Source organism: Anser anser, assembly GCF_964211835.1.
Source record: "Anser anser genome assembly, chromosome: Z".
NCBI classification, from domain to species: Eukaryota; Metazoa; Chordata; class Aves; order Anseriformes; family Anatidae; genus Anser; species Anser anser.
The window spans coordinates 18,269,182-18,384,841 of record NC_139723.1 but is presented as its reverse complement, the minus strand read 5'-3'; the positions used below and the strand labels follow the sequence as shown (position 1 = coordinate 18,384,841).

General features: G+C 37.3%; 1 protein-coding gene across 7 annotated transcripts; it reads right to left on the bottom strand.

The window, feature by feature from the left end:
- Positions 1-2,727: 2,727 nt before the first annotated feature.
- On the bottom strand, positions 2,728-106,999 carry COMMD10 (COMM domain containing 10). 7 transcript variants are annotated; one of them, XM_083818235.1, is made up of 7 exons: positions 106,847-106,988; positions 106,638-106,728; positions 105,032-105,142; positions 103,301-103,456; positions 89,270-89,380; positions 3,899-3,958; positions 2,728-3,262 (listed from the first exon to the last, which is right to left on the bottom strand). In XM_083818235.1, exons 1-7 carry the CDS (start codon positions 106,876-106,878, stop codon positions 3,224-3,226), a joined length of 600 nt encoding a protein of 199 aa, XP_083674361.1. In that variant the 5' UTR covers positions 106,879-106,988; the 3' UTR covers positions 2,728-3,223. The 7 variants fall into 7 exon arrangements, 5 of the variants coding, with proteins under 5 accessions (XP_083674361.1, XP_083674360.1, XP_083674359.1 ...); XR_014576927.1 differs by lacking the exons at positions 2,728-3,262; positions 3,899-3,958 and adding exons at positions 22,496-27,064; positions 49,320-49,435 and having other exon boundaries at positions 106,847-106,998; XR_014576926.1 differs by lacking the exons at positions 2,728-3,262; positions 3,899-3,958 and adding exons at positions 50,527-52,787; positions 55,564-68,741 and having other exon boundaries at positions 106,847-106,999.
- Positions 107,000-115,660: the final 8,661 nt, after the last annotated feature.

The following is a 115,660-nucleotide window of genomic DNA, read 5'->3' as shown; positions in this document are numbered from 1 at the left end:
AGTTCCAAATCAGCTAAATCCCTTCTCCTGCCTAGGAACATGCTTTTCTTCCCACCTCCTCTGAGGTATGGCTTTGGATCCAGTCCCTGCTGCAGGACAGATCTCCCATTCTGCCTAGGCTTCCCCAAGTCTGCACCGGAGTTTTTTCTCTTATTCCAACACTGCTGGGACTTTATCCGAACTAAGCAGGGGCAGCTGCTCTCAGGGAAAGACTAATCTTCCTTTTCCTTTCCAGGTCCAATCAAGACCAGAGAGCAGGAACCTGAATAAAAGCTTTCCTTTCTGCAGTCCACTCATATTAGTCAGTTTTCTGTCCTTAATTCAGGAGCACTTAAATGACTGACAGTGCTCTTCTCTAAGACGATACTAGTTGTACCATCATTACTTAATAGTGTACAACCCCAAAGCTTCATATTACATATAGAAAAGTTTTTCTAATCTAGGCATCTATTTTTGAGTGCTCCTTGACAAAAGATAACAAGTGTGCTTCTTACCATTAGGTGTACTGTGGCTTTTATTATGGCTTCTAACAGTAAGAAATTCAGTACATTTAGCAAAAAAAAGCAGTTCTTAAGGAACCATAAATCTCTTTATCCATCTGCCAACAAAGATGAACTCTAAATAAATTTTACAGACATTATAATCTTGGGCTTTGCTTTTTTCTATTTTTCCCTTACAAATTATTTTACTTTTAAAATATTTTCTATTAGCTCTAGAATAAAAATTCTCTTTTTGTTACCCCATGCTTTAATTGATTTTGGTCAAATTTGAACAGCCTGACATTTATTGATTAGTTCAAAATACTAGGTACAGTTACAAAATTGGCCATAGATTTCATAGTTAACTCCAGTTTACTTTTTCCCTCAATTTATTTCCTATTCCCCTGCTATGCAAGGTTTTTCTCTCTAACCTGCTCCATGTTTTCTCTGCCTTTGCCTAAATTTTCTTTCTATATATACTTCTGCTGTCTTTTCCAGTGTTCCTCCTCTCTTCCTTGTAGGTTTCTCACTCCCAGATTTCACCCTTGGCATATCCATTATTCTGTCCATTCCTTCCTTTTTCCCACGCTCAACACCCAGTTTCTTCTTACTCCGACTATGGCTTCTTGTTATTTTCTTCTCAGATATGCCTCCCAGTTTGTCCAATGCTTCTCACTCTACCAACTGGTCCTGCTTCCCTCCCTTCCTCTAGGATTCATCAGTGGCTGCCTATATTTACACAGATAATACCTCTCTCACACTTGAACAACTGCCTCAGCATGTCCTACATCCACATAGAGAAGTCCTTACTCCACTTCAAGCATGACTTCCAGAACTTAAGCCCTGGATCCCAGGGCAATTGAAAAAAGCACTCTAGAACAGCCTCCTAGCACACATCTGATTGCCCCATAGTACAATCAGAGAAGCCAGGACTTAGATGCAAAGGTGATTTTCCTACCTATGCTAACTGTGAAGCATTGCTAATGCCGGTACAGCAGAGGTGAGTCCTGCGGAGGATACAGTGGGGTTGTGGCTCACCTGCAGATACACACTGACCAATGCTGCATAAAATGAGCAAGGCAGCAAGTTGCTGCTGAATAGAGAGACAGAGGAAGAGACGTCTGCAAGTAGTAGTGTCATAACCTTAGAAGATAAGGCATGTTGCCACTGGCTTGATAGGAGGCTTGATTTTGGCAGCAAACTTTATAAGGCATACAGAGTAAGAGTCTACCGTGCAATGGTCAGTGATTTCTTCTTTCCAATAGGTTAACAGTGTTACCTTCCAGTTATGGTATGGTATCATATGGTATTTCAGTTAAGAACTATGATAAATCTCTTTTTTTCTCTTTGGTGCCCTTTACTCACATGTAGGCTGTTGATCTTATCTTCTTAATCTTTTCTAATGTCTCTCAGCACAGGTAAGTGGTCCAAACTCCTCCTGTATTGAGCTGACAGCACAATCCCTAATAAAGCAACACAAAAAGCTCAAAACAACCGTCCAAAACAAAAACAAAAACAAAAAGAACTATGGCACAAGAGGACCTAAAACCCAGCAATTCGAAACAAACCTTTTGGCTATACTTATATCTAGTGTCACAATCAAACAACTCTCAAAAGAAAACTGGCTGCTTGGGTATTAAACATCCCTGTTTTAGGCATCTGATAAAATAAAAAGCCTTGTTCAGTGAATTCCTTAAGGAGAAAAGGAGACATGCTAATACTGAAGATTTTCACATCCTTTCACCTTTTGTTAGCCCCGAGTAGAAGTCACATACTGTGCCCATTATTAAGGTGCAGCAATGAACTGACTGGCAATTGCTGGCAACAAACAAGAACTAAGATGACTTTTACCTTCTCATACTGTTCATGAACTTCCATTCATCTGGAACTAATGTGTGAAAATATACTAACTTGGCCTTTAAGTCACTGTACTTTATTTCTTCCTGTTAGCTGTAAAAACAGTGGTGGACAACATTAGGAAGGATCAACAAATAGCTTTCAGAAATCTGGCTGTCAGACTACTTCAGTGTTCTTTGTTATATACTCCAAGCTCTCTCCCCCCAGTTATACACCATACTACTTATGATTCATTGGTATGCATGCAGTGCTAAGAAGCTGTATTTATTCTCAGTGCCAAAAGTAAACACTGAAATCAGTGACACTGTTGATTATTTACAAGAAAAAAGTGTTTTTAATTAAAAATAAGAAAGATAATGAAATAAAATTAAAATAGAAAAAAGTCAGAGAATCTGTTTATAAATTTTGAATTTATTTTGACAAATTTGCAATAAGCATTATTAACTGTGTAAATAACAATTCAAAAGGATAGATATTTCATTTGCTGTGTGTTTTCTTGCTACTGTTACTACTAAAGTTTTATATTGCTTTTATGCATAAAAAATAGATTTTATTCCTGGTCTCTCAATAGTATGCAAATTTATATCAAATCAAGTGTCATAGCTAAAAAGAAAAAAAAAACAGAGGCAGGATAGCATTCTCTTTTTTTCTGCAAGTAAAGCTACTCTTTACAACTGCTCAGAAAACAAGAGGAAGTCCATTAGAATCTTCAGACTCTTAACAATGATTTCTCTTGGTTAATGTTACTGCTCTAAAAGGAGATAAGCCATATAATTTTACAGGAAGCAAACCACTGAATCCTCCAGCAAACACAGCTTGGCAATCTATCTTCGATTCAAAATAATGAGGTGGCAGGAGTGTGATGGAGAAATAAGTCTTCAAAAACATCACGTAAGGGAATCCAGCTGTGCTTGTATAGTTTCCAGCTATTTAAAGGAACACAAAGAAAAAAAAAAAACTCCACTCACATAAGATATTGTTTAGAAACATGCAAACAGAAAAAAAAAGCAACATTCCAATGTCTTCAACTATGCATACTAAATCTATTCATATAGCAATAAAAAAATTTTGTACTCATGAATATTTGTTTTTACGTGAAGCTATTAGAATTCATTGATGCAGTTTAAATATTCAAATTTTAAAGAAACAGTTGTCTAAATACTGCCTTTTTACATGCACAGATGTTTTGCTGTGAATTTCCAATGCATAATAACAAGGTAAAAAAATAATAGAGTTCATTTTGACTGGATTATGAGCCTGGCATTTTGACATAACACAAAGATGCTCTTTCCAGAGAGCTCCTCATTGTTAATCATCAGCTGCTCCTCTAGACCTAGCCACCAGGTATGATTACAATGACTCCAAGACCTGCCTATTCCAAATTTGAAAGCACAGACTCTTCTTGAAAATGCTTTATGTGATCAAACAAATCCAACAGCTTTAATTAAAATTGGATCCATTTTCCTTCCAATTTCATTAGATTTAATTCATATAGGCAATACTTCCTGCTGAGCAGCATAAGGTGTTTACAAAGGAACTACAGTATTGTAAAATCTACAGACCTTGTTATAGAACTCAAACAGCTCCTGATGGCTAAATTCTACAAACACTTTCTTCAGGTTCTGTGAAAGAAAAAGAAAAAAAAATAAAGGAATAAGCAAACTTTTTTTCCCTTTTAGTATTCATTCCAATAATTCACAGTGCAGGTTTAAGCTATATGAAAGATAACATTTGCAATAGTTAATTTTCCTTCCATTCGCTACAGCATCCTTCATATATGCATATTCCACTTTAGTGATGAATTCAAGTCCACAGATACAACTGTTCTCCTGCTGTAGAGAATGATAATAAAATATTCTATAAACATGATTTTGTTACCTTATTTATAAGTCACAGACAAAAATGAAAGATTACATTCATCTTGCTCAGCAGTCCATCTAAGATCTGGTAAATAACATCATACAAAGTCAGCAGTGTATTTGATTGAACCTGCACAGCTATTAATGTATTGTGTGTTAGCACAATAAGAGCTAATAATAACTTCCATTCATTAATCTAATGGTTATGATGTTAGTATGCTGACATTGCTATAGGCATCTACACCCAGATTCAGCCAAAGTTAACAATTAACACAACAGCTTCAAAGCAGTCCTTTAACAGTAGTAAAAGAAAAAAAAAAATAACACAACTGATGGAAATGACTGTGAATAAAACAGATGGTGGTAATAATCCCCTGCATGCATGTGCTGATGTCTGTGGAGATGGGGGTTAAATTAGAATTTCTATCCTGCTTAACTTGCTTGCATGAAACAGGTAGTTTAATGCCTGCTACTTTCAATCATAGCACCAATCTATCCAGACTGTTTCTAGTCTTATCCCTTCTAGTTTGCTTCGTCACTTTCCTCCTTTTAAAATAAATATGTAACTATTACTGCAAATTCTGTGTGTTGCTGCTAGATTTTCCAGTGCTTGGAGGCATTCCTGAGGATCACAGCCGCACTTCCATTAACACTAACAGGGCTCTCTGAAAACTGAATCTGTGGACATGTCTACTCACAAAACATTATTAGTTGAAATGACGTATACACACTAGTTTTGTTAAACTGGTACCAATGTGATGCACCCCTTAAATAAGTAGAAAAATGCTTGATCAACAATTCAGCTTAAATTAGCGAGGGTACTTCTGCATATGGACAAGGCTGTGGGCCAGATTCTGCATATTCTAATACTGATGCAAGTCTCGATTTAAGTCAAATAAAGCTGCTGAATTTGGCACACCAAATACACAAAAGCAGCAGAAGCCCTGGGAACTCAGGATAGGTATTGCCTGATGCCTGTTCCAAAAACAAACTGTAAGACACAGGAAAGGGATAAAATGACTGGGGCCAGACTGTCTGGTGCAATTCCTCCTCCTCGCTCTGCAGAAAGAAGGATCCTTTCCAACAATTTCAGGAAGGCTACAAAAGCCTAGAAAAGGACCAGTAATTTGCATGAGAGACCAATCTTCCCCCTCTGGGAAGGAACAATGCAATTCTGGGAATCGTATGGTGAATACGAAATAAAACTACTAGAACAGCAGTTCTCTTTGCCATGATTCCAGCTGATTCCCCCTCCAAACAGTATAATGCAGTGACAGGGAAGTAAAAGCATTTTTAAATGCATTCTACCAGCTCAGAAACAAAGAGAAAGCAAACAAGTGGTTTCTTCAGAAAGGAAAAGGGGTAGAGGAAAGAAGAAAAGATATGCAATTAGCAAATGGATCAGCCTGGATGTTTGGCATTTGCATTTCCTGAAGGATTTTGGTGTTTGAATGCAAGGAAGTAAAACTTAAAAGAGAAGGTTCAGGATAAAAGGAAGATATATAATTTAAAATTTATCAGTCACAACGAATGAAGTCAGGGTCGTCTCTTGAATGGTTTCTGTCAGAAGAGTCTGCTAGATTTCAATACAACAGTTTCACAACGTCTTCTGCAAGGGGCAGGTTGGGTATGTGACACCTCCAACCAAGAACAGTGTGATCTACCAGATCTCGTTTCTCCAAGCTTCACATATCCATCAAGGCTGGTGTCTTCTGGTACTACGTCAGATCAGAAAGCAAGATCAACTTCTCACATACAATAAAAAGTGTTGATAAGTTTGTCTTTCCTCTTTTTCTCTAAGCATGCTCCAGTACCATAAGTCACTGGTTAGGGTAGGCAAATGAAAAAAGCATGCTCATTTTAACTGAGGTTCTTTTGATACTTAGAAATAAATCAGTATTCTTTATGAACAGACTGCTATCTCCTCATTATTTAATAGTCATGGTCTGATAATTGAGACAAAATTCACATTGCATTGTGGCAGGCAAACGTCTATGGAGATCTAAAAGAAAGCATGAAGTCTATAATTTTGTGCCAGTCTGTTTCTCGTTTGGGGTGGTTCAGTGGGACAGAGGATATAATAATCTTTTATGAAACATGTTGCTCATGTGCACCTAATTCTCTGCTAAAACAGAATTGTTTCTGTATGTAAAAAATTTGGTACATCTACAATAAATACCACTTCGACAGACAGCAGTGTCACAAAGAACAGTGCAGAAATGTGGCACCAGCTGAAAATGTTCTTTTCACTGTCTTGTATTTCTTACTAGCATTAGTCCCTTGACGAAGGTGCCAAACGATCATTGTTACATGATCAGGAGTTCCCACCTAAACCACAAAACCAACATATCACAAATAAGTTCTCACAAGTAAAACCCATGTCAGAACAGGCTGATGGCCCCACATTTTAGCTGAGACGTCCATTATTCACTCACTGCCCTTAATCAGTGAACACAAATAGCTTTAATTAAAACGTAATGTGGACTAGGTTATAATCCGGTTCTTTAATTTTTCAGTAGAAGAGTATTAAAAATGACTACGTATCTAAAATATTGCTAAAGACCCAAGAGTAGGCAAATTCCTAATCTACTTTAAGCAATTTTGCTCTGATAAGGATACAGAACTACCCACTGCAATCTTTTTTCATCTATAACTAAAACATAGGATAAAAAAATCACTTTCAGCTTACTGACTTAATTAAATGTCACTGTGTGCAGAGAAGACTCAGCCTATTTATGAAAAGTGCAGTTAGGCTGCCTTCTTTTATCTACACATACAAGTTTTCAGATGCTGCGTGACCTAGTATGTGTTTCTCAGAACATAAATAAGAAAACAGTAATTTGCTGGATGTCTAACTTCTCATTCTATCAAGTATATCATTCTCTTTCCTTCTTTCCTGATAAATTTCTCTGTTTCCCCACCCCCTTATTCTTCACCTTCACTCTACTTTTTCCCTCATTTCTGCCATCTCATTTTCTTTTTGCTATTATTACCTTCACGTGAAAGAAAAGTAACAGAGTAACCAGAATACTAAATAGTTTGGAATAGTTTATTCCTATTGTCACACTCAGTAACTCCAATGTTTTTTGTAACTAGATAACAAATTTTGTCCCTGTGGCAGTAAAAGTTTCATCTCTTACTTCTAAGTTTCACCCTTGAGGGTGACGGCTTCATAGCATCAGAGAAACATAGCTGAACAGAGATGTTAGTTGTATGAATAAAATAAATATCAAATGTTAATTCTTTGGATACCCTTGAAAATGTCGGGATGGGCTTTTTGTCTGAGTCAACGTCTAAGAAGAGTGGTGTGGGGACAGCACTGGAGTGATATGCTCAGCTGGCTGAGCTAACGAGTTGATTTGCAGCATCTTTGACTAAATAAAGTTGCTGCTAGGTTCCATGTGCTCATCTGCTGTTTAACATAACAGAACATTGCATTTACTACTGGCAAAGGCTGCGTGAATTGCAGACATTGCCCATGACAAATCTTTACACCACTCTGAATACACTGTAGGGAATATGGTAATAAGTTTTCTGAAATGTATGATTTAACATATTTGGCCATGTATCACTACTGAATGTATTTTTAAGTGTTAAAACTAAATTTTAGTGCCATTTTGCCTTTTTACATCTAGATGGAAAATTATTTCATTCTACCTCTTCTCTCATCCCAGGGACTTATCAATTTACAGCCTACTGAGAATTTCTCTAAAATTCTAATCAGCGTAATTGATAGGGTTGTTTTCCCCTCTAAACTATCTTCTCATTTATTGTCTGGTATCCTTACAAACGTTTGTAACATTTTCCCCGGTCTCTAAACAGCTGTTCAAAACCAAATTTCCTTGTTGGGTGGGGGAATAGAGGAGAGAAAGGGGTGAGGGGGAGTGGAGGAAGTGGATGAGAAGCAGAAGGAAAAGGAAGACAAAAACTTCCAGCTCCCAGTGAACAGTGATACGTTACCCTATCCAGAACAGCCATTCTGAATGTATGGATAATTCTACAAAATAACCGCAGTGTTTAATATATACTCAGCTTATACCCGCCATCAGCAGAAAACTAGGTAAATTTTCAGCTGAACGTAATCACCAGCATTAAAGGATGAAGATTCCACTGCACAAGATGTAAAACAGACTCTCCAATTTCTCATTGCCTTGGCTAACAATTTATTTCAAACATTCATATCTTCTCAATGCAGTCTTTCAGTGGAAACCACACAAAAAATAATTCTCCTTAGAATACTTCAGAAAGCAGAGGCAAATTCCTGGTTTTAATCAAAGTGGTTTTTGTTGTTGTTGTTGTTTTTGTTTGTTTAAATCTAATGCTCTTGATACTTATATTTAATATACTACTCAAAAGGCTTTATTACCAGTGACAGAGTTTTGCAATCTTATTTATTGCCCAGCCATATTCCACACACTTAACTCCCCTACCTCAGGCACACACATAGAACAGGGCATCAGGAGTTATAAATAAAAGGCAAACTTCTGGTTTGAAAGCTAACTTGAATATGAAAAATTGATATTGCTATCATAGTTCTCAACTGCAAAGCTGTAACTACTTTTACAACATTGCAAAATAAATGCCAAGTATTCTGAAGCAAACAGATGGAGGGACAGGCTGGTTTGTATATCTAAATGTCTACTGATAATGATAATGCTCTATGACTGAGCACGCATAAAAAAAATACAGTATACTCAAGTTTGTTAATAGTAACTAGTTGAAACAACACATATACCTATCTCCACATCTAATATAACATTCAATACTATCTGCAGTCACTTATAACTTACATTCAACTAATTACTGTCTTCACATTTGCTTTTCATTCTCTGATTTATCTCTATTAGAAATCCTTAAAATACCAGATACAATGGAAGGATATAGATAATTAATCAATTAACAGCCAAATTCAGATGCATTCCTAAATAGACCCCAGTTGATTCTTAGTAGTCTGCATTTCCCTGTGGATCTATCAGCATCTGTACTACATCAGTTCAGAATTCCCGTAAATTTCCTTGGACTCTGGAGAACGATGCATTTGCTTAGGCACATACAGATGGGAAGAGGGTCGTAAGTTGTATCTCACAGAATTTATCAGTGAATTTAAGCTGCTTGGTCAGAAAGATGAATTGTAGCATGGTAAGAAAAGCAGATGTGTTAAAACAGACCAGCACCACTTAAAAGCACACCTGTTCCTTAACTCTCTGCACATAAGAAACAGCAATTAAAACTTCTTTATGTTCTTACAGCGCTGGATGGATGTAATTCAACAGGATACAGGGAGTTAAATACCAACTTACATATTCCAAACTGCATTTCTTTCATAATCATCAAAAAATGTGATCTTTGAGCTTTATTCTTATTCCAAGCTTATTTCCATCTGCAATACCAAATACTTTTTTTTTTTTTGTAGTGAAATAAAAACGACCCACAAACATGCCTTAGAACTGAATTACATGCATTTTGAAGTCCTTGGCGCGCAAATGCTGTAAAACAGAACATGCTTCATACTAACCCCCTCTCTTCCTGAACATTAGTTTGTACACATACTGCATTCTCCCCTTAAAGTAGTATTTCTTTTTCAAATAAGCATAAGGAACTCAGATTCCTCACGGTATTTGAGAAGGTCAAAATCAGCAGCTGAGGCATCCTACTATGGATGTCCTTCCCTCCATTTTCAATGTATTTGTTAGCTCCCTAGCTAATTTGTTAGCTAATCAAGTGTTACTGGAATTGAATGGTTTGGAGATAGACACAGATAACCTTATTCCAGCAGACCCAGGATCTAACCTTGCATTCATGGAAAGCACCTAGAACATACTCACTGCACAGTCTGCTAGTGAGCCAACAAGTGCAGGAATTTGGAGATGTGCAGGAGACCTTACAGACATCTAAACAAACAAGAAATGTCAGTCATTCCCATTTTCTCCTCCCACCCTCACACAAATATTCATTAATGGCTGGCTGAACTGGTGCACAGCTAGCTACAGAGGACAAATGGAGTACAATTACCAAAAAGACCACACAGGCTGGGGAGATCACAGAACACCAGAGACAGACAAAACTCTTTTTTCACAGTATGGGAGAAAAACGCTTTTAAAATCAAGACAGTTACCTTGAGGTAAACTGTGAGAAACAAAGAACTAGAATTTTCACCTCAATATGCACAGTTAGAATAAATACCAGCTTGTTAAAGAAAAGGGGGACAGCAAAGGTTTTTTTCGTTGGTTTTTTTTTTTTTTTTCCAAACAGCTGTATCCAGGCAGAGGGTTACTTTGCCTTGAATGCACTAGGAATTTACATTCCTATAAATAACATCCAGTTAGGCTGGCTGTTTTTTAAAATATTCTTTGCATGGAAAATCTCTTAAAAACAGAAATCTAGAGTTGTAGGGTTGTCATTTCTGTGCAAAGATTATGTTAAATCCTTCTACAAGAAATTCTTCTACAAAAGCATCACAGTGAACTACTACATTTTGGGGGGAAAATAGGTGGTATATGTATCACTGCAATCCTATCACAATAAAATATTTAAAAGCACTTTTTTTTTTAACTGATACCTCATATGTTCTAGGTATGAAAAATGGCGCATAGAAGATCTGTCGGAAGTCTGACTTCCTTCTATGCCTGTTCTGTATTTCATATATACTCTCAGATGTTATTCCCTTTTTTTGAAGACAGCATATCTATATCTATATTTATACACAGTCTAAGTTCATTACTGATTCCTCAGTAGTCTCCACCCAGAATTAATGATTAGCAGCATAAAGTATTTGTTTGCACAAATGTGTCACTGTAATTTCAGGATTCAGTAGGAAAATGCGTAGGTATAATTGCCAAATATAGTATCTACAAGATATATTTTAAAATTGTTATTTTATTTCACTAATGGGCCTTCACACAATTACTAAGAATGCCAATGATTAACATAAGGAACACAAGTTCTAGACGTGACAACTTTCTGATTTCATGTCTCACCTAATTTTGCAAATTCTACTGTAATAATACTGTAGAAAACTGTCTGAAGAAGCAATCTCAGTAGAAGCTTTTTGTTGTTGTTTTTTTTAAATCTCTCTTTGTATTAAATTTCACTGTATCTGATATGGAAAAAATGGTCTTTGGGAAGACAAAACTGCTGTGTATTGCTTATATAGCATGCAGTTTGTAACCATCAGAATGTAACTTCCTTATTTATTTGAAACTCTGATTTGACTCCTTTTATTCCTGAGAAGAAATTAAATTACTTGATCTTTATTGTTATGGCACAAGTTATTTAGCACACAAATTACAGTATATAAAAATTATGTTCATGAACACTGCAAGGAAAACAGGGAGCTGCAACTTTGTGTTTGATTTAATTCCACCAGGGCTATCATGTAAGTCTTCAAATGCCAAGGAAGACCAGTGAGTTCACACTTCCATTCTAAAGATATCTCACATCAAGTCCGACACAATAGTCTTAACTTAACTTTGATTGATTAGGAACTCACTTTTCTTCCTGTGCTTGTAGAGAACTACTGCTGAAGAAACAGACAGATCTCATCAGTCAGCATACTGGCTCCAGACACGCTTTACAGCTTTTCTGACCTTACCTGTTCACCGGATTTGAATACAGCCAAATTCATTTTTGACAGAGTACATACGAAGAAGACGTCATATAGGCATGGTTGTGAAATATTTCCATTATTGTACTCAGAAAAAAAATCCAGTTCCAGGTTGCTAACAGAACTGAGTATAACGTACAATGCTAGCCTAGCATTGGCAACTGAAAACTTAGATTATGGACTCAAGCAGCAAACACTGAGACCTAGAAAAGTGTGTTGGGACAATGAAGCTCAGCCCTAGAGCATCACATGCAGATTGAGATAGGTTTGATCATATATACACAATGGCCAGAATTTCTTCCTTTGAGGAGAGCAGCTCAATGATGCAGACAGAGTGTTTAGAGACCTTCTTAGAAAGCTTGCTCATGGCTAACACGATTAACAGTGAGTTACTAATCCTTTATGTTTGAATCAGACATGCATCTGATGGGTCTGAAGAAAGCCAGACTTAGCAAAAGCTCAAATTGTGATCCAAACTGTTCAGTAACTTGCCCCATTGGTCTCCATGAAAAGCTGGACAAAACCTCCTGTGCCAGCGAGAAGAAACTTGGATTACTGTGGTCTGCCTCTACATCTACAGCAACCATTCTGACAGGGATTTTACATGGTATAATCACACAAATGAATAACACTTTAAGAAGGCTTCAGATGAATGGAGAAAGCTGGCATCTTTTTAAAGTGTTAGCTTCTAAGCCTACCTGGTTCGGTAAGATACTGAAACATTGTATTGTCTTACCACAAAAGCCTTTTTTCACCACCAGAAAATATGAAAGTATCTATTGTTTCTACTGAAGCACATGAAAAGAGGCCAGATAAAAGACACCAGCAGCAAGAGGAAAGATCTAAGGAAATGCAAATCAATGTGAAATCAATTTAACTGATGAAAATACCCTTCCCTCCCCGGCCCAAAAAACAAACAAACAAAAAAACCTGCTTAAATATTTACAAAATGTGAAAATTAGATTATTTGTAAATTAGTTCTTTTGTTTCAGATGGGTCAATAAGCATATCAACAATTTGGATTTTGTTGGACAGCAAGGCAAAGATAAAACACTTTTTTGTTGTTGCTGTTGTGCTAAAAGTGTGTTCATGGCTGTCAGCAAGCATGTCTCTGATTTGTGGGCAAGCCATTCTTGCCATGAGCAGCTGGGTGCCTGCACACAAACCTCAGCTGCTTGATGGGGGTGGAAAGCTGTGAAGAGCGAGGGATGCTAAATACCAGCCTCATCCTGCAGGGATTCACAGACAGACCTCTCAGGGAATGAGACTGCTTAAAAAGTGATCCATGTATGTATATATTTTCTGTATTAGGAAGGAAGCCACATATTAGTTTTACTGTACTCTGAGAAACAGAGCAGTGTATTGGGTCTATGTAGCCAGGCTTTGGTAGCGTGCAGGCAGCAAGGGTGGCTCTGTGTGCAGAGCCCAGCAGCTGCCCCATGTCAGAGCAGAGCCAGCTCCAGCTTTTCCAAAAGGGACCTGCTGCTGGCCAGAGCTGAGCCATGAGAGACACTGGGTGGGCCTTTGGGAGAGCAGAGTTAAGGAAGGGAAAGAAGTGCTGGGCAACAGCAGCTGGGAGAAAGGGGTGAGAGCCAGCCCTGCAGCCCCCAAGGGCAGTGCAGCAGGAGGGCAGGAGGTGCTCCAGGCACACAGCAGCAGTTCCCCTGCGGCCTGTGGAGAGGCCCCTGGTGGAGCAGGCTGTCCCCCTGCAGCCCATGGGTCCCACACGGAGCAGATCTCCACGCTGCAGCCCGTGGAGGAGCCCCCGGTGGAGCAGGTGGATGTGGCCTGGAGGAGGCTGCGGCCCATGGAGAGCCCCCGCAGGAGCAGGCCCCGGGCCGGAGCTGCAGCCCGTGGAGAGGAGCCCACGCAGGAGCAGGGGGTCTGGGGGGAGCTGCCGCCCACCCGGGGGGGACCCGTGCTGGAGCAGTTTGCTCCTGGGGGATGGATGGACCCCGTGGTACGGAGCCATGTGGGAGCAGTTCTTGAAGAGCTGCTGCCTGTGGGCAGCCCCCGCAGGCTCAGTTCAGGAAGGACGGCATCCCGTGGGAGGGACCCCACGGGGAGCAGGGGCAGAGAGTGACTGTGATGGAGCTGCGGAGACGAAGTATCATGGACTGACCACAGACCCCATTCTCTGTTCCCCTGTGCTGCTTGTGGGGGAGGAGGTAGAAGAGGGTGGATGGGGGGAAGGTGGTTTTAGTTTGCTCTTAGTTTTCTCTCTCTAGTCTGTTAGTAATAGGCAATAAATTAAATTAATCTCCCTATGATGAGTCCGTTTTGCCCATGGCAGTTATTCGTAAGCAATCTCCCTGTCCTTATCTCAAACCTTGAACACTCTTCCATCATATTTTCTCTTCATCTTCCTTTGAGGAGGGAGAAAGACAGGGCAGCTGTGGTGAAGTTTAGCTGCCCAGCAGGGTGAAACCCCCACAAGCAGATGTACAGTTTTTTGCTATCGTACTCACAATTTAGAAATAAATACCTGACTCCTCAAAAGTATCTGTTCCTCACCAAAAGCAGCAGAGCAAGGCTTGAACCTGGGCTACCTGTTTTGCTCACGGACATGCTGACATCAGTGTGGTCAAAAAGACATCGCCGTCACCAGCAGATGACAGCAGATGACACAAGCGAACATGAGCAATTCTCAGGCAACAAAGAAGAGATGAAAAACTGGAAGAGGTCTTTAAAAGCAAAGTTTCTCAAATTCAACATAAAAGTGTCTCCTTTTTACAAAAGTTATTAAAAAAAAAAAAAAGGAACGATGGAATGGTCTTTTCTGATTATGACTGCAAAATGAAGACTCACTTTTTATTGACTGCAAACCAGAAACAAGAAACTTCTTTGTTGTTGTTGTTGTTAATGAATTACCTGCAGCATAACAGACCAAAAGGCAATGGTTCCATTAAACAATGAGGAAACAACCACTTCAGCATGAAACAATCCAGCAACAACTTTTGTTTCTCAGTTTGTCAGTAAAGGTTATGCATGGTCTAATGATGCAAAATTAGCTGTTTGGATTTTAGGCAATTAAATTTCATTACTTTTGCTTTGTTACTTTTGCTGAAAAATTATTTGCAGCTTGATACAGTGGTGTGGTGTGAACTCGTACTGCTTACCAAAAAAAAAAAATGGACAGACTGGTAAAGACAGAAGGTACTCCAAGTGCTTACATGTACAGGGAAGATGAAATCAAACCACTAAAGTTTTTCTTCAAAGCCAAAATATGAATATAAATATAGGCAGTACCCTCTCAGAGAAGGGGAAAAAAACGTTTTGGCTAACATTAGCAATTTGAAAGAGGGTATTAAATCCTTTTTTTTATTTTCCGCAAGTCTCTATGCTATTGAATTACAGTTCATAGAGATTGATTTAAAAGGTGCTGAGCAGTGTGATAGTACAAGATTTGGATTATTCTACAGATGGCTGCAGTACAATACTCAGGCTGGCTACAAAGGTTTCAGTGAATATAAAACCACGATACTTTTCATGGTTTTCTCTCAAACCAAATCCATTTAACTCCCAATTAATTACATTTTTCTCTGTCAAGAAACATTGCATAATGCCAAGCTGAAATGGTAAGGCAAGAAATAAAAAGTGATATTATATGGTGTAATCTTTTCATAAACATAGATTTCATAAACATATGAGATTAGTATTTAAACTATGCTTTTTAACACACAAGTTTTTCAAGGGGAAAAAATGGGGAAAAAAGGTCACAAAGGTGGTACAGGTCAGTTTACAAATGTTATTTTGTCTGTATGAAGGATTTCATAAATTGATGTTTAAACCTACGTTTAAGATACTACCTCACAGTATTCAAAAACACTGAAAGCTTATGACTTGGTTAATATCTTGTGTACACTGATTACAACACAGGTTAAAGTATAACATATGGGTTATTCACTAATATTTAATTTTGTAATCTAAGAACTTATGAAACTTTGAAAATAACCTAGCATGTTTCCATATGTTTTATATCTGTCCTTTTAGACATAGAAAGAATGCTAAGAATATATTTGCTGACTACCAGATTTTAAATTTAGAAGAAAAATATAAAACAAATGAAATGGTTTAAAATATGTGTTCTTGAAATAATATTTAAGTGCTATTATGGAAAGATAACTTTTCTCATCTTTTTAGTCATAAGAATGTTTTTAACATATACATGTCTTAACATCACACTTAATTTTACAAAGAAAAATATATTACAATGCTTGTGCTACAATATTCTGACAGATTAAAATGACACCAGTTAATACTGAAATAGATTGTTTGTAATACTGACTTTCAATATGTTCAAGTCTAAAACAGCCACATTTTTTCTTTTTAAGGCATATGTAAGGTGCCGGTAAAGGCAAAAAGGAACAAGAACTATATGCAGGTATGGTAGTTTAACATAAAATTAACTTCTATCCTAAAATAATGACACATACGATCTTATACATGTAAGGACAGTTTTTACATACATTGGGGAGTTTAGCTGAAACAGAGGAAGAAGAGTATGATGGTAAAGACAGTACTACCAGGGAACATATAACAGCTGCTTCTGCACTGGCTAAATGGCAACTCTTAAGGCTGGCTTCCTTTTACACAACAGATTTTTTTTCCCATCAATGTCAGGGAAAACTTAGCTATCTTGATCCCGCTGTAAGTCCTCCCATGTTCTGGATTGCTATACCTCTTCAGGGTATGCATTTCCATGCCCAGTAAATTGTTTTGTGTTTAATCTTCGTAATTCACATTTTTTTTCTCTAAAGCAAGTTTCTATGTTCTTTGCACATTTTCCTAAGAAAAATGAGAAAGCAGGGGGGACTGAACTAGTTCAAGTTCACTTCAGGCATACATCAGAGACAAAAAAGAGACTGAAAAGCTAAAATTCTTCCCCTTCACTTAGTACGATGGACTAAAAAGTCATTTTCAAGGTAAGTGATCCCTTTACTTTGTCAGTCAGGTATCATCAGCCTTCCATCTAAAAGCAACTATACCTTATCATACTGGTCACACAGAACAAATTCAGACGAACTAGAGTACCGCAGTCAGAATTTTGATATAGTATATCTGCTGGGTGGTAGAGAAAGTAGGAGGGAGAGAGAAGAAGAATCCTTTTATAATTTATTAGATCATTTGTACCCTCAAATACCTCAAAAAGGAGGTATTTCTCATACTGCAGTTGCAACTCTTCCAGTTGTGTACCGACATATTCCTCTGCTAGTCTACAACATCACAGGTATGTGAAGATGGATTCTTTACAACTACAATGTCTTCTGGAGTCACAGTGTTGAGTTGAGACTGCAAAGTCATTCACAGCACCTCTCTTAGCTGCTCTGACAGTGAAGTTCCAGGTATCAGGACCTCACATAAACATTGGATGTTGCAGCTTGACCTCTGCCTATGTGCAAAGTACATCCTGAAAGTGAAAAACTTACTTTCTCCTTTGAGCAACTGTCTACAGAGATTACATTTCTGTGACAAACACTGCTAGCCTTGGAGGTAAGTAAGAAATTCTAGCTAACAAAAACTTGGTCTTTCAAAGGCCACAATCAAAATAAAAGAATGGGACAAGGCAAAGACTTGGAAAATACGACTGAACTCTTTGTTGCTAGCAACAATCGGTGAATGTGTGCTGTTCGAAGAGGTAGCAATGGGAAATAAAGTTAGAATTCAATGAAACCTAGTGTGTCCAAGAAGATATTTCCTTGCTAAAACATAGGCTTAATTAAGACTTTCTGCTTCCACAGATCACCTTCATAAGAATGTCAGTCCACCCCTCTGTTCTTCAAAACATAACAAGTCTTGTTTAGACTATAGTTGATTTCCTCCTGTTTTAGTACCAAGGCAATGCTCTGGTTGCATTCATTGTGTAAAACTGTACTGACTGGAAGGAAAATGAACCATGGAAACAAAAGTTTGACAGATAAACTGATGACCCAGACATATGCTGCTTAATCTTGTTGGCTGAGACCTCAGGTGACAGCATTCTTATGAAAATGCATATTAAGAGGAACTCCACTTTTCTTTCTACTAGTGAATAACAGAATTAACGGGTAAACATGTACTCAAAGGGAGATGCCACGAGATTCCAAGAATGAGAAAAGCTTTGTGACTGCTGAACACAGAATAATTCTGTAGCCCTATGCAGAGAAATGAATTACTAAAATTGCAAATCACTTGTTTTAATGAGATCATAAAGTCCAATATCCTTGGAATCATTATTTTTAAAGGATTAAAACATGATTTCATTGGAAAATCTCTTCTCTTTGGATTATTTTACCTTGCAAATAAACAGCTAAAGTAGTCAGAATTCTGGTGGTCAGGCGAATGCAGTATGGGATCAGCAGACTCGGCAGAGCTATGTTAATGGCTGGACTTGATGATCTTAGAGGTCTTTTCCAACCTAAATGATTCTGTGATCACTGGATGTCTAAGAAATATCAGTTCCAACAGCTAAATTGAGAGCTGGTGATCCAGCTCTCAAGCTGATGAATGCAGTACTTACGTTTTGGTGGCACTGGTCTTGCTAAAGCTGAAGTATACAGAGATGTTAAAATCTAAAATGCTAGAACACAGCCTGATACTAAAAGAGGTAAGAACGATGGAATAAATTACACATCCACATCACATAGAACTTTGGCAAAAATACAAAGTGATATTTTGCATTTGAACATAAATGTTTTTCCAGGAATTGTTCATATTTTCTTGAAAGTTTTAAATGTGAAGGTAAACATATTGGAGGTCAAGATCTGCAAACCATTCAACAATATCTATATTTGGTACAGCAATGAATGAAAGCTTTAGGATACTTAAGATCCAGAAAGAATTTTAATTCCTTTTTTTCTTTGGGAGCTAAATTTTTTCCTTCTGCAATTCTGGTTCTACATGCAAGACAAGAGAATCTTTGTCTTAAAATGTCCCATCATATAAGCAAAGTAAAAGAACATTTAACCGCCCAGAGAGCTGCATTAGCAGTGGAAAGTGATCTTCCTCTGTTTGGCACTTGTGGTGTTTCACCTGAGACACTGTGCCAGGTTCCATACACCTAAAATGGATGTTAACAGACTGGGGGGGGGGCTCCATATCACCTGGATGCTTAGAGGGCTGCAATGCACAACACAAGAAGAGACACTAGGAGAAGTTGGTTTATTTAGTTTGAAACAGAGGGCAATGGGTGAAGAATCTAATTTCAGTTCTGTTTGTGACATTTGTAGCACTAAATTGTACCCCAACAGATGATTTTAGTTAACCTTGTTACAGGTTATGGGCTGTATCTGTTTAGAGAGCCCGCCTCACAACAAAGAGTGGCACTTAGTAATAAATAACCACTATCCCCTAGCTGAAAACATCATGAGGAATAAAATTTTAATCCAACCATGAAGATTCAGTTTCTCTGGATATTTTTTGCAGGGACTAGACTCAAAGACCTAAAATCTCTAGAAGATGGCAATCACATCTTTTAAATGGCCACTGTTCCTCACTCATAAAAGACATAGAATTGGATGCACAAGTAATTTCATTAGATATTGGTTGACCAGTAACAACATGAGCCAACAAGATGATTTATATGGCTTAGTAGTTGTGGTGGTTTTTACTCGGGTGGGCGGCCGAGATTCACCACAACCGCTCTCTCACTCCCCCTCCTGAAAGAGGAATGGGGAGAAAATACAATGAAAAGGGCTCAAGGGTTGAGATAAGGACGAGGACATAGTGCAGTAATTATTGTGACGGGCAAAACAGACACAGCATAGGGAGATAGTAAGATTTATTGCCTATTACTAACAAGCTAGAGAAGCAAGAATCAAAGGAAAGAAACAAAAAGCACCTTCCCCTCCATCCACCCTCTTCCACCTCCTCCCCCCGAGTGGCGCAGGGGAACAGGGGAATGGGGGTTATGGTCAGTCTATAGCGCTTCTTTGCCGCCGCTCCTTCTCGGTCACTCTCGTCCCCTGTGCTGTGGGGTCCCTCCCACGGGATGCAGTCCTTGCTGAAGTGATCCAGCGTGGGCTGCCTACACGCAGCAGCTCTTCAAGAACTGCTCCAGATATGGGTCCGTACCACGGGGTCCATCCCTCAGGAGCAAACTGCTCCAACCTGGATCCCCCACGGGCAGCAGCTCCTGCCAGGTCACCTGCTCCTGCGTGGTCTCCTCTCCACGGGCTACAGGTCCGGCCCAGAATCTGCTCCGGCAGGGGTCTTCCGCAGGCCGCAGTCTCTGTCGGTGCAGGTCCACCTGATCCACCGTGGTCTCCTCCACGGGCTGCAGCGTGGAACCCAGCTCCACCGTGGTACTCCATGGGCTGCAGGGGGACAGCCTGCTTCACCATGGTCCTCACCACAACCCGCAGGGGACTTCTGCTCTGGCACCCGGAGCACCTCTCCCCCCTTCTTCTTCACTGACCCTGGCGCCTGCAAGGCTGTTCCTCACTCCTCTCACTCTCCCAGCTGCTGTGTGTGGTGCAGCGCTTTTTTTTGTTGTTGTCTGAAATATGCTCTCACAGAGGTGCAAAACAACATCACTTACTTATTGGCTCAGCTCTGATCAGCAGTGGGGCCCTTACCAAGCATGGGGCAGCTTCTAGATCCTTCTCACAGAAGCCACCCCTATGGCCCCCTGCTACCAAAACCTTTCCATGTAAACCCACTACAGTAGTACGCCAGTAAAATTCAGAAGTGACAAGGTTGTTGAATTGCCATTCTGGGGATCCAAAGACTTTGCTGACCTCTTGCTTGCCTATCACTATCAGTTTAAAAGCGCTGCAACTGGAGTTCAATTAATAATTTTTAAACAATGGAAAAAGTAATCCAGCACAATAGACTTTATCAATAGTACAGAACATCCATAAATGGCAAGACAGGGCTGAATACCCCAAAAGCCAAGAGCTCTTGGATAAAAAAACATGCTGTTATTAGTCAGTTACGACTCTAGACACCATTCAGAGCATCACCTATCCTCAGGACTCTTGGTGTAGGATCAAAATGCTGTAGTCACGTAACACAAGGTGCTAGATTCACTTCAACTTTTAAACTGTTTAAGAGAAAGTCAACAGGTTACTTTCGCATTAGTGGTTGCACAGTCTATTATTTCAGAATAAAGCCAGCATAAAAGCAAAAGGCTTGCATGAACTCTGTATTAGCTGTATATATACTACATAACGTGACAGAACTGCAACCATATACCCCACATCACAATTCTTCTGTGAGCAATCCAGTAGAGCAGAGATACAGTATTAATGACTGTGAAATGATGCCTAGACACCATGGCATAAACTTAACAGTGAAACCATGCCATTCATTAGACTTAATTTCTTCTTCAGGTGCTGACTGACTATGGATTCTTTATATATGAACTGAAAACATTAATTGCAGGCCAGTATTTGGCAATATTTCCAAGCAAACAAGAGAACGAAGACTGAAGATAAATATCTAAATGGATCTATAAATCACCTTGCTGAAAGCTTTTACCCAAATGTTCCCTGGAATACTTTACCACTATGAAGCTATACCAGAAGGAATCTGAGACCATTATTCTGATGGTAGTAATAAAATCTACTAGAAAATACTGCATTTTCCACAATTCTGTTTAATGGAACCTTAGCATCATCTCCTAAGCAGTTGTTTTTTCCCATATAATTTTACCGCATTTTACTAATAATATGTTTTCAGAAAACATGACATGTTAAACACTGACAGAGGTGAATATTCAAAACTTACATAATTAAAATAAAATTATGCAGAAACTGCAGTTAGATTATGATATTTCATGCTACCTACATAAATTAATGAAACTTTGAGACAATTTACCTTCGTTGCTTCATAAAATCCCAGGTTCCCAAACTTCTTTGAGTTCTTGGTTGCTGACTACAAGCAGCTCTTAAATTCTTTCTGGTTGAATGACTGCAGTTGACAATACAACATACTGCAATAATTTTAGAACAAAATATAACTTTGTCATAACCCCCCTCTTTTCTACCCTGACCACTGTGGTTTAAACATGTCATGGTTTCATAGCCTATAAAAAGCAGGAGGATCAATTGTGACAGGATTACAAAGAAAGCAATTTGTTCACACAAATCTACCCAGAAGTCAATGGATACCTTGGAAAAGAAAGACATCAGGATCAAGAGCCTGCAACAGCAGCTGCTGATCAGCCCTGCTGTCACTCTGTGATAGAGGAGATGAGAAGAAAAGACAGTCCTTCTTTCATAATCCCTGTAATTCTCAACTAGGTGGTACCTGGGCTTCAATGATGGTTTGTTCCTGTATTTCTAAAGTACTACACTAGCAGCTGCAGGGGTCTCAGTCAACCCACAGGATTCAGGGAAAAAAACAACTTAAGTTTCAATATTTTGTCAGCCTGAATATGTAATCTTTAAGAAATGAACTTTTCGCTTATCCAGATAGGTGGCCAAGAGAGTCTTAGCACTGTAAACAAACGCTGTTTTTCCATATGCATATTTGAAGAGCAGGGCATGAAGAGAAGGGCACTGTTGTTATGTCTTAGGAACAGAACCGTAAAACAACAACGTATGGTACAGGAAGGCAGAACAGAGAACTTTCTTATAGCAAGGACAGTTTACTACTTTCGTTATTACAAGAGACTGACAAAAAGAGCAATTCTACTAGCAGACTTCTAATCTTCTAATGCTATCAAAAGGAATTTTGATGGAGTATGGTGAAAGACCAATATAGAGTAGAGTTGGTACAGCAAAAAAAAAAAAAAAAAAAAAAGAAAAAAAAAAAAGGACACCACAATCACTTTATTCCTACTGAACAAGGGTTTGACCAAAGTGGTTCATTTGTAATGCAGAGAAATGTAAAAAAAAATTAGATTTTCAAAAAACTAAAATACATACGTTTTACAGTGATAAAAGCACTCCAATATTTTTTTTAACCTTCTACTAAATAAACAAATTGAAAGAATTAGTGGATCTCTCATTCACTTGTTTTAAGCCTCAAACTGTGCCCAATATTCTCACCAGTATAGCTATTTATCATGAACATTTATTGTTGCTTTATCAGGAAGGCTATTCATACAATTTCAGAAACACCCACTACCATCATGTGTTTAGAAAATCCATTATTAAAGGTAAAAACTGATCCTAAAACCTGTGGATAAATATTAGGTGCATACTTGCAGCATCTGTTCAAATTCTTGTATTGTGTCCTTTTAAAAATTTTTGTCAATTCAAGCTGTTCTGAATGATCTTATGGGAGCAATCCAGTAATAAGTAACCTGTTTGTTAAGAGTTTTCTTTTTAATAAAAATGAAATATTCTTGTGGGCATACACACTTTATGTAAATTCTTAGCCCAAAGCAAATTTATTTGGTTAAGATATACTTTGGTGGATCGGAGGGGAAAGGGAGGAAAGTAAGAGTTTTTAATGTACATGTTGAACGAATCCTACAGCACTGTAGATTAAAAGAGCTACAAGAGTAAATGAAAAAAACAGTCTCTCTCTCTTTCTGTCTCTCTCTCTATATATATATTCAAGCTTTCCAGAATGTCTAAGAATTTACCAAATATATACTAGTATTGTAGGTTTGTGCATCACCTACAGCATAGCATGAGGTTAAATTAGCTATACAGCCCAATATTTTCTTCATAACATTTACCTAACCACAGTTCCTATGTTTAGTTCTTCCTTTCCCTGAAAGATGAAATGGCTTGCAAACACTTTTGTTGACTGTTACCCCTTGATTCTCAATACTAAAGGCTGAAGTCTTAAAAGTGGAATTTTTGAAAAAGCTAAGGAGATTGTAAGAGTAGTAACTTGCCTCACACATGATTTCATAACTGCAATTTATATTTTTCGTTGTTGTTGTTGTTGTTTTAATTAGAATCTTAGAATGCTTTGGGTTGGATTGAAAGGGACCTTAAAGATCCTCCAGTTTCAACCCCCTGCCATGGGCAGGGACACCTCCCACCAGCCCAGGTTGCCCAAAGCCCCATCCAGCCTGACCTTGAGCACCTCCAGGGATGGAGCAGCCACAGCTTCTCTGGGCAACCTGTTCCACTGCCTCGCCACCCTCTGAGTGAAGAATTTATTCCTTATATCTAATCTAAAACTACCCTCTTTTAGTTTAAAACTGTCACCCCTTGCCCTATCACTGTACTCCCTGACAAAAAGTCCCTCCCCAGCTTTCCTGTAGGCCCTCCTTAGGTACTGGAAGGCTGCTGTAAGGTCTCCCTGGAGCCTTCTCTTCTCCAGGCTGAACATCCCCAACTCCCTCAGCCTGTCTTCACAGGAGAGGTGCTCCAGTCCTTTGATCATCCTCCCGGCCCTCCTCTGGACTCATTCTAATACTTCCACGTCGTTCTTGTGCTGGGATCCCCAGAGCTGGATGCAGCACTCCAGGTGCGGTCTCACAAGAGCAGAGCAGAGGGGGACAATCACCTCCCTTGACCTGCTGGCCATGCTGCTTTTGATGCAGCCCAGGATATGATTGGTCTTCTGGGCACACTGCCAACTCATATTCAGTTTTTTGTCTACCAGTAAACCCAAGTTCTTCCCCACAGGGCTGCTCTCAATTCATCCCCCAGGTTGTACAGATCTTGGTGACTGTCCTGACCCAGGTTCAGGACTTTACACTTGGCCTGCTTGGTTCATGCACTTGACCTTGAAGTGCATGTGAGCCTGTCTCTCAGGCCTGTCCAGATCCTCTGGATGGCATCCCTTCCTTCTATCATGTAAACTCCACCGTTCAGCTTGGTGTCATTTGCAAACTTACTGAGGGTGCATTTGATCCCACCATCTATGTCATTTAAAAAGTAATGGTCCTGATACGGGAGTATCAGCTTGACTCTTAGGATATTTTTATTTATTTTTAAGCCAAGGTCGGATGCTTTTTACTTGAGAGATAATTTGACTTTCTACACTACCTAGGTTCTACTTTCACACTCCAAATGAAAATGTATAAATCACAAAGTAATGTTTTCTTCTGGCCCTCTATATACACTTCTGGAAAAAAGAAAAAAAAAAAAAAGACTCTTCTACAATATAAAGATGTTTCCATCAAAGAATTAAATCTGAAATCTCATTTTAAAATATTATTCATTTTTCAAAATATCCAATTAATTAACAAGTAGGTTTTAAGCAAATCCATCTGTCCGTTCCAGAAGACAATTAATATCTTTGCCCAGAATATTAAATCTTACATGGCCACAGAAGTACTGACACTTAATTCAATGCTGTACCATCTTGCTAGAGGGAAAATATAGAGCAGCTCTTTTGTAAACTCTATTAAAAATGCATGAGGTATTTTTTATTTTGGAAAATTTAATTTTTTAATCCATAACCCTTAAATGTCACACACATTAAAAACCAACGTGCATTCTAAACAAAACAGGTCAGAACCAGGCAGAATATATTAATAGCAATTAGGTTATTAGCATGGCATCAGAATGCTAGTCTTAACATGAGTAGGTCACATGTCTGTACAGCTAGTTGACTGACAATATGAATTTTCTCAATATGCAAACCTTTTGTCCCAAACTACATTCATGGCAACACTGATGCACGTATTTTATGCAGACATAAGAATGCAAATAAGTGATATTATTTTAAAAAAACATTTACCTGTTTTTACCCAAGAACAAGTGACAGATGCCAAAAAAATAAATTAAACGGGGAAAGGTGATGATTAAGGAAATCTGGGATACAAAATGCAATTTCCTGTGTTACGAACAACTTCACAAGACTTTAAGAGAACCAGAGCATCCCACAGGAGTATCTGGTATTGCCATGTAACTCTGAGATGCAACCTTGGAGAAGGAAGCCATCTTCTGCTGCAATACCACAAATCAAAGGATCTGGAAAATGGAGGCAAATTTAATCCTATATTTCACTCCAAACCCAAGGAGGTCCCAAAGCCACAATCAAATTCCCCTTAAAAACTTACTTCTCGAACTTGAAAGCACCTAGACCCTCCAGAAAAAAAGCACCTGTTGTTACACTCTGCTACCCATAACTTTATATATATTCCATCAATTTTAATTAGTAACCTTTCTTCAGACTTCCTCTTCTCCTTTTGTCTGTTTGCAGGCAAGTACTTTAAGCACTCTCTTTCAAATGATCTGGGAGTGTTGTCAACGATACCTGAAACCGCTTCTTGAAACAGGAGGTCTAGCTTTCAGAAATTATCAATTATTATTCATTTTTTAAAAGTGTAAATAGAATACAGAAAGAATCCATACACGTGTGCCTGTATTACTGAATAAATAAATAAATAAATAAATAATGGTGAAAATATACACTTTGCCATTACATTTTTGTTTAGAATTAAAGTAATAGACTCAACTGGCTCTTCATTTTAACACAAAACCTGATGAATTCGAGAAAATCAGATAATGGATGAAACACAAGTAATTATGGAACAAAGATCTGCAACATGAAAGGTAGTAGAAATTAGTATATTTTACAGTTTCCTTTAAAATATAATTAGCTTTCCAGCCCCCAATGTTCCAGTTCATATCCACATCGATTCAGATAAATGTTATGAAGATTTAAAAAAAAAATGAAGGGCTGCAGCAGCAGACTAAATCCCGTGTAGGTGCAGTTCCTCTTACATGAATAGAAGACAGAAGAGAAGCGAAATTAAGCAGATAATTATATATTGAAATCTGAACATTTAAAAAACAAAACAAAACAAAACAAACCATTCTTTTTCAGATTTGTTCTATATGTTCATTCCCATCAAACACTCCCCCGGACTCCGACCGGGTATCTTGTGCCTCATTTGCATTTATCTATTTAATAACTTTCAATGGGCATCTTTGCACAAGTTTGTCCCATATTTCTTTATACTTACGTAAAATTTTTGCACCCATGTTTTTTGGCAAGGCTTTCCAGAGGACTATTACTTCTTATGTGAATATATCGACACTTAAGTTTTGATTAAAAATATGTATATCCTGACATATCAACTTCTTTAAAAAGTTATTATGAGTCAATGACAGTTGTATTCCTAATCTCAGTAAATGTCTTCCCTCCATCTGTTAATTGTCATGTTATTGTCAAATTGAGTGGAATACATTAATGCACTATTTAAAGGTTATACTACATTTCATCCACTCCAATTAAAAAAATACATATTATATAATGCAGTAATAAGGGATTTTCTTTAACTACCAAGGCATCTTCTCCGTTAGTTCAGTTTTTCTCCATGTCTAGTCCAGCTTCTCTTTACTGAAGAAACAAGTTTTCTCTTTAAATGGAGACATCATCCTTTGGGAGTCTTTTACTTTCTTTCAGAAAGAAGATACTGTAATCTGTTGGAGTTAAGCATGATATGAAATGGAAATGATCTTTAAAAAAGCATGATTTTCTGCCTTTTAGTTGTGATCAATATACAATTATTTAAAGTAAGAATCACATGTTGATTCTTCAAAAATAATAAATTTGTATTTGATTATTATGAAATTAACATTAGTAATGAAAAAGAATTCCTGCTTGCCATCAATCATCCTGCAAACATCCATACTTTCTTCATTTTTTTTCTTCATCTTTCTTTTTTTCCAACACATGCATAATTATTTCAATTTTGCATTCTCATTCCCAAAGCTGAGAAACTCTTCTTTTGTAAAAAGGTGTTGTCCCTTTCATTTAGGGATCTCAGAACACTATCTGAATTGAATTACACATAATTACAAAATATAGTAATTGATTCAATTACAGTTTCTTCAGAGTATGTACTATCGCACCACTTTGCAAATGTAAATAAGAACCCAGTAACTCCTTTCCTATTAATTAATTGTTAATAATTTATCAATTACTAACTTTTAATAGATGTGTAACATTCTCATTTATAGTAAAAATAAATTTAAGTAGCAGCAGGACTAACTACTGAACATCAGTCAGACTGCAAAAATGACGTAATTGATTTTTTTCTTGCCCACAAAGTGCCTTCTCCATTTCTAGACTGCAAAATATTCTTCCTTCCTTATGCAAAACCTTGTGCAAGGTTATCGCTTTAATGCATCTGCTCAGCCTCCTATTTAATAAAAATGTGGTTTGATGCTCTACTATAGAAACCTCCCAGCAACCTGCTACAAAAAGATAGACTCTGCCTAAACACGTCTATATATGTTTCAAAGGTCTGTATATCTTCACGTGGCAGCATACTATATTAAGGTAAAAGCAATTTCAATTCAGTCAAATCTTGTAATGACTTGCAATAGCTGCCAACTACTTAAGAGCTTACGTTAAACAAACAGCTGATTTCTTTGTATATGCTACAGGTTAGATCCGCACAACTGGAAGCAGTTCAGCTGACATATTAATTAATATTATTCAGAAGAGTAAACTGGGTAATATAACTAAACTTCTCCAATGCATGAAGAATGCTGGCTCTTTGGTAGAATTTAGATGTTACGTTCTCACAATAGCTTAGTTCTACCTAATCAGTACAAAGTTGATCTAATACTATGCAGTAGAAAGTACGGTCACCTAGACACCCCTGAACTGAATGTACTATAAATTAGTTTTCTGTCCTCCACCAAAACTTTGGAGAAGTTTTTTTCTATAACAAAGCAGTAACTTCTCCTCTGAATTTAGCAAGTAAATTCTTATTTATTGAAACCAAAAGTACTTAATGTGAAATAATGCTTATTACACATAGAGCCTTAATATCCACCAAATTGCCTTACCTTCTTCAACGTGATCAAGGAAACTTTACTGTTGGCTTTTTTTTCCTATTTAAATAGGACCTGAGCACCTAAAATTTTATCTAAGCACAACTGAGTAGTGTACTTAAATTTACAGTAAGATAAGTAAGATAAAACAAGAGCAACATTTAATCATCACCACAAGTTAACTGTTTAAATCCAGATTTATTTACTTTCTACAGCTCTATCTTTTTTTCCCATCACCAGCAATATTATGTGCATCATTACAGTTATTTAAAAAAATCTACTTATTTAAGAACAATGACATATTTTCATTGCCTTTAATAGAATTCTCCGATTTCAGTCTGCAATTTTATTACACTACAACTAACACCACTCCAACTAACAGCACACTATTTAGAAAATGTATATATTTTAATTATTTCTACTGATTTTTGATATTAATAAACAATAGGCAAGATCATAATTGTCCTAATATGGAAAAAAAAAAAAAAGATATGACAGGAACACTATAAAAACATAGTATGCTCTAATGAGTGCCTTCATGAATCTTGAGTCACAAAATAATATTCAATATTTAAGTTTGATGTTCTGCAGTAAAGCTGTGTGTGGCAGGAGAGAAAAGAGACATAGAGGAATAAAGTCTACAAGAGACATATACTACATATAGGGAAACACTTGAACACGATGAAAATTATTTTTTCTCCCTGAGTATGTTACAGCATTTTCAGAAACAGTATCTATACTTATTCACTTGTTTATATTAGCAGTAACAGTTCCCTAAATTTATCCTGGCTCATGCCTCCTATGCTTATAAAATTCAACACAGTTGAATTTAGCACAGTTCTAGTCAAAGATTTTGCCACATCTCTTCAGCTGCCTATGTAACAGTCCTAAACACAGATTGCTGAGACTATCTTCACTCTTCTCTTAAACTTTTCTTCATTGACAGCTTTGGGTGGTTGTTTTTTTGTTTTTGTTTTTGTTTTTTCATCCTTTCTTTGCAGCAATGAAGAAAATGAAGAACTTGCTGACTGCACATATTGCCTTAGTCCTTGTCTTCAAAAGTAGTTGAGTATTTGGTAACTCCACAAATTTATTGGCTTTTGTGTTATAAAGAACAGCTCAACATTTGGATGGTTTACGATTTCATAGTGTGTCTGAAGAGTTCATGCATAATACATTTTTTCTGAGATTCATCCAAATAAAAGAAATTGAACTAACACCAATCTGTGATGATGACATGGACATCATCTTACCTGGAGAATTTAGTATCACCTCAAAAGTAAAGTAATTTTACCACTGCTCCAGATATCACTTAGAATTCTACTGCAGTAACAGCTTTGAATGTTTAGAAAGTCCAGTGCTCATAGATAGTCCTTGCAAATCTTCTGCCCATATACACTGAGAAATACTATATTTAGACTTCCATATACTCAAGAATAAAGCTGTGCAGTGTGTCTAGAAAAAAGAAATAGAATACAGATTCTAAGGAGCACTGAGCACTCTGTGTTTAACACCACATCTCTGGGGTAATCCCACTAAAGCTTGCATTCTTTGTACACCAAATATACAGATCAGTAGTGGGTATAAAAACAGGGAGAAATTAAAAGCAATTAATGATTTGGGTGCTTGAAGATGGTTTGTACCTGACCTATGTATTCTTTTACACTTCAGGATTCTTGAAGTTTCTTACAGAGCAGAAATACAGCAGCATTTTAAACATCAATGAGACAGAAAGCTGTTAGGTTAAAAGAACATTTGAACTAAAACAAGTAAGACATGAATAAGCCAAATATTCAACTCAGACTCAAAGGAAGGTTCCTGAACACTACGACAGTGAAGCCTGGAATAGTCTTCTCATCACAGTAATGGAGCCAAAACTCATAACTAATTTTATAATGAAGATCACAGAATTTATGAAGGAGCTGTGTGACGTAGCAATGTAATGGAAACGAGGAAATAATCAATAGCCCAAGGTATCACTTAGTTCCAGATTCTTAACTGTGATCTGAAGAGCGATGCACCCAGAACCAGAATTCACTTCTGAGCACGTTATCAATGGATATATTACAACAAAGAAATCTTCAGAAGTATTAGATACTACTAGTTTCTCAAAGCATGCTAAACATTAACAAACATTAAAAAAATAAGCCAAAAGTCCATTGGCAGTGAAGGCTAGCTAGTACCACAAATCTCCCATGAATCTTGAAATCACGCAGCTCAAGACTTAACAAGCAAATGTCTCCCATATGTCTTGCTCCCTGCCTATTGTTTGCAGCATTGTTGATAATACGCCCAAAACTCCATACAGCTTTCAGCTCTACTTCCAGTACAGCATTAACAGCAACACGCTCCTTAACTTCATCAAACCTACACAATCTTAGAAGCAGCTTTGTACTGTTGTGGATCAATGCTATAGTGTATCAGATGGTCACACCATCCATTTGTTAATTTTGCTTTACTATTTTTGACAGCTTGCAAGATAAAAATTTACTCTGTCCAGAATCAGTTTAGTGTACCCTAGATTTGAGATTTTAGTGCACCCTAGTGTACCCTAGATTACTGGGTACTCTAGCCAGCATCTCTCCTACACCTTATTTTCCACCAAACATCCTAAACCATGTTAGATACAGTGATACCAGAAATAGCTTCACAGAATATTGTATATTGTCACTGTGAAACAGGCACAGCAGGTTACTTCACTGAATAATCTCTTTCATTAAATTTTTAAGAAGTGAAATATCATGAGATGATTCATTCCTTACAATTTGTATTGTTTTGTAAAATAATTTAAAAAATTGAGTTCACTGATCCATGTTTTACTTTTTCTTTTAATTCTTTTGGGTACAAAGGGAAAAAAGTCTTAAAGTCTCTGAGAAGCAGTTTTGTTCTTATTTCTGCATTGTCCCAAAAGGACCAATCTGCAGCTAAATGAACACAGGCAGAGTATTTAATTTTGGTAGCACCACAGGACTGATTTCCATACAATAGAAAAATATGCACTGTCAGATCTTGTCCTAATGCAAAATCTGCAGGCCTCATATCTGTTTCCATAATATCTCATCTCTTACCTCCTACTGCCTGCATATCAAAACCCCCTGAAGCTTACTTTATTCAAATTTTTCTTTAAATGAAGTCTTCTGATGCTTCTTTCAGATACACACCAGAAACTAATTTTAGTTTACTTCTTGTGCCTTCACTCTGCAAATGGATATTTGAAGAACACTTAAACTGTATTGCCTAATTTAGGAGATTTTGCAGGAGAAGGATCCTTTCACACTTCAGTAATTGTATATAACTAAACAATCTGCACTTGATTGAAAACAAGTTTCATTGTTTTTAATGAAAGTTTGCTTTCATAAGTAACTAAGAAAGTTTTCATAACTAAGTAAGAAAACTCTGCCATTCCTCAGAAATCACAAACTGAGGACTTGATTGGGGCACATTCTGATTTCTAACAAGCAAACTTCAAAAATAAAAAAAAAATGTGTACAAATATGTAACTTTTTTTTTTTAAGAAAGAAGAGCTATACGCCAAACAGTAACAAAGCTTGCTTCAGATTTCTTGTAGAGTGTATGTTTGTATGAAAAACCATGCAGTAAGTAGTACATTCACATATTAATAAGGAAAAGCACTAAGAAAAATGAGATAAAAGGCACGATGCAAATTCAAGCGAAGCAGTTTATGGAAGTGACAGCTTAGGATCAAGCTTGAATAAATTATATTTAAAGATGAAAAATAACAGCAAAACTGCGCTTTCAGAAATATTTGGAAAGAAACAGTGCTCCTTAGCCCAAAATGAGTTAACACTACATAGAACCATTAAAAGTAACTTTGCAGACAAATTATATTGAGAAAAAGAGAAGAAAAAGAAGCAGCACGTGTAAAATATAGATTTAATACAGAAGATGAGAACTGTAGCAGCACGTAACAACAATCTAAAGTTTCAAACATCTCAACGCATCTTGAAATGGTAAGGATATTTTACTCTGTACTGTATATTACTTGCAGTTGTTGGTGAAAGATTTACAAGATAATTTCTAACTTTTTTTTTTTTACTCTTATCTAGTTGACTTTTCAATATTGTCATCCATTCTAAATCCACATTTACTATATCATAAATTGCTTGATGTGGATGTTTGTACTCTCACCTCAACTTCAACTCACAGGACAACGAACTATAACAGCATTAGACCGCAGCATGTTCTTAGAAGTAAAAGTTAAGGGACTTGCAGAAAGATGTTCGAATAGAAAGAAGCAGGGCGGGAAGTGGGCCTCTGCCCTCTGGCTTCCTGCCACTTGTTCCTCCTATCATGCCATCTTTCCTTCTTTCGAGTTAAATCTGCCTTGCCACATTACAGCATTCACTTTTCAAAACATCCACTTTGGGATCTGGCATTTCCAAATAGAAATATCAATCCTAGGCAGACATGAGGAGAAAGAGAGGGAGATAATTTAATAAGAGTAGCAATCTGCTTGTTTTTATTTGTTCACTGTTGATGCACTTTGGGATATATCATTTAATTAATATTACACAAAGATAACAGTTGTGCTCAAGGTAACCTTTGTGAAAAATCAGTCAAGAATATGCATAGGGATCTTGTTTAGATTGCAAAGAGGTCTCATCAGCCATATCTTTACAACATACATGGACCCAGCACAAACCATTCTGCCTTTCTCTGGTATGCTGGTAATTAAAAAACAAATAATTAATTGAAATTAAGTTATTATTATTAAACTGTAATTGAAAACAAAAACAACCTTGAACCAAGAGCTTAGAAGTGGAAGAAATATTCAGGAACAGTAGTGTAAGCATGAAAAATGCTTCAGATTTCAACTGCTGTATATAAGCATAACAACTTGGGTGACACAAGACCTTGCAAAACCATTGCTGTCACCTGCAACAGGATAAATTAGGATTAAACTATGAGGAGGCTAAGAATTATGTATATTCTCCTTCCTTGTCCTTCACATTTTCAAAAAAATCCAAAATGAACTGCAAAACCTTTTATGCAGTTTCAAGTTCCTTCTAAGGAACCAAACACCCAAGTCCTGAGTTTCTTGTGAGTGTTTTGGTTTCCAGACCTACCCTAGACTTCACCAGAACAGTATTGTAACCACGCAGATGAAAAGGGGGTATCATTGACTTCTACCTGCCTCAATTCTCTTTTCTTCTCCAGGCAGAAAGGCTGTAAACTTTTAATAAGGCTGGCTAAGATTGTTTCAGTACAGCAACCTTCCGCTAAAAAGTGCTGATTTGACATTTCCTGCTGAAAATTTTGATTCTGAAAAAAGCTTAGCTAAAAACCTTTCTGCTTTTCTGACAGCTCTTCTGCCACCTCTTGGGCATGAACACCATCAAAGAAACAAGGCTACTGGGGTTTCCCAGCCCAGATTTTCCACCAATCTGTCCAGAAGGCTGCTGCAGAGCCCAAGTACCAGGACACCCACATTTTGGGACTTCCCAACCAATGACATCCCTGGCTGGTGAACTCTGAAGACATTGGGGTTTCTGAACTCCAGGTATATCACAGCACTACAACAGGCTGCGGGGAGCTTTGGCTTCCCAGATGCTGCCAACAGGCTGCCTGATGGCTAGCCAAAGCCTCCAGGCTACCAGCACTTCTGGGTGGCAGCTGGCCAAACATTTGCTGCTTTGTCATACAGGGCGAAGTACAAAGTCGTGCAGGTTATCTTGGAGTTTGACATGTTCCTGGGCAAGAAACCAAGATCCCTATCTGCATGCTATTTTTCCATACCTTGTATTAGACAAGAACAAGGCTTTGTAGTTGTTACAGTCCTCAGCCTTCTTGATAAAGACAAAGGGGAAGATAAAGACAACTGCCTTTTGTTGCAAAGGACAAAGCACAGTAAGTAGCTGTTATTTCTCACTGTTGGTGGGTTTTGTAATCATATAAAATTAATATGAAAGAAGATGTAATAAAGTTGTCTTTTTTTTTTTCCTATTGGAAATTGGTTTCCTACTCTCCAAAGTGGAGGGTTGGACCACAACTGTGGCATTCCCAACATGCCAATTAAAACTGGGTTGTGAACACAAAATCCAAGCTATTTTTACTTACACTGCAGTTAAAACACTTAAGCACGAAAAGACATTAGACGTACTATATGTTGTATCCAGAAATCCTTAGCCATTCTGCCTAAAATACCCAAGTAACCAAATGTTTAAGGTAAAATCTAAGAATCAATGAATAAACTACCCTTTGTAAAACAATAGACTACTTTAGGCATTATCATATAAAGAGGCCTAGGTAAGTAGGAAAAAAGTCTCATAAACAACTTATCTGTTGCAATGTGAACAACACATAAATGGCTTTAAAAGAGTAGTAAAGTCATTTTCTGAGCACAGCCAGTAAACCAAGAAAAATAAAGTGGTTTTCTTAAGTAAGCCTTGAAATGAAGTAGAAGTAAACCGTGCTGAAATGGATGAGAAGCTGGCGAGGTGTCCAGTAATGATGCATTTAAATAAGCAATTTGGCTAGAATTTGCAGTCATCTGTGAATAATTTATCAAATTGAGTAAAGCATCTCAAAAGCCCACACTGGCTATAAACTGCTGACTATTTTTGCTGTGTTAAAGCTCAGTCTCCCTCACTTTCCATTCCTTTTCTTCTAAATCCATAAAATGAATAAGAACATTACTTTATGCTGCCTAGATGACAGCTGATTGTAGGGTATTCGTTTTATTAAAAATATTCCTGAATAAAGACCATAAAAATGGACAAAGAGTGTCTTATTTCTCTAAGGTAAAAAAAATAAAATAGGAAAAATGCAAGTAGTAAAGCATCACATGCAGTAACACTGACACAGCATACTCTGAACTGCCAGATTTCTATACGCTTTATGCAGCATGCTCAATTCCTGAGACTCGGGTAAACTTCTTTATCTCATAAGCCATATAGCCTCCTGCTCCCAATTCAGCAGCCTAGGCAGAACCTGTATCATAATACAATATTCACACACTAACCAGCCGTAATTTAAAAATAATAATAAAAAAAATAAATGAAAATGAAACAAATAAACAATGAAAACACCAGCAGCAGTAGTCTCTTCACCACGTTCCACCTTTCCATACTCTTCAGAAACTGAAAAGGAATCTTTGGGCTCCTTTTAGAAGAAATTCAGATACTGAATTCAGACTCATTTCTTTTGGTTTGACATTTGAAGGTCCTAGCCTCATTGGAGAGAAGAACTGTTGCAGAAGAATAAATAAATAAATTCCTACTAATTCCAAAAGAACTCACTCTGTAAGAGAGGTCTGAAAAACTTTTATACCGTATCTCTATCTTATGATTAGGAGAAATGTATTTATTACTATGAACTGTCCACAGCCATCACAAAGAACCTTCTGCCTCTCAATTACAAGGCACTTTTACATTCATACCATAGGGATTTTTGTCCTTAGCAAGCATAGTTACCTTGAATGCAGTGATAAAGAACAACTTATCTCAAACCTTGAAATATAAGGTCCCTTCTTTTCTATTTCTTCTTGATGAAGTCTAGCCCTCACCAATATGCCTTTGGCCATTTACATAAAAGTCCATATGCTGGCTCCCTGTCTCTAATATGCTGCAACTCTTTGCTGTCTGTCAGCAATGCTGCTCATCAGAAATATCTTATTTCCCAAATTCCAGCAAAAGCTGACACGGCTCCAACTTACCAAGCTCCCACCATCCCCATAATTTTCTGTTATACAGCTTCCAGCAAACGAATCCGTTCACCTTTTTTATTGTTTAGCCAGTTTCCAGTAGGAACTGATCGAAAAAAAAAAAAATTAGAAAAAAAAAAATAAATAAAATAAAATTCACCCCTCAAAATTCAGGCATTCCACTTGCTATCCATTTCTTCCTGTTATTATCCCAAAACCTTGATGCCCTTCCTGAAATGGAAAATCCCTAGAAAAACATGTCTCTGATTGGTGAAGCTCACGATGACCTTAGTTGCCATGACTCTCCTCAAACACTGAATGCCAAGGATGAGTAAGAGCACACCAACATGTTCAAAGCTTGATAAAACTAGTAACTCTAACTAACAAATATTCAGAATACTCCATTTGTCAACAAAACAAAACAGCATAGCACAGCATCTCACTAGAGAACTGTGCTCTAAGATTAAGAAGAAATTATTCTTCCTAATTAAAAATAAAATAGCAAAATCCTTTTACTTTACAACTTTGAGGACAGAATACGGAAGAAGACCTAAAGGCCCTTAATTAAAATGCCGTGGTTTGTTTTGTTGAACAAAGCCTTCAGAGTAGTGAATCCATGTAGAACAGACCTTTATAATATTGCAGTTAGCAAGACAGAAGAACTCATGTTTGCATAGGAAAAACAGTGTTTCCTACATATTTTATTTTTTTTTTATAATAAAGACACAAAAATATCTGCCTGCTCGAGAAGGAAATATGGCATGTTTTTCTTTGGGGATCTCTAAGTAAGTTTCAGACAATTTCTGCTGACTTAACCTGGCTTGACAGTATAGATCATTACAATGATTTAAAAGAATGTTTAAATTTTAAGTTCTGTAACATATATATAGTACTAAAAATAATCTATTCAGACAGTATTTCAACTGGAATGTGTTCTATTAATGCAATCTATATGCCAACATTCGGGGGATAACAGAATAGGAGCATGATGTACAACCCCTCAACAGCTGCTCTTAAAATGTTGTATTTGAAACGCATCGAATGGAATAAAGAAATGGAAATTAATACAATCTTAACTCATGGATACATAGATCATGAGTTAATTCAATTAAAATGTGAATAGAATTGTGTCAAAATGAAGTATAATGCTGTACAAACTTCCTTCGTCATTCTGGTTAAGTGAATTAAACTTTTCTTGATGTGTTCTCACTTGAGGCTCAAGAATCTATTACAAATGTCTAAACCAAGACTGGATAACATATGTCTTGTGGCTTTTTCATATTATCATTTTAATTTTCAAAATATCTCAAGAAGTGAAAAAAAGCTGAAGATGAAAATACTTCTATAAAATTAAAAAAAAAAAGAAAAAAAAAACAATTTAATTAGCTGAGAAACCAGAGCTTTGTTAAAAGTAGTAAATATAATAAAGAAGATTATCACTCAGACACAGAAGAAAAAAATCTCTCAGCACACCTTTGAAGAAAGGATATTTAAATTCACCAAAAGATCAATTACCGCTTGTGAGGATAACTATGAAAGTTAATAGAGAGCATTGGCAAGCATTGTACTCATAATAAGCCAGCAAAATACCATGGATAAAGTAACTCAAAATATTAAGTCTTCAGAGACTCTGGCTCACCAAAACAAGACTCAATCACATACAGAAAACAAACAGAGGAAGGGCATATATAACACTCTGGGAAAACGCAGTACAGGAGTTAATATTCAAATCCTTGTTATGGTTTGGCATTAACTGAGTACTGAAAACTCAAGTTCAACGAAAGCATTCTTCCTGAATTGGCCGCCCTTAAGATTTCCCCTTACAGCACCTCATGTGCTAACTCCTTCTTCCTAGACTCTCCTCCATCTGAATTACAGCCTGTAAGGACTTGCTGAGCCATGCACACACAAATGAAACACGAGAACTTCAGCAGTTTTACACTTGAAACTAAAAGCTTTATTCAGAGATTCCTAGTGCCTTCTTTCAGGTTTTCCTACGAGAAGTGAAGAGAGAAAAAAAAGTATAAAAATACACTTTTAAGTCTGATACTTTTTCAATGTCCCAAAGCTTAGTTAATGGAGTTCAAGCGTGTCAGTAGTGTCTCAGATGCTTTCAGATCATGCCTCCGACAGTCAGGCAATGAAAAATAATGTACTTGTCATCCCTGTAATGTGGCCTCGGTTATGAAGTCAGGGATCTGCCAACAGTCCCTGGGAATGGGTCAGCAACAAGGGTTCACAGATAGGAAAACCTCTGCAATTAGCAGAGGTTGTCCATCCTTTCATTTCTTTGGAGCTTGGAGATGAACTCCTGAAGAAAGCCACAGCCTGACAAAACCATACAGGAGTGATAGCCAGGAGGCTGGACTAGAAGATGGTTCTCAGGGGCCTGAAAATTGCTACAAGATATATGAATAGAGATGTGAATGAACTAGAACAATGCATTATTGTCTATGCTGCATTCACACATTTACATTCCAGCACATATTTGCAAACACCCTAGCTGCATTCACTCCGTTAACTCTCAGTGTGGTAACTAGTGGAGTTATTAGTGAGAGGAGTCTGGAAGAGCTGCATCTTGTGATTTGAAAAGAGTATATATTTATCCCAAGGAATCAAGAATGCCTCCTTTCAGGGCTGAACTGAATTGATTGTGTGGGAATGATTCAGCTACAAAGGTTCCCTAGAGATGAACAAAAATGCCTTCGTGTCATGGAATTACTAATAGCCTACTGGCATATATGACAATGAATTCAGAAAGTATAGCAAGGGGAAAGTGAAAGGAGCATCTCAGAATGAAACCCCAGGCAAGTCTGGTGTAATTTGTGATGAGTAAACCTTGTGCTGGGAAAAGCCCTAACTTGTCATACCTACTTAAAGTCCAGACTTTGCCAGGGAGAGGAGGATGTGTCACCACTTTGCCCCACGGAGCCTAGGTGTTCTGTGCCCAGAGCTGCCAGGGCATCTGCAGAGGCAGTGAAAATGCAGCGAAGCATCACTGCAGAAAAGCAGAATGAAAATCCTTCAGTGGAAACTGAACACATTAAATCATGCACTTTCTGGTTTCTAGAGCCTTTTCGTATTAGCTACTCTATACACCTTCCAAAGGTACACCAGGTATTCACCAGTGAATAATTTTAACCCCAAGTTAGCGTATCTTTTATTCATTTATATCCTTGGTCTTCAACGTAACAAATTTCCTGGTAGGCCCTTAATTCACAGGCCTAATCCTTCTATCCCCATACTTGGATTCTTTGAGGAGAGGCTTCTGAATACAGAATGCACTAATTACTTGTTGCCCTTACATCATTCTCCCATTTTTTTGTTGTTCAGCACTGCGCAGTCCACACTCTTGACGTATCCTCACAGAGGCAGACCTTAGCATCAGCTACACCAAACTGCAGAGCAGAGGATGCAAGAACAATGAAGGACCGATTTGGAACAAGACTGTATTTTAAAGATTATTAAAGAGCAGGAACCAGCTGTATGAGACGAAGACAGATAGTGGTAGGACATGTGCCTAGGCAAATTCTGATTTAACATTCTGTTGTTTCAAGTTTATTATGCATCTTCGGACTTAACACTGACCTGTGTTTGAATGTACACTGAGATTTGCCTGTACACAAGCAACTACTACAGTTAAAGTTCATGAGGAACTACAGAAATAGCCCAGTTAGCTTTTCACAGCTTGGATAAGGTCCAAACCATCCGGCACCACCCTGATTAATAAACCCTTTATATTAATAAGTATAACCTGCTGATTTCTTCCTTCTTTAAACTAAAAGAATTCCATTAATTAATAGTAAAGGATAAGCCTGTGGGATATAAACAGCTGACAGCCAATGCCTTCAGGTGCACCTCTGTGTGTCCCAAAGGAGTACCCAATCCCATGCAATCCAGTACACGTACGAATACTAGAGGCCAGGTGGACATTTGCAAAATGCTGTTAGCCAAAACACAAAGCACTGAGTCTGCACCCATTTCTCTCTCCCAGGGTGGGAATCTCTCAGTCGGCAGGAGGAGAGCTTTCCCTGCCTTACAGCACAGTGCACAGGGACGGTGCCGGCTCCAGCCTCCTGCGGCACAGCAGTGCTGACATTTGTTGCTGTCCTTCGGGTAACGGCACAGACGTGCTCGAGGAGAAGTGAATAAAATCTCGTAACAGCACAAAAATAAACCCTATTGGACCATTTCCACCAGAATAGTTAACGTCTGAGCAGGAAATCTGGCAGACTGTTGATCACTCGTAGGAAATGAACAGCTACTTGGAACCATCAAGTCTCAGAACTTAAAACCTCCAGAGGGGAACAAAGCAGGTACCGCTGGGTTTCTGCCTAAGAAAAAGGGAAGTACTCTAGTATCCATGCATATCAGAAGAAAACACTGTTGCTTCATTTCTTAATTTACTCTGTAAGTCAAAACATTGCAGGCATCCTTGCTCACACAACAGGTAAGTATGAACTGCCAGCAGTATTTCACAACCACGAGTTTATCAAAGTCCTGTATTTAAGAACATGTGGGTAGCCAAAACAAAAAGTAGCTTAATTATAGCAAGTTGGTGTCCCAGAATATCGGTTATTGTAATGAAATACAGTTAACTAGATCACATAGATAACACAGACACAAGGACAACAATTCCTTATTCAACTATTTGCTGTTGTTAAGATTTATTCTCTTCTGCCCTACTCATATTGTATGTTCCTAGCTTCTGAGGGGATATTAAAAGAAAGTTTCTCCATTACTTGCTTTCACAGTAGATAAAGCTTACAATTTAACAATGACAAGAAACAACTGGAATAAGTTCAAACAGTAGCTTGGGTTGCAAACACAGAAAATGCGGCTTCTTATTATATTATGCTATTCTTGTTCAATTTTAATAAATACTCTAATTAGAAAAAGAAACAGCTCAACTACTGTATAAGGCTATTACACTCTTCCTGTTTTGTACAGATTTATAGTATTTGGAAATCAATATGACTCGAGTAGCACACAAAGTACTGAAAATAGAAACACCCAATGGCTCAGCAGGATGTAGCATCCTTGAACTTTCAAATGAGATTTATAAGAAATAATAATTCCTGTAAAATATGAAATACGGCACTTTATTGCAAACTATAACTTGTACAGTTTCCAGAAAAGTTTTATAATTACCATTATAAAATGGCATTATGAGAAGCAGTATTCCAACTGGTCAACACAAGGGGCACAATTCTAGAACAAATAATTATACGTCGAGGCATCTACTGAATCATATCTCTCACACATGTTACTGCCCTTTGATAAATCGTAACAGCCACACTGATGAAAATGCAAGATTTTACATAATTCATTAAGGACATTATTATTTTTCTCGCTCCCTTGTTCTTTCATCAAATTTGGGGGAAATTTCCTGCTCCAAGAGTACTTCTTTTGCTTGCATGACACTATTTTCTTATAATCTAACTGAATGTATTCCTTTTGTTTATTTATAGCCATCCCTGCTCTCCTGTCTACATTCCCATATCACTCAGTGTCCTGTGATCCTCAGGAGACTAAGTCATTTCACTCCTGCTTGACAATAATGATCTAAAATTCAACTTCTTTAAAAAACTTCCATGCAAAAGAATCTGATTTGCAGGTTTTTTTGTTGTTGTTGTTTTTTTTTTAATCCATTATAACAATGCACACAGCACCATGTGGCTCAGAGAAAGGCACAATTTCAAGATGAAATCCTATTGTGTCAGTTTATTCAGAGGAGGTTTGGGAGTTTCTGAGTGGCAAGGAAGACTAAGGAATTATAATTTCTTACACAAGGGACCATTCAGGCTTACTGAGGTAGGAACAGCATCACATTTATGAAATATTGTTCCTCTTGTAAAACAGAAACTCCCATGAACTTGGACAGTCTCCTAGGCAGCAGGATTGAAGCTGAAGCATGTTGCCATCAACCCTGTACCCCAACTCTCTCTGCTCAGGAGAATCACAAAGGGGATTCCACAGGAATTCAGGCTGAACAGAAAAACAAGCATTTCCACGCTTGCACAGGGGACACTTTCTCGTAGGAGTTCCTGGTTCTCCTCCATTTTTATTTTGTCAATCATTTCACTCGTAGTCCTTCTCATACATCCTTGGAAAGGCAGTCAGCATCCAGAGAAAAGTTAAACGATACTTGATACCAGTCATTCTTACCATTCCTTCTATACAGGTGAATTTCTCGGGTTTTGCAACCACTTGTATCTTTCTCTTCAGAATCAAAGAGGTATATTTTTCAGCAACAATTAACAATAGTACTTTATGCACTATCCAGTCTGCTTCAGCTTCATATTACACAATAAAGTTAAATTATAGTTTTGCCTTCTAACCTCAGTTCAGACTTAAACACAACAAAGTATCTCAAGAGAGTCAAGGGACCTACAGCATGCTGAAGAGCAGAGTGAGAGACAAGTTAAGTGCTAGAAATTAGGAAAAAAATTATCTAGATTTACACTGTTATTAAAGAAAAGCTGAATTTCTGAACATAAAAGCTTCACAAAGTTAAGGTACATTTATGTTACTCAACAACCCACCTTTTAATATCTTTATTTAAATACACAAAATGCTAAGAAAAAAGAATTCCAAAAACTAAAGAACAAGAATAATCATTTAGACAACATGGTATATATTTTTAAAACTTAAAAAAAAAAATCGGAAACTGGGCTACATTTGTCGTCAATTTCCCCAACACTAAAGCACAGATCTTGTGATACTATTTTCAGTATGGCAAATCTAAAACACCGGTCTTACTTTTGTGCTTGAACATTCCGTTTGCAATGCAATATCCATGAAAAACATATGCACTAACATGGCATAATGCTTACGCTGTAAGAGGAATACTTATAATACTACTGTTCGCAAACTTCACTTCTGTAAAACTGCCAGCCTCATGCACTGCTTGTTTTCCTAAGACCAAAAATAACTTCTTTTGTCTGTTCTGCAAGGAAACAGCTTCAATCATATTTTAGTAAATAGCTTGACTTCTTTAATTAGACTGCATTTCCAATATATTTAAAGCGGACTTCACATACTGATTTCTTTTGGCAGAGCAAAAGAGAAAAAAAAAAAGTCATCCTTGTTCTTTGTTCACTCAGAAGTTTCAGTGGCAAGAAACTGAGTATCTGCGGGGCTGGTCTGGCAATGCAGTCTCACACCAAACTGAAAATTTATCTATAGAGATGTAGCTCAAACACAGATCTTTGGAAATACACCAAGGCTTACTGTACTTTCAGCGTACTTTTAAAAGATCATTTTGAAGATGCAAGAATGTGCTGCAACTCACCAGATACCATTTCCATTGCAGCACTACAACTGTATATTAACTACAGCTTCACTTCTAATTGAACCACTAGTAAACTATTTTTTTAAGTATCTGTTTAATATTGTCATTTGTTTAGACTAACAATTTGGCCGACCCTAAACTGCTCTGAATTAGATGCTTTGAACGTCCAAGTCTCTCTTGTTCTCAAGTATAGAAGTAATACTACCACTGTATGCACCAACATACATCACTGGAAAAAAAAAAAAAAGAGAGAAAAAGAAAGCATAAACTGTTATTCCAGTGAGGTGATCAATGGATTAACTTTGCTAGTTAATAGTGAACATCAATTCTATCTTCTAATCCTAGCTGCTTCACGCCAACAAAGAGTATAAAATTCGATCAATTATAAATATGTTACTAATCCCGTTGAAGACAGAAGTATCACAGGTGTAATGTTAAGCACACATATATACTTTGTTAGACTGGAGCTCTCACATGTTTACATATAAGACAACAACGAGATCTTACTGGATCAGGACTTGAATGGCAAAGCCTAACATTTCTTTAAGACGGATCAGGACAACAACCAAAAAATCTGAAAACTTGAATCCCAGCCAAAAGAAGAAAACAGATCTGGAGTTCTTTCCTACTGTTGAGTGAATAAATAATTTTCTTAATGAGCAGAGAAACAAAAACTTGAAAAAATAATAAATTGATACTAATTATTATTGTCAGTGGATTGTTTATGTGTATGTCTGTGTGTACACAATTGTGTTGTCCATGTAAGACTACTGCATTTATAATTTCTCTGTCTTATACAGACTCTTTCTGTCAGATACTGCGTGAGCTCATTTTGCAGCTTTTCATTTAGTCAGGGATTTTCAGGGAGTAGTATAGCACATCCTACATTTGAAATAAGCAGCAAAGCAATTATCTTCAGTACCTCTACTCTTTCTCAAACTTAGAAGAAAACGAATAACAGATTCAGTCTGGTAATGAACAAGAACACAAACACCAACTATTACAGAAATGATGCAAGATTTACTGTTTTACAGAAAACAACTAATCAGAACAAGAGAAGAAGTCCAGCTATTAAACTGCTTGAACATTTTGCAAGTCACAGCATCAGGTACTGGTAAGACCTCATCAGAACTGCTGCATGCAAATCTGGTAATCCATTTGCAAGAAATATGATTCAAGTTGGCACAAAAACAGGAAAAGGATGCTTGGAATTTCAGGGAACTGAAAGCTTATTTGTATCAGCAACTAAACCTGCTTAGCTTACATAAGGATTGCAATACAAAGACAATTAAGTTTGCTCTTTAAAAGTCAGAGGAAGTGTCATAAAAAAACAAACAAAAAAACTTTGGACAAAACATGACTCTTACAGAAAAGGTAGGCAGAGTTTGAAAACAGGGCATAAGTCTTCAGGGTATAGATTCTGGAGAACCTCCTACTAACAAAAGCAAAGGTAAACCACCTAACTAGAGTAAAGGCACTCTTTGGTGACTATACATGTAACTGCATCACACATCTAGGAGATGTCTTTCAGTTTTGTTCTACGCATACCTATTTTTGCCTTAGGAGTATGTGCCAAAGCATACCACAAAACCAGCACAGACATTCAAATGTGTAGCTATAAAAGTTGCAGTGGTACATACAATAAAGTACCATGGCCTTAGTCTTAGTTTCTACAGTTTATTACTCTGCTGTGAAAACAATTAAATGTCATGCTACTAACCCCCAGGATGAATAGAAAAGAATTTATTTCAATTTCAATAGATGATTTAGCAACTCTTGAATCTGATTGCTAAAACAAAATTACATTAGCAAAAATAACAGGAATTGAATAACTGGGGGGGAGGAGGGGGGGCTGTCTGACTTTGGTAATGAATTTTTAAAAGTATGTGGCTTGCTTTTTAAAAGTAGAAAATGGGAAAGGATTACAGGACGCTACTAAGCAACCCCCAAAATTATACATATCGATGTTTCCACGTGATTCTCTTTCAAGCTAAGATCCGGAACATATACCCATTAGCAAAGAAATGTGTTACTCCAACATCTGAACGGTTTTAGATGTAATGAATCAGCAGGAATAATACATACAGCATTGATACACCAGCCCACTCTTCTCCTCTGGGAATAGCACAGTTCATACAAAAAGCTGAACAACTCCTTAAAAATCTACTATTGAGTAAAACTTTGGGAACTGAAAAAATAAGGTATTGTTCAAAATGGCAAAGCTTCACAAAATGAAACCACAAGCATAGCAGCTGTCATAATAGAAACCCATATGAAATCTCTTTGCTGTCGGTTTCTGTGAAGAAATACAAACTTTCAAGGACAACATTTGGATAATAACCTCATGGAACCTCTTAAGCATTCCCTTTACTCAAATTTCTGGGTATATTTCCCTGCACTGTAACAAAGGTATTATTCTTTTTCTCACACTTGTATACACAGTAGCTGGTAACACAAATAATTCCTATACATCACGAGTTTGAGTTATCATTTGAATCACTGCATTACTGGGACCATCATACATATTCTCAATTTGTAATGTTCAGCCAATTTCTAAAGAAACGAGCTTATTTCAACCTGCCTTTGAAAGAGATAAAAATCTTTATAACCCAATTACAAGTAATTTATGAAACACATGCAGCTTTTTCTATCTTGCATGGTTTAGGTCCTTCATTTAATCCACGTACTGCCTCTGGAATTGATACAAGGGACTGCAACAGCATCTACTGCAGCTGAGAGCAAATATTCCCACCAACTATTGTGCCAGCAGAAGCCAACCCACCAGGCAGCAGCAGCGCTCAGCTACACGGGCACTGGCAAAGTACACAGCAAGGTCATGGTGACTTTACTGCCCACAGCAATCTATTGTCAAAGACAAGCGCACTAAGTGAGACAGCTCCTCGTAAGGCACGAAGCTGTGCATTACTGATTCAATACAAGAACACCATGTTTTCAGAAATAGTAACAGAAGCTATTGTGATATCGGAATAGGAAGTTAAGATCAGACAATGAACTCAAGTTGAAAGAGAAGAATTAATGAGAATGCTGTTCTTCAACATCAAATGACTTTGATGACAAATAAGAAGAATAAAAAGAATCGTGGAAAACAGGAGAAATGGAGAAAAGTATTGCTTAGCCCAAAAGTTACAATTCAAGTCTGCCTCAGAATTAGCCTACTGTGCTGAACAAGATGGATCTGTATATTTTATCTATTAAGGATTCTTAGGTAAAGAAAGATGGTATCTCTCTTCCATTTTGTAGAGAAAGTGTTTAACTCTACCCTGATGGAATGTCCAACAGCACTTTATCACCACAGAGAGCCAAGGACTAAGACAAGGATCTGATTTTTAAAATAGATACTGCTCTCAGGGAGACAGGCTAGTGAGATTCACTTTGCAACTTAAAAATATAGAACAGTAGCATGAGCAAAAGTCTGTTCACCATTGTTTCAAATACGTTCCATATGGCCTTTCAGGATAACTGTGTTCGTATAGCTGTTAATGAATGAACAAGAAGACTGAAGAGAAAAACACCTTTTACTAACCTTCAAAAACCTAAAATGCACCTTTCAGGGCGTATGAAAAAACAGACCTTGGCAGCTTCTACTTACGATAAATTATGAGTTATAAACCAGCATAGTTTAAGGTTTTCTGGAAAAGAAGCTGCCTTCAATCTGCAATTTCAGAACTCATCTGAAACTAAAAGTATGCCAGAAACATATGTCAGTTTGTTTGTTTGCTTTATATTGTAATTAATTAATTTACTTATTTTAAATCTGTTTTGCACATGGGCAAACTCTTTGGCGAGGGAGGGGAGACAGAATTTCCTGTAACTGAGTTTATTTTTGCAACAAATACTACGCTGATTCTTAGTACAATTTTACACTCATAAGAATAACAATGCTTTTGTTTCCTTATCCTTCTAAACACTAGTCTCTACAGTGATTATAGCTAGATAACAAGCTTTAAAGGATAGGAAATTCAAACAGTTCATAACAGCAAAACAAAAATAAGGCTACTTGGCTTTTCAGTAACAGGCCTGGATTCAAACACAGAGACCTTTTTCATTTAAAAAATGAGAAGTGAGGCAATCTTAGACAATCTTATGCCTTCATTGGGACAATTCTATGCTTGTGACCACAGAGAAGACATCAAGCTAAACACTAGGAGAGGTACTGCCTTATTGGGTGAAAACTCTAAATACGACTACACTTCATTTTTATGCAGATCAAGTTGACCACTCTATATTTGAGTCTTGTTTATACAGACTGGGTTCTAAAGTGAGCTTTTTCTTCACATGCTTCTAAAGAGGACCCAGAGCTCCACTTACAGTGACATGTCTCAGCCATTTGGTTGATGCAAATCTGAATGGATAACAAATTATGTATCTTGCAGCCACTGATTCCTGAGTATCTGTCCTCACTGGAAAATTTTCTTGGAAATGTAATACAATGACACACACAAGTACAATTAATTGCATAAGACTTTTACTGGGGCTAACAAATCACTTCCTTGACTTCAGAGTTACATGACATTTGAAGCATAATCCAGAAAAGATATTTACACTCACAATTTCTACTCTCCCTTGTTTTTTCCCTCTCTCATCCAAATAACACACAGATATGTTATCACTTTTGTTTTTCTGAGATTCCTGCCATAGAAGATCATTTACTCATAGCAGATGAAATCTGTGTAAGATGTAGAAAATACTAGTTGCTCTGGAAACTCTAGTGGTGGCTCAGCTTATTTTTTAATGAGTTTCCTTACAGACATGGTAGATTAACTTATATAAGTATTCATTTATTTCTGTAAGTTTATTTGGAAAATGTGATCTGAAACAAAATACAATAAATACCATCAAAATGGTCCTTTAAAAACAAGATTGCTTGGTTCTCCTTCATAAGCTCTGACCCCATGACTAAATATGCATCCTTGCTCCCACGATAACAACCAAGAATTCTTTGATCTTCCTAAACCAGTTTTTGTTCTTTTCAGAGAATTTCCAATGGAGAGATTTGTATTATGGCATTCTTTCCTGAAACTCCTGTTTGTTTTTTGTTTTTCCCAAGGAAAAAAACGAGTCTTAGAACTTTTTTTCTCTATGGAAGAGTGACCTCTGCAGTCAGTCTCTGCAGAGCTCTTTATGCTGGTCTTTAATCTCCTCTTTTTCAGTGTCACGGATTTGGGGGCAGGGAGAAGGGCGTGGAGAGGAGTGAAAAAAGGATGGAAAAAAAAAAAAAAGATCAGTCTCTCAGAATTCTGATACTGAGCATTTCAAATGTAGATAGTTTCCCTCTCCCCTGCCTTTACTACAAAATGAAATGTGGTTCCAGATTTTGAGGAGAAAAACAAACAAAAAAAACACTGCCACCAAAGGAACCATGCCACCATGCCTTCTTCTATAGTACTGATATAACTTAAATCCTGAAATGTTCTGTCAAGAGGATCCTAGTAACTGCTCTAAATCTGTGAAAAAGGATTATGAACTTACTGAGGATCACAAGCTGCATCAACAATGGGATGCTGCTGCCCCCTCTAGTGCATTGACAGCACATGGAGGTACATTTCTTCTTATTTTTTTTTATTTTTGTAGAAGTGAGGTATCAGCCAGCACACTGTGCCCAGTTTCATTTACTTACTTCTAATGTAGGCAAACAAAGAGAGTTCAGATAAAAGCAGCAGCGTGAAGTTATAAAAAAGAGAAGGAACGTGACATTAAAAATTTGAAAATATGTATTTGTTTAGAATAAAAGAGATGATCAAGTTCATATATTTGATATATGCAGAAGACTCTTACAAAAGGGATCTATATCCCATGGCCAGTTCATATAGTAAAACCTAGCAAATAGAATATAGAGCCAATATTTATATCTGGAAAGGAAATCTTTCCAGCTTTACAGATATCTTACCCCAGTATATAATGTGTAAGAAACTTACAGAATTTCTGCCACCAGGAAGTGTTAAAGAACAGTTAAGAAATATCTCCCGGGGAAGGCTTAAGCACAATTCATCTTTGCATCAATTTGAATTTCTTTTCCAACCCGTCAGTTACACTGTAAGTTAAAAAGAACAAACACAGCTAGTGAGAACAGACACTCCCTTCCACTTGCCACCTCCTCTAGCTCCACTGAGATCAGTGTGAGAAAGTAGGGTATCACAGCCAACCTCCAGCATGATTAGGACAGTCAGCGTAGGTATTTTTATACCCAGCCCAGTGCCTCTGCCTTGCTGTCTGCAGGATGTTTGAAGCGTTCAAGGCCACACTATTCCACATTGCCTCCCCAAAATGGCTGCAGCCACCTATGCCTCTGTCTAGAGAAACAATCACCAGAAGCATTTCTGCAGTAACGTACAAATCTGGCAATACTGATCCCATTTTGCTCATCCTTCGGCTTCTTCATCTAAGCAGGCAATGCAACAAAGTCTTCAGAGAGTCATAAAATGGACAAGGTTGGTTGGAACCTCTGGAGATGATATAGTCCAACCTCCCTGCTCAAAGCTTCTCCCTTCAGTCTGTTGAAAATTGATTCATCTGAGTTCAACAAGTTCAGCCATTCCCCAACCCATTCTAAATGAAGGTCCGGATCTGCTATCAAGGAGTAGCAAACAAGAGTTTGATTAATAAGCCAAGGGTCTCATAAATAAATCATAAGTAATTTATTAACACGGCCTATGAAAAATTAAGAGAAATTTCCTCCTCGTCCCCAAATGAATATCTATTTTCATACATACCATAATTTCAGACTACATGAGTAATTGAACTACCAGTAGCAAGAAGAAAAATAAAAGTCATACTGTCACGACCATGTAGTAAAAGAAAAACATTAAACATACATACAACAAATTGTCCTAAATAATGGAGCCTCTGCTCCTGGAGAAAAAACAATCTTAATTTTGAAAGAATGGTTTACAAAGGCATAATGAACAAAGTCTACACAACTGTTTTGCAAATCTGCTCAAAACAAAGATATTGCAAGCATCAAGACTGCACCAGTTAGAGATCAAAAACATAGCCTGGATTTCTATAAGATCATCATATAAATTGTACTATGGTTGAGCTGCCTTTTCATTTACTCAGCTTCTATTTTTCATTTTCCTATAATACTCTGCTATCCAGGGCTGTCTCCTTCTATTTTCCTCTCTCTCCTCTAATGCACGCTTCTACGTCCCATTATCTATCTGTTGTCTTTGTGTGACTTTTAAGTCTATTACCACCAAATTTATCTATTTTTTTTGTTAATTTAAATAGCTGTACAGTGCCTCTAGACATCTAAGAGCTGTATGGTTACTACAATAAGGCCACTGCAGTCAGGTATCACTACAAAATTCATCTTATATACAAAAAAGACTATTTTTGTCTGATTCAACACGTGTTGAATTTTGTTAGCCAGCCTGTATTTTGAATATCTCTGTAAACAAAATATAATTGAAAAATTATGATAAGCAATGTCATACAATTTAAGTCTAAACACTGTCCTGGAGTCCAAAATAAAAAAGGTAGGGCAGCTGAAAATGCCAATGTATAGATTAGAACGGCATCACTAATTTTCTTCTATTCAGTATATTATCTGTAATTTATTTGGGTTTTTAATTCTGTAGGGAGAAACCTCAATTATTTTTTTTTTATTTAACTTCAGTCTTTCTCTAAAACAATGTAACAAATGGTGCAATGAAAACAAATATAACAGAAGACTGAAGAGGACATGAATGAAGATTAAATTATCTCAAAGTCTGCAGAGAGAGAGTAGAGTTTCAGAGGAAGATCTTGCTTCAGCTGTAAACTTTGTTATTTATTGTTCCATAAAAGTAATAAAAATGAAAGATGCGGTGCAACAGTTACGAAATAACAAATGAAAGACAACTATATTTATATGTATCTATTAAGAAGTGTTTTAATAATCAGGCAATATTTTACTACTATCAACTTCCAATCCATTACAGACTTGTATTTAAAATACATACTCCACAACTACCACATTAAAAACCCATATCTCACAAATCAAAATAGAAACTAAAAAATGGAATCTCCTCTCTACAGAGTCGCTTTATAAAACCTGAGATTCTGTTTAGTCCCTACAATTATTTCTGATTAGCAAAACACACACACATATATGAAAAGAAAAAAAAATAAAAATAAAAAGATGTCCTAATTAGATTTTTTTAAAAATCCTGTCATTCTAAAAACAAAAGAAAAATAAAACATTTCTGCAAGTTAAAAACAGGAGTCTTGTGCTCTTTACTTTTTAAACCATGTTTGAAGTGTTAAAAACGGTATTCAGATATTTCTGAAACTTCTTGTGAAGCTGTTTAGAAGTGCTATAAATTTAGTCACTAGCTACAAAACATTATACCTCAGTAGAACATGATGCATTTTCCCCAACAGGTTACTTTGGCAACCCAGTGGGTAACAGTTTCTCACTCTAAGCTGCGTATTTGGTCAAATTACAGTAAACTCTAGAGAAGAATCCAGTAAATTCTTTTAGAAAGCTTTTTTCCGTGTTGATACAAGGTTCAAATGAATAAGTTATAAGGCAGGATTCTTGCCACAGTTTACAATGAAAATAGAGAATATCCATGTCATTTCTCATTTACCAATCCTTCACCTCAAGGTTTGGTTGTTCTAGAAATGTATTCATTGTCCAGGACTGATAATCATTGTTAGTTTGCAGATTTTATCTTATAGGTGAACTTCGAGAAAGGTGTAAACAATAAGGAACATACTCAAAAACGAGCTTTCAAAAAGACACATCACATTTGCACTTAAAATTCAGAATTTATATATATAGGTATAGATGGTACTTTCATTTTCAAAAGTTCTGAGTAACCATTAGTGTCATCTATACAAATAAAATTCCTATAGTAGAAGTACTGAGATACTAACTAACAAAAATGGCCAGACTGGCATATATCGAGTTTAAAGATAGACATTCAAGAGAATCAGAACAGAATGTAACAGTTTCTGTTTAAGATATAAGATCCTACATACAACTTAAGACAAAATTCCAAAATATTATTGTTAAAAAATGTCTTGGGATATGTTGACCTTTTGAAATAAATAAACAAACTTCCTGTAAGACTATACAGTATACATTCAAAATACCTATGCCTTATATTCTCCATGTTCTCTGCATCACATTGTCCAATACCAGTTTTCTCAATATACACGTAATTTTATTTTTACTTACTTGCAGGAGAGTTTTGGCAACATTGCCAAAAGTAACAACACTTGGGCTAAAACTTTTCATGCAGATATCTGCATCAGGTTTTGTTTTTAATTTTCTTAACTATTTTTTGGCAAAAACAATTCAGCTTTTCCCACGAATTCACAGGGAACATCCCAATTTCTTAGTCATGAAGTTGATCCTTCTCTTCTTGTTACCTTTTGCCTCATTCACTATACAGCTTCTACAACAAAAAAGATAAACACTACAAACAAACGAACAAACAAAAAAACCAGCCCATTGTCCTGTAGTCAATGGGTTGTGGGGTTATGATATTTATAAGCAGACACAGTCTCTTAACTTGCGTGCTCGAATTTGTAGCCTTAAAGTCTATAATGCTATGTGAATAATTAATTCAGGATCATTTATTAAACATACATCAATTCTGCAAACTGCTCCCCCATCAATCCATGATTAGATATTCATCAAAATGACAGCTGAATCTTCTTTCTTACAACAGCAGCACTTTGAAACAAGTGCACTGTCTCTCAAGGTTGAGCATCCATTTGAGAGAAAAAAAAACAAAAACACAGTCATTACCTACAGCAGTTTCTCAAACACGTGCATCATGCAAGTTGCATTTTACTTCTGCCTTTGTTTTGCTGACATTTACAAAGGCTGTGGTTTGGATCAAACGACCATGGCAAGTAAGTACCTTGAGTTTCACAAGCAATTTTGCCCCGACACAAAAGTCTGGTGTCTATTGTTTTGCACATACTGATGAATCTGAATTATAAAGACTCTTATTTCTTCTGAATTTTTGTTGATTATGAGGGGAAAGGAGGAAAGAAATCTGATACTGCAAAACAAAATATTTTTTCTGAACCCCCCAAAAAACTGACAGTAGCAGAAAAGCCTACATAACACTGATCAACTTATTGAAATTTGCTAGCATGTTACACTAAGAATACATAATGCTGAAACAAATGTCAAAGATGAGACCAGAAAACATTGGACAATTGGTTTGCATTCATTCATTCAAAATGATAAATCCCTTTCACCTTTAGGTCAGTCACATCTTTTGCTGATAACCAGTCTATTATCCTATTAACGTAAGGATTCTCTAAGGGTGCTTCGAGTCTGAAATTACATACCTAGAGTTGCAATTAACACCTAAAAGCTGCTGATGCTCTCCAAAAGTCAATTTATCAGTATTTTTGTACTCAGAATTATATTCTGTTATATAAGTGATACCAATAAAAAAATATCTCTCTTCTTCCAATGTCACATATAGGCAATGCATAAAGATATGCCTTAGTCATGATTTACAGAGACACTTTTATAAATTTTAAAGCAGTTTTTAAAGTCCTGAAGGCTCAAAACAAATTTTGAGGTTGATTATTTTTAAAGGAATCTTTCACTACGAGGCAATTGCAAAGTATCGGTAACACTAGAGCAGCTCCTCTAACTTCTGCAAATCATGGCTAAGACATAAGCTTCTAAAGGCTTTGTGAAAAAACATCGGTGCAATTTGACTCTGCATAACTCAGTCCTCAAGTAACGTATGAACTTTGAAATTAGTGAATTAAAATAAAACCTTAAAAAGTAGTTAATGCCCTGCAATCAAACTAGAAGCTCTTTTCAGCTATGTCAAGTAATGAACTCAATTAAAATAAGTAGTTGCATCTAATTCTGTGATAGAAAGATGAAATTACATCACTTCCAGTTGCAGCAACTGAATGGCAGACAGTAATCATGACACTAAGTTTACAGTGCATTGCAGAATCAGTAAGTAACACATAACTAGATTAATTTCAATAATTTACTGAGCAACTTGGAAGCTAGTCTTTTTTTCTTTCAGCATTTAAAAGCAGGATGTTTATATAGGAATGTTTAACAGTGTCTACAAGTACCAAGTGTTTAAATATCTAAAGTACTAATGAATACTTGAGCCATATGGTCAGCCCAGAATGCATACACAAAATATACCTATAACACATCTAAAAATGAATACATTGGTGCTAGACTGACTCTTATTAACTCTTTTTGTATAAGCGGGGACTTTTTGTCTGCATATTGAATTTACAATGAATTGAACTTAGATGAAATTAAAACATACAAACCTACAATCATAATCTATTCATAAGGCTTGTTAACTTTGAAGAGGTCATTTCAGCAATTTCACTGAAACATATTTCTCTTTACCAAATATTTATGTAAATAATCTATGAAATGTCAACTGGCATAGTCATTGGAAAATAAGACCAAGGCCAATACAGATTAAGAGACCTGCCAAATGAAGAATAAAAATGTATGTACATGCTGTAGAGCTTTTTTTTCCTGTGGATTTTATGAATAGAGTTATGATGGTTAATATTTTAAATACTAGGTTCTTCTGTCTGTCTAGGATTAGACAGAAAGATAACCTCCCCCAGCTACCTAAAGAGTGGTAGCACTTAGGTTTTCTAACAGTCCCAAAAAAACACAGTCAGCCTCCCCTTCTGAGCTAGAACAGTATAAATTTCCCACAAAAATAACTCTAGGAAGTTAGTTGTGTTTTGTAATCTCAAATTCTCATGGGAATTAAAATACCTTTCAAATTTCTTAAAGGACCAAACTAAGCTCCCGAATTTTGCAAGCTACCCACTCAGCTGGGTTTTTCCTCAGCATATGGGTTTTGAGTAGAAATAAATCTTCTTGCAGCAGTCCCACTTCCATTTCCCCCCTACTGATGAGAAAGTCTGTCTTCTGTGCACCCACTATTTTTAACTTTTAAACTCTAACTTTACTCTTTTTTTTTTCAAAGCATTTGATTTGCAAGTTGTCTTCTTCATTATCCATGATTCTCCTGAGTTTCGTTTTATGATCTAGACGCAATTTATCAGGACTCAAGACGTTACTATATTAAAAAGGGATATTGGTCCATCCTGTTTTTCACTGCAAACAGTGGTGACTACCAAACAGGATTAATTCAGCTCCCCTCGCTCGAGCATAACTAAATAACAATACAAAATAATCACCTTCAAGTACATCACAGCAAAGAAGAAGTTAATCTCTTAAAAGTAATTTAAGAGATCTTCGGGTGCTCAGGTCTAATGTCACTACTGCCTTCTCAACTGGGAAAAAAAAAAAAAAAGAGAAACTGAAACAGATGTCAAATTTCACAGCTGCAAGAGAGGAAAAAAAAAAGCAACCCCACATTTACATACTTGTGCCTTAATTCCCAGTGCATCTGAAACACTAAAAAATAAAGCCTATCTATGCCTACGAAATGTAGTGACGACTCACTGATAGTATGGGCTCGAGAACTCTACTTTTTACCTTGGGTTTTGAACAGCACAGGAGTGTTTCTGTAACACTGGACCACCCTATTACTTAAATGCCTTTGTCGGTCTGAAACCTAGATATACAAAGGCTTAGACAAACCACTTTGAGAGGGTTATTAAGGTGCAGCATCATAAGAGTTTATCAAAATAAATACTTCCAGCCTAAGTCATATTACAGTTCTGCATTTTTTCTATTAAATGAAATTTCAGGTTGAGTAGATTTCCAAATTAATCTATTAACATTCAATTCCACTGGCTAAAACAAACTTGTCTGAAGACACGGTTGGCCAGGCTCACTCCCTGCTACACTTGGGAGTGTTTTCACAAAGGCAGGGTTACTATTGGAGGTTAAATTGAGCTTGAATGCCCCAGAAGTTTGTTTGGCGTCACTGTAATGCCTTCCCCATTGTGCTCTGGGCCCTATCTCCCATGAGAAAATTTACAAGTTCTTTTCTTTTATCTCCTCTCTCTTTGGATTGCATTTCATAATTGCTAACACAGCGCTGAAGCATCACACTCTGCTCTGAGTAGAAGAATTCTCAATATAGAGGTGCAGCAATACACAGTTACTTAAAGACTTTCTGATGCCACAAAGAAAACAGCGTACTTGCACGAGGCCTGAGGAACAGACACAGACTTTGTATGTGTATGTGTGTGTGTGTGTGTATACACTTACAGAGAGAGATGCATTATTTCTTTATCTGATCTGTCTTGTTTTTAAACGCTTCCCTCCTATACTTATATATAAGGTTCCTCAAAGACCTTAAGACATACTGCATTTGCACACACTGATGGTATCAAGATTAAAATACATCTTTTTACATAGCTTCAGTTATTCAAAAAAAAACAAAACCCTGCATTAACTTTTTTTTTGTAATATACAGAATTCAGAGTATTAGTGAGGTTTATGAGCAAGTTTATCAACAGTTTGCATATTTCTTCTCTTAGACCACAAATTACTAGCATTCTTATGTTAAATCACAGCACTATTCCCCAATAAAAAATCTTAAGATCATTAAAAAAAAAGTGAAGAAATAATAAGGTTGAGTAAAGCCAGACTGTAATATTAAGTGCTATTTTCAGTGTTAAAAAATAAGAGTGAGGAATAATGGAAAAGGACAAATCACACATTTTGTTTGCTACGGACAGGATCAAGGCAGTCTATAGGAAGAAGAGAGATTTGCATGCCGATAGGAATTCCTACATTTTTCCCTTTATATAATATTAAGTCCCACTAAAATCCGAGTCTTTTTTCTTATTAAAAAACGATACCACCAGTTCCTGTTAAATAATCACAGAAATGGGTGTTTCATAGGCGCGTGTATATTCTCCAGAACAACAAAAGAATGAATTCTTCACTGCTGCAGAGCATCACACATTTTCAGTGGTGTCACTGAACGCTACGACAGAAACAGCAGAAAGTCACTCGCACCTATCTCTAACCAACACGCTTTCACACACTTCTTTATCCAGGAGCGGGGCACAAACACGCTGTGTGACATACCTCTGACCTCCACCATCAATTACTTCAGTCGTAGCGGTGGAAAGCAAATGCTAACAAAATTATTAACAAAAACCCATCCCACAAACAAGTGAGCCTGCCACCTAGAAAGCCTGGATGCGAGGGCACCCATTGTGCCCTGCTCTGACAGATGCTTCAGTGCACTCTGAGGGCAGCTCTAAGCTTCCTCCACCGCTCCGGCCCTGGGGTCTGCTTCCCCCTGTGCTGCTCACAGCGCTGTGACCACAGCCACGACCACCCTCTGATCCTCTGATCCTCTGCACCGGTGAGCTGACGGCCCGCATGGAGCTCGGCCATGAGACTTTCATGGGGCTTCAACAAAGGACAGCAGTGCTCGCTCCTGGGGTAAGAACAATGGATCCTAACTATGTTCAGAGCTGGAGCCTCAACCCTTCAATTTAGCTTTTCCCTCAAGTGCCTCACGCTTGCAGCTATGAACTAATCAAGCTAAAAAGGGAGGGGGAGAGAGTCTGTCATTTCTATTTTTAAATACAAAGGAGGCAGTCAGGTACTATCAAGATGAAGGCTACCGAGATTGACACATAGGATTTATGTCTAACAATCACGTCGGGTAAGGAAGCCAGACATCGCTTCAGACTTTCTCGAGCAAATTTGTAGAGGATGCTTTTGTGCAAGAAGAGCAGGTTCGAGTACTCTACTTCATTAAGATACCCTGTAATCCCAAGACTAGCCTGTTAGAAAAGTATCACTTCATTTTTTTTCTGGTAATACCTTTGAAATTCTTTTTCATCATAAAGAGGAAAACTTAGCATCTCACAAAAATTTAATAAAATCCTTCACCTCTTTCTCACAGCATGCAGCAAGCACAAACAGAATTCAATGTAGTTCTTAGTCCATACATTAATTTTTAGAATCCAAAAACGAAGTATCACCAGGGTCCTCAATTACTCGCCTAATACATTTTTTAAAAGCAGGCCTAGACAGTAAGCCTGTGCTTATAAGCAAGCACTTTTTACATTCAAGAAAGTTCAAAAGATATTCATAGAGACTGCTAGGAGCCACTAACGGAGCGTTCCTTTGACGCTGAAGAACTTCGTTTTCTTCATTTGGCATTCTCACCAAGTCACACAGTGTTTTAATGGGCAGACTCTACACCAAACAAGAAAGGCTGCATTTAGTTAGTCCAGGCTAGCATCCTATACTGTGGAGGCAACTAACACTTTAGATCACTGAAATTAACGTCTTAACAATGGGACTTCTCCAAGTGCTGCAACACCAAACTTCATGGACACTAGTAACTAAGACAGAGAAGATCAAGTTTAGTGCAAAACACTGAGGGCTTTACCAAGACGAAGTGGGGCTGCAGTGTGGAAGGAAACCGTTGGGCTAGAATGAGATTAAGAGAAGAAATCCTCACAAACCATTCTGAGAACTGACCTTATAACCAAAATGGAGCAAAAAATTGGATCACAGTAATGAAACTTGATGCTGGTTAAAAGCAAAATTGGAACCTCTGTCAATACAGAGGAAGAACAGAACATCACATTGCAAGAACTGAATCGCCTTGGAGGACCAAAGTGATAGTAATGACAAAATGCAATAGCACAAAGTCAAGGTCAAGCACTCTGGGAACGGCAAGAATTTCTACTGTAAGCTGGAGGATCATCAGCTGGAAATAACAAAGGAGGAGAATGACTTGGATGTATTAATCAATCAGGATGAATACAAACTGTCAGAGAGATGCAGTGTGAAAAAGGCAACTGTAATTTGTGTCTGTATCAAGGGAGGCATTTTCAGTAGAGAAAGAAACATATTAAAGCCATTTTACAAGGAACTGGTAAGATTTAAACTGGAATTCTGCAAACTTTTATGGTCACTACCTTCAAAAAAACATGACTTCAAGTTGAAGCAAGTGCAGGGAAAAACTATTAGAACGACCAGGGAAGCAAAGAGAAGCTAGTACAAAGAGAATACTAACAGAGCCTGGCTTAATTAGCCTAGTAAAACGAAGGCTGAGAGGCAATAAGAGTGCTCTCTATAAATAAATCAGGGATGTAAGAAAGGGGAAGGAAAAAATTCTAAAGCTACAGACAATACAGGCACACAAAGTGGATATTAACAAGCACAGTTAGAAACTGAACTACTCATCATCAGGTGAACAAAATCCTGAAGCAGTTTTCACCAGAAGCAATAGGGATAAGAAACACCAGAGCAGCAAGAGGCATTTTTGTAGGGTATTCCACAGCATTATAGTCTACAGAAATCTAATCTTTAATCCATAATAAGAATTATAATGTACAAAATCTATGGGCACTGTCAGCGAAGGCCAGAATATCCCTGGCAGTCCTATTTTCTACAGGCTTGTACCTTATCAGTATTCCAAGCTAAGAGACCATTTTTATGACTGTCATTCCTTTTACATTTTCTCCTTTTCTATGTATAGAGCAGAGGCACAAGTCTATGTGCAGGCACTTTCCTATAAAACCTCTTCACTCTGATGTACTCCTCAGCTCGGGGACTCTACCCAAACACTAAAACACTAATGTTTTCTGACATAACCACTAGTATACGTAAAGGTGTAAAAGCAGTTTTGTCAGCCTTAAGCAAAAAGCTAGAATATTTTAACATCTGCAGTACATCCCAATACAGCAACGTGAAAGAGCAACTTTATAGATCATGCTGTTTTACGTAATTAACCAGTCTGCCCCTGCTTGTTTCTTTTCTCCATCCTTACATTGCAGTCTCCACAGAAAGCTGGTAATAAGCTAACATCTGTTCCGTGCTGCACTATAGAGCAAACTAAATCAACTAGTCAACCACTCTAACCACAATGTTCAAAGTAAGCAAGCTCCCAGTAACCTGATCAACTTAAGTGTTCAGTCATTACTGAAACACGTAACTTTGTCATGTCACTAACTGCTAACACGGAAACTACATTTTACCAGTGATGAATTTTAGTATTTAAACACTAAAAGTCAATGAATTTTTAAAATAAGGCTCCCATTTGAAAATAAATAAAGGGTTGCTTAAAAGTTAACACCTGAAAAGAGAAAGTTTCCTTCAATTTACTTAGTACCTTTCTCACCATTAACCAGAACCAGTTACAATCATGCACGTGAATAAAGATTGCATCGTAGCTTGACAAGCTCTACCACAATCCATTCCACACCTAAATCCAGCCAGTCTAATCTATATACTAAATATGCAATATTTATATGAACCTACAGTCAGCACTCCAGCAGAACAGCTATTATTTCCAAACACGGGCAGTGAACTCCAAAATACTGTTTGTCCTACCCAAAAGTTGTATGTTTCTTAAGGAAGAGCATAATGCTGTGAGAAGCCATATGTTATGAAAGATTCACAGCCAGAAATCCAGAACACATTAGCAGTGGCATTCCTTGGCAATAATTCGGAGGTATCTGGCACACTAGTTATTTATATTAGTCTGGCTAGATTATGAATGTGCATCCAGCAAATCAGACTACAGGCATGTCCGAAATACCTTGTGTTCAAATCCTCCACAATTCTTACAGAGCCATCTGTAGGCAAGCACATGCATAGCCTAAAATGGTGGAAAGCCCTGTAGAAGACAAACCCGGCATGCAGATTCAGATGTAAAACTAGCATGTGTTTTTGTGTTTTATATGTGGATAGTAATGGGGTTTGGACACTACTGTGCAACCTTAGTTTAACACATGAACTGCACTGACAGAACAGCAAGCCTCTTCTTTAGACTCTTTCCAGCCAGATATGAAAGGTCTATGGATGGAGTGGGGGCATTTTCATTCAGTTTGAAAATAGGATAGATTCAGTTCATGTCTAATCTTGTATCAGCCCTCGACTTCACTTAAATTGTATATTATTCTCACCAATTTCTACCACTGTCGTATTGATCATATTAACAGCTAAGAGGTTGCGTTTCCTTCCAGTTTGCTAAAGCATACACTTGGAGATATCGCGCTAACACACTGGTCCTCATTATTTCTGTTATTGAAAACTCAGTGCCAGTTCTCAAAGGCAGTTAGAGCCAAATTTCACTCAGGCAGTTATGGCTTCTGTATGTTATTCTCTTTCTGGCTAGATTTATTTCCTTTCAGCTGAATTCAGTCACATCACAGTCTTTGCATCATTGTATTCTCACTTCTAACAAGACGACCTTTAGTAGGGCATGTCGTTCATTTTCAATAAAGTGCAGCTGCTTCTGTCTATTATGCAGCCCAGTCCTGATGCATGCATACAGTAAAAATCAAGAAAATAAAAAGTAAAAAAATATATATGTTAAAGGAAACAGCATGGTGGTCAGGGAGAGAAAATCAACTGTAAAAAATCAATCCTCATACCAGCCAGTATAAGAAAGATGATGATGGTGTAAGGTAACTTGGAAGGGAATATGCACCTTGCTGCTTTGAGAGCTGTGTTCCTGGAGAGAAATAGAGAGCTGCTGCTCTTTCAGGATCGGGTATACTTAGAAGTCTCTCTGCATGGACGATATTGATTTAGAGACACTCCTTATGTAATGGCCATCTGTAACGTTATAATTAGATTGAGCAGCATACGTGCTGGATTCCTTTTCAATTCTACGGGCACACAGCCCTTCACATATAACAGGCATATTAAGTGTCTTCAGCATTGACCTCTCTCTTTCAGTTTGTGATTTGTCATATGAGGCTAAATGGTATTGTTTGCTTAAATATATTTTAGTCATCTTTGAAAGTACAAAATAATCTCAGCAGGCACCAATATTTTTACTGGTTCTCTAAAAATCACTCATTTACAAAAATTACATGATTATTTCATGTAGTTGGCTCACTAATTAGCATTATTAAGGATTTTGTGGCAACAAATGAAGAAATAATGATAATTTTAATGATCTTGTTTTCCTAAAAATTGCCACTTCAAAATCATCTTTAAAAAAAAAAAGAGTAATACTACTGATTTCATTTTTCACTGTAATTTTTCCTGCTGCTGACCTGGGAATAAAATTCTTGTTGGTGTAAAGACCATGTATTATCTTCCCAGTAGGGTTTGCTCATTAGTTTTGAAAGATCAAGATAGGAGTTTTTATTTTAATGTCAAAGTCTTTCAAAAAAGGAAGACTGAGAAAAACAATACAGCAAACTTCTAAATCAAATGTGACATTGAAAATGTAATAATTCTTTGCGTAACTCCTAAAATTCCAAGAAAATACAAGGCATTTTTAGCAAGTGACAGAAATCATAAAGACAGTACTAGAAGAAAATACATTGTTTAATATTAGACCTTATAAAAAAACAACCACAAGGTTAAAACTCCTGCTACGTGTATGCTCTATCTTGTGGAAATCAAAGTAGGAATTTACTATGAGTTAAATTAGAGAATGGATCTGCAGAGTTCCAGGAGTGAGCTCCACTCTGTTGTGTTTTATTCCATTTGCCTCATTTTCTCAGTGATTCAAGACTTCTGTAACTGGTTAACATTGCCCAAAATCATTAATAGTCAACAACCGTTAGTGGATATGTAACAGATAGTCTCGGACTGGCTCCCTAAAGATAGATGTTGACATCCCAAGATGACCATTAAACTGACACCGTTTCGGCAACTTGTCAGTCAGGGGTTCTCTTTTGTAGAAGTAATTTGTTCTGCCCAAAATTCTGATTTGAAGCAGACCATCAACAAACTGTGACGAGCTGCCTACAGCATGCAACTCCATTGTAATTTGCAAGGTTCCTGCCTTCCCATAGTCCCTCACATACACTATTTCACTACTCAACTTCAGGAAAATAAATTACTTATCTCCAGATAAAGCTACTGCATAAATGAAATGTTAGTTTGTGACAAGCTGTAGGAATGTACAGTAAAGCACCATGTTCTCCCACTACTCCACCTGAAGGAGTCTTTTAATAACTTTCGCATATCACATACCCAGAAAAAAATCAGTATGTCCTTTTTCTCCAAGACCAACATGGCAATCTGTAATAAAGCACAAGTCTCAAGTACTACTAATGTCATGGTTCCAGTACTTAGCCTTAAGTAAAACATATATTACTGCTACACTTCCTTCTTACTACTCCTTCTTCTCAAGATAGAATGAAGAGGAAAGAAAACTCATCCCAGGAGCAGGAAAGCTGCAGCAAAGAGCACTGTTTAAAAGCACAGACAACAACCACCCAGAAGAACCCTCCAGCACACCACCCAAGCCACAGAAAGCTCCAGAAAAGTGACCTCACTCTGATGAGGGAGTTGACTGGACTGCATGATGCATCCTAAAACATCTGTCAAGGTCTAACCCTCTGGCCTGAAGACTTGTGGGATGCTTTAGAGATAAAGAACGGAGATGAATGATGAGTTGCAAACAGCATCCAGACTTTAGTAATCCTACACTACAACCCTTGATGGAGATGACAGCCATTTGGTAACAAGTAGCTTGGTGCAAAGGTAAATTGCACAATAAAAAGAAAAATAAAAAACAAATATACTCAATACCCCCCGCTTTATGGATGTTATTAAGAAAAGCCTCACTCTTCAGGATACCTCTTTTCAAAGCATAAGCTTCAATGATCTTTCCTCCTTACACATAATATAAAATTTGAGTTGGAAGCTATGAGATTTTTCTAGGAACATCGAGATATTGCTTATATATATAAGAAAAAAAAAAAAAACTAAAATCAAAAGTGTTTGAGCTGCTGCTGTGTTTCCTATCAAAATACAGCATGCAATCATATTCCAACAAATGCATAACTGATAGTAAATTAACCTAGAGTAAGATCCACAAAAAGAACATTAAAAACCCAAATCACAATCATTGTTGTATTGGAACACTGAATTGTCCACTGTATTTGACAAGATTATTTTATTATTCACTGTTAACAAGAGTAATGTAGAAGTCAAAGATTTAACCCTAAAAAATACTCATGAAACTGAAATAACTTGCAAAAACACCCTTTCTTCTTTCACTGTAGAGTTTATAAAGTATGTTTATTATTCTATTTTTGTTGCAGAACTTTATGAAGCATTTTCCTTTCCATTCTTTAGATACTGAAAACTTCAAAGCAATGAAAAGGCTTCAATGGACACAGAATATAGCTGTGTTCTTTTAAACAGAGTTCTGAAACTAATTAAGTTGAAATACTGTAGAACATGCTACAATAGAAAAAAGCTTACGAACCTATAACTGTATTTCAGCTGGGTACACTGTAGCAGACTAATTTTCTAACATACAGCAACCAATGCTTACAGGCATTTAGAAAATCATTACACTAATTGGAAGAAGTAAGTAAGAGACAACTGTACACAAAAGGCGGACACTAAGATAAGCAGCTTAGGTGTGTTGATAAGACTGCCTGAAAGTGGCTTTGCTGCATGTGTTGCTTTTTTCTGGAGTTAATTTTATTTTCTGTGCACTGAAGCCTTACACTTTGATTAGCAACCAACTTTTAATTGTGCTGAACGTATTTTAAACAGGAACATTTTAAATACAATATTCTCTCTTCCCTAATTTTAATGGTGTGGGATGATAAAGTTTGCTTTTTAATGCTTTATGGCCTGTAGGGTAGTGACAGCAATGGCTCAAACAAGGAGAAAACGGCTGTAACAGGCATTAATGAAACAGAAGGGAGTTCTCTGCTACACAAAGGTGAAAGCATGAACAAGTGCTCTCCAGAATAAAACTGGTCCCTAACTGCAAATAGCTGCACTGAAATGAGTGAATGGTACATGCAGTTTTCGTTATGTATTGTTCAGTACTTTCCACGCACACCTCAAACATACAGTACCTAAGTCCTTTGGACCCCAAGATACAGTTTTACGCTTCACAAGATTAATCCTAATTAAACATAAAATACAAGTAGAAGAAACTCTAATGGGCAGAAGAAAATAGAGCATGGATTTTTGTTAGATTATGAAAGCTCCATGCATCATTTTTCCATACTTTGACACAAACATTTGCATTTTTAAGACCCTTTTTATTTTCCCTTTTTAAAAAATACTGAGTGATTTGTTGTTTATTTTTCAGTGAAGGTTTAAGAGCATTGGGGACTATTTTTTCAATACCATCTTGACAGATTACAATGCAGATATTTCTTTCAAAATGACTACCCTATGCCAGTGGAACAGATTTTCTTGTATAGATTTACAGTTTAAAATACTTATGATCATTTAAAATTGGAAATGAAAATAACAGATAGTTATATAAAACCTGGACCTGCACAACATTTAAGTAGCTGTCCAGCTAGGTTTTCGTATTTTAATGAACTCCCAGGCATCACAATGCTCAAATCTTCAAACATTTATTAACATACTTTATAAACATATTCTAATAATTTCTTCTCTTTCTTGAAGTAAATCAGTGGTAACCTGCAGTCAGAATCTCAGATCTGAAAGCTTCAATTTTTGTAAGTCAGAATTATTTTAATTTTATGTATTTCTTTTTACCCACCATTTTCTTCATTCAAGAAAAGATTCTCTGTTTTCCAACAAAGAATTAATCCTTATGAGTAATCCAGTAACAGCAATGCGGGTATCAGCACTCAAAAGAAGCACTGCAAACAAGTGTGCAAGTTCTCATATTTCTATCTGGTAACCATGGTGAAGGCTGTCCTTTTGGACAACAAGGAGAGGCACTTCGGTCTCAGTTCAAAAAGAGCTCACTTCTTGTTGAAAGAAATGAAACCTAAGATTCTCATCTGAAACCCTAGGAGAAAAAAGCAAATTGAAAAATTCACATTAAAACATACTGAAACCTGCTGCACTATAAGCACTTCACACATCTGTTGCATTTCTCTCCCCCAAAAGCACATCTGCTTTTGTAACTCCAAGTTCCACTGAGCTGTGCGCTGCTTTCATGGCAAGGTATACAGGCTCCACGCAGGAATCTGAAATTAGAGCACCATGTTCTGGGATTCTCTGATATGATGATGGTTTTTTGGAAAAGTTTCCAAACCTAAATAGAAGTAAAGGGACACAAAAGCAAGTGTTACACCTTAGTGCTCAACGCCTGACTAATTTCGTGAAGGAGGTGTAGGGGTAGGACGGTATTTCAAAAAGTGTTTCTACGCTGTGAAATACATCTCCTGAAAACCAAAAGACATGGGGGAAATCATAAACTCCATAACAAAAAGAAAACCATTGATACTGCAAGTGATTTTGGTATCTGAGGAAGACTACTGCCCCCTTACCCTTAAAGCATCAAAGATGCTGGTGGGTCAGCCAGTTATTAAAAGTTATAAACCTTTGACAAACTACTGTTCTCTCCAAAACAGCACACAGATTATTTTAAGTGTCTCTACTTTTTAACTATTATCACTAGAGAAAACAGAACATTTAGTTTCAGCTTGTTCCCCTGGTGTAATTTTGCCAGGAAAAAAGATTATTTCCAGTAAAACCTACTATGATAAATACAGCTTAACCTTTCCTCCCCCCATGAAACTCATGTTTCACTCAGCTGAAAACCTCCATTTTCTTGACTAGGGTCTTTCTGCACTTTTTCCTCTCTTTAGACCCGTTTGGAGCTGTGAAGATGTTCTTTCCTCCATTTAAGTCTTTTACTTTATTGTACATATCTATTTATAGACTTAAATGCTTCAGTCGATACGAGGGATTAGGACAGAAAATAATTGTTGTGATCTGTTCCTCCGTGTTGTTTAATGTAGTAAAAAGCAAAGTTGTACAGCATTTTGGCAATCTTACTGGCTGTGAAGTGTCATTAAGTAAGAGATGGCAAGTTTTATCACGCACCTCTGACTACTAAATTCACAAAACAAACAGAAGGTTTACCATGGGAGGTAGAGAGATCAGGCAATATCCTCAAGCCACTCTTCCAGTAAAACAGCGTGTGGTTACTAAAATTGCTATGGGAAAATGGGAGTTCATCAGAAACTCACAGTTCTAGGTGAAAATGTTCCTTAACCTTTTACATTACCACTACTAGAAAAAAACAAAAGGTGTGCAAAGGCGGGTGCATGTATACCAGCAAGAACTAGAACATTAAACTGAAGCAGTACCATGCTAAAATATTTTATGCAGTCTTTGCTGTTAAACTGTAGTATTTGATTAAGGAAAAAAAAGTCTCCGCATGTGTCCTCCAGTAATGCACTTCAGTTGATTTTAACACATTATGTAATTGCAGCTGAAAAGAAGAGGCCACAGTAAAGGGGTAAACAAGAGACAACTGTTTTCTTTTGAGCCAGTGCTGCATGCAATTATTCCACTCAATGGAGTACTCATATGATTTTCCAGGGAAGTAGTTATATTTGGGTATCTCCATTGCGCACACAAATTTTGCTCTGACTTCCCTCTGTTTTATGGTTCCTTGATAATGAAAGGGTATTAAAAATATTCTTCCTCTCAGAAAACTGTTAATTTAACCTAACAGTCTGCCACAGCATTCATAGCTTCCCTTAACCACGTATCCTCTTTTCAAATACTCAAACTTCATGAAACAAGGGCTTACTCCCTCTAAGCACCTATTAAAAACTATCTTCCAGGACAGCATAAAGCAGTATTCCTCAACAGACAGCTATTGCATCACCTCCACAAAAACATTTTTATTTTGTACTGTGTTCTTAACAACTGTGGCACTGAGGAAGCCTTATTTCTGTGTCACTTCTGTAAAAGGGCCAAAACGTGTTCTGGGAATGAATATAAATGTCAATTATTAAAACCAACATTCCAAATGCAGAATTTGGGTTACCTAGGTTATTTGAATTACAAAACCTGGCTTCTCAAAATGCAAATGAATTATTCTAAACTAAATGTAACACCAAGAAGGAAAAAAAATATATATTTTAATTATCCATGAAGCATATTTCTTTCTGCTCCCTCTCGTTTGCCCCATTAGGTCAGCCCTTTAAAGTGACATGGGAGAAGAGCAGAGGGCATTTGAAATTTTTATGACTTTTCCAAGGTCAGGAGTATCACAGACGTGATTTAATAACCCAGACCACTACTGGGCTGATGGAACACAAGGAATGAAGTAATCCCCTGATGGTAAGAAAAAAAATAATAATTAAGAAAATACAAATAAAGCCTAAAAATATAAACAAGCCTTTTGCTTTCAACAAGCAAGTTGTATATCCTATGATGACATTAAACAGCCAAACTACAGATGTACGATGAACAATAATGCATGAAGATTCCCACTACATAGAGAATCTTCCTCCATGTGAAGTATCTTCTATAGCTTTGTTATTCTGAAAAGAGTGTTAGGTAATAAATGATTCAAATAATAAAGAAGTCTGCCTGGAATGCAAAGACACGAAAAGCAGGATTATGTACTAGGTTAAGTCCGCTCTAAAATCGATGCCCAGTTGTTCTCTGATGTCAGACCAGAACTCCTGTGCCACATGAAGCTCAAACAACGCCGGTATGTTTGTCAAACCGCTGTAGGCACAAATGTGCAGCATGACACCAGCTGTTAAGAGAAAAGAAAGTAACACAAACTAGCAATTTCAGGACTAGCCCAGCTCCATCCTCTGCCCACCTCTTCCCTCGTTTCTAAGGTACTCTTTCCATAAAACCTGATTTTACATAATACGGCCATACTGAGATGCAAATCTGAAGTTTCACTTACACTGTTTTTAACTGTGCCATAAACACCATAATTGTCAAAACCCACTCATCCACTCACCCACCAGTCTGCTGTGTGTACCATCTCTGTATTGCCAGATAAAAAACAAAGGAGTAAACTGCAATAATGCAGTCCAGACCTGCATAATGGTTACAGCACAAAATTAAAGACAGTAAAAGGATGTGTGGATTTCTCGCTTTGAGTTTTTGGCAGTGTCTCAGACATACTTACTTTTTTATTTCAGAGTATCTGATAGCATAAGAATAGTTCGGATTGCGTCAACTGTTGCAACACACGTTATAAATATCCTTGGTCCCCGCTGCTGAGAAGAACTAAGATAATCCTGCATCCCAGTAGACAGTGCTTGGATTCTGTTCCTGAATTTAATGTCAATTTGCTGTGTGACCTTTTGCTTACGCTTTACCTCCATATGCATTAGTCTGTTTCAGGTTAAAAATAATAAAATATTTCTCTTTTGTTGTAAAGCTTTTAGTAATTTAGTAATAGAAATTCCATATTAAACACAGCATGTGAGAATTCCAGCCTGTATTCAAAAATGCATTCTTTTAAAAATGCAACTGCATTGCTAACTCACAGTTGCCTGTTACTGGCTAGGTTATTGCACTGAAAAGACCTGTCTTGCCTTTGAGAGCGCTGATAGAGAGGAAAAAAGATGTCCAGAACCCTACTTCTCTGCAAAGACTGTGTTACAATAAAAAAAAGGGATAATTTTGCATTTCCAAAAACTTTCTGAAGTCTAACTTAAGAAGCGAATCAATAAAATAGACAAGACCCACATATTAGAAGCAAATGGTAGGACATTCCAGTGCGTGATTTTTTTCCTGTAAATAAAGCATATTTTTTACATGAAGCAAGCGAGGAAATCAACTGTGTTATTATTCCTGCTATGTTCTACAATAACCACAACATATTTTATCACCAGCAAGCACTGCAGGTTAGGATGCAGTTTCATGTGAAATTGAGCAGTAACTTACACTGGTAGAATGCTGCTACTGAAAAAGAAAAAGTGCCCCTGTTTCCAGGCTTAGCCTGACAATAATTATCATAAAATTATATTAAAGAAAAAGATGCTTTCTGTAAGCCTTTTCCACTTATTAAATATATCAGGATAACATTTTACAATGTTCTTTTTGCATCTCTCACTTTATGAAGGGTAAACAAGAATTAGGTCTAATAATTGGCTTGTATGTTTTGGTTTAAAAACCCTTCATATTCTAGCAGGTATAAAACCCAACCATATATACACAAGACCACAGCACCACAGAAATGCATCCACCCACTATTAAGCCTTCCCTAGCAAGCCGTCCAGCTTTTTCCCTCTCATTCACCATTTTCGTTTTAGTGTTGGCAGTGGATGGAAAGGCGCCAAGTGCTTTGCCTACGTCTGGAGGACAAACCCCACCAGCAGCACCCCTCACATCCGGCTCCCTTGGACAGGCACTGTGAACACCCAAGCACCTCAGGATGGCACATCTCAAAGTGCTGTGGACCGTGTGTCCCTCTCCTGGCCTAGCACACCAACAGCAACATCCAGGCCAGCTGCCCGCAGACCTGTTTGCAAAGTTGGTGTGGGCTTGCGACGGACCACGGATCCATGGATGCTCCTGTGCCACCAGTAGCCGAGGCGTATGTGCACCTAAGCACACAGTTTGTCACAGTGAGTTAGAGGGAACACACAATTTCAACACACAATACATTAAAATAAAGTATATTTTCATTTTCTAGTTGTGAACTGGAAGGACAACGCTACACAGATTCCAAATATTCCACAGCACTTCCACAGCTTTTTGTGCAGAGCATTACCACTGTATTGAAATTACTATCTAAAGAGAGCACTGCAGAATTACGAGTCAGATCAGCTAACAGATTAGAATACTAATAGGAGGAAGACTATATGTTCAAGATTAAAATAAAAAAAACAACTGAATTTGTCAACAGTTTGAAGGAATATATTGCAGTTGTGGCAAGAAACTGCTATTTTTACTTACAGCAAAAATGGATTATGGCTGCAAGGAATTTATAATTATGTACCTTACTCAAGCACAAAGCAACAAGTTAAAAAAATATGAGTTTCAGACCTTCTTAGGGAAATTATTCATGAAAGCTACCTGTCATGATTACTTAATTTCTGCATGCAGAACACTGTAGATTTTAGAAAGTCATTTGCAGCAAATTAAAGTCATCACGTGAAATGTTGAAGCTTTTCACAGAGATACACTATTAATTGATTTTAAGATATAACCTTCATGTCCCACTGATCAAATTTTACACTGTAGAATGTGGAGACAGATTACAGAGTCAGAGGAAAAAAAATAGAAAAGTTTATTTGAAAAGCTCCTCTGCTTCCTGGCCTCAAACAAGCTTAAATGACTTGTATTACTCTCAAAAAAAAAAAGTCAATAATCATAAAAAGTGACAAGAGTTCATAATCCAAGTCCCAAACTGTTTGTTTCCTGTTCTGCAAACTCTGCCCAAAGCAAGCACAAATATATGCCCATGTGCTATTTCGATATAAACATGGAACAAAAACAAATTTGCACTCCAGGCACAAAGCTCCCATTGCCTTTCGTCCTTTATTCTGTTCACTGGTTTTATCCTGTTTCAGTACTTCCATTCTCATCAAACAGCTCCTTATTGTGCATGTTTCACATAAACAAGATAATGGCAAGTTACACTAACTACAGCAATACCTGTTAATGCTTGACACAGGGTCCAAGTCTGCCAGGTTATGAACAACTCATTATTTTCCATTTTCTAGTAGAGACTGAGTAATTTTAATGGGAATCAATTTCATTGAAAGACTGATGTGCAATACTATAGCACTTTTGTACATCCCCAGTTAAGTAGCATTGCTAATGAAAATTCAGTTGGACAGTTTAACACAATACCCAGAATGGAAAATGTGACAAACCATCTAGAATCATCTGTTTTTCAGAAAGAGCTGAAACAAATTAGGAGCCTTTCACAAAAGCTAAATGCAATTCTGTTTAGGAATGAGATCTTTTGATTGGCGGATCTAATGTTTCTGTTGCTTTTTTGGTCTGAAAGGGTGGTCCCACCCTTGACTCTTTCTGGACCCCGCACATTCTTGTTCACTTTTCTTGTTTAAACAAAACAGAACAGATTAAATACTGAATTACTCATGACTTTATTCAACTTCGTTTTCAGGAAGAGTCTAGTTACATCTTATTCACTGAAATCTCTCTACCTTGAAACAGGCTTCAGGAGGTCATCCAGCCCAACCATCACCAACCCTTCTGGCTCAAGGCAGAGGTAACTGTGGAAGTCCAACTGTTTTGCTTTAGTAGCTTCCCTGGAAATGTCCGCTTCTGATATCTTATTCAAGGAGAGCTCTGTGTGAAAACTTAAACCTTTTTCAAACTTTCCAACTATAGAACCACATAAACTGTCCATTCCAAATTTAACATAGCCATCAGTGATGTTCTTGGCTTTCTCCCCTGCAACTTGAAAACTTTATTTAAAATATTAATTGAATACATTGAAATCCTTTTGATAATAATCACTATCATCTTAGGCAAGAATCTCTTGAGTTTCAGTTGTGGTTGCCTTAATCATCATATTTCTTTTTATCTTTTCTTCATAACTTTCTTTTTTTTTTTCTATGTTTCAAGTAACATCCTTTATTGCTATGATTTCCTTAGCTAGCTACACATAAATTATTAGTTGGGAAAACAAAGTGATAGGCTAATTCCTGCAGCTCAAATTGGGTTTTGCTCCTTAGTCTTTCATTTCCTGCCTCAGTCAATTCCATACATTCCATGCCACTCTTGAATCTGTAACACAAGCTATTTTGGCAATTTTATCTTATCTGTTACTAATGTGCATAATATCTGCTTTAAATGTGTTCCATATTGATATTTCCGTAATTTCTATTCTTCTCTTTCTCCTACTTGCTGTCTCATAATACATGCTGATTTTGATCAGGTAACTTTCTTATTGGTGTTTCATACCTGATACCTTTTAGCTATACGTACATTACTTACAAATCAAATTCTTTGTACTGCATTCTTCAGTTTATATTTGTACACACACAAAAAGAGATTTTTAAGACAGCTGGAGTTCCATAAGATAAACTTAACATCTGTAAAATTTTATATGCAAAATTCATACATAAAGCTCTTCGAGACTGTGAATTACTTGGAGTGTAGACTATATTATTTTAAGGTTGAGTATATGAATGACACAACTAATAACAGAAAAGGGATCTAATCAAATACACTTCAGACAAACATGTACAAAAAAATAATTAGCAATTTCACGGTTTTTAAATCTGTAGGAATTCCTGAAACACTTAATTCTCTTAATCTCACTGGTTTCATTAACAAGAAATTCAAATTCATCAATCTTAATAAATTCCATGCAAGTCATTTCTCTCTTCTCCTTCTAAGAACAACATGTTCTATGGTATTACTAACAATCTTCCTAACCTTTGTACAATAAGCACTGGTCCTTCTCAAAAGATGCAAGCATACATATAAGAGTCTCACATTCATATGCATATGTAAATGACAATACTAGTCATAAATTGTCTTCTAAGATCTCGGAGAGGACATCCATTTTGGAAAGTATGATTCCAGTGACTATGAAATAGAAGTGTAACAGTTAAGAAAGAGACAGATCACACTTGTATTTTCTCTGGTACACCTCACCTCAAGCTAACAACTCACAAGTACCTGCATACCATAGTTCAGTTCCTTTTGTCAGTGCAATCTTTTGTTGGAAGAAACCAAGATTTCCAGTAAACCTTCAAGAACTTTGATTTTGTTTTGTTTTCTAATTCATTTCATTTATACAGTAAGTGCTATAGCTTCATAAACATTATATTGGCACAGCTGAAGGAGTGGTGAACTTTATTCCACAGCCTTTCTTCTGCTCACTACATAATCAAAGAATGGTTGAGGTTGGCAGGGACTTGGCAGGGACTTCTGGAGGTCATCTGGTCCAACCCCTCAGATCAAGCAGGGACACCTAGAGCAGATGAAAATACATGCCTGGGGTTTTGATGTATTAAAAGGAAGAATCAATACATTTCTCAACAGGTAACAGGAGGAAGGGTTTGTTGTCCGGTTTTTATTTGTTTGGTAGGTTGGGCACTTTTTTTGTTTTTAATGTTTTTATGATCTCTGTAGTTAGTTCTACTACTTTTGTCTGTGCTTTTAAGGACCCTCAACGACTGTTGACAGAAGTGTTTTGGATTTTTTTTTCATGTAAATAGATATCAAAGTTAAACAACAGTAAGGTTTAGAGTTTATATCAATAACTTCAGGATAAAACCATTTCTAACATTCTGATAAAGATTTTAACAAGAACAGCCAAAGTTCAATGCCTTGCTGTGCTATTGGTCCCTGTTGATGAAGCCTATTCCAAAGGCCAGTTTCCAGCCTTCTTGCGCTCTCCTTCTTTCTGTTTTTTCCTGTTCCTTTCTAAACTGATCTTCAGGCTTCACACAGACAGCAGACAGAGTAACAGAACTGTAGGCAAACCAGATTTTACTGTCATTCACACAACTGCAGTACTTCACAATGTCTCTATATTTTTTTTTTAAGTTACAAGTTTAAATAGTTTACAAGTTTAAGACAAGTTTAAGACAAGTTTAAGACAATTAAACATGAAAGGAAATTTGCGGAACAAAGCAAGACACTTTTCTAGACAAAGGCTTTCTCCTCAACATATTCCAAATTCAGTGTCCTAAATTCTGTTAAAATGTTAGAATTCTTTAACAAACCCTCCCCAGAAAAACAATCTGCAAAAGGATTTTAATTAAAGAGTTGGATGCAAATCATAAAAAAAAGAGACTCCATGTAACTACATACTACATTTTTTAAAAATGTTATTTCCAAAAAGCCAAAGAATAATTTAATTTTCTCAAGCTGTGAGGTAATATGAAGGTATTAACATATGTTGTACATATACAATAGCAGAAGATCAATTTCTACACCTGTTCTAGACCTGTTGGTGGATCACTACATTATGGATATTGTTTCCAGTGGCAATCCTAACCAGCAGTCTCTGTAATACTCAAACTCTCCTTCCTCTTACAGTACTTTGTGAAAGAATTAAACACGTGCCACTTCCACATCATTCAGAAGACGTGAAATGTTTATTTTTGTTTAGAGACACATATTCAGATAACAGCGTTTTGCTTTTGAGCTGCAAAGCTCTTTTTGCTGTTTTATAAGCTAACTCATGTTTAGATCACAATTTTTATTTCCTTCTTTAGTTAAAAAAAAAGTTATTGCTGAAGCTTATTACTATGTTGCTTCAGTAAACAGTGGGAAAAACAGAATGTTGATTCTTTTCAGTTATCTCAAGCCATATTGCTATAAAAAGACAGTAGTGTCTCCTTTATATGTGTTTTGAGTATCTTAAAAATAGTCACATTAACAAAATCATTCAAGCTACTTCAACAAATTCAAAGCTATCTCAGGTTGGATTGGAATATTTTGAAAACAAGCCATATTTTAAATGGGGGAAAGGGTTCAGAATGAGTAAAAACACATTTTTATTTACAACCAAATTCCTTGTTATGGTACTTAAGTTGTAATACTGTACATCTCATGCTTAGTGCTGACAAATGTCTTTCATCAGTTTATCCATCCAGAACAGATTTGCTAAATACTTTTTTTTTTTTAAATCTTAAGGTTTTTTTGGTTTGTTTTTGTTAAATCCTTCTTCTGCCTTCCTATTTCCATACATCTTTGAAGTATATACTGTTGGTCTGTGGCTCACCTTCAATCACATTCCCTCAGTGTCAGGGTCTTCTCTTCAAAAAGCAGAAAAAACAAGTGCACTCTGTTTTAGACAGATGTCACATGCCTGAATCTTAAAGTCAAGGATGGCTCCAAGTTCTTTGTGACTCCCTCAAGGCCATAAGAGAGTACAATTGTGGTTTAAAATGGTAATGTGAATTTTAAAGCAACTCCACTAAATAGTATATATGTATATATATTATACATATCAAATTATGCTATAGGTGAATTTTCAAGAACTTTTCAAAATGACCTTTTCTGATACCAGGTTGAGAACAAAGCACTACATCATGTGTCATAGCACTTCTCATAGTGCACTGCCTTCCTGCATGTTAATCATTCTCAGCCACACCAAAAAAAAATCTCTACTGGTTCAACTCAACTTCTGCTATAGCTCTCAGTGCATAACTCTTCACTGCTCCTCTGTTGATGCTAATTGCGCTTACTGCTCCCACCCCTCCATATTTGTTTCATGCACTTATGCTCTTTGTTATACCATTTTCCATAAAACATCATTGTACAGGCTTAAATGAGTTTGCCTGGCTACACTACCTTGGCAAGGTCAGTGCATTCCAGCAGGGAATCTCCTTTGGCCACAGCTGCTGCAGCAAAGCAGTTCTCCTGAAAAGGTTTAGTGTTTAATGTATTCTGCCTGTATAGTGTCTCAAATAAACATGGATTTGGAAAGAAATCAAATAGCACCAGTTTCAATACTAAAACCTGACTATTCTAGATCTCATCATACTATACAAGCCAGCTTGGTTCTCATCAGACAGTCTGTTTCTGTAAACCTGGCACACATTTAGAAAAAGCATACAAAAAGTCTCACTCAAGAACTTAATAAATGTCAGCCTCCAAAAGTATAAGTGATGGGAATATACTGTCATCCAGAAACTCTGAAACTGTCTAACTGCTCAAACATCTTTCTTGCATATATCATTCCACACTACCCATTTCAAACAGAAGATACCCTACAGCACAAGAAGCCTGAAAAAAAAAGAAAAATAATCCAATAAAGTATTCTAACGATATATTATTTAATCAACTATTGTTCAAAAAGAAAAGAACAGAAGTGACAATGAAAAAATAATGATACTACTTATATGAAGGAAGCGTTTGAAAATGTGAATTAGAACTTCTTAGACAGAACCAACCCCAGGAATTCTGTCTCGCTTTGATGATGGCTCTGCTGTCTGAGGATTTTCAAAGATATTTTGGAATCTGTAGGATGTCTTTGATAGGAACACTATGTGCTTGTTTCTGTGAAGATGGGGTGACAGAAAGGAAGAAGGGAGATGTAATGGGAACATGAAGAGGCAAAGTGATCTAGAAATGAGAATAATAGAAAACAGCTCATGAATTGTTTGCCTGCTGTCACAAGGACTCTTCTGAATCTACAGATGCCTTTCTTCCTGCCTTCGAAGTGCATCTTCCAATGAACCTTCCCCTCCTACGTACTCTACGATCTTCTAGTGTTACACATCTCCTTTCCAGTAAGGACTTCTGATATTTGCATGCAGTATTTGCAATGCTTATGTACTTGTTTTTGAACAAAGACATTTTTTATGTTCAGTTAGGTTTTGACGTTCCTTTGTTTAGGATTCAGAGCAGGGGACAAGGAAGACAACACACATTAGAACTCCTCTGTGCAGCTATAAATTCTATACTCAGTTATATGCTGAAGAAAAAAATCAGGACTGCTAGGTATGAGGACACACACCAGTGGGCAGCCCGCTAATGCACAGCATCAGTGCTCCTCCAGAAAGCTTAAGTTTAGGACTCTCCTATGACAACACAGTGAAGAATACATCTCTCTATCTCATGAAAGAGAGAAGTGCACCTTTTACTGTTACAGTAGCTAATCAAAGAACTACACACGGACCAGCTGCCTACAAATCTGGCCCTTGGCAACTTGCTTTTCTCTCAAATCCTGAATCTTGTAACATGACTTATTCCCAAGCATAAGCATCTCCCAGCTCTCTTTATGTCTGTTGGTGCTGGGAAAGAGGACAGAAAAATAACCTAGCTTTTTCAGTCTTCTTTAAAACTTTGCTGCCTGCATCTATGCACAAGAAATAATGCTAAAGCTCTTCAGTCAGCTGTAACTGAAAAACCCAGTGCCTAATCCTGACACTGTTAAGGAAAAAAAGCATTTAGAAACACGACTACAAAGCAATTCTCAAAATATTTTGCTTATGGTCACAGCTGAGAGATTCATCCCCTTACACTGAAACAGCAATAAACTCAATTTAAAAAGCATCACACTGCAATTTTCTTTTCAGTTTGAGCCACTGGTATGGTTCTGTCTCACAAGGTGACTGGACAGCTTAGTTACTCTGATTACATATTTACAAGTTCAAAAATGTTGCTCAAGTATATACATGTATACATATATATATCCCCCCATGTATACATTTCAGCTAGACAATGATGTTTATTGGTTTGGGCTATGTTTTTGTATTGCCCTTTCATTATGACAAGGCTTCAAAATTAATTCTTAGTAACAAGATTTGTCTCATTATGGAAAAAAAAATCCTTTTCCCTTTAAAATCTCTACTACTGCATTGCCAACAAATGTGCATCCCTAGAAATACGTATCTGTTATTTCATTAGTAATGATTTTATGCAATCACACTGAAAAAGATTTGCTCAGAGGCTGTAGGCCATGCTGTGGGTTGTGGTTTTCCTGTAAAAGAGGTCGTATTTCATGTATTTTAACTAGTGAAAAAGGTCACTTGTCATAATAGCTTTTGAAGTTAAGTTAAATGTTCACAGAAAGCCAAAAGGCACAAGTTTAGATGCCACATAGTTCCAGGCACCAGACTCCTCTCATTTGTAAACAACAGGAAACACGATGAGCGAAAATTGCTGTCCTCGCATATGATCAAGGTGATGACCTACTCCCTTCCACCCAAAGCACGACTGGAAAGGGTGTCACAGCATTGTTACAGACACCTGTGCAATGTCAAAGGCACAGTGTTCATCCTGTTTGACAGCATGTACTGTATATTTATTGCCTCAAGCAGGACAGATGTTAGCAACACGGGAGATGCTCACTTTGTACTCTTTCAAGAATATGTATATTACTTCTCCAGAAAGCCCAATCTGGCAATTTCAAAAGTTTGCACATTGACACACAGGAAAAAAAAAAAAAAAAAAAAAAAAAAAAAGAAAAAAAAACTAGCAAAAGTGACAGGAAAGTAAACCCAGTGATTTTGCCAAAAGGGAAAATGAAGTGAATTTGTCTGGCAGATGCTGCTCGCCACCCTTTCACTGCCAAATAGCCCTTTCTGATATTGGTGTTCACACAGTTAAGAAGAAAAAATATGCATGTGTGTTGTTCAACAAGACATGACAGTTTGTGTGTAGAAACAGCGGAGAAAGAAGAAAGGTGACCAGAAACCAGAGCATGTGACCCCAGAAAATGGCAAATGCTCTTACACAAATCAGCTATTCTTCTTTGAGCTGCACAGTAAAAATATCATAATAGAATTTGTAATTTCCTAGCCAAAATTAAAGTCTCACATGTGATGCCCTCACTTTTTACTAGTGTAATATAGACACTTTGTTCAAATGCTTAAAACAGTTAACTTTTGTTTTCTGTAGCTAACCCTATGCTTAAAAGGCTGAAAGAAAAATTGTGACAGGGAAATACTGCCAAGCATTCATATTTTAAAGCAGAATCTCACAGTTCCTTAGCTTCAAACTGACCAGAGTACTCAAGGCACTGCACAATTAAAGCCCATGCCTGTACATTTATCAAGACCATTTGCACTCAGAAACCCTGCTGCGGTTCTCCTGGAAGAAAGGAAAACTGCCCCAATCCAAACACTGCCAGTTTGACTGGAAACCTGTAATCTCACTCAACCAATTTCTCTCCCCCTTACAGTGCAGGGGACAGAGTTATGAATGCAGCAGTCAAGAGAAAGCAGGCAGCTACTCTCAGGTGAGTTCGCCTGTTCCCGGGACTTCTCTGGTAGCTCTTTCACGGGTCAGCACACACTTCAGCTGCAGAGGACAGCTCACCTCATGTTCTGCGCTCTAGCAACGCACTGCTGACCCTCCAGCCCTGGTTCTGGGATGTTAGTCCTTCTCCATACAAAAATATTAGCTACTCAAATGTAGCTCTACATGTCCATTCCAGAACCCGTAATCTGGTATGGGAGTTAAAGAATTTGTTGGTGAGAGCAGAAAAATTAAAAATGAAGAAACAAATTCTAGATTTGTCATGACAAAATTAAGAAACAAGAGAAGTTAACTTTGCTAAGCATTCCCAGATCTTAAAACCTATTTAAAAAATGTGAATTATCCATCAGATTTTAACCGATTTGGCCCAACTTTCTTTTTACACTTTAGAAACTTTATGAAACAAAGTCGTACTTGTAATTTCATTTATTTTAAACCCTTCTGTCTATTAAGACAGACATCTTATAGCACCTACAGGTGGTCAAAAAGATTTCAAAAGCATGTGATTATACTCAGGCTTGCAGCATACTGCTTACAAATATACACTGAAATCTGTAATTTTAAATGTCAATTGCAGCCTGCACAAAGCAGACATTATGCACAACCTTAGTGTGAGGACTGTCTTAGAAATATTTAAGTCTTAACTGGATTCGATGTTGAAGCACGCATTATTTTGTCAGGGCACACAGCGTAACTGTTTTCAAGGAAAAACAATTAATATTCAGCTTCAACAGGCAAAAGAAAAAGCTTTACAAATGAAAGAAACAGAATAACTAGGTTAGCCCCAATTGAAGATCAAGCAAGTTGTTTGATACCATCAGGAGAAAAAAAAAAAAAAAAACTAGAAACTTATTAAAATGATCTATTTGACTTGCATAAAGATACGACAAAGCAAAAGTTACTTAGGCAACATGGCACTCAACAAGCAAACAAATACCCCAAATATTAAGGCACTTATTAAGATGTTCACTTCTTTAATAAGTTGATCCAATTAGCCAATAAAAACCTTCCCTACAACAGTACTTAAAATGGATTGAAAACACTAGATGTTACAAATCAGAAATTAGCTATAGTGGACTTCTACTCTACAAGATTTTTTATGAAGATAATGAAGAGCTATCACAGGAGAATAGTGAGATCAGTGTCTGACTCTAGTTAAAATGCATCAGATTGCAGCTAGGCTTTTCAGAAGCTGCACAGAGAACCAACAGAAGACAGACACGCACAGGCTAAGCGACTATGTCTGTTGTACCTTTCTGCACATTACCCTTCCTCTTAGGATAAGCTGGAAAATCATCTTTCACAAAAACAACAACAGAAATATCACAGTTTCCAAGCTAATCCACCCGCTTACCATTCAAAAGTGAAAAAATACATCAGGACAAAACTGACAAGTATACCTTTCAAAAAAAAAAATCTCAGAAAGGTCAAGATGTATCCATGACATGCTGTAAGAAGACAACAGCTAAGAAGTTTGTGCAGGTATGCTTTTTTGTAAACTGATCAAAGAAGAGGCAGATGAAATACTGGGGAAGACAAGAAAATAAAAACTCCTGCCTGTTTTTCTCTGCAGCTCAAGTTCATTAAAGTCAGTATCATTATTTACTCTGAAGAAATTGGAATACAAAGCTATACAAGTACTGCAGATCTGCTTTCACTGTTTCTTCACATTTATAATTTTGTTTCTTCTTCTTACAATCGAAGAACTTTGTCTAACAGTGCTTGTCACAAGATCCCCAGGCCATATATACCAGTACTTCAGTAAACAGCACTGTTTAACACAAAAATGAAAAGCAGAATATTTTCCTGTAAAGTCTTAAGTATATTTCCTACGCATCTTGCCACAGCTGCCGAAGCAAAATGCAGTGGTGAGAATCAACAGAAGTTAGACATATTTACAGTCAAGTTCTAGTTCACATCTGTAATTAAAACATTCTGTATATATCTAGATCTTACTTTTAATTCCCTCATTTTGTATTTTGCTTTTGAGTAAAGCTCCTCCCATATTCAGAGAGTACCTCAAACACTGTACACACTACCAGAAGACAAGGAATTAAAGCGAACGTCTCTTTCATTCCCACCCAGGAAGCACACAGCAAAGCACAGATGTCTCCCAAGCTACCACTACAGTAACGAGAAGCAAGGCAGCTGGTTCTAGGTTTCAGGGCAGTAAAAAAAACAGGACTGTCTTGTACAGTCATGATTATTATCTATCTCTTCCAACTAGCTCTGAAGATATCCCTTTCACAGGTGTACCAGCTACAGGAAAATAAAACACTGTTGGCTCTTAAAGATGTGAAGTATTCTGAAGCATCAGCCCAAGGAGAAAACATACACCAAAATATTTTATTTTTTTTAATTAAAAAAAGAAAATCCATGTCTCTCATAAGTTTTCTCCTTTAGAGCCCTTCAAAGGAAAGATAAAGGATTAAGAGACAGCAATACTTTGCATAAGCAAGTCTCTCCAAGTCACAACTGTTGGACAGTAACAAGTTACCATTTTAAACAAGGGAGAACTGAGGAGCATTTCCAGTCATACCCAGAAAACATACAGACACGTTTAGAGGTAGGTTTGGAGAGCGTCCCCAACACTAAATTAAATTAAAAAAATAACCTCCTACTTTCATAAAGAACATATTCTACCTCTTTTCTGCTTGACTAATTGTCAAATAGTACAAGAGACAACTACTCCTACCTGATTTAAATGCCACAAAATGCTACTCATTTAATTTATTAATATCTAAATGCTTTATGACACCCTGAAGTTTATATCTTCTAAACTCATTAGAAATTCTGATTTTTCTACATCTGTACACAGAAGAATTATCTGTTTTTAAACATCCATGTTAGAAAGCTGATGACTTAAGGCTTACATGTCATCTTCCTCTGCCCTCATCTCCCTTCTTGAAGGCAGCAGTTAACATCGCTGTAGCAGGGGACAAGAGTAGAAGGGCCATGTTCATAAGACACAGCCTTGCTGATAGAGAAAGTACAACTCTTATGTTGCCTTATCTTTCTGCCTAAGATGCAGAAGAACCAGACACAGAGGGGTTGACCATTTCTAGATTTGCGAAAGGAAAACAGAGCTTGTTAGCTAAAGTAAAGGGGCACGGGGGATCAATACTGAAAGTACTGCAAAAGCACTGCAAAAGTGCAGAGGAAAATATGGTTATTTCTCAATGCTACAGGCAGACGAGGACAACAATTCATTTGCTACCACTGCATAATTCCTAAGGATAGAAGACAAAAAAAAAAACTATTAAAATTTCCTGAGAATTTGTGATGAAACCCATAAATATTTCTTCTTTATCTGAAAAGACTGAAGGATCAAGTTTATGAAATTAGTTTGAGGCAAATAAAAACAGATTTTGTAAGGAAAAATGTGGCATACACAAATGCATTAAATGAGGAAAGTTTATCAGATCTTTATGTTTTTCAAATGTTCTCAAGGCCTTAAATTTTAGCTTTGCCTGACAATGCAGTGGGTCATGGGGTTTAAACTTGAAGTTAAACATTTCAGCTACTTTTCAACTCCTTACTTGGACTGACAATGGTAAAACTACAACTTACACACAATTCCAGATACTTCTGTATCAAATAAACAAGAGTAGCAGTATTAACCATAAGCTGAGTTTTCATGAAGCCTGCAACTAAGTGTCAACAGGGACTGAGTTCTTTCTTTAACTCCATGACACAAAGACAGGGGGACTGAGTTGTAAGAGCATTTTAGTGAGAGCAGAGCATGTGCAGAGACTGTAGCCAATTACAGGGTTCCTAAATTCATGTGTTACAGATTTTATTCATAAATTGTGTATATTGCCAGGTGAAACATAAGAATACTGTAAAAATTCCCTGTAAAGGGATCTTTACTATAAGCTGGGTAATCGAATCATATAAGATCACAAATGGAGCCAGATAATTAACTACACTCTGCAGTACAATTGCCAGAGGTGAGCACATACTCCTGGAGTCACACCATCTGGTAGATGGTTTTTAAGTAAAATGTCAAACTACCCACAGTTTACAGGACATGGGTTACTCAGCCTCCCATTTCTATGCTGGTAAGAAAACAAAAGCCTTCTCAGCATCTTGACAATTCTGGACTGCATCTTCAGTTTTTCCTTCTAATTAAATGGATTTAATCAAGGATAATAGATAGATAGATCAGAAGCAGAGTCTAATGCAAGAATTGCTGTGCATGGCAAGTCTGGAATATCTGTCTCTAAGGGCTGAACAAAGAAATTTCTAACAGCTTTCTGCAGCAATGTGACAGCCTGGAAGCAAATTATAAATTTCAAGCTCATTTTTCTGAGCTGTTCCACATGCTAAAGATTATACAGCCATTATTACTACAGCTCCTACAAATATGAAGACTTTTCCTGGTATTCTGAACCTTGTCTTAGGGAAGTTTCTGCTTTCTTATCAGCAGTACTATTTATTAGATTTCAATTCTCAGAACAAAATTGGTTTCATACTCTACCTTGCCAAAAGCAGCAATCTCACTTGTACACAGGAGTTCAGAAGACCATCCAGGCCTCCAGTTACCTCCTCTGAATTGGAATGAAAATAACTTTTTCACTTAATGTCATTCGTAAACATTTTTGCATTTGTTCGATGGCCTGTCACGCTTACATTTTGGCAATTGCTGGAGACTTACAAATCTGCTTGATGTGAACACTCAACTCGATTCAAGTATGTACATGTAAGCTTCTCTGTTTTCTGAGAAAGAAAAGGGTGATGTCCCCATCAGAGGAGAAAACGGCTGAGAAGTGGTCAATCAACATGAGAAGCAATTTACAATTATTTAGTGTTTGCATCTCACTGTTCCATCAACATCACCGAGTCTTTTAATTGCCCTCTTTTTTCCAGACACTACAGACACAAATTACTCTATTTTGAAAATAAATAAATAAATGAAGCACCTAAATGCATGACCCCAAAAGCAGAGGACTGAGAAGGCAAATGAAGGGGATACATCAACGTGTAGATGCTCAGTGCTGCCACATCCTCCCTCTGAGCAAAAACACACCAAGACCATCCACCAAATCCCACTGTTACACCACTCTGCAAACATGTCTCCATTTCAGAATGAAAAAAAGGGCTAAACTGAGGGGGAACTGGAAGCACCACCATACTTCCTTAGATATCCTTAGATAATATGGAGTGCAGGTCCTGCCCGTGTACTGCACAGGCTCCACAGAATCCTGAAATGATTGATTTATCTAATTCGACTAGAAGAAAAGCTTTTGTTTTCCACCTACTCTGCTTTGCTGCTAAAGATGGGGAAAACATTCACAACAACTAACTTAGAAAGCTGAGTGGCATGCTTTCTGAAGTAAACAGAGCAATCCACCTAAGACTGAGATTCATTCACAACCCTGAATGTGTAGAAAGTCTGTTAAAACTAGGAGTAGAAAAAATAATAAACTGTATCCTCTGTAGAATGATGAATATGTATTATGATCTCAGTTTCAAATGCATGCTCTACTTTGACATTGAACAAACAGCTGCACAAGAAATAATTTGAAATATTTCCATTGTTATTTTCTCCTCTTAAAGCATCTAGAGATTCAAGGGAAATTAATTAAAATTAAATAAAATTAAATTATTACAGTAACATTTTAATATCACCTACCTCCTGTCACAAGTATTACATTAGTAATAGGTTAAATAAACCAGCCCTTTTATAACTTTTATAAATTTATTTGTATTACACTGACAGACAAAATCCTAGAACAAAATTCTTCAAATACAAGTATAAAGAAGAAACAAAATAAACAGACTAATGAACTCTAAGTAGGAATCCTATTCACAGGATTCTCACTCACTTGAGAAAAAAAATAATCACTCCCTCAAAAAAAGGCCATCAAGAAGTCCTTAGCAGTTTAAAAAGAAAATTGTATGTGAAATAAAGGAGAGAGAGAGAAAAAAAAAAAACAAACAATACCAGCAATACCTTGCACAGGAAAAAAAATAACTAAATTAGAGAACTTAATGAAATCCTTAGAATGACTTCACAAAAATGTTGCATAACTATTGAGAGACAATTCTGGGCAATAATAGTTAATTTATCTTGACGATTTTCAAGCATAAATGCTGACTGTAGATTATGTACAAAAAATACACAATACTAAATATCTTCTTTGTTAAAGTGTCTTACTGAATCTTGCTAGCAAAGAAGCACAGCATATATTCTAAGAACACAGTCTTACTTCTCACATTCCTCTGGTGAGATGTTCAGCACAGATGATGTGACATTTCTGAAGCCCACAGACCTTTTCAACAACCTCCACTACAAACGATTTTTTGTGTATGGCTCCTGTGGTTATGGAGAATTATCCCAGTTGTTTAGAAAGCTCTTTTCAAAATAGCCTAAGGAACTACTGTTATTAACAGTGGGAAAGAACGTGCGAGTGTATGCCTATATGGATAATTATTAAATAAACTACTGAAGGAAACAGAGATATTAAATATACACAGCACTTACATTATAGGATCAGTCTTTGTTTGCAAATCAGCGTTATAATTGGCACACATTATCAGGATTATTAATTTGTACTCCCTCTACTGGCTAACTCACTCTATAGATAAAAAATAATACTACTAGATCTGTAAAAAGTCCCCAAACTGTTGTTGCAACTGATCAACACAACAAACTTGAAAACAAATTATACTGTTAAAGACAGTATCCATACACATCTGACATCAATACACATCGGTTTGTAAATGGTTCTTTCTAAATGTTTCCTCAGGTTGTTAAACTGTCAGAATGGAAGCAAAAGGAGCTTGCAGTTCAAAAAGATGTTTCTTAGCATATTAGCTTGTTTAGCTTGTCTACTTCACAGAAATTTCATTTCGCTCAGATTGAGAAATGCGATTAAACATTTTAAATTCTGAATCATTGTAATAAGAGCTGTTAATTGGATTTTTAATTGAAACCTTTTTTTCCCCGTCCTCATAAAAACCCCATCAGCCACCAAGTTGCAAAGCAGCTTAGAACCACAGACCTTGATCTGGGAAGCAGCATTTGGCAGACCACCTGGCCCAAACCCTGTTCTGCAGCAGGGCTAGCTCCACAATTAGGTCAGATCCCTCAAAGCATTCTCCAGTTGACTCCTGCACATCGCCAATGCTGGCAGCCCTGCAGCCCCTCTGGGTAACTCATTACAGAGGTTAACCACCCTCACAGTGAAAAGCTTTTCACAACATATGTAAAATACCTGTTAGATCCAAACCTAATTCAAAGTCTGGATTATAAACATACCGCAAAATTTAACAAACAAGAAGCAGTCACCAAAAATCATGTGATCTGATCGCAATTACTACTAATCACAAGCAGAATATTTCCCAGACAATGCAAACTTAATAGCTTAAATCTCCTGACAAAAAAATACAGAGCACCTTGCTTTTGAATTTTGAAGGTATAATACCTACACTACTCTGCATTTCATATGAAGCTGACAAAATACTCTATGTATATATCTCAAATAGTGGATCCTCTTAACTCATTTTAGTTCATGAAGCAGAAGTATCTTTCATATATCCAGGTTTTTCTGACCACCTCTGATAGAGAAGTAATTTAAGTAGTAATTTTAAATGTCAGCTTCTGAGAAAAAAATGTTTAAATTGGTCCTTAATTGTAGTGACTTGTAGTAAACATTAATGTTTTAGTACAAATTACTTTCAGTTAGTGAAAGTGGAAATAATGGCAAATTTCATTTACCTTGCTCAGTACATTTTTTAATAATAGGCTCTAGTTATGTAGATGGACAAGACAAACTTCTGTTGTTTACTGATTAGAAATGTAAACACTTAGTGCTTCCCACAACTGCTGACTTCAGAATTGATTCTGAATATTACCTCAAAAAAGCAGAGATAGCGATGTGTGACAAAGAGCACTACTGTCCCCTAGTGAGCAAACCACAAAAGCTCTCCTATAACAGCATTTTGCTGTTTTTCTTGAAAAAGAAATCAGTAGTTCCCTCCACAAGCTATTTCAGAAAAAAAAAAAAAAAGGAGAAAAAACAAAAAGGAAGGCAAAAAGAAAATAAACAAAAATTAAAAAGGTTTAGTGACAAATGAAGACAGCTAATCACTACGAACACATGCACTAAACTCATGCCAGATTTCTGTGCAAAAGCCACATACGTAAGTCAGGGGAGAAAAAAAAGAGAAGTACCACCTAGTATTTAGGATTTTCAGGTAATTTAATACTTACTCTACAAAAACATCACGATGATGCAAAATATTGCACAAAAACTAATTATCTTCAATCTTTTCAGTCAGTTTATAGGGAAGTATTATCCAATCTCAAACCGATTCTTTACTAAGATGTAATAATAATAATTCAATTAAAAAATTATTAGAATAATACTACTAATAATATTCAGACGAACCTGAACTTTTAAATTTTAGTGTCTGAAATGTGAACACATCGGTATGTTTTTCTTGTTTCTAGGCTTGTAACTATTGCAAATTAATTCTTATAGGGATATTCAACTATATCCACAAAAATCAAGAGGAAACAATCAAAAAAATCCACTTGCTGAATTCTGTTCGCAAAGAAAATAGGCAAACTTTCTTTGTCACGTGAAAACATCCTGTTTTTCTCATGTTTTCTTATAATTATTCTGTCATAGATTTGAATCTGTATGCAGTGCTGTTCAATGCAGTTTGGCATAAAATATCTGGTTTCTCTATTTACCTTTCGATAATATAGATAGCAGTGAACTGCTTAAAAAATATAACTCCGCTGCAGGTGTTCGTGAGAAGCATAAACATAAGCCGTGTATTCTTTTATTCTACCACATATCAGAAACTCCACTTGTATTAGTAAGATGCAAATTAAATGCAACACAAAAGCAGAACTGAGTTCTGATTGTTCCCCTCAAACCTTATATTGACTCCTTCATTGCTAAACAGTCTGACAGGTATCACAGCAGCAAAGACTCCAATTTACATTAGCAAGATAAGGTAAACAAACATTTATGTGCTTAACTTAGAACATGCTAACTAACCTAAGACACAGCTTTCATGAATCAAAATGACCTTCATTTGTGTGTTTTGACACTGAAGCACCATCAGTCAATAAAAACCTTGAATATAAGGCTTTACCTTAAAATCTCCAAATATTGGCTTTCTGTGGCTTTGCACAGTGTATTCATACAGATGCATCATTAGCACAGAAAGGCTGCAAGTGACGAGTAATACCTTATGTAACTACAAATGTGGTAGAAGGCAGAAAGGAGCTAGGCATCGTAAGTCTAAGTACCAACCACAAGTTAAATGCTAAAAATAAAATATATATATAAAGACATTTTATAGACCCCAAATAGCCATATTTCCTGATATTTCTCCATTACATCATAGCCCGGAGCTGATTAACACAGCTGTCAGCTCCACAATCTACTTAGTATATAAAGTATATACCATTACATCAGTACTTCACAATTCCAATTGCTTAGTCATTTAATAATGTAGTTTTACAAAATATAAATATGAAAAACACTGGTGAGAGACTAATGATGATCAATAGTTCCAACTGATGCATCAAATCTTCAAACATAAGACCATTACCACAATTTATTCCAACTCTGCCAAGTACATTTTTCTTACCTTTGAATCTTCATTGCTAACACCCAGCTCTAGCACAGCTTGAGGAGATTTCAGCTTTGCTTGCATGGACTCAGCCATTTGAAGATTAAGCTGCCATCCAATTGTTTCGAGCTATAAAACACAAATTTAGATTACAATCAGATAGTGTAGATACGCTGGGGAGGTCAACTTTCAGTATCTATGAATGGCCTGTCAGCTAACACAATGCCGTGCTCCACAAATGTTAACCATTCTTATACAATGCATATCCTGCAAATTCTCCTGGACTCCAAGACAGATTTGCTTCTAACTCTTGCCAAATTTATTATCAGTTCAAACTGCCTGTGACCATCAAAAATAAAAGTAACTTGTGCTTGGAATTAATCTGTAAGACAAAATTAAATATCGAAACTAGGTTGGATTCCTCCTTCTTGCAAAAATTGATTAAAGTAGAGGATTCTATTTTTACCCTATTTATTTTAGGAAATAAATAAATAAATAACCAGTAAATGTTAATCTACCTAAAAATTCTAATTTCTTAACCAACAGATCTACTTGTGTATTCTACCATATATAGATGTTTACAACAAAAATACTTCTGGCTTGCTTTTTAAAAAGTTACTACTGAAAAGCCAAAAACTAGTTAAGTATGTGTGCTAAAGAACTCTTAATGCATTTCAAAAAGTATTAAAAATACATTTCAAACTGCTTTTGAATCATTAATCTAAAATGATATTCAAACACTATCAAGCTATACCTCACAGAAAAACAAAGCACGTAAGAACAGAACTACAGGCCTTTCAAGAAATAACCTACCTAGCCTTCCTGAATAAAGATAAGTAGAAATATAAAGTCTCACCATCTGGCAAGTTAATCTCCATACAAGTGTTTTTCAGTCTACTCTTCCCCCTCTGCTAGTAAATATTGTGGCTGACTGAGTAAAAATGCAAGCTTGCCATGTCTCAGTTAATCTCTTTCCAGTCCAACACTTCAGCTAAAGTCAACAGCATAAAGCCACCCCAGAGGCACTGCAGAGGGAACACAACAGAGAAGCCAATACATGTCCTGTTCTCCTGCAGTGACAGTAATCTCTAGGTGAAAGATGGGACAGGGAGTGGATGGTGAAAGCATCTTTCATGGGAACGGCCCAAAGACAGAACATCCCAAACTTACTGTAACTATACCACTTATATTTCCACCATTGTGCATTGCCTATTCAGCCTTCATTCTGTGGTTAAAAAATAATAATAATAATTTAATCAAGGAAAACCATGCTTGTAACACATACAGGCATAGTTAAAACGCTGTAAATCTGGTCTAGGTCATTTTGTGGTAGGTGGAGCTTTAGTAACTATACTTACAGCCTATGAAGTAATGATTCTTTACAAGATAAACTTTATAAATCCTAAAAGCAGATTAGTTTTCTATCCCAATTTTCTGTTTTGATTTCTTCCGACCTTCTATTGGTTGAACAAAATAATAAAGGCACTACCCATCCCACTCAAAAGTACAGCTCAATCCAAAAGCATGGTTATATCTGAGGAAGTGCTTATGTCAGTCATACAAAGCACTGACAAATACACAAGGACCCTGAGCTAGCCAGCATTTGGAATTTTCCTAAATATACCAGGAAATTATGCTAGAACAACAGAGATGGAAAACCTTTTTCTCACCACAAAGTTCAACGAAGTAAATAAAGAAATTACCTCTGGTTCTCTCTGGAACAAAAAGACCTCAGCATCTTGCCTTACTCTAAGTTTTAGTATCAAGTGGAAGGAAAAATTCAGTTCAGGAACCCTATCAATATTGATAACGGTTAACAGAGAAGGACACAAATGAACTATGGGAGCAGTTCAAAGCAGGCAACAGGAAAAAATACCAGCTATTTTGATAAAACACCTGCATCCATCAAACCACTACGGCCAAGCATGGAGAGAGTGAGCAAGCTCTGGAATGTGATAGCTAGTCACTGAAGTTCAAGCCTAGCATTCCACTATTTAGAAAGGACTTTATATCACTTACTTAAACACTTTATTATGGTAATACAGAAACCAAGGCTTAGAGAGGCAAGCAGCTTATCCAGGATTATAAAACATTGCCACTAGAGACAAGGACAATATCCTAGGAAGACTGATTTTTAAGACTTTTTTTAAAGCTGTTAAACAGTGTACTGTATGTAGCATGAAAAACAAGCCATCAGTAGTAAGGAAATTCAAATTTATGTCTTCCATTTCACTTTTAATACACATCTATCACGGAATATTGTAGAAGGCTCAGAACAAACACAAGATATGTGGCAGCATTGTGGTAGGAGCTCATAGCTGTATAGCAGCAGTAGCTCTTTTTTCATTATTGCTTTACCTTAAAATTACATTTTTTGCATGTTCCATGTGTCTTTTCTGTTCTAAATATAGTTGTAGGAGAATGAGTTTTGATTAATGGATAGCATGCTGCCTAAGGCTTCAAAATAGTCTGCCTATTTATGTTCTTGAAAGAAAAACAGAACATGTATTTGGCTGTGGTCATGTTTACACAGACATTCAACATCCTGAAATATCAATTAACCTTTTGAGAGCGGTGACATGTTGCTGCATGGTATTTGTGTCAAGGCACAGCGTTTGGAAGACATGAGGTGGTAAATATTTTAGGGCCAACTTCTTCAAAAGGTTAAAGGACTGTAAATTATTTTCACTTCTAACACGATACTTGCTACAGAAAATAAAACATTGGAAGAGACTATATAGTACCAGAACCTTTGATAACATCGACACTTACGTTATGTGAGAAGCATTTATTGGAAGGGAAGTACTTCTCCAGAACTAGCATGAAAATAAAGCTACGGTTCTCATTACTGCAGTCCTTTAGCTTCTTTTTACATTTTCTTATCAGCAGTTTGGATATATTCAAGCTACCTTGCCACTGCAACAATAAACACTGTTGAAAAGGTACTGTTTATCTCTGTAGGTTTTCATTGACACTTATTTAAGCTTAGGGTTACGTTTAGAAAACAAAAAACAGGTGCAGGCTGGAAAACAAGGAAAGGAAGAAATGTAGATAGTAAATAAAACCAATAGTAAACACATATGAAAGTCCTTCATATCTGCTCTATGAACCCTACTGCAAACCATTCAGAGCAACAAAAACATGAGGCTGCCTCCATATCCATTTTGTTCTGCCTGGGCTTCTGAACCTATGCACAACTCTCTTCCTTCCAGTGCCCAGTAGCCCCAAAAAAAGATGTTACACTGCTAAATAAACTGTGCACTCCCTACAAACATATCACTTCTCTGTGGCCATCTATACCTGCCCTGGAGGCAGATTCACACCAGCAAGCCATCAGTTCTCCTAATACAAGAGGATCTGATCTTTTCAGAGCTTCCCTGATGCTAACTTTAATACGATCTCCAGCCAAAAGATAATTTTGCAAAGCCAAGAAAAACATCAACAGAATCCGCCATTTCCCTCATCACTTAAGGCCCTTTATGTCTTTACATACTATTATTACTCTCCCACATATTTTCACCACATTTGCCCACTTTCACTTTTGACTGCCCACATACATTACGGCAAGTTAAAATGAAAACAAGGAGAAATTCAAGTAATCAGATAAATGACATGTTTCTACACTCGTTATCAAAAATGAAAATACTTTTCCTTTCTCAATGATGAAAGGATATTTATCTTATACTACTTAATGAGAAAACAAGTTAAGTGTTCTCTGGCAAAAGATTTTAGGCTAAGAACATCAAGGACAAAACAACCATCTTAACTATACATGAACCAGTCTATCAGAGTTAATGGCTTTGAGAGCAAGGGCAGGCTGGATGTCCAGAAGAGGCATGCTGTAAGGCTGCAACTTCAGGACTGAGAATACAACCAAGAGTGACTGAGAAACAAACTCACATTGAAATTAAAAATAAAAAAAAAAAAGGGACGGACCTTTATTTGAGAAAAGAAACTAGGTGAAAGAATTGAGGAAAAAAAGGGAGAACTTAAAGTGGAAATAGAATTTCAGAGAATACATAAGCACCTGAAACATCCTTCCCAATACTTTCCATTTTAGCTGTTCTAAACTTCTGGATCAGGGCCTAGTATTTTTAAGGGTGGAGAGGGAAAAGTTGTTTAAGTGCTCAGTAGATACCCCAGCAGGGAAAAGTATGGATATTTTTCAATTTGGGGCTTTTGAAGTATATTGATATCACATTCCCTGCACCCACAAGGACTTTGTTTTAATTTTAAATGGAAAACTGGAAATGGGAAATTACTTGCTTCTAGAAGGGAAAGCTTTCAGAAGGTCATCCAATATCACAACAGATCATTAGGAACTACAGAAAATCAGTAGTACTGCCATCAAAACTCACTGATGTGGCAACAAACAGCTTACTTCTCAGCACAGTGCAAACAGGATGTCATAATGCCATGCAAACCACTGTTTTTCCTTCATGCGTAATCCATGACTTGGCATCTGTTTGTCTCACAGAAAGTGTTGTAGGCACTGACTTTAGAGAAAACAGTAGCAACAATGAGTAAACAAAACACTGAATCTGCAAGACTTACAGCCTGGAAATGCTGCTTGGACACATAATACCAACAGGATCACAGTTTTTAAGATGGCCAGAAATTCAGATTGTTACAAAAGGGCCAAACACGCTACAACTGAAGTTTAACATATTATGAAGACTTGCACTCCATTCACTTGGCTGTATTTGCTGCTTTCAGAACACCAGGGTGTCCCTTCATAGAATATGTACTTTACTTCTGCATAATAGTGAAACATACATTCACTGTTTTCAGTTACACTAAAAGCAATATATTCAGAACACATACATAATTTCAGAACATACAGCTAAATAAAATTTATCAGCATTATATATTAAACATGATTTAACAAGCAACTGTAGACAAACTTTCTACAGGAAAGATTATGTTTGTTAAAGTTTCTGGCATATCTATTATTAGACTTTCAAATAAACAAATGAGTGTATGCATTTCTAAAGGGAGAGACAGAAATGCTTATTAGCATTTAGCAAAGAGCAATAAAGACATCTCAAAATTATGAGTTATATCTAAACAGTTTTTAAAAAGTGAGAAAAACAGACTTTCAAATTTAACATTTGTTAACAAGTCATTTGCACAGGGAATGTGGAAATCATTCTGAATTTGTAGCACTGTTCTGTAATTTTATGCTTATGGGGCTCATGAAAGCTCAGCATAGGAAAGAAACACAACAAACAAACCAGCATATACAATTTTGGGAGTCTAGTACATGCATTTTTCAGAATTGCCAAAGGGTTCCTCTCATTGTATTTGGTAATGCTTGAAAACCAAAAAAATAATACAATTGTTCAATAATTTTGTTGGTATTTGAAGGATCCCTATTTAATGTTGTTTTCTACTGCTATATGAGAGGAAGTTTTTCACTGTCAGTTGGTTTTGGTTTAGATTTTGTTTTTCTAAAAAAATGCAACAAAAATACCCAACAACATATGCCTTTTTAGACAGCAAAAGGTTTTCATTAGCTTGAAGTTGCTAAGGGCTTGCAGAAGCTTTTCAACATGAGTGATATGGTTTGATGAGAATTTTAAAGCAAACTGGGCTTGTAGCCCACAGTCAGAATTAAGAGCCAGTAAGAACACCCTTTAAAATAACTAGATTACAGAGTTGTGATTGAGAAGAAAGTGTACTAACGTAATTAAGGTATGACACTAAATCTTACTCATCCAGTTCATAAAGCACCTATCAGTTCAGTTGAATTGGCCTCTAGTGACACAATTACTAATTTGAGCAGAACTCAAAATAAATCTTAACACTCCTTCCAAAAATTCAAGTCTTGGCACAGATCTGAGTACTTCTAATAGTACTACTTCTTCTGCAGTATTAGTGGTGCTGAAGGACTTGATTAATAAGGACATTCCTACTCTTGGTTACAGGCAGCATCCTATGGCACAGAATAACGCTTTAGATTTCCATAGATGAGAACCAACATTCATGCCTCTCTGAGGTTTGACTCAATGTAGACAGCCCTTTCAAGGTAGTTTACATGCATCTGTAACTACTTTCCTTCACAGACAGGCTGATTAATTTGAGGACGAGATGAAGGAGTGTAATTGACTTCATCTGAGTTACTTCTTTTTCTTTTTAAACATGTAATAGGAATAGAAAGCCAAAAAGAACTTATTATTGACTCATTCCCTAGAGGTATCACAGAAAATACCAGTTTTCTGTGGAAAACACAGAGGCCCAAACTACTTCAGAAAAAGTGGGAAGGCTGTAGTAATACAGAAATTAGCTTCATGCTCCACTGGTATATAGACCCACCCAATTCATTTTCTAATACTGTAATTATTATTTTGAGAAGCATTTCAGTTCAAAATGATATAGTTGTGAAAACTGAAATATTACTGAACAGGAGATTATGCCTTTTATATCCCGAAGAAAAAGGTCTACACACTTGTTTTTATACGGCTTTTTCCACATGAAAACAAAATAATACACAAGTGCAATATCATTATTTTTCAGAGTTACACTTTCCTCATCTATTTCTACCAAATGTACATCTAAAACAGTATTATATCAGTTTACATACAACAATTTCATTACATTAATACTGGAATGTTCGCTTAGCTTAAAGGCTATTTTAATAAAGTCCAAAGTAAATATTGATAATTTAACATTCTAAATTCTAAGCTTCTATTATTGTAGTAGTTAAGTAACTAATGCTATAGGAGAGAACACAATAGAAGAAATTGATTTATATATCAGAAATGAGTAACTTGGAAAGGAAAACCCACCTTTAAGAGATGCTTCAAAAAGTAGGTATAGGGTAACTAGAGAAATAAGATTCAAGAAACAGCATCTTATAATACCATTGTGAGCAAAAACAACTAGACATTTTAAAGCGGTACCTGGCAAATTCAGAATGTGCAGTATATGATGTGCACTCAACTATAAACTCCTTTAAAGGTTCTTCCAGTACATTTAAGAAAACAATATTAGTGCAGAGGAGACACCAGAAGAACAAAGCCAAAGTGTGCTTTAATGGCTTTTCATACGAGTTAATGGCTTTTCACTTAAGTTTCATACAGTTTCTGACTATAGTCTTCTACCACATTTCAAACAGCAATAAAAAAAATTAATGGTATACAGTATTTTATAAATTCATCACCCTACTGGCTGAACTACCGCTGATAAGAATTTGACGATTAAGACTTTTCCATATTAAAAACAGAAAAATAAACTCAGATTTAATTTTAAAAGGAAAAAAATTGTTGAGTGTGTAACATGAACTGGATTCTTCATCTAAGATTGGCTCTCTCCTAGATGGTTACTGGTGTTAATTTCTTCTGATTTCATTTTTTCTTTTTTCCTGAAAGGATCAAGTCTTGTTTCTCTTCAGCAATCCTCATGTAGCACATATGCCAGAAAAAGTCTTCAGAATTCTGAGTTCAATATCCAAAATAACCCTCCCTCACTTCTTTAATCTTTGAATTTTAAAAAGTAAAAGATACACACCAAAAATACCAGTAAACTTCAAAAGAAAAGAAACAAAAGAAATAATATGACATGAAATCGGTACAAGTCTAGCGGTAAGCAGCAACAACTTCAAAAGACTTTTCCCTAATTTAGGTTACTGGAGGTTTTCATCTTTACCTGTATTTTACCTGATAAGTACCTAGCTTAAAAGCAAACAGAAAGGGAGTACATGACAAACATTAGAAACAGCTTCCAAATCCATAGTATTTAGAGATTCACTTTGTGGAAAAAATAAAAGTACTGTTGTACTGTCTGGCTCTATCTGTGAACTTGTGAACACAGGCAGTAAAAAAGTACACCAGTCTATGAGCACCTATATGGAAAAAGATAGCTGCTTGGCTCTTTTACCTAGCGGAAGAACACACAGCAGGATCCATTGGTGGGAAGATGAAGTCAGGCAGATTTTAGAGATATGATACATATTCTTATTAGCCACAAAAAATATGCTAGTAATTACCTGTCATTTCAAGCCTGGAAACCAGAATCAACCCCCCATTTCTAAAGCTCTTTTACATATTAAAGAAAAAAATTACAGTTTGTATTACACAAGAAGCTAAATGAGATTTGCATAGCACACGATTCTAACCTTAAAGAGCTATTTTGCCTGTAAAAACAGAAACGTTTCAGTAAACATTCTCAAAATGTACGTTCTAAACTGTACCGTTTACACTTACTTAGTAGAGAATGGAAGGGGTATGGAGGATAGGAAGATACTCACTAAGAAATCCTCAAAAAATAGTACCTAAAAACTGTAAACTATTAAAAATAATGTTTGAGTGGAATATAAATAATAAATAACGAATATCCATATTTTATTATGAATAATAAAAGCAACTCCGTTGTGCTGTAGCTGGCTATTGAAATGAATCTCAGTAGGCACAGAATTGTGTCTTTACTGCATCTTTCATCATTTGTGTTTCTTTGCCACTGTCTGTAATGGCATTGTATAAAGCAAGTTGGCTCACAATTCATTGTGTCAACGCCCATAGGGACAACACTCTCTTGTGACCTTTGTCACTGTAAGAATAATTAGTGAAACAAGAACTAAACAGAACCTGAAAGACATTTTCTTTCTGCTTAAGCTGTATTCGTCCTTATTCTGCATTTCTTCCAATATCAAAAAGTATTTTTTCCCAAAACACAGCAAACAGCCCCAATTCTCCTATTCTTTGTCATAACAACCTTAGGATGCATGTGTTTCAGAGAAATACTTCTATAGACTTGCCGCCATTTAAACAGAGGGAATTTTGTATATTCGCACTACAAATACACCCCTTAGCAAGACCAGTTTCTGAGAATACTGCTTTCAGAATTTTTCCCATATGGCTTCAAACAGTCAGTCAAGCTACAGAACTGACAGCTCTGTCAAGAGTTTTAGGAATGTAATTTCACTAGTTGCACTCCCACACATCATTATATTAAGTAATGCTGTCTGAATACTATAAAAAACTTCTCCTGCTTGGCAACATAGGACTATATTTTTTATTATGCATATTTTAAAGATACCATGAACAGTTTCCCAAAACAACAAGCTTATGAGGAATTTAGGTCGACTTACCTTTTAAATCATATAGATTTACAGAGTAACAAAAAAAATTATACAGAATGTAAGTGATTTTGGGGCTTTAGTGGGTTTGTTGGTGGTGGTGTTTTTTTTGTTGTTGTTGTTATTTGGTTGGGGGGTTTGTTTTGTTTTGCTTTTTGGAGAAAATGATACAAGCCTAGTCTCCCAGAAGAGCGGTGAGCCAAACTAATTATTAGTATTATGAAATAAGAATACTGGACAGTGAGCTACCCACTAGTTTTGGCCATAAATTAATCAATCCACAGCTACTCCTTCAGTTTATCTGAAAGTTCCAACATTTGATTGAAGTGCAAAGCATACCTCCAAATAAAAAACTGATAACCATTTTATGTTGCCTAAGAGTAGAAATGAATGAAAAAGAAAAGTAGAAAGGAATGAAAAGTAGAAATGAATGATTAGTGTCTAGACCTCCTTCTGTACGCTATACACATATATTCTGAATTCTAAATTAATATGTAGTCCTGCACATCACCTGTACAGGTGATTAAAAGTCCCTCCCAAACACGCAGTGACAACCAGAAAACCTATATTTATTTTTAATAGTATGAAAGAAAAAATGTATATTATAAAGCCACTACATAAAACATCATTAATATTCAATGTAAGCCCATATCGTATTGTATTCATATTAGTTTCTTTCAAAATATAGCAGAAATGTCAGAGACACATATCAGAAAGGATTTCAAGTAGAATTCCACAGAATGAGTAAGAAATCAAACTATGTAGATTTAAAAAAAAAAATTATTCTTTACTATTTCTCATAATAAAAAAGCAATATCAATTAAATCAAAAGCTAACAGGTATATTGTTTTTTTAAAAAAATGAATACATATCACTTCAGCAAAATTGCACTCAAGTGGTAAAAAAATCAGAAATCAGGCAAGTACACAAACTGAAACTTCTGTGTTTATTCAGCAGGATATTTCACAAGCGGTAAACAATCAGTGTTAGGGATGTAAAAGAGCTAAGTCATGAAATGAGACATAATTTTCCGTCAAACAGCTTAACTTCAGTATTCTACTGCTACACTTCCAGCTAAGGTGCCAAAGGCAGGAGACACAATGAACAGATATTCTCATTCCATACAGTAACTCCTAAATTCCTAGAATCTGAATCAACAATAAAACTACAAGGCACTACATTTGACCAAAAAAAGCATCATTATGAATCCAACTTCAGCCATAAACAGAACATGAATAAATCTGAGTCTAAAAACCAAAGAAAGAAAAAAAACTTTCAAAATTCCTGAGAAAAGCAAACATCAGTGCTATCCTCAAGAAGGAAGAATCAGGGAACTACAGGCTAGGAAACCGCAACTCAATCCTTGACAAAGTGATGGAACAGCTAATCCTGGAAGCCATTACCAGGTGCATAAAGAACAAAAAGGGTGACCTGGAGTAGCCAGCATGGGTCCACAATAGGAAATTGATGTTTGAGCAACCTGATAAGCCTCTATGATGAAACACCTGGCTTGGTAGACAAGGTAAAAGCAGTTATATTGTTTACTTTGACTTCAGAAAGGCTTTCAACAACATCTCCCCTAACACTCTAACAGAGAAGTTGATGAAGTACAGGCTGGATGAGGAGACAGTAAGATGGACCAAAACATGCCTGAATGGCCAGACTTTGAGGGTGGTGATCAGTAACATGATGTCTAGTTGGAGGTCAGTAACTAATGGTGTAGCTGAGGGATCAATACCGGATCCAGTCCCACTTTAACTTCTTTGATAATGATCTGGATGATGGGGAGGAACATACCTGCAGCAAGTCAGCAGATGACAAAAAACTGGGAGGAATGGTTGAGGTGCCAGAGGGTCAGGCTGCCATACAGAGGGACCTGGACAGGCTTGAGAGATGAGCTGGCAGAAACCTCTTGACATTCAACAAGGGGAAGTAACAAGTCCTGTACCTGGGGAGGAACAACCCCAGGCACCGGTACAGGCTGGGGGGCCAACCAGCTGGAAAGCAGCTTGGCAGAAAATGACTTGGGGGTCCTGGTGGTCACCATCTTGAGCATGAGCCTGCTACACATCCTTCCTGCAAAAAGGGCCAGTGGTGTCCTGAGCCTGCATCGGGCAAAGCATTGCCAGCAGGTGAATGCAGATGATCCTTCTCCTCTACTCAGCACTGGTGAATCCACACCCAGGAGTGCTGGCTCCAGTTCTGGGTTCCCCAGCACATAAGAGACATGGACATACTGGAGAGAATCTAGCAAAGGGCTGTGAAGGTGATGAAGAGACTGGAGCACCTCTCCTGTGAGGAAAGTCTGAGAGAGCTGGAATTGTTCAGCCTGGAGAAGAGAAGGCTTAGGGAGATCTTCTCAATGTATATAAAGACCTGAAATGGGGGGTGCAAAGATCCTCCTCTTTGCAAGAGCAAGGGTCTTTTCAGTGATGCCCAGTGCCCAGACGAGAATCAATGAGAACAAAACAGAACATGAGAGGTTCCCTCTGACCATCAGGATACACTTTTTTACTGCGAGGGTGCCTGAGCACTGACTGGCACAGGTTGCCCAGAAGGGTTGTGGAGTCTCCCTCCTTGGGATCATCAAAAGCCACCTGGTCATGGTCCTGGGCAGGCTGCTCTGGGTGGCCCTGCCTGAGGACCTGGACCAGATGGCCCCCAGAGGTCTCTGCCAGCCTCAACTATTTTGCGATTATGTTGCTGACAAGCATGACAAGAGAACTGTCACTTCCTTTTGCCATATATACATATTCCTTCTGTGGGAGAAGTGAGCAAATTGTGAATTTGCACACAGCCACGTAAACAAGTTTGTAAAGTACTTATATATGGAGGGCACATTTATGGGACCAGGTCTTTTAAATAATGTTTTAACCATTCCAGAGAATATTAATAATTAGATACACCTCTTTAAAGAAGCTCATATGATCTTTAAATCAATCTAAAATTCTGAATTGTAAAACCAATCAAAAAACAATCATACCCCAAGTGTTTTCCAGTATTCCAACTTTTTTAAAAGTAATGCAAGAGGTACTGATGAAAATTTATAGTGTTTGCTACTACAATATATCTTAAGACAATACTTAGCCTACTATTTCTCAATGTGCACCAAGATAATACAGCAAATACATGCTAATATACAATTACTTACAGAATACAGAAGGAAATAAATGAAAGGCTCACGCAGCCATCTACTACACTCATAATCTTATGAATCACCTTGTAGTGTCTTATAGGGAGATCACAAGTTCTTCTTCCATTATCCCTAAATATTTTCTCTTTACATGCCCTGTTAGCAGAAAAAAAAAATACTGTGTTTAGCAATTAGTTCTGTGAATTTAATCCTCTGGCTATGGAAATGCTCTCCTGAATTTCACCATTTTTCACTAAACTACAGACTACAGAATAAAGACTTTACAGGTTTTTCAAAACATACTGAGAATGTAAATTCAAGCAGTTCAAATAAACTATACCTTAAGGCATACATTCATACTTGAACTGATACTCAACTTGCCATCCAGGCTAGGAAAAGAAAGGAAAAGGGTGAAAATGATGTTTTAAGCATATGTAGAGGCAGACACATAGATTTAAACCTGTTTTCATGCTTAAAAAAAAAAAGTAAATGACACTATATTTTTATAGTTGCTTTTGTGCAGGCATAATTACAAATGATAGTTTAAAACTACTTTATATGGGATGTAAAGCACCAGCAAAGTGTAATTTCATTACATGAGATGGTGGTGAAGGCACAAAGAGTCTCCAAAGCCATAACACACGCCAGAAGTATTGTATGTTGCAGGCCTCACACTAAACTACAGACAAACACACAAGTGTCACCCCCAAAGGAGGTCACAGAAGGACCACAGGTGCAAAGGGTACAAGTTTTAGCATACCTAGAATTCCAAATAAATGATGATCAAAGCTGTTTGTGCTAGATTCTCGTATTTTGAAAACCCAGCAGCAAAATATAGATCACTGCGCAGTTTGTCTTAAGAAAATTCTTGGACAGCAGCTTGGTACAGTGCTTTCAGAATTACCTTCCAATCTGCGTGCACATGTTGTATTCTGAAAAATTAACCTTATAAGCTCTTACAATTTCACTTCGTTTTCAAATTGCTCACTTCCTTCAAATGGAAAGTCATACTTACCTATATAATCAGTGTACCTCTAATCATTTAACCTCTGGGACTTGTATGCTTGGCATTGGTAAATATTATTTCAAAAAAAACAGAAGCCAAGAATATTATGTGCAACTCTTCTTTTTGTGTGTGTGTGTACTTACAGTATCAGCCACTTTCTTAGTTAGGTGCATGAATTAGTAGAATTCCGCACATAAGAAAAATCTACAAGTTGTGTGTCTAAAATTACCCAGTTTTCCAAATGATCAAGTTTAAGTACTTGGAAAAAAATCAGCTCTAATGCAATCACGTATATCTTTAGACTTTGTCACTGACATGTCTTGTCTTCTCAAAATGCGCATTTTACACCCAAAAGTGTAAAAGCTGCTGGTATACACTATGTTCTAATTTTGTCAGTGTACCATGTATTCCTTACCTATCAAATCTATTTTCTATGTACTTTTCACTAAACAAATCATAGAGTAACAAACTGAATCTTATACTAGCAAGATATATAGCAATAATGAAAGTAAAGCAAGAATAATTAAGCCAGTGTTCAACAGTTTTGTGGAACTATTTGATCCTGTCTGACACTGATACATTCTGTATACACACCTCCTAATGCAGCTGAAGGCTTATTAAGAATCACAGGATGTTATACCTGCTCATAAACGTGTACATTTATACCTAAAGATACAATGGAACTTCAGTGCTCTGACCACATTTATCCACTACCTAATAAGCTTGTTTTGTTTTTCAGCACCTTGTCTTGTCATGAATTTTGTATCTTAGACTTCTTGCTTTAAAACACAGCTATATAGCTTTACTCTCTTATATAAATAAAAAAAAAATTACCTTCTGAGGGGTCAAAACCCTCTGCCTGAACTTTTCAATCGTATCTTGACCTGCAGCTGCCCATGCACTGGCAAACGCTTCAGCTTTGTCTTGATCCAGGTGAATACTTTGCAGCTGTTGTTGCAGTGAAGCAGGCTTCAGATTGTGATAAACTGCCTGTTTAAAGGAAAAATAACTGCTATTGTTGAAGTGCTGTTCTACAAGTTGTGCCAGCAAAATTCTACCACAGATGGCCATCACATCCACCCAAGATTTTTACTAGCAACTCTACTGTTGATATTAGCTAGCAACTTTCCTGTTCATATTAACCCTTTCACTGAGCAGACAGAGGAGTGTAACTATCCCAATTATATCTCAAAGTGCAGTATTCCAAACGAGATAGACAAACTATGAAAAATGCATATGTAGACCAGATCTCGGTACACCCCTATATTTCTCCACTGTAAATATGCTAAAGCAGCTATCACTGAAAAAAATCTGGGCTTTAAAGTCAATTATGACCAGGAAAAAAGGACAGCTTTTCCAAACTACACCCACATTAGCATCGATTTTAGTGATAAACATTCTATATCATTGACTGGCCTCCACTTTAAAAACAGGACTCCACTATCCTCCCAATCTCCCTCCCACCCCCTGCCCCCCCAAAAAAAAACCAACACAACACATACAGCAAAAACCATGCAGCAGCCTTATTTCTATCTGTCCATAGATCAAAAGGCTATTAAAAAATTTATGCTTTGACAGGATAAGCAGCTATTCTAAAAAAAAAAAAAAAAAAGAGCAGCAATCAGTTGGAACATAGAAGAGTCCTCACGTAACAAGTATTACACCTGGGAATCTTCTTTGGACTGATCAGTACTTTTTTTTTTTTTTTTTTAGATGCAAAAAAAGTAAGTCCTGGGACACACAACTACTCTTTCTACCCATCTGCAATAATTATCATACTAAAGCAGTCAAATTAAGACCAGAGAATAATACAGGTAAGCTCCTGTCAGGTTGAGAAAAAAATTCAAAATTCCAGTCTGGATGTGACCAGTGTTTCTTTTAACTTCTCATAGATTCACTGTCTGTTTGTTCTCTTTTTAATACTGTGGAACATGTTAACTAAGCTAACTCACGTTAAATTGACACGTGCAGGAAAGGACGATTCACATCTCATGGCACACCTGATTGCCATCAGTATGCATGCCCAATGCAGACTGCACTCACTGTACTTGCATGGAATTGTATCAACAACACTGCAGCTGTCACAACCTCTAAGATAGAGTTACATATTTAATGTGTCATATCTTGGCATCCCACCTGAGTGGTGGCTGAGTGCCAACGCACAGCAGAAACAGCGATCCTCCTCTGTGTACAAGTCACCTAGCTGTACATCATGCATTCACCTACTCATACAGACACTAGAGCTACAGCAGTTTGTCTGCTCACCTACAAATAAGAGGAAAGACTACACCTAAGTACCAGTACTTCCCTCACAGTCATACAGAGGTGGTTTCCATCATCTGTATTTACTTTGTTTAGAAAATCATCCCACAAATGCAATGAGTCCAATTCAGATTAGCAAAGTGTGCAAACTAAAGCTGTAAAATCATGCCCACAAGACATGCATAATTTACTATAGATACATGTTTTCACAAATTACTTTTTAGCTTCACATCTATATTTTTAAAACCACAATCTGATAAAAATATATATATTTAACAACTCACAATGATAAAAAAGATGTACCTGTTCCAAAATGAATGATATAGTTTCAAGAACTAGATGAAGATCCTGCTTTTCCAACGAAAAAGCTATTTGAAGTTTTTCTTCTTCCTCTTCACTGAAGCTACTTTCAGCCTGAAGCACAAAAATAGTTACTGCTGACATTCTATTTGGCTGCCATAAACATATTTGCCAATAGAAAAGCTTTCTCCCCATTTTTATAAGCATAGTATTTGTCCTGTTTTTCTAAATGGACAAAGAAAAGCCCTTTTCCAGCAGAAAAATACAATGTAATACAATGTTTCATCTCACTGAATATCAGACTTAACTTACAAAATATTGTGTGCTTTTATCACGATCAATTTAAAAACACCACAAGAAAATGCTTTCTACTTACACTTGAGAGCTACTAAGGAAACACGTATCTTTTGACTACATCAGATTGTCTCCAATAAACTTTTACAAGTAAAAATAAGAAAAGTAAGAAGTGCACTATTCCAAAGAAAACTGAAGGCAAAGCTGTTTTGTAGTTACTTATGCAGGCTTCTTCCACTCCAGATACTCCTTTTGAAAAATGCCTACGCTGTTATAGAGAAAATGAAGCCCTAATGTAAGCTGTTTTGAAAGTCAGATTTTTACAATATATAGCACACCATATTACTGAAGATTACTAAGAATGTGCTGTACTTTTAAACGCAGAAGTTATGTTTATTATACTGCAGTAAATTAAAGAGTAATTTAAATGCAGATGTTGTCATCTTTTCAAATGTAATTACTAATAGTTGATGCTACAAACATCCAACCACCACATTTAGACCACTTAATAAGCCAAAACTGCAAAGCTCAACAAAAAAAGCAATTGAGCTGTCAGAATAAGCAAAATGAGGCAATTACAGAAAAATTTAAGTGATTACAGAGTTTGTAGCAAGAATATCAAAATGGAAATGTTATCTGAATCATTAGAAACCTCACTGCAATATCAGCAGCATCCAAGCTAGTAATTTCGGTAGGGAGAAATTAGGAATTGAATCAAATAATCCAAACAGCCCTTACAGCCTCAGAGCTATAACCTTTAATAAGGTTTTATTTTCTGTCAACGCTACTCCTAACCTGAAACGTTTTAGTGTTTAGGTGTATGTAAACCCTAATTGTGTTTGTTTTCTTATTTATCTCTAAACAAAAAATAGGGAATATGCAAAACATGACACTGAAATATATATATATTTGGAAGAAATCCTCAACAAAATTATTTCTGTTTTAACATTTTGCTTATGGTTCCCCCTGCAACATTTTGTGTCAAAATCAGATTTAAACTCCACTTGACTTTTTGACCATGGGGTGAAACAGACTCCTGATGTTCCTTCTGTCACGCCATTAAAAAAGTAAATGAAATCAGTAAAATAAAACAAATCTGACTGGAAAAAGTGACAAAAACGCCCGTGTACGGTTTATTTTCGAGCTGAACCCCCCCAGGCTCTGGCCCATGGCCACAGCAGCACGGGATGAGGGCGGGCACTCGCAGCAAGGCCCGGGGAAGCGGCTGCCCACCGGAGCGGCCCCTCCTGGGGGCACGGCCCCAGCCCCGGCCCCGGCCCGGCCATCAGGAGCCCGCCCGCCCGCCCGCCCCGACCTTCAGGTGCAGCTTCTGCAGCAGGCGGGACAGCAGCCGCGGGAAGCGGCCCGGGTCCACGACGTTCAGCAGCGACACGGCCCGGCGGATGCTGCGAAGAAGGAGAGGGGGAGGAGGTGAGCGGGGAGGAGGTCGGGGTCCCGCCCCGCCGACCCCGGTCCCAGTCCCGGTCCCGGTCCCGGTCCCGCCCCGGGCCGGGCGGCCGCTACCTGTCGGTCTCCGGCACGACGGGCGCCGCCATGGCTGCCGCTGCCGCCCCGCCCCACGACGGCAGCGCGGTGGGGCCAAGCGCCGCCCGCGGCGGTGCCGCGCCGGGGCTTCGCGGGCTCCGCCGACGGAAAATGGCTGAAGGCGGGAGGCGGTGGGCGCTGTGGAGGTGGGTAAGGCGACGGGGCACAAAGGGAGTAAATTATGGCAGGCGGGACAAGTCTGGAAATAATGGAGGAGCTTTGAGAAATATTTTACAGATGTGCCCGCTGGACAGAGCTGCCTGGCTCTGTAAAGTGAGGGGATTTTAGTGATAGATCATAGAGTCATAGGATCATAGGGTTAGAAAAGACCTTCAAGATCATCTGGTCCAACCGTCACCCTGCTACCAATGTCACCCACTAAACCATGTCCCTAAGCACCACATCCAATCTTTCCTTGAACACCCCCAGGGACAGTGAGTCCATCACCTCCCTGGGCAACCCGTTCCAGTGCCTGACTGCTCTTTCTGAGAAGAAATGTCCCCTCATTTCCAACCTGAACCTCCTCTGGTGCAACTTGAGGCCACTCCCTCTAGTCCTATCTCTAGTTATCTGCGAGAAGAGGCCAACTCCCAGCTGCCCACAACTTCCTTTCAGGTAGGTTTAGAGAGCAATAAGGTCTCCCCTGAGCCTCCTCTTCTCCAGACTAAACAACCCCAGGTCCCTCAGCCTGGGCACACTCCAGGGGCTTGATATCCTTCTTGTACTAGGGGGCCTAAAGCTGAACACAGCGCTCGAGGTGCAGCCTCACCGCAGCAGAGTACAGGGGGACGATCACCTCCCTGCTCCTGCAGGCTACACTATTCCTGATACAAGCCAGGAAGTCGTTGGCCTTCTTGGCCACCTGGGCACACTGCTGGCTCATGTTCAGGTGAGCATCGACCAACACCTCCAGATCCTTTTCCTATGCACAGCTTTCCAGCCACTCCACCCCAAGACTGTAGCATTGCATGTGGTTGTTGTGGCCAAAGTGCAGGACCCAGCACTTAGCCATGTTGAACCTCATCCCGCTGGCCTCTGCCCATCGACCCATCCTGTCCAGGTCCCTCTGCAGGGCCTTCCTACCCTCCTGCAGAAGGTCAGCTGACATTTCAGCCAGGGCCTGTGCAGATAAAAGCCTCTTTAAACCATTGTCAGGACGAGAGGAGTGGCAGCCCTGGCTGTACCCAGCTGGAGCTTTGGAGAGAGAGCTCCTAGCTGAGGGCTTGTGTCCTAACTCTTACCAGAAGGTTGACCCACAGTCTCTTACTAAAGGCAGCAACATTTGTCATGCTATTGTTCTGGGGTGAAATGTAATTACAATCAACTATTTCATCTGTTTTTCTTTATAGAGCACTGAAAAGGCACTATTCTTGCGATAAATTTGTTTGGCTGGAAAATAAAAATGAGTATTTCATTCCATGCTGAAATAACGTAAGTTCGTGTTCTAGGAAGTCTCCCTGGAGAGCAGAATTTTATGAACATTGTTCAGTCAAAACGAGCAAGGGCGACTGCAAGTCTAGACAATTGCTTACTTATTTAAAAAAGTTCTAGCTGATGCAGTTATGCTATGTGCTACTCAGGTTTGCTGCCAGTTCTCTGCTTTTATAAATGTATATATAAGTTGTAATATTTTAAAGTGCTCTCTTTCACGCTTTGCTGCATCAAATGAATGTTCAAAATGAGTAGCCAAACCAATAAGCATTAAATAGTTATCTGGACAGGATCCTGAGCAACCTGTGCAACCTGGACCCACTTCACACAGGAGGTTTGACTAGAGACCTCTGGAGGCTGATGTGATTCTGTGATCAAAGCCTCACTGACGGGAATAAGATGACTTGATTGGAAATAATAAATAATGAAGTGAACCTGATGTGGTACTCTCAAGTGCATAATTAAATGTTTTTTTCTTCATGTCTTTTTTTCTGATAGGGTAGATGGGTAGGACTATTAGATTCGTCTGCTCAGATCCTATGACAAAATCTTAGGCACAGTGACTGAGATTTCAGAGCATTTAACTGCCAATGAAAGTTAGAAATCTTACTGTAATAAAACTGTCTTGAAAAGCTCAGGCTCACCTGCTTTGCATTTCCAGAAATTGAGCTGTGTTCTATTTTTTCACAAATATTGAACAAAACTTTGTGTTACTTTCCTATGGTTTATTTTACAGACTTTTCTCATCACCTAACTGTTAAGCTAGAACTCATTTAGGTATCTCTTTCTGACATGATCTCTTTTTAAAATACTTGTATGATTATCAGAGGTAACAGACTATATAGACCATGAAAAGGATGTAAAGTTAGGAATTACAGAATACTTTCTACACTAGGTTATTTAAGCATTGTAATGTAGCATATGGTAGCTTTAAAAGTTCTTTCATTAGAGGTTTTAAAGCATAGAGAGACAAATAACCTGTCAAGAAAGGTGGGCAGTAAATATGTAGAACGTGAGTAAAGGTTATCCAGTATTGAGGATAACAGGCTCTTGAGAGCCTACCAGTACCTCTTTTCTTTGAGTGTATAATTTTCTCTGTTTTATTGTGCCCTTTTGGTCCACTTTTAGTTCCACAGCCTGTTATTTTCAGTGTCATTCTGTTCATTTTCAGTTACCTCAGTTATTTCTCCTTATTTCCACAATTCTAAAGGTTCTTTACAAAAGTGTTTGGAACTCCTTCAGGATATGATTTGTACAATGTCCCTGACACTTCTGACTAAATAATTGTCCTACAACTCAGTGAAAATAAAATAGTAATGTTTCACATCAATTTTTGTTTGCTACTGATTATCTCACAGGTGGCTTAAATAATTTCAGTTAGCAAACTATAAAATTGTGTGGCAGGAATTGAATTTGGACTTTTACCTAATATTAAATAGCACAATTTTGCAAATCTTGTTGGAGAAAAAAAATGTATTTTAAGCGTTTCAGTTAGATCATGTCTGTCAGAAATAAATACTTCCCTGTTGCTGGCTATGACTGTTACCATTAAGAAACAATGTGCCATTCTTTCTATGCCATTATTTGAGTTCCACTGAGTGAGTAATCTCATTAAAATCAACAGGGTTCTGCTCAAATTGAATAAGGGTGGGGGACTCTCACTTTATCAGTCCTATGTGTCAGTTTATTATATGCTATTTTTATACTTATATGTGAACACTCACATCTAGTCATGTGAAGGGAGTAAAATTATTTGGATCATGTTGTCATTCACAACAGAAAGCAGAGCTGCACAGTCTACTTTTTAATGGAATGCAACTGTTAGCACACAGGAGATTTGGTCATGGACAACGGACTTTAATTTATTCCATTATAACATGCACAGACATGATGCTGTAAGGGAACAGCATTCATACATTTGCACCTGAGTGGAGGTGAAAGCAGGTCAGTACTTGGCATGGTCAGGCTAGTGGGTAAAATATATATTGCCCTCTACCAATAATAGGATGGAAAATCTTTCCATGGTTCATGCCAAGATTATAAATTAGAGTTAATGAAATGTAACTATGGCCTTTTAGCATATTTAAAATTGTTAGCTCAGACTTGATGTATCCTTTTCTCTAACAGAATGGAATCAAACAAAATCATCCACTGAAACATGTATAATTTATTTTAAAATGTTATAAGATTATGAAAAACATGTTAAAGGAGAAGCTACAATCAGTATTGCTATTACTAGCTAAGAAATTCAGCAGAGCTGCAGCAACTGTAATCAATTTGGTGCAAATATTTAAGGCATATTTAAATATCTAGAAAGTATCAATCTATATTTCTTCAGTCAAGTTCTTCTGGTTTTCCCACTGAAGTCAATCAACTCTATATTCTACTTTCATTTGGATGTATATAAAGTTCTGTTGTGCTCTTATAAGAGGTATTAAAAAGATCATGGAAACTATCTGGGAAAGATTTCAAAGTACTTTTTTTTTAATTTTTTATGGGTTTCTGTATTTGCATGAATCAGAGGCTGGCAAATTATAGAGTTACTTCAACAAATGCTGGCACATACTAATGTAGTTCAATAATGGCATGGACTCATTTTTCTCTAAGTAATGCAATTGAATTGAATGGCACTGTGCCAATATGCAGAAGTTCATTTGAAGGCAGGAGGAATAGTTTAGTGGTCTGAGGTTGTGACTGAAGTATCTAGATTTTCTGCAGCCACTGATCTGACATCTCCCAGGACTAACTGTCCATCATTTTAAAGCAATAAAGGTAATCCAAGTACCATTCACTTTACTGCAGTTACCTAGTATCAGGTCTCAATGCAGATGGGAATCCTGTAGCACTTCATACAAGATTTGGGAGCTTGCTTTGGGGAAAAAAAATAACCTCCATTCTCTGCCTGTTGTTTTAAAGTGGTGAAATCTGTTCCATTCCTAGTGTTATTTCATTTCATGCGACTATACATATATAACTGTAGGTGAATACTCATGGAGTCTTTAAATCAGAGGAGTTATATATAAATAAAAAATAAAAGTTGGTTTTGAGTGTGCAATTCTGCATGAAAGATTTGCAAGCATTGTACAAGAAAAAGCCAGCATTATTTTGCCATGTATCAGTATGGAAACAGATGAACACACAGAAGTAATGGCCTTCCTACAGCTGTCTAGCTGTAAAACCTTGTGTCCCAGTACTTAGTGGAGACTTTGTCCTTTGATTTGAGAGACAGTTTTAGTCTGCCTTCTTATCACAGAATCATAGAATATCCTGAGTTGAAAGGGACCCACAAGGATCATGGAAGTCCAACTCCTGTCTCTGCACAGGACCTCCCAGAAATCAAACTGTATGTCTGAGAGCATTGTCCAAATGTTACTTGAACTCTGACAGACTTGGTGCCTTGACCACTGCCCTGGGGAGCCTGTCCCAGTGCCCGACCACCCTCTGGGTGCAGAAACCTTCCCTAACACCCAGCCTGACCCTCCCCTGTCCCAGCTCCATGCCATTCCCTCGGGTCCTGTCGCTGTCCCCAGAGAGCAGAGCTCAGCGCCTGCCCCTCCGCTCCCCTCGTGAGGGAGCTGCAGGCCGCCATGAGGCCTCCCCTCAGCCTGCTCGACTCTGGGCTGAACAAAACAAGGGACCTCAGCTGTTCCTCATACGTCTTCCCCTCCAGATCCTTCACTGTCTTTGTAGCCCTCCTTTGGACACTCTCTAATAGTTTTATGTCCTTTTTATACTGTGGTGCCCAAAAACACACACAGTGCTCAAGGTGAGGCTGCACCAGCACAGAGCAGAACAGGACAGTCCCTTCCCTTGACTGGCTAGCAATGTCATGCTTGTTGTACCCCAGGGTATGGTTATTTCTTTTGGCTCCCAGGGCACACTGCTTACTCATATTCAACTTGCTTTTGACCAAAACATCCAGATCCTTCCCCAGTCTCTCATCCCCCAGTCTGTACTTACAGCCAGGTTTGTGCTGTCCCAGGTGCATCATCTGGCACTTGCTCTTGTTACACTTGGTATTGTTGGTGATTGCCCAGCTCTTTGATTTGTCAAGATACCTCTAGAAGGCCTTTCTATCCTTGATGGAGTCAACAGCTCTTCCCAATTTAGTGACACCTGCAAACTTCACTCAGTATACCTTCAAGTCCTACATCCAAGTCATTCATGAAAACATTAAGGAGAACTGGCCCTGGAATGGAGCCCTGGGGAACACATGGGCTGGCCGCTAGCCTGATGTAACCCCATTTACTATAACCCTTCAAGCCTGACCCATCAGCCAATTGTTTACCCATCATATTATGTATTTGTATAACTGTATGCAGGGCATCTTGTCCAGAAGGATGCTGTGAGAAAGAGTATCTAAAGCTTTGCTGAAATCCAAAAAGGTGACATCTGCTGGCTTCTCTTGATCAACTAGATGGTGACCTTTTCATAAAGGAAGTTAAGGCTGTTAAGCAGAAATTTCTCCTCATGAACCCATGTTGGCTGTGGACAATGACCACATTGTCTTTCAGGTGTTTTTCAATAAGTCCCAAAATAATTTTCCCCATAATTTTACCAAGCACTGAAGTGAGACTTACAGGCCTGTAATTACCAGGATCTTTCTTGCCCTTCTTGAAAATTGGAAGAGTATTTGCCAGCCTCCAGTTGACCAGGACCTTTCCAGATTCCCAAGATCATTGAAAAATAGTGGAGAGAGGTGTTGCAATATCATCAGCTAGTTCTCTGAGTACCCTGGGAGGAATCCCATCAGTCCCCATAGACTTACATGCATCCAGCAGGAGCAGCAAGTCCCACACAAGTTTGGGCTTGGCTGTGAGTTTGTTGTTGCTGCAGTCATGGTCCTCCAGCTCAGGGCACTTGGGATCCCAGAGCACATTATTGGTGTTGAAGACAGAGGTGAAGAAGGCAAAGAAGGTGAATAAGGCAAAGGTCTCTGTTTTGTCTACATCTCTGTTTGTGTGGTGACAGTCCTCATCAAGTAACGGAGCAATGTTTTCTCTGGTCTTCCTTTTGCTGTTAACATATATATGTATAAAAAAAAAACAAAACACTTTTTATTGTTCTCCACAGTACTGGCCAGTTTCAACTCTAATTGAGCCTTGGCCATACAAATTTTTTCACCCTTATCTGTCACCTACAGAGGCAAACAGCATCTTACTAGTCCTCCCATGTCATCTGACCTCACTTCCAGGGGCTGTACACTTTTTTTTCTACCTAAGCTCTAGAAGATCCCTGCTCAGCCTGACCAACCTTCTGCCCTGCCTGCTTGACTTTCAGCATTTTGCAATTGCCTGTTCCTGTGCTCTTAAGAGGTAGTACTTAAAAACTGACCAGCACTGATGGACCCCAAGGCTTTCAAACGCAGTTTCCCAGGGGACCTTATTAACTGTTCCTTGAGCAGCCTGAAGTCTGCTCTCCCCATATCCACGGTTGAAGTTTTGGTGGCAGTTTTCCTTCTGTCACCAAAGATTTTAAACTTGACTACTTCATGGTCACTGTGGCCAAGATAGCCACCAATCGCCACTTTGCCCATGAAACCTTCTCTGTTCACAAGCAATATATCTAGGAGGGCACCTTTCCTACTTGTCTCCCTAAGTACTTGTACCAAGAAGTTATCATCCTGGTGTTTTGGGAACCTCCTGGACCTGCTTGTATCAGCTGTGTGGTATTCCCAGTTAACATCTGGCAAGTTGAAGTGACCCCTTAGGACAAGGGTGGCTGATCTATAGGTATCTCTGAGTTCCTTAAAAATGATTCATCAGTGTCATCATCCTGGCTGGGTGGCCTATAGTAGACTCCACAACAACATCCCCTTTATTTACTCTGACCCAGGCCCGAGGGAAGCAGAAGACTTCCCTATGGGTTGGGTCCAGACAGCATATTGTGCCCTCTGTTCCCCTCAGAAGAGACTCCTCTATGACAGTAACCTTTCTTTTTCTCTTGATGGTGATTGTTGTGATACAGGGGATAGGCTGACTTATTCAAAACTCCCATCTTCTAACTCACCTGATAAAACCTCAAGGGGTCTTTCTCTCTAGCACATCTTTACATCCAAAGGCATAATACTTAGTGGCCTTGGCTTTCATTGTGGCCACTTTGAGCCATATAATAATAATTTTATTAACATTTTGTTTAGATTGGCTGTTGTTTTGGAAGCAGCTCTAAGTATTCCTTGCAATATGCAAGGAGAGCTGCTTTTTTTGTTTTTTAGTTGGTTGGCTTTGTTTTTTTTTTTCCTCACAGCTGTGACTTCTTATATCTAAAAGTATAGAGAAATTGTTGAATGCTGCTTGTCTTCAGTGTCTGTCTAGCTTAAAGTCTGACAGGAAAATGAGGCAAAACAGCAAGGTTATGTTCATAGCTCTATAGCTCTGTCATTTTATCTGAATTTTCAAGTTTGTAAATGGCAGAGGATGTGCAGTGGAGTCTTTGGAATCAAAAGCATCTCAATAACACAATGCTCAAGCATGTGGGAGGTTAGTGGAGAAAGAACATCTCTGCCTTCACAAAAATTGTACAGGAGCACATTATTCATTTATATGACATATACTTCACTGTAGTGATAACAACTAAGAAAGCAGAAGGTGAATATCTACTTCCAGATGCACACTGACTGTCAGTCAAGAGAAATAAACTGGAGGCTAGCTACAATGAATTCAAATTAAATTGAATCAATTTTTAGGCACGAGACAAACAGATGGTATCTTAGCTAGACTATACTTTAATATGTACCTGTGCTTTCATCTTTCCTTAAGCCACTGTGGGATCACTGGTGAGCAAAAGCAGCCACATGAACAAGGAACAGGTATGCTAAGTAAACTGACAGTGTCACAAACTGTTTAACCTGCATAATCTAGAGAGAGGCGGAATGACAGACCTTATGGAACAGTTCATTGACCTGCCTTCCCTTATCATTTTAAACACTAGCTTTCTAAAACAAACCTATTCCTTAAGGAAAAACATTCTGTTTAGACTGCCATCTTACAAAGTAAAAGGATGATCTAGTGTCATCTGGAGAGGAGACATTTTCATGAGAGGCTAAGAAATGTTCTCTGCCTTTTCTGCTAGTGGATTTTATTTGTAACCACCATTTGTGGCATTAGGTAATTGCCTACTGAAACCTATTGGACGTGGGAACTCTTTTATTTTTATATACGTGCATCTACCACTGCATTTCACAATCAGTATAAGCATATGCGTGACTGTCCTAATGTTGGCTGGATGGAGTTAATTTTCTTCATAAAGTGTGGTGCTGTGCCTTGTGTTTGTGGGGAAAATACAGATGATAACACACCAGTGCTTCACTTACACAGGGCCAAGGACCTTTCAGCTTCTGGTGCTGCCCCACCAGCGAGGACA

Bases quoted from the DNA above. Each gene is read 5' to 3' on its own strand.
- COMMD10 (XM_083818235.1), bottom strand. From the start codon at position 106,878: ATGGCGGCGCCCGTCGTGCCGGAGACCGACAG. The intron at 103,457-105,031 runs GTACATCTTTTT...TCCTTTAAACAG, and splicing joins TATCATTCATTTTGGAACAG to GCAGTTTATCACAATCTGAA. The intron at 3,263-3,898 runs GTCTGTAGATTT...TCCTTTAAATAG, and splicing joins TGTTTGAGTTCTATAACAAG to CTGGAAACTATACAAGCACA.